Here is a 113,489-nt window from a genome sequence, read left to right as displayed (position 1 = left end):
TCTTAAATCTTTCGTATCTATTAGAAAGGACAAAAGAATAATAATACTCTTTACATTTTGTTTGAAGGGGTTTTTATAGGTTTGTAAAAAAATTTAAATTCTTTTATTCCATAAAATTGGTCGGTTGATTTACCATTCATCCTTCCTGAACGAACCTAGAATTGTGAAGTTGCCTCTGTGTGCTTTCTTCTCTCTTTTTGTCAACTGTCTGTCGACATGACAAATTTTATGTGGGACTTTGCTCTATATGAAATGAAAACCCAAATGTTAAATGAGAATACTGAAATATTTAAATCAATTAATATTTTATATATGATAAAAATTTGACTTATTGCATCGAATATTAATTGATTTTAGTATCTAAGAGAGATATATATCAAAATTAGGTAAATAATCAAATTAATGCCTTAATTATAAAATCCTATTTTGAGGCCTCTTGACCCTTCTACGCCCATCAATAATTTCCGTCCTGCTACAAATTGAAGGATTGTGGGTTCTTCCCTTCCTTCTTAGTAGCGATTGTGGTCCCTCTGTAGTCCAGAGCCGAGGCAGAGGCAGTTGTGTAATAATAGTTGGACAAATTCCTTGTTCGCATATTCACCAACAATTTGTGCTTTGTATTTGCAGTACCTCTTGTACCATTCGTGCTGTCATTAAGCCTCTAAAAGCTTAGTTATTTGCACATGTCAACTGTTCATCATTATCCACGATATTCGATTAAATGATTGATGACTCCTTTTTCTGGGTTACAGCAAGATTTTTCAGACTTGGTTCTGCTCAAACTTAAGTGCAATCACATGGTTGAGTCAACCACAATGCAACAAAGAGAAGGACAAGAGTGTTTGAAGTTTGAACTGAAATCAAACCTGACAAAGTAGATGTTAGGCATTTAAGTGGTGGTAAATAAAGGAGGATGGGAAATAGCATGAACAAAGCGAGCACAGAAAGTGGGAGTGATGCCTTGTTATTGTCAATTATACTTGCCTATTCTCAGGAAAGACAAATCCTGAGATGCCTCCTTTCCTTCTCCATTCACTCTTCTGGAACTTGCCCTTCTTCTTTTTATGGCAACACTTTACTGCACTTTCACTCTCATGAATGAGAGATGGCTCAATGAGATAGGTGATTAAATTGTGGAGAAAACAACACATGAAACAAATTAGTACTAGTCAATTTTTTCTTGCTATCATAGAAATTTGAGCCCTATGTTAGACTTCAGATGTTGAGGTTTACAATTATGCATTTCTTTAAGCACATAGTAACGTTAATACGAAACTACGAATCCAGAGTTAGAGTCTTTGGCTGTGAGGTTTTTCGAATGTGAATTACTATCGTGTCCAAGTCTGAATACTTAGAACTCAAACGAGAAAGAAAATAGATGAAAAATTGAACAAAATGAAATGATTGCATAGAAAGTATTAACCCTAAGCTTGTTCTTGGATATGATATGATTTATAATTAGGAAACTGAGATTAAATCATTAACTAAGACATGATGAAATACTTGAGCATTTATTCCTGGCAGCTGAGTTATGAATGTACTTGTTTTTGTTGATAAACAATAATGTGAGGACTCCACCATTTTGGTATACCAAAACATCCCGATGAACAAAATTAAAAACGCAATAGTTTATTATTGGCATCCTCTAACGCCTATAAAATCTCCTCCCTTTATCTGATGACACACAACCTCAAGCTTCTCATTCTCTCGTCTCACACCATTCACAGGCACAAAAGACCCACGACGACCGATGTCAACACTGAACCATCTCTTTGACCTTCCAGAGCAGATTTGCTATGTACAATGTGGTTTCTGCGACACCATTTTACTGGTATAGCTTCAAGAAATATTGTATTTCTCTTTTCCTATTTTCTTGAGTACTTAAAATCTTGTCTCTCCGTCAAGTATAGGTAAGTGTCCCAGGTAGCAGCTTGTCCATGGTAGTGACTGTGAGGTGTGGGCACTGCACCAGCCTTCTCTCTGTCAACATGATGAAAGTCTCTTTTGTCCCTTTCCAGCAGCTTTTAGCTTCTCTCACCCATGATCAGGTATACAATATATATTGCTGGTCCACTAATGGGTTCTATTTTCACATCAGGTTTCCTTTTGTTTGTTTTCGTTTTTTGTTTTTCTCTTTTGGGCTTTCTTGAGAGCTAATTCTACGAATGAAACATGTTAGAATGATGCTTAACGTTTAATATCTCTAAATCTTCAGCAAAAAGAAGAAATCAATTTAGAGGGACCGGATGCGCGAAAAACCTTGGACATCGAGAGATCATTATCCATGGCAGCCTGTTCTGATGATAATAAATTAGAGGAGGATAAGAACCCTGTTAACCGTGTCATTAACAAACGTAATCAAGCTCATAATTGAATTTAGTTTGGTTATGGTCGATACTAGTTTGTCAATTATTTAAACTCAGTTATGTTTAAACCCTCTGCAGCACCGGAGAAAAGGCAAAGAGCACCATCAGCTTACAATCGCTTCATCAAGTAAGAAATCCTAACTAAATATAATACAAAAGACTGAAATGATTTAATAGCTTTGGGGTTATTCTTATATGCATGTTTATAGCAGAGAAGAGATCAGAAGGCTCAAAGCTGAAAATCCAGACATGGCTCACAAAGAAGCCTTCAGTACAGCTGCAAAAAATGTAAGTTTTCGAATCAAGATTGTTGGAATTGTCCAAATGCGCATTCCCATCTTAAAAAGGTATTTTAGCAATATCCAAAATTAACTTTGCACTTGTTTGATGTTATTTTTTAGTGGGCCAACAACCCTCCAATTCATTATAAAGAAGGTGGAGAGAATTATTGTAGACAGGAAGAAGAGAAGGCAACATGGAGTCGTGATGCAGCTGAGGTAAAATATTAAAGAACATCAATATCTATCTTTAAACCGCATATTAGAGAACACCAATATCTAAAATAGTGCTATTTGTAATGCTTTTCTTTAGAATAAAATGAGAATACATCATCGTAATTTGATCATATTGAACAGGAGGTAATTAATAAGTTGAGCTCAAGGCATGTTAAGTTATTAACTAATTGGTAGTTCTTGACACTCAGTTTCATGGGATGATGATGATTAAAAAGCCCTCAGTAACATGTTCAAAGATTCAAGATTTGTACTGAAGTGGGTAGAAATGATTGGTTACGTTGAAAACTATTAAAATGGACACTGTGGTGACACAACTCACAGGAATGGTTACTGATACAATTGTCTCACTTATTGAATTCCAAAACCAGTTGAACGAATACATCTCAGATTTATGAGTAACCTTTTCAGGGTCATTTGAATGCACTGTAGAGAATGCTTTAACTCTATATGTTTGTAGTAATTTATGCTATTGAAGTAGATGCATGGCTTTCTGTTTCGACAAGTTTCAGGTGAACATCGAAGGCAAAAGTTTCCATGAAAGAAAGACTCCAAGGCATTCCATATGGGCAGCGACACCATTTAAATGAAGAAATTAAGCTTATATAAGCTACTGTAAGAAGAAAACTATCCACTTTTAGGGTTTAGGGTTGGGTTCTGAAGCATATGTCTTTTTTAGAGATAGATGCTCTTGGGAATAGGGTCTTCACTGTACTGCAAGTTGTGAAAGACTGACAAATATAAGAAATTTTCAACGTACTTGATGATATATGATATATGTTGTATTCTGTCTCAAGTGCAACTCGCATTTGGCCCTCTCTCTATATATATAATATTTTCTTCTGATTTGTGTTAATTAAGATTTAAGAGTGACGACACATTCAAATTGGTGCATGCAATTTCTAACAGCAAATGGTCCCCAGCCAATGTAATATACACAGTAGTCCAAAAGAGGAGATATTTATATCTGGAAATTAATCACATGTTAATTATCCTGGAACAGCGGTTGATTCTTAGGTTAGACAGTGGATGTTAACAAAGAAAGAGAAGAAAAAGAAAAGGACTTCTTGAGAACTATATGAAAAAGACATATATAATCAATCATATAAATAGATGTTTGCTAGCGAATAATCACGCATCTGGAGGCATGGATGTACAGGCAATAAAATACTATAAAAGCTTCCTAGCTAACCATACAATACAGACTAACCTCTATGCATAGCTTATGTCTTATTCATTCGCTTGTATGATTAGAATACTGTATCTTAGATATATAAGACCTTAGCTAACTGATGATCAGTACTGCGTTTTATATATATGTATATATAAATATATATCCAGCATTTGCAAATTTACTCTTCTCGTTTATTTCCACTGTTTCCTTCTTCCCAATCTGGGCATCCTTTGAGTCAACCTGTCTGAAATACAAAGAAATATTGGTATGGAATAGCATCAATGGTTGTTGGGTTTTTTAATTATTTGGACTCAACTGATGTTTGAACTCATAAGCTCATAATTCTGGAGACGTTGAGTAAAAAGCTCATTTGGCCATCCAGAGTGATTCTTATTTCTTAATTTATATGCATGAACAAATGCTATACATTTGCACTTTCATAAATAAGAGATGTGTAAGAAGTTTAGAGAGCCTTACGTGGGAAAGGCCTGAAAGGAACAGAACGAGAATATGCTTGAAAGAAGTCCCAATTTTCTTTTTCTAGTTCTCTCCAAACTGCAAGCACATTAAACTATTTGTTATAATTGCAAACTGTGTATACATCTGCACTACACAATATATATATATATATATATATATATATATATATATATATATATATATATATATATAGAGAGAGAGAGAGAGAGAGGTTACCGGCAAGTGTAACAAGAGGCCGAATGCTGGCATGCTCTGCTAATGCCTGAATGCATTGGTCTCTGCTCATGTGAAGAAGCAAGCATCTTTCGATGAGATGGTGAACCTGTTTATACATGTCCATGCAAACACCAGAAGTAACTAATTAGTGGGGATTCAAGATTATAACATAGCTATAATTGTAGGGCCGAGAGCAGGAAGGTACTCATGAACATGATTACCATTCTAATGTAGCTATGAGGGTGGCAATGCAAACAAGGAAGAAGATGATCCTGGTGGCTGTGATACATTTTTAAAAAATTTCTCCTGAATACATAAATGGACAAAACAAAAGAGAAAGCAAATGATAAGAACAGAAAGACGAGAAAATAAGCAAGAAAAAGTGCTTAGAGAGTTTAGGAAGATTTTATCATGGACGACATTTAAGGTAACTTAACAATGTCAAAGAGAGTGACTGTTATCCAATGGACATCTAAGTGAAAGGCCAAAAAAGCACAAGTAATCCAAATGATAGATTCACCTCATCTTCATCAGATAAGAGCAGTACTGTTGATGGGTATTTAGGGATTGGAAATGCATGTGTTTCTGAGTCTTTTTCTTCTTTTCTTTGACAGGTGAGATAATATACCTTCGTGGCCGAGTCCATAGCCACTTGAAGCTGTAGCTAGCATTACTTGGTATGCGCTGCTCATTCATTTGCTGTTGCTGCTGCATAATTTTAGGTCCTACTTCTTGAATGTTTCAGTGGTCCCCTTGCCCGCACACAAGCTTATAGAAGTTATTATATTAGTCTTTTGATTTTCAATCATGGAACCCTAGTGTACAAGCATCCTCCACGTTTTCTGTCATCAGAAACCGAGAAGGGACAGAAATGGAAATAATGGATGGATGGCTTATGTTGTGCTATGTGAAAAGCTTTCAATCTTAAACCAAATCTCTGGATTTAAAAATGGAGTTTTAGGCATTTCATATGCAACTGTTGCAATAATATTTGTCCTTAAATCATTAAAGGCCAAAAATAATCTTGGTTTCAGGCAATTCTATGCCAATTTAGATTTAATTTTGTGCCGCAAAATTTTTCATGTCATATATAAAGAAATAGCTACAAGGATGAGACTTCGATTTTAAACATGATGGTACCAACCTATCTGAAACTAGTACGCTTATCTCATAAATTTTGAATTATGATGGGTCTCATTTTTTCAAGAAAAAAGTAGAAATAAGAAAAGCAATTAATTTTAAAAAATAGAATAATTACATAACTTATCCGTACTTTTTCCTATCCTATTTTAATTTGGGAGATTCTACCGTTACTTTGTTTTCAAATTAAATAACTACTACCAATGAGATAATGATATTTGATTTTTATTTATATTAAATTTTCTTAAAAAATTAGATACCAATTAAAATGAGATTGCTAAAGTAACATAATATTATTATAATAAGGATCTATTCTCTTAAAGTATACAAAAAGTTGAATTAATTTGTGAAAAAATATAAAAATGATTTTCACTTTTCGTAATTCAACAATAAATTTCACGATAATGAAAAATTTAATATTTTCGTAAATTTATCAATTTTTTTATAAATTATAATTTTTTATAATATAATTCAACTTTTCATAACTAGTTTTACTTACAAGAAATTAGTATTTTTGAGAAAATATATGAAAATAATTATAATTTTTTGTAATTTAGCAATATATTTTACAATTGTAAAAAATTTAATATCTTTCATAAATTTGTCAATCCTTTCATAAATCATTAAATTTTGTAAAAAGTATTTATTTTAATAACTAGTAACACTTAGAAAGAACTAGTATAATTTATAAATTTATAAATAATGAGATTTTATAAAATTAATTATTTTTTTTACAATTAATAACACTTAATATAGTAAAAATAAAATATAAAGGGTTCAAATAAGTTACCCATCATTGTTATTTATAAAATTTAATGAATAAAATTTCAATAAATTAGAGATAAATACTGGTCAAAACAAAGTTACCGTTAATTTAGTTTCTTATTTCATTTTCTATATTGCTTTATTTTCTTAAGGAATATGAGAAAGTCAATTAAATTAACAAGTCTAAAGTTACGAACATTCTTAAAAGTTTGTGCATATTTGACTTTCACTATTTGGGTTGAAATGCTCACGGAGCTCCTTAATGTACGATCCATTAACCTCTTTTGAATTGTCTTTCATGCTTAAATCAATTTATTACATACATTCTTAAAGAAATTCGTGCATATGATGAAGCTAAAAGGGGTAATGCTTAATGATCATAAATTCAATTATCATGAAACACAAGCATAATCCCATTTAACAAATCCCAATCCCCACGGTCACTCGGCTCATTACAATTCGCCCATTAAAGACAAATTAGAATTCCATATTGCGTATTAACTTTAGCTATAAACGTGTGCATACTCCATTATTGACTTGATTATGCATCTTCTAATGCGACCTTCACTCTCTCCACTACATCCACCTTATTGGTTCGCATGCAATTCAACTTTCTATTTCTTTTGGTCAACTTTTTCCTAACTACCAAACTGCTCCTTTCCTCATCACCACAATTATACAGATTTTTGTCCTTCTCAAATCCATGATTCCAGGCTCTTAATTACCTTTTCGTGAACCCAAGTTCTAGTCATTGGAATTAGATGGTTGTGCCACTCAGAGGTCTATACTAAGAGTTACAAATTGTATTTCAATGGGTCCTGGTACTTCACCTGAATTCAAATTTCGCTCACTCATAACATATTTACATATCTACAAAATTATGCGTATTTTCTTAGGAAAGTATCAAATTTAATCATTTGACCTACCCTTTTAATATAAGACGTTATGTATGACATTTTATTAGTTTGTGAGTTAAATCGTTAATATGTTTTTAAATTCACTAATACCGTTAAATTTAATAGTTAGAATGGATTCATTTGATGTTAGTTATTTGTAATTTTACTATCATTTAATGTTAATTTTCATAAAATTTAGAAAAACGATTAGAGGGAGATAAATAGTTTTATAATTTAATTTCTGTTTAATTCTAGTCAATTCCGATGAATTTCGCATGATTTGATAAGATTAAAGAACTCTATATTTATCTAATTAAAATTGATTTTACAGAGATCAAACTTTATTTCAAATTCGATTGTAAAAACTATTAACAATATTAATAGAATTGGATGCAAACTCATAATATTATAATTTTTATAGAATTAAAGTGTCACAAAAAAAAAATCATTAAAACACAGAATTTAAACAATGTAGTCAAACTTTATATTTCTTTTTTATCATAAGAGATAATAAAATAGTCAGTGCAAATATAAACTTCATCCAGTTATCAATAGTAGAATCCCATGATGAAAATATTTTGAAAGTTCAGAGAAAAGAGTTTAAAATTCATAAAAGTTGGATCGCCCAGGCTTCTTCAGCGAAGGCCGTCCAGCGCCTGGCCACCTTCCCAGCTCTACAACAAAAGACACCAAATGGAAAACAACTTTTTCTTTCAAAAAAAAATATTTTTTATATAATTACAATAAAACCTTTTTATAATAATATTTTATATAAAAATAATCTCTATATAGTGATAAAAAATTACGCCATCAATTTGAGTCGGTTGTAAATAAAAGTAAACCATCTATTTTAATAATCTGTCTTAAGAAAATATTTTTCGATATAATAATATTTGTCTATAGAACTTAAAAAAATATATATTATGTTGTGTTTTGTCTCACTATAGTATTGTTTTGTTTCATTAATCTTATTTATATAATATTATAAAATATTAATATATCTTATTTATGATTTCCATTATTTCATTTATAAGATTAAGTATTAAGTGTAAAAAGAATTTTAGTACTCAAATCTCCATTAAATTATAAAGTCATTCTAATGTACTATATATGTACCTTACCAATAAATCTATAAATATTAATGTTATTTTTATTTTTACAATTTATAAAAATAATTAAATACTAAATTAATAAATTATATATGGTATTTAGTTATTAATCAACAAAATATATTACTTTTATTATTAATTTTTAGAATTTAACCAGTAATACTTTATATATTTCAGCTCCAACAAATCTAAAAAATTAAGATCAACAACCTAAGAGAAAACCACATGTGTAGACTTGCATGAAACTATAGGTTTTATTTTATTTTTAAGAAATAAATGCAAGAAAAGTAAAGAAATAAACCAAATACTGTTTGATTCTTTCAAATTTTTATTCAGATAAATGAAATAAAATAATTTTATTATCTCTTTTCTTTTAATTACTTGAGAAATTAATGAAATTTTTAGAAAAAAAATGGTGTTGAAAATAAATTAGAAAAGAAAGAAGAAAAATAACAGTGAGAGAATATCAGTTATTTTAAAAATGTGAGCTATTTTAAAAAGGTAGTATTTAAGTTAATTTGCAATTCAGAATAAGTCATAGAAACTCTTTAACTTCTAAAACCACTTAAAGACATACTGTATAGAATACTTTTATCCAGTTCAAATATTTAATTAAATAGAAAAATACACTAAATACTAAAATAAAAAAATTAAATGGTTTAAGACACATAATTGATAATTTTATCCTTATAAAATTTAAGCAATTAAATTCAAAATCTTCTCTTAACATTTTTGTCCTCTTGTACCATCAAATTAGATAGAAAATAATTTATTCATTTAAACGATTTTATTTTTGTAGCACAAGAAAAATGCGAGTGAATGAAGTTTATTCATCATAGAATATAGCCATCAATAGGAATATCAGATCTTATTAGATTTAGAATCAATATTATTAAAATTAGTGACTTGAGTTCAGTGGTTGATCGGTGTGTTTAATATTTCTAAAATTGAAGGAAGAATGGTCCTGTTGTACTAATACACAACTTCGTGAATCAACTAAAACATGTGCATATGCAAAGGATGAGCTTAACCATTGGATATCCTCTGGCAGCACATCTAAACAAGTATCAACATTGATAAAATCAACTGTCAAATTGGATGATCACTTGGCAAAATAATCTTTGTAAGATAATGCAAGTTAAGTAAATTATGGAATATTAGAGATAGATATTTTCTACCAACTTCAATACTTAAGTCAGAGATTTAGAGAATAAGTAGAAAAAAATAGAGAAAAACATAATATATCAAATGTACCAATAGTTTAGGTTTAGATTTCCTTATATAGTAAAAAATATGACTTGTTTTTATTGTTTATAGGATATTGGTCCTTTATGCAAAATCTAATTATTATATGGATCATAGTTACAAGTTCGAAAGTTCTTATCGAAATGTGACTTTAACGATGAGCTTGTCACTAATCTGATTTGTTTGGATTTTATTATTTATAGGATATTGGTCCTTTATACATAGTTATCCATAATTAAATCAACACGTTTTGATACAAAACCAAGCTTAAAATAATATTTAGGGAAAACCATCTTATCTACCATGGAATTTGACAAAATTTTTAAATATACCCTGACCTTTAAAATGTATCAATCTAATCCATTATTTTTGCATTTCATATCAGATATACCCAAGCTGGAAACAACGTGTCCTATATCTGATGTGGCATATATATGCGTTGTTACCTTAAACATATGTGGTACATAATTAAATTAGACTCAAAACTCACCATTTTGAGCTTTAAATGACCTAAAAAAAGGAAACATGTGGTTGTTGCAACGACACCGTTTTTCCTCTTTTTCTTTTCAATCTAAATAAAATCTAGGATTAGTTTTTCCCCTATTTCATCTTCTTTCTTAAGTGCCTCTTCATCTTGTCTTTATATCTCAAGCTCTAACTGTTTATTACAAAATGCAATGGGCTTCTTTATCAAATTCTGAAGTGAATAGTCGAGCTTATTTAACTAGAATTGAGGTATGCTTTAGTGAATATGAGAGACCAGCAAAATTGATGATCTCAAGGACCGTGAATAATCCAGGGCGTAAATTCTAGGGTTGTTCTTACGCTGAGGTAAACTTTGTTATTCATGTTATGGTTACTCAATGTGATAGGAAGATTGAACAAGTTGTGTAATTTTTATGTTTTTTTAGGGATGAAACTGTGATTTCTTTAGGTGGTATTTTGTTTGAGTGAATGAGAGGACATTGCTAGTCATCAATGAGCTATGGCGCTTAAATGGCAATTTGGAGAGTTTGGACACAAACTTTAGCAATGATGGAAAAATGGTTGGCATAAGGGAGCTGCAAAAGGAAAATGCTTTGTTGAATGAAAAAATTGAGAATATGAATGAGGCAACATCAAGAACAAGCTCCAACAATATTAAAGATATAAAAAAGATGAAGGGAAGTTTGAATTTCTATAAAGTGGGTTTTATGGTGTTATTGGGGTGTTACTTAGCAAGCTATATGCTTGAATTGGTGAGATATGAACATGAGAAAGAGACCATTTATTTTGTTAAATTATGTTGGTTTAGATAGGGTAGGTTTGAACTATGTAATTTGGTAGTACTTTTATATATTAATGCAATGAAGATTATGTTAGAATTTTTCCAAGAATCAAATTGGTTTTTAAATCCTTTTGCATGAATATTGCAAGAATCCAATAACCTTGAGTTTCACAATAAATCAATATGTAGTGCTAACAACAAATATGTGGAGCCATATGTTGGACACACATAAATATAGATTGACATTAAAGCAAGCTATCTTATAAAAGATAGTACAAAAATAATTAATATCAAACAAAAACAAGATTGTATATAGTTGTTTATGAAGTCAAATTCTCTGATTCAAAATAACTCTCAAAATAAAAGACTTCAATTGTGCTTTTATGTTGTCTGCATTACACAACAACATTAGGGCAACTTTTTAAACTTTTGGCAAGGCTTAGGCAGGACATGTTGCCCATTTTGGATTACTAATGTTGCATTCTTATTAGTCTTTATAGTTGTTGTTACTGATGATGAAACCGTTTTTTCTTTCCTTTTGTACAAGCCGAGGTATGACTTATTGCACTCCTTTATAATAATTGGTCAAAGACATTTGCACTTTGACCTGGCTTTGATGCTGTGGAGGTTTGGTTAGGTGTTACTCCTTGCTTCTGTTTAGATATAGTTGATGTCTTTGATCTTCCTTTGATAGACATAGATTGTCTTGCAGCAACTGTTGCTTGTGTAGACCCACTTATGAATATAATATTTATTTCCCCTGTCATCTGCAGCACATTTCACAAATATTATGGCACTTTAATTCAAGAATAAAAACACAAACTAACAAAGTGATTATCAACTTATCCTAAGATACAAATTTCCTATCTCAATTAATATGTTAAGGCCATAATATCCTTTCCTACTTTGATTTCTCTCCTTTGTAATAATCCTCTTGTCTATAGTCTGAGTCACATTAGAAGACATATATTCTTTATTTCTAACATTGACCTAATTTGTTGTAGGTATCTGAGTCACATTGGCTCTTCCAGCTGTTGGGCATTTAGTTCTCCTTCTACTTTTCTATCACAATTAAAAATACATAATAGACATCTTAAACACAACATAAACACCATTGTCACACATCTATTATATACCTGATTTGTAGGTTCAACTCTAGGTAGAGGTAGATTTTCCTTTCTTGGGCACCCTCTTTTATTGTGTCTAAATTCAATAGATTTTGTATTACATCCTAATTCCACGTCTGCTTAATTTATTGAAGTCTCTTTCTTTCTCATCGGCAGATTTTTTCCTATTTCTTTTTGGTCTTCTAGACATTCTTTTAAATAGAGGTGGATGCACTGGAGCTTCAGTTATTTCTTGCCACATCTTCTTTCCATTTAATGGTTTAAAATCATACTGATATGCTTGTAAGTACATTTTCTTTTTGTAGCAGGCATCCATATAGTAAACATTTTGCCTCAACAATGTATACTGGAAATTGCATGGACGCAAGAAATTCCAGTAAGTTGCCCAAATCTACGTGTTCATATCCTATCTCGCAAAGACATTACAAACTGATCATCCTCTACTTAAACTTGAAATTTGTTATTAAAAGCTGGCTTAGGAATGCAAAACCTATTTTCCACTCTAATTTCTCAAGCTTCATTCTAATCCTTGGACAGAGCACATTCATACTATTTTTCATCAAGTCAGACTTGACCTTAATCCTTTCCATTAGAGCGCCTCTGATCTCTTCCAACATGTCAATAATATGTATCAATCTAGCCTTGCATATCCATCCGTTAAAATCCTCAGTAATGTTGTTGTCTACATTATCACATATAGACATAGTTGATATGTATGCTTTATAAGAAAACCCTTGGATCTCTAAACACAAACCCTTCTTCTGCTTTAGGATCAATTTCTTTAAGTACTTTCAAGTTCTCATGAAATTGTGCTTCATAAGTGTTGTAGACAGTTTTCTAGGAAATCTCTTTCAGTTCAAGTCCATTATGAATCTTCTTCCAATTTGCATAAATGTGGTGCACATAATTTCTTATTTCTACATGTGAGACTATATCTTGTAATACTTTCATGAGCCCCTATCAATCAACATAATATGTAAGAATCAAAGTAATACAAAGAAGATATAAATAATACAAATAGAAAACTTAAAATGCAATTTACCTTCTATTGATCACTAATGAAGGTCTACCCTACTCTTGTATCAATCATTGAACAATCTTATTAGAAACCATCTCTAATTGCTTTCATTCTCTGCCAATACTACTACCCAACCAATGGGATACATTTGGTTCTTCCTGTCACGACCAATTGCACTCAAAATGGCACCTTCAAGTATTGTCTTTAGAAATGCATCATCTAAGGATATCACAGGTCTGCAACATTGCATAACACCTTTTCTCAACCCACTGAAACATTTATACAATAATTGAAATACACATTTATCACCTTCCATGTTATATTCTAGTTCAAAACAGCCTTCTTTATCCACTCTTTTCAATTCATACACTTAAGATCTCAGTCTAGCATAGTGAGCTTCTACTCATCTCTTTAGCTTCTCTGAGGCTAGCTTCTTTGCTCTATAACATAAGCATCACCTTCAATGCATACTTTATCGTCAAATCAGATTCCATTTCAGCAATAGTATAACTGTGCTTCTTCCTAAACTCATTTGAAAACTCATCAGCTAGCCACTTTGTAGTTTCTATTTTATTCCTTTGCACCCTAGCATAGTTATGGTTAGGTCTAACAATCCTAACCATAAAAGTGGTGTTTGTGATGCTGATGATTTTTATGTAACTGGTGGAGCTGAAGCTGTAAACTCTCTCTCTAGGCATATTAGAAGCATAAACCTTCACATACTACTTCCCTTACATCTTGTTTCTATCCTATCTTTTTCAATCCTTTTCCACCACACATGGTACCCATTTGCTATGGCATAGTTTTGTATTGCTACTCAAAACTGATTTATATTAGTAAATTGCATACCAGCTACAAATTGTAAGTCTCCATGATTGCATTTGGGGTGGTAAATAATTTTTCTCTCCTTTTTTTTATATATAGACTAGTCATCTCATCACTTGATATTGGAGTTTCAACTTCAGCATCACTGTCATGGTACTCAGAATGATACCCACTACTATCACTCTCATTACTATCCAGCCTATCATTACTATTGGACCCCATAAGACCACTGTTATCTTTCCCTTTTTTGCTTATCTAAACCTAACCCAAAGGGAAAAAATTTCTGCTAATTCCTGCTAAACTTTGTTGTTCAATAATGGTAAATTCTCTTCTTTTTCTTATTAAACCAAGCTAAGACGGTGTCATTGCACTTATTAGTTTCTTTTTCTTTAATCATTTGAAGCTCGAAACAATGAGTTTTGAGTCTAAATTAATTGTGTTCCATGTATGTTTAAAGTAATGACACATATACATGCCACATCAGTATGGCACACACCGTTTTCAGCTTGGGTATATTTGACATGCAATGCAAAGATAATGGATTAGATTGATACATTTTAAAGGTCAGAGTATATTTGAGAATCTGGTCAAAATACATTGTAGCTAAGATGGTTTTTCCTACTATTTATTAATTACATTTGATTTTACGTGCAAAATGTCCTCGTACATTTTATTAATTAAAAAACATATTAAATATTTTTAACCCTCAAAGATATAACTAGACGGGGCCATCAAAATTGGATACTATAATAAACGTTAAATAACAGTAAAAAATGAATAATGTAATAGATAGAATACAATTTAAAGACGCGATTTACATTTGATGACTTGGTTTAATAAGTCAAATAATATACACGTTTAGGAACGCTTGAACCTGATTATATGAAAGATTTCAATGGTGACGAAATACAATATAAAGGTACGGATATATAAATCATAAAAATGAGGAGTCCGAAAATATGTCTCATTGTTTAAATGTCATTAAAAACTATGTATCAAGCTATTTTTGTCTCAGCTCCAACGAATATGTTCTTCCTTCATTCACCGCTTCAATGAGTTTGTCGGCGGCTGATTAACTCCAGGTAGAAGCTTTTAAGGCCGTTGATTCGAATTCCAGTATTAGATTAGTGGAATAATAACAAAAAAAAAAAAAAAATGATAATGGCAGCTTATCACACATTTTTCTCTCTTTGTTTCACTTTTTTTCTGACAATTTGCTAATATTTTTGAGGTTACTAAAGAGTTGAAGATGTGAAGATCATTAACTGGCCGGAGTTTAGGGGCGGTAGGCGGTTGAGAAAATGGTGATTGGCGTTTGACTGTAGATGTAAGTACATGGAGAGAAAAGAGAAAGTATAAGGACTAAATTAGCTATTTGTATATATTCAAGACTGTTTTTAATCTATAAAATTTAAAAATTTAATTTTAGATGAGTTTAATATATGATAATTAATTTGAAAATCAAGTTAAATTTTTTTAAATGACTTAATTGATTAAAGAAAAAGATAAATGAAAGGGTGTAACGGTTAGAGGCAACAAAACAACGTTACAGAAGAACCAATTCACTTTTAAAAATATAAATTTTAATTTATAAATTAAGCAAATCTGAAAAAGATAATAGCAATATTTTCTAAAATTAATTAGATACAAGTAGCTAAGTAATTGGCGTTGGCTTTGCCACATTTGTAATTTTAAGGAGGCGAAACACTGTAACAACTTTTCTCGGAAGATGTAACGAATGGAAGGCAATATTGTGGAAAAGTGTTGCTTAGAAAATAAAGAAGAAGGTCCAGTCTTACTCTTAGCGGGCTGAATTTGAATATATATATATATATATATATATATATATATGTATGTACTATTCCAATTCAAATCAAATGTAAACCGATAACGTGTTAAATGCCACACTTTATGGCTTTTTCACAACCTACCCCATGATTTTGTTTCATGCAACTCTTAGTCAATCACATAATAAGCCACTAAAATTTGATTTTGCATATTTTATTTAGATTATTGTGTCATGTTAATCGCAACTCATTTAATTTAAAAACTATTATTATTATTATTATTTAAATTTATAATTCAATACGCATGCAATCTATTTTACTTTTTTTTTTTTTCAAAATTGTGAGATTTATTATAATATTACCCATTAAAATGCACGGATGAACTTTTATTTAGTGATGTTATAATTATGTGCAGAGCTACAAAATCAACAATAGGAGTCTCAATACTAAAAAAATTTTAAATTAAAAAGTTTTATCAAATTGTATGATACACGTGAGAGATTTATCATATATATATTTTACTTAATTACAAGAATAATTAAAATTAATATAATGTCTTAGCATATTGATAAAGTAATTTCAATATAACTTTAATAGAAAGCGATCCTACCAATCCTTAATTTGGAAAATTCTAAAAAAAAAATCCCCAATTTGAAAAAAAAAAAGAAAAAAAGGAAAAATACGTTAGCTTTTATGCGTTTCATACGGAAGATTAAACAGATACATTGGATTAAGCGTAGCTTTAGATTTATGTCAATTTGGCCTAAATCCATTCAAACCTTAAATTTCTTCTTCTTTCTTTTGAAAAAAGAAAAAAAAAAGGGTAATGTTTTAATTACCGATTGAGAACATATATTTAAAATTCAAAATAATAGTGTGATAAAACTAAAAATCAAAATATCAGCATAATGAGATACAAATTGGAATATATTATATTATATAGGGTTTGGGATGTTTCTATTGGTTGGTAATTTAATTCAGTAAAATTGATTTTAATTTCGCTATACATTCTATAAGAGTTTTATTTATTATATAGTATATAGATATATAAGAAGGAAAGAGCTGTAGTTTTCATGGACAAAGCACAAATTGGAACAAATAATACTTGGCACCATGTTTACAAATACAGGATGTCTTCATTATTTCTTGTCGCTGTACCATTGAATTGATGTGCTCAAACTTATTATTTTGTTTTTTAAATAAAAAAAGAAGCTTCAATTGCTTTCTATTATGTCCACAGGTTCATGCTTCGATCATTTTCTTTTTGTACACTTTATTAAATTAACCAAAAACAAATTATATTGTCAACACATGTGAACAATCGAATTTGATTTGGTTAGTATACCAAAAGAAAATAAAAATAATGTAGGCAGCATTGACAAGTTCATTGTATAAAAAAGCTGTTTTTAATATTAAATATTAATAATGACATGCAAAAAAAAAATATTTCTATAGTGGCTAAAAGCAAGGGGAAAATATATGACTTGGAGACTGTTTTTTTTTTTATTTTATCAATTTCAAATATTAAATCAAATCTCTTGAAAAAACCCATCAGTTTTATACTTAATTAGTACACAGTAAGTAGTGTTTGAAATCTATCAATTTTTTTTAGAAATCACTAACTAATAGAAATAAAGATTTGAATTTTAATTTGTTTTTTTTTTAAAAAGAGATAATTTAAATTACAATATATAATAAATATATAAATTATTCGGAATAAGAAGCCAGTTTATATCTATATCTATCATATTACCTAAATTGCAGGAATCATGCATGGACCGTGGACATCTGTTATATAAGCATTTTTTTTTTAACTTAAAAAAGAAAAAGGAGTCCTTAATAAAACTCCGTCGTTTTGCTTACCCGCCAAAATTACCCGCCAACAAACAAGGAAGTGGGACCCACTTCCCAACCCCCCATCCCTTTTCCCGCTTCTTATTAAATTCTCTCTCTCTCTTTTTTTTTTTTTTCTTTTTGATGGGCCTCGCACCCACCACCCCCCAACATTTTCTCATGATTCTCATAAATATTATTCATTATTGTTATTTATTTTCAATAATTTCATCTTTTTCTTTTTCCTTTTTTAAGAAAAAAGAAGAAGAAAAGAAACGAGAAATGCCTTATCTTATTAATTATAGGTTGACGGTCCATTCAATAAAAATAATAATAATAATATTGGGTAACAGAAACGTCCAAGTAAAATACATTATGCATGTATAACTTGATTTAGACCTTAATTAATAATTTTTAGACATTATAAATCTTTTCTTAAAAAAATAGCCCTAATTGAAGGTAACATGCATAGAATAGAACAAAACAATGCGTAGAGATTTGTTAAAAGTCCTTCGTAATAAGTGATATTATTGTATTTAGCTAAAAAGCTTATATTACTTTTCAACCATCCATTTCTCAATTATTGCTAAAGAGGGGCTGGAAGAAGGTTATCAGGAACCTATTAAAATTCACCAAATACCATGGATTTGTTGCCTAGTAACAATTAGTTTAGTTTCGTGTCCTTTCAGAAAAAACAATTAGTTTCGTGTATATTACATGTCATTCATATCATAATTAAGTGATTTTCTTTTTGTCATTTTCTTGACATAAGAAGCACTAGTTAAGTTCTCAATAGATTTCAATTAATTTTTTTTAAGAATGATTCTTATTTTCTTGCCTAATATAATAGATAATATTAATTGTTATATTGTTTATTTAAATAATCGATCAGTTTATACTACGACTCATAGTTATTATATTTTTAGAATTATGCTAATTACCATATAAAATTAATCGAATAATCATTCCTGAAAAGTCTTAATTCTAATTTTTAGATTTTACTAATAAATTTATAAATAAAGTTACTTGAGAATTGAGAAAAAGAAAGAAATGGAAATTGAATCATAGTTTGGTGGTAGTGGTGGTGGTGGTGGTGGGCTTAGGAAGGTGGTGGAGGGTGAGTGGCGAATATATAGTTATATTTGTTGGGGTTGGTATTATTTATTTATTTATTTATTATGATATTTTTTTGGTTGGTTGTTTGTTTGTTTTTGGTGGATAGACTTTACTTCCTCTGCAGTTGTAGCAATATTTCAGAAATTTAAATTACAACCCCCTAACCAAAAATAAAAAGAAAAAGAAAACACTCTCTTTCTCTCTGCATTCTCTTCTTCATCCCCTACAGACACACTGCTCTCAGAAGGTGGGACCCGTTTTCTTGCTCTTCTCTTCAAACTCTATTCATTAGTTTAATCTTTTGCTTTAAATTTTTCTTTCACTGTTTCCCATGAAAGAAAAAGAAAGAAAGTAAAAATAGAAAATAATAAGAAAAACAAGGAAGAAAGGAGAAAGAAATTAAATTTTATAGTTTGCGTACCCACTACCATATTTGCAGTACCGGACTGCTTCTTTCTTTTGCCTTGTCAGTACGGTCACACTTCACCACACCACCACCGTTTCTTTATTTATTTATTTATTTTTGTTTTTTTTTTTCCTTCCTTCTTTCTTTCTCTTCATTTATTCATTTCTTTTGAATTTCTCTATCTCTCTTTCTTGTTAGCCGTTCATTATTTTAATTATTACCCATCTTCCGTTACTCTCCATTCTTGAATACCCATGTTTTGCTTTCTTCTTTTTTAGAGGCTCATATCCTTGATGATCGCTGTCTCTCTGTTTCTTTCTTTCTAAAGTCTTTTCTTTTTCCTTGAGGTAATTCTTTTTTTTTTTTTTATAAGATTTTTAATTTCGGTTTTAGCATCTTTGCATTAGTTTTATCGTATCATTCTTGAGATGGTGTTGGGTTTTGCAGGATCTGCAGGCACTTTTGGAATCTTTAACAGTTTTGCATATTGAGGTGATTTGATTTCTCCGTTCCGCTCTCTGTTATCGTTTGATCATTGATTATATTTTCAGTTACTTATTTATTTTTATTCCAAAGATTTTAAATTTTGGTGGATTGAGGTTTGGAGATTCATATAAATCTTGATGGAGATCTAAAGATTTAAGTTTTTAGTTTAGAAGATTTCTGTTAGATTATTTTCTTTTTTGCATTCCCGTATCTAGCCATCAGCACCATCCAAAGATCATCTTACCTTTTCCGAAATTTATGTTGTGATTCTCATTTTTCAAGTTACAGCCAAGCAATTTTCTTTCCAATCGCAGATCATATTAGGAGCCTTCTAGAATATAAGGGATTGCATTGTTGACTTCTTTCCTTTTTTTTTTTTTTTTTTCCTCTTTTGTTAAAATGGAATGTTTCAGGTCTACAGTATGATGCTAAGATTTAATTTATTCACTTTTTGCTGTCAATGCGGAGAAATTAGTTTCGGATATTGAATCTTCATTATTTGGTTTGGTCAATTTGCTCTTCTAGGTGGTGCATGTTGATCTTCCTGTGTAGTTTTGAACTTTTTGACATCTTTGTGCACATTCATTTAATGAGGCTCAGGCGTTGGTTTAACATGGCTATTGTTGAACTTCCAATTTGGTATAATGTATATGAATAAGGTCATACAGGTACACATGACAAATATGAAAATAACATTTGATTAAGCAGAACTTAATATAGGTAAGCTGAAGAAAACAATGGTACTGTTGATTGCGGCCAATCTTCGGTGGCAGAGTTATGCATCTACTAGTTATAGATTGCTGGAATTAAATGTCTTTGAAAATTCTTTTATATAGCGAATGTTTCATTCCATCTTTCTTGCATTGAGCTTTTCTTTTTTCTTCTTTTCCTTTTGTTATCATCTCTTTAGGAGTTTGTATTAGTTTCCATAACTATTGGAAAGTACATTCTTATTAGGATTCGTTGCTTAATGAAATTTAGGAGTTCTCTACGTTGTAGAAGAATTTGTGTTGCTTTTCTATTAGAATACTATCCTATTTCATCATTAAGGTGCCACTATTGAATACAAATTATGAATGAAATACGGATCATCCTTTTAATTATCTTCCTTTCTGCGATCTTTATCTTCTCCTCCTGTCCTAATTTTGTTTTTACGCCTTGGTTGATTTGACATAGTTTTAAAGTGGTATTGCTTTCTCGTTGCAGCCAATAATTTTATCTGCTGTTGCAGGTATTTGCGCTAGTATCACACCATTGTTGGGCACTATTTGCTTCATAATATACTAGAAAATGTTGGGAGGCAACAACAGTAATCCTTTGCTGCCTGTTTTTGTGGAAGATAATCGCATACCGTATCAGACTAATCCTTCAAATCAGCTGCAGTTATTTGGTAATTGCTAGTTTCATCTAATTTAGTTAACTAATTAATTTTTTTCGGCTAATTCTCGGTACATGACTTTTCATTCTTTTTGGTCCTTAGCTGTTGAAATATTTTCACTTGTGGCTGCATTGTGAATGTGGTAGCTTCTTCTTTTCTCATAGAAAGCAAGTAATTATCCAACAATCATTGTTCATACGTGATACTATAACCGATATTCCAATCAACAGTCTTTACAATTAATGTACATACTGCTTTTATTTAATTTGGTTATGAATGACTAGAATTGGGGAATAACAATAGAAAGAAAGATCATTAAGTGTGGCGTCAAACATTTGTCTGTAGAGGATGGAATCTGAGAATTGTGCTTTCCAATCTGGAGATTTTGGACGAGTTTTATTTTGTATTCGACAATTGAGGTTCATACCAATTTGTAGCCATGTCTTGATATTCATGAGCATCAAGTAGTAAGCAAATTATATATGACTTGGTAGAGATATCAGAACTTCAAATATCTCTTTGGTTTTGGTTTGCATGATATTCCCTACTTCTATGTGCTCTCTCTCTCTCTCTCTCTCTCTCTTGGTATTTTACTTTAATGGTTTTAGACTTGTCATCATAAATTTGATGTATTTTGCCTGATACATGTGCAATTTTTGTATCAGTCCCAGCTGGATGTAATGTTGATCCTGTGAATTATTTCGGGAATGAGCATATGACCTCTATGCTTCGTTCCAATAAAAGAGGCAGGGAAGCTGAAGATTTTAGTAGACAGCAAAAGTTACAGATTTCCTTAAACTATAACATATGTCAAGATGAGGCTGACCGCTCAGCGAGCATCCCGAACCCAAACCCTGTTTCAACTGGGTTACGCTTATCATATGATGATGATGAACGCAACTCTTCTGTAACTTCTGCAAGTGGAAGCATGACAGCAGCATCTTCAATTATCATGTCCCTTGGTGACAATATTAGGACTGAGCTTGATCGGCAGAAAGAAGAGTTTGATCAGTATATAAAGATTCAGGTATTGCCGCTACCTACCCTCCAATGTAGGTAGAGTTGTGGATTGTCTTTTATCAGAACTTACGTTTCGTGCTAATTATTAGCAAATTTTGCTCCATTTAATTTCTCCACATGAACCCTGTAGCTATTGTCTCACGTTCCTTCTCTTTTCTCCTGAATTATCTCGACTTTCCTACCTGCAGTTTACTTTCCCGATATTTCAGATAACTATCAATCTGGCATAATTTGTGCCTCTTCTGTAAAATTCTTCAGTGCTGCTGCCTATTATCCTGTATTGAATTAGATCAAATTTTGTGGATGATGGTTATTTGTTGGTGGTAGACATAGGGCACTTGGATGGTCATCTGCTGATAGATGAAAACTTCCTGTTTATATGTTTTGTTTAGATGTGTAAATCATCATTACATGATAATCTAATATATACTGTAATGCTGTAGTATGCTCCATTTTAACTATTCACTCTGGCTTCAAACAGGAGGAGCACCTGGCTAAGGGGGTGAGGGATATGAAACAGAGGCATATTGCTTCTTTTCTTGCTGCCATTGAGAAGGGTGTAAGCAAGAAAATGCGGGAAAAAGACCTAGAGATAGAGAACATGAACCGTAAGAACAAGGAATTGATTGAGAGAATAAAGCAGGTGGCTATGGAAGCACAGAATTGGCACTATAGAGCAAAGTACAACGAGTCAGTTGTGAATGTACTGAAGAGCAACCTTCAAGCAGCAATTTCACAGGGTGCTGCTGACCAAGGGAAGGAAGGGTTTGGGGACAGTGAAGTTGATGATGCTGCCTCATACATTGACCCAAACAACTACTTGAACATGTCAGTTGGGCATGCAAGACCGCAGGCGAGGAACAATCAAGGATTGAAGGAACATATGACCTGCAGAGCATGCAAAGTAAAGGAGGTTAGCATGTTGTTGATGCCTTGTAGGCATTTATGTTTATGTAAAGAATGTGATATGTTAATAGGTGTTTGTCCTGTATGCCAGTTGATCAAAACTTCTAGTGTTCAAGTGTACTTGTCCTAAAAATATGAAGTAAATTACTAAGAAAGGTTACTTACAGAGTTATCATCTTCATGCTGTGAGATATATAAGAAGATAATGTCGGAGTTTCCTTCCTTGAAATATGAGTTGTATGTGAAGTAACTCTATTTCATAAAAAAATCGAGTTTGGGGTGATTCTCTTTTGATACCTTCTGGTGCTTGCCATCTCTCTCTCTCTCTCTCTCTATGTTTTCTTTTTCTTGGTTTGAACAAAGAATTTATGAATTGCAAGGTAGTAAAAGAAGCTATACATTGCACAAGACATGAGTTCCATGTTGATACGAGATGAAGCAATCAATCTAAGCTATTGCACAAGACAGCGAGCAAGCAATCAATTGTTTGGATTGAACAACAGTGAAAATTGATAAACCACCCAAAATAAAGAACATGTTCAAAATCATTAAATTAAAACTCTAACCAATTAAATCTAAACTTAAAACTAAATGTAAAACCGTGTTATTTATTCATCGGTGTCAGACTCTAATAAATTCCAAGTGTAGATTCTAATTTTACAATAATATATTATTTTACTAAGTAGTTATTAGAAACATGTAATTTTAATAAGTTTTATTTTTCGTATTTAACTTAATTAAAAAAACATTACTCTTTTATTAAAACAAAAATGAAAAAGCTTTGAATTTCTGAAGAGAACTATCCCATAAAAGTGATAAGATTTAGAAAAAAAATAAAATTTATTCTACTAAATATTTCAAGAGATTTAATTTAAAAAATTTGTTTGGTTTTGAAAATTCTTATAATGTGCTTTCAATGGAATTTTTAGCCCTAGCCAATTGAAGAACAACTTAATATTCTCGTAAGAATTGGAAAAAATTCAAGAGTTTTACCATTCACCAATATTATGATCATTTATCGCATTTTATGCTAAAAGTAAAGAGAATAAATTGTACTGAATTTCTTTTTAAGAAAATATTTAGTACTAATTGACTCTCCTAAATGATATTGAAGATCTCTTTTCTTAATAAAAACTATAGTCATTTTCATATCAATCTCTTGAAGTAAAAGTACCTATTATTCTAATTCGGTTCCATATATTGTAAATCAAAACGACACCGGTTGTCCAACGTTAACACATAATTATCTAACAACGAGAAATAATATATTTTTTTCAAAAACTCAAAAAGAATGTGTTATTCAAGTTATACTTAAGGTTATCTTTGGAATTGTCATTTTAGAATGTATAGAAATATGCTCAAAAGAAAAATAAAAAACATGGATTGAGATCCTCTTATATTTTAGATAACATGATAAGTCATGTTAGTACAATCTTGACCATTCAGTTTAAATTTAATGGTTAAAATTTTATTATTCAATAAATAAGCACCTATTACATAAGATTTAAGTTACTTGTTTTGATAAAATTTCAACTATTTGAGTAGAATACAATGATAATGATTATAAATCAGGATAAGAAAGGATCCTAATCCAAAGATTACAGACTCAAAATGTCAGCCAAAAGCAAACTTCTATATGCAGTCGGTGTACCTGTTGAGGATTTCACTATCCATTATCTCACCAAAAGTATCCCTGCACCATGTAACAAAACCCATCTTGTTAATAGTATCTTATGGTGGAGTAAGTAACATGTCAGAAGAATTTTTGTACAGTCAAAATTCAAAGCCTTTAATATAAAATCCTCATCTAGTAATCATTGCAGACCTAACAAGTTTTAGAATTCTGTAGTAGTCATAGAACAGAGAAGATTGTTCACCCTCAAGTCCATCTCTGTTGCGTCTATTGGCACCAGCAAGGTTGTTGCACGGACTCCCACCAATCACAAGATCGAATCCACCAAATAATTTGATCCACCTTTTTATGCTATCACCATCAACTTCTCTGACATCTCCAATTTCTATAAGATACCCTTTCTGGTTTGTTTGCTCCCACCAACTTCGTGGAATGTTTCTGTTCACTTCTGAAATTTCAACAGAAACAACACTGTTTAGCGGTATCCCAAGTCTATGCAAGGCTACTTCAGCTCCACCAATGCCAGAGAAAAGTGAGAGGACAGTAATCCCATAAGGAAACAGATTCTTCAATACCGAAAGATGGTAAGCAACCGTGTCAACCTAAAACCATAACATTCAATTTGATAAGTTTTCTTAATAGATGGAGAGGAAGCACTTACATCTGAAATTTCCTTCTTTTCTTCCTCATTTTCAACCCAAACATTTCTCACAATCTCCTCTCCATCTCTAACTAAATTGTTAAAGCAATTCCCTTTCACTTGTCAAGAACACAAATCTAGTCATCAACCAATATCATCTGGTTCAAAATAAATTTTTAAATACATTCTGTCTACCACATTATAAAATATTGGGCCATTATATATTAGTTGTTACATTTGTATTGATCAATTTTTAATTATGAACATTAATAGTAATAAATAAATCAACCGATACAAATGCAATATTTAATAATTAATAATTAATATCACATGTCAATATTTAATTTAATATGTACAAAGATGAATCTATCTAAGAATTTCTCCACACTTCACATATTTGTCTCCCCTCTTCTAAAATCTTGCATGAACTAAGCTCCGACCTTTTATTGATACGGGTTATTAGAACATAAGCATCTATCTAAGACAGCAAACCGACTCGAAACCTTCAACGAAGAAGCTGAATAAAAAAAAAAGATAAATAAAAATGTACTGACCTGAAAAGAGTTTCCAAGTGCTTTATATCTGTCATTCCTATTAATTCCGCCACCCCTGGTGTGGTCCTTTGGAAATCCGAGCAACATCTCCATCTCATCAGGTTCAAGAGGTGCAACTTTGTTTTTTCCAACCCAAACTAGATTCCATCTCTTGCATTGCTCAAGAACGTACTTTTTGGCTCTTAGTGTAGGCTCACCGTCACAATCTTCAAGTGCCTTCCTTATGCATTCTGTAAGTTTGGCATTTCCATAGGAAGTCAAAAGGCAATTCAGCTTTGTTCTCTTGTCCCACGAAGGCCACCATTTTTCAGTTGAAGGTAAGACCTCATGTATGGTGAGTGGTGGTCTTGGCAAAAGAGGAAATCGGTTTTGAATTGGAAGGTTATGTACATAACCTCTTTTTCTGGCAGCAGCACAAAAATATATAGAATCAACAAATTCAGGTTGAATATCATAAAGAAAGCTAGAAATTTTACTCCATACACCCTTAGGAGTAAGAGCCGCATTTTCATAATAAAAGTACGGGGGACCAACAGCTATCGGATGGAGCTTTCTCTCCGTTATTTTCCATGGCTCATGTGGAATTCCAAATCCGATCATTGGATTAGGTAGATGAAGAGTCCTTCCATTTCGTTCCAGAAAATTCTTCGCCTTCCTTTTGCTCTCTTGGCTTTTTGAACTTCGATTTTGATGAAGTTTCCTCTTTTTACAAGGAAAATCCTCCTTTCTTAGCTTTCAATGCATAAGAATTCAAAATGTGTCGGTAAAGAATCAAGAATAGATGAGACTCTAACAAAAGGACGACAAAGAATGGAGAGAGGTTGTAACTTACAGAATATGTAAGAAGAGAATCCAAAATAGATGCTTCATCTTCACCTATTAATTATCAAATGAAAATTTAAAGTTCAAAATGCAATTTAAAATGGTGAAGATTTCAGAAAAGCAAAATACATATACCATTTTCGTCAATTGCTTGCATCACCAGCTTCTCAGAAAAACCCATATTCACAAACTGATGAACCATCCTGGAGCTTGAACAACCAGTCAGAGAGTTTGCCTGAGAACGAAGTATAGAGTTCTGGAAGTAGAATAATCACTGATAAGCAAAGTTATAATGAGCATATTGGATGAAAGGCCATGAAAGATATAATGTAAGTAACAAATGTTATGGTATGTTTCAGGCGCTCTCAAGTAAATGGAGTATTAGTGTAATAGGTTGGTCGGAAGCCGACTTCTATAAAATCATGTAAATAGAGAATCTCAATCACATGAAAGATAGAGAAAGGATTACTCACGTCAATTCTAGATAAACTATCCCCATCAGAATGATCATAAGAATCACTTGCCTTTTCAAAGTGACATGTTTGAGTAACACGTTCACATTCACGAGGCTCAAGAACCTATCCATCAATTCGTTTTCCTCTTTATAAGTTGTTAATATATATGCACCCAATCTCTATACATGGAAGCATGAACAAATGTAAATGGAAAACAAAATTTGAGTATGTGGTTTAATTTTATATTAATATAAAAATTCTTTAATTTTTTTGTGACATTCTAATATCAGGAAAGTCATTATTAATAGTTTACATTTAATTTCATTAACACTGTTAATTTACTAGTTATAGCTCATTCATTCGATGTCAATGTCAATTTCTTATAATTCCACCATCATTAACTCCTTATCAATTTAGCTTTTATTCAAAATTAGCCATTCAATTTTTATTGAACTTAAAGAGAAAAATAAAAAAGAAAAATTCTTACAATTCGATTTTAATTTAATTTTAATCGATTCCGAAAAGTTTTAGATAATCTAACAATACTAGAAAAATCTACTCTTTAACATTTATCCGATAAGACTAATTCTATAATAATTAGACTGTATTTTAAATTCAATAAATAGTTAAGATTGTTAATAAATTTGAATACAAACTGCTAACAGTGAAGTGTCTTTTTTTTAAAACAAAACTATAATACCTCTTTTATCAAAAAGTAAAGCACGTGTATGCTTGACAATGATTTCAAAGTATAAAGACAAAAGGTACAAGTTACTAAACTTTCGACCAAAGTGTAATTGAATTCCTAATTTTTTTTAAAAAAACTCAATTACATTCCTAAAATATAAAATACAGAATAATTATATTCTTGAAACTAATTCCATCTATCTCACGATGTAATGACACCGAAGGAAACTGCTTGCCTGAGCATAAACATAGGAAACAAAACCAAGAGTTTTGGGAAGAGAAGACTAGCAGATACTTATAGTAGGTATTTCTAGCACAAAGGGCAGGAACCATGTAATATTATGTTCTATTTGGTGGCGACATACATCTTCAGAAGAAACTAAATTTGACTACTTGCAGCTGAAATTAGTTTATTCTCTGTCTTCAGTGATTTTAGTCTCTCATTTTTCTTTTCTTTTTTTCCTTTTAGAAAAAAGAAAAAAGAAAAAAGAAAGAAACTGCAAGTTAAGATATGAAATCGACCTCCTGAAAGCCTTTAATAGCTTGTTCGTGACCAGAACTTGAAAATCCTAAATGAGAGGAAGAAGCCCGATATTTCTCTATCTCATCATCTGGGTTTCACTCATTGCTGTCATTCTCACTATAGCCATTTGAGTCCTACACAAGATGTAGCAAAAAATTCATTTATTCTAGCAAACCAAGTAAGTAAGAAATAGAGCAAGAACAGCAAGTAGGTATGACTTTAAACGACCATCCAACAGGCATCTGATGCTGTAGTTACGCGATTTTTCATAACAAACATATAAAGGTACTTGCATGCTTTGGAATTATCATCTTCCATCCAGGATATGAAAAGGGTGAAACTATTAATTTAAACATGTATTGTATATGGAATAAGAAGATAATATACAAATATTTACCAAAATATTTATATAGTTTCGTTTGCTAATAAAACTTTAATGTTTTCGTATCAATTATAGTTATAATTTAGTGACTAGCCAATGAAAGATTAACACTTCACATCTCTCTCTTAATTATTCTTTTATAGCTCTTTTTTCTTTATTATATATTTGTCTTTCATTTATAAATGTTAAAACTAAATAATTAAATGAAATAAATTAAAATTTAATAAGCAAAAACGAAATTAAGTATAAAGTTAATTTGTAATATAATCATGTGCAACAAAGTATCCATAAAACTGAAAGAAAGAAATAAACATAATTACCGAGCATGTTAGAAGAGAATCCAGGATAGATGCTTCATCTTCGCCTATTAAAAATCAAAATATTTCAAGTTTAAAATCCTTTCTAAAGTGTTGAAATTTTGAAGGTTTTACCAAATTAGTTTTAAATAACATATATATATATATATATATGTTACTCTCTTAGAAAAATATTTATCTAGACTTGAAGTATGACCTAACCCGTACATCAAATTAATATATATAATATTATAGTTATTTTTAATATGTATTATTTTTTTTGGCTGTGTTTGTTACGTTCACATCAACCGTCATCATAAACTAGATAAAATTTCTGTCAAAACCCTGTTTCTAGGATATTCATCCACTCAAAAAGGGTATAAATGTTATGACCTCTCGACTCACAAAACCTACATCTCTCGAGATGTCATATTTATCGAGACCGTTCCATACTACACCGCTCAAAATCGTAGTAATACTCATGGTCCATGCACGTTATTATTTCCGCCTAACTCTGATTTTCATCTTAGCAGCCCTACTCTGGATTCACTACAGGGGGAGCCATCTCCAGTCTCAAGGTCAATTCTTTTAGGGGGAGACAATACAGTTGAAGATATAGCTTCTAAAATTCAACCTCAACCTCAAGAAGAAGCAATCACCTTGAGAAGATCCACTAGTCAAACTAGACCTCCCTTAAAATTAAGAGATTATGTATCTCATTCGGTAATTTATCCTATCCAGAGTTTTATTTCCTATACTACCGTATTAAGCCAATACCGCAGCTACTTAAGCCAGATTTCAACCCATTCTGAGCCAATAAACTTTTACGAAGCCAATACCAATCCCAAATGGTGTAGGGCTATGAAAGAAGAACTTCGAGCTTTAGAAAAAAATGACACATGGAATATTGTACCTCTTCCTCTAAATAAGAAACCCGTTGGATGCAAGTGGATATACAAAATAAAGTATAACAGTGATGGGACTATTGAGAGATACAAGGCTAGACTTGTCGCCAGAGGCTTCACTCAAACTTATGGAGTTGATTACCAGGAGACGTTTGCTCCGGTTGCCAAGATGAACACTGTCAGAATTCTCCTTTCAATAGCAACCAATCAGGGATGGAGTTTATTCCAAATGGATGTCAAGGACGCCTTTTTATAAGGAAACCTAAAAGAAGAAGTTTATATGACTCTTTCCCCTGGCCATGAATCAGCCACAGATGCTTCCCTGGTATATAGGCTAAAAAAGGCTATCTATGGCCTTAAACAATCTCCGAGAACATGGTATGCCAAACTCAGCCTCTTTCTATTAAAAATTAGTTTTACCAAGTGTGATTTTGACTCTTACATGTTTGTTAAACACAATGACACACATACCATCATTATTCTAGTGTATGTTGATGATATCATAATAACAGGGAATGATGATCAAGGTATAAAGGATGTCAAACAAAGTCTAAAGAAAGAGTTTGATATCAAAGACCTTGGGTAGCTCTCTTATTTCTTAGGCATAGAAATGGCAAAGTATACGAAGGGTTTATTCCTATCTCAAAGGAAATATACTCTTGATCTATTAAAAGAAACTGGAAAATTGGGAGCTAAACTTGCTAACACTCCGATGGAAACCAAAGTCAAACTCAATCTAGAAGATGGAGAACCTTTAGCCAATATAGGACATTATCAACGCTTGGTAGGAAAACTAATATATTTAACTGTCACTAGACTTGACATATCATTTGCAGTAAGTATGGTAAGCCAGTTCATGAATGCCCCTCGTACCAGTCACCTAGAAACTATGGACATGATTCTCATATATCTTAAGGGAACTCCAGGACAAGGAATCTGGATGAAGAAAAACAATTCTAGTTCTATAGTTGATTTTTCTGATGCAGATTGGGCTGTAAGCTATGACAGAAAGTCAACCACTAGTTTTTGTGTCTTTGTAGGAGAAAACTTGGTGACATGGAAAAGTAAAAAACAAAGCGTTGTTGCAAGATCTAGCGTAGAAGCTGAATACCGTGCAATGGCATCTACAGCTAGCGAACTCATTTGGATCAAGCAAGTCCTCGAAGACATGAAAATTGAAAGCAACGGGCCTATGACGATGCATTGTGATAACCAAGCTGCCCGCCACATTGCATCAAACCCTGTGTTTCATAAATGAACTAAACACATTGAAGTTGACTGCCACTTCATCAGGAAAAAAGTTCAAAAGGGAGAAATTGAAACTCCTTATATCAAAAGTCAAGACCAACTAGCAGACATCCTTACAAAGGCTCTTGACAAACAGAATCATCATTCAATTCTCAGCAAGATAGGTTCAATAAACTTATATGAACCCACCTTGATGGGGAGTGTTGAAAGAAGAAAAGACAAGTTAGAAGAAGTGGTCTCAGAGGTTGCACAAGCCAGATTGCATGTGCAGACTGCTTATCACAGACCAACAAGAGAAAAAGGAGCAACATTTCCTGCAAAGCAGCAAAGGTCACTTCAATCTTTTCCACATTGAGAAATATACGTTAAAAAGTAACCGTTAGAGTAGGATCTTATCTTGTATATATAACAATTAACAGTTTGTAAAGAATCAAAATTTCATCATATAATAAAAATCACAGCTTCACAAAATCTTCAGCTTCCAAATGCCTTTTTTCTTTTTCTCACCAAGCAACAGAAAAACTGTCAGCAAACAAATGAAAACAAATGGCACTGATAACAGACATTGTTTTGTGGTTTACACAATCTATAGAAATGAACCAACCAAAAATAATATTATAACTATTAGATAAAACCCATAAAGATTTGTACTTTATACCCCTCAACTTAGAAAGCTGGGGTTTTTGAGCAAACAAAAAGGGGAAAAGAAAGATCTAACAACAATGGAAAATGAGCCAAAGATGATGCTTACAATTTGCAGCTTTTTTTGTTTACTTGAAATGGGGAAAACTTGCCTGCAAGTAACCAAAAGAAGAAAAGAGAATAGAGAGGAAAAGTTGAGAAGAGAAAAGAAAATCAACGTAGAACTAAATGACTGATAAGCAGATAAGAAAGGAAAAAGGGAATAATCGAAACAAAAATGTTTAGAGAGTGCAAATTAGTGCATGTGTTTGAGACTTCATCCCCTCGCAGAAGCGAGAAAGGGTAACGTCGCATGAAGAAAGCACCGTATACTCTAGACTCCACTCGCTTCTCCTACTATATATATGTAGCACGCGCCTTTTTCCTTTTTGCTTTCCAAATTGTAAAGTATAGATAAGAATTACAGTGGAGGACGTGGTAATTATCTAATACTTTTATTTATTATGATATATAAACTAAGTGAATTTTTTTTTATAAATATAATTTTAATATATTTTTTTATTTATTAGATTTGTTTGATTCGGCTGATCAATGTAACTCATAGCTGATGACTGATAAATTAAACTGTTTAATATCTAATACTTTTATTTATTATAATATATACACTAAGTGGAATTTTCTCTATAAATATAATTCTATTATACTTTTTATTTATTAGATATTAAAGACATGTTTGATTCGGCTGATCAATATAATTCATAGTTAATGATTGATAAATTAAACCGTTTAATAAAATTTTCTTAGCAGTTACCGTTAGTATGTCGAAATGAATATTGAAGATATAATTTATCGTTAAGTATATTTATTATAATTATATTATATTTAATTATATAAATTATCAAAGATAATTTATATAACTAAAAGTATTATAATTATATCTTTGTAACTCAATTATGTTTATTATTAGAATATTTATAAAAATTATTTTAAAAGTAGAAATTTAAATTTAAAATTTGCTTATAATTTTTTTATTATTTTAAATACCATATTTATAAATATATAATTATTCAACTATTAAGAATAATTTAAAAATAATTATTATTTATTATAAAATATAAAAATTTAATTATATAAAATTATTAAGTTATTATTAATATACTTTAATAAGAATAATATAGTATCAAATCAGCTATCAACTAATAAAAAAAAACTCTAAAATAGAATTGATACAATCAACAGTTGATTGAAATTAAATTAGCTTCCAGTTACGGTTTTTTTTTATCAAATGCTTTAATATAGTTATTCAGGGAGAGACAACTATCAGTTACATAAAACCTCTAAACTAAACACCTTCTAAGTAAAGTCTAATTATTTTGACTTTTTACATTTCAATAATAGACTTTACTCTCTATCTTAAATTTATTAAATACACTACAAAGTTCTGAATATTTTATTAATAATTATTTTTAATTTTATTTCTTTCTATTGGATAAAGTTAGAAAAGAAAGAAAAAGGAAATTAAAATTACTAATACTTATAAAAATAAAAATAAAATAAAGAATCAACTATAAAAAATCTATTAAATTTAAATGAAACTTTTATTTTATTAATATTTGAATATATCTTAAAATATTTTTATTATATAAATTATACTTTTTAAATTTAAAATCATTATTAAAGATGCTTTAAGAATTGAACGAAATAAGATTATTAGAAAAAAGAACAGAAAGTTGCTTGCTTCAAAAAAAAAAAAAAAGTTGCCATGCAAATAAATTAAATTAATTTAGCTCTAGTGATTAGACCGACTTAAATTAAACTACTGAATAAGTCCATAATATCGAGTTAATTATTTAATAATTTAGCAAATCTAACGAGTCTCAAAATTAAGCTCATCCATAAACTAAATCTATTATTTAAAATAGATGGATTTCATAAAATTATATGTAATTTCTAGAGTGATAAACTAAATTGAACTTTCACTTAGCGGTTTTACTTTCTTGTAGTTGAATATTCAAAGACTAATATGATTTGTAAATGGGTTAGTTCACTCCACACCACACGAATTGTATTAGAGATAATTAATATTTTTCTTATGCAGTTTAGATCCAATTATTTTGATATGTTATTATCAGGTTAGTATTCAGTTAAAAAAGGAATCATCCAAACTGAATAAATCAAATTATTTATAAATTTATATCAAATCGACTTGAATTAAAAAGCGTATGAAATTAAACCGATTTAAAAAAAAAAAAACAAATTTCATTATAAATATAAGCCAAATCAAATTGATAGAAAATTAAACTGCTATTTTAGAAAGTAAATATACTAAAACAATAAATAAGAAAATTAGGTTAGTTTGGTTGATCCAGTTGAACCTAATATTTTTTAACTTAGAATCAAAATGAACGGGAGTAGTTTTTAGTTTCTAAAGGACTAAATTGAACAAATCGAATTTATAAGAAACAATATTTAAATAGAGGGTCTTGTCTTGCGGTTGTCTTTCGGCCGACTCTTCGATAAAAGGGTTACATTCACGAATTCTTATAGGAACATATGAAATTTAGAATCATACCTGATATGTCCCAAGAGAGATCCCAGCTTGTTTTCCATAACAACTTCATCAAACTAATTAGTTTTTAAGCACAATTTTCGCACAGATTTCCAAGGACTCCATTTTTAGTTTTGATAAATATCAGTTTTCCACCACTTTCATTTAAGAACTTCCCACAAAACATTCGCAAATTGTAAAGCATCATCACAAGCTGAAAATTAATTTGTGTGTCGCATCAAATTCATTCGACTTCCCAATTCATACTAAAAGAACTACAAGTGGAACATCTAAACCTATTACATCAATGGCAATTACGATGATGATCCACTCAGTGTTTGCGTAAAGCATGTACATTTTAATCTGAGGTCTCCAAGTAAATGGAGAAAAAGCCGCAGGCAGGACGTATTGTGAACCTAGTCTAAATTTTTTCTTTTTCCTACCCCCTTTCCAACTGTTACTAATACGTACAAGTTCTAAGACCAAGGCATATATAGATGTAAGTGATTACGAGCAGAACAAGTTTTTCCGTCTCTTCTTGTCAGGAGTAGCGTGTACCTGTGCTTTCATTCCATATGTCTTCTGCTGGAAGTTCTCGAAGGCCACCGAAACTGCATCCACCTGCATGATACACATTCATTGGTTCACTGAACAAGGGATGTGAGAGAAGTACATTAGTTATTCAACAATGGTACTATATTCTTCACAAACCAGCTCAGGCTTCTTAGCATAAACCCTCACTATCTTGTCTTGGTAAGAAGAAGGCAGCAAGTGACTGATGAGATCTTTTTCTATTGTGAATTTGCTCTTGCTCGCATAATCCTGATAAGATAGACCTGTAAGAACCCTTCATATAAAAAATCAATGAATTTCTTCTAGAGAGCATTAATCTTTCCGGCTCTGGGAGAATGTTTAATTAAAAACCCTTCACAATCGCTAAATCCATAGTATTGACAAAATAGTTATAGCTACCGCCGAGCTATAACCGTATCAACTGAAACTCCAAACGTTTTTCTTCTACTGCAGACCCTGGATTATATTACCTTAGATTGAAATTTACTCTCAATCCTTAGCCTTGAAAAGGAGAGGAAGGAAAAAATAATTAAAAAAAGAAGGGCGGTGGAAGTGATCTTAATACCTCGAAAAAAAGGACGCTGAATAAAAGAATACATGCATGAAAAAAAAATCATTGTCAAATCAAAAACTGCAGAAGCAAATCCATAAAATAAATAAGTAAACAAGCAATGCTTTGGGTCCTCTCCGCGTACCTTTCAAGAGGATCCCTCCTTCCACGTGTCAAATCAATCTTAGTAATGCTTACAGCAACATCTTCCTCTTTCAGTGTAGCGTGATCAGTTTTCTGGTTATAAAATTACTATTTTGAGAAAATGTTCTACTTCTCTGAGGAAAGGAAAGACTAATATTGTATCATTTGGGACCTGGGAACAAACAATGTCCTGTGGTGTGACGTCTTTGAAGTGCTCTAGCTTGTCTTTTGGAACCGAAAACTCATTGCAGAACTGCAAAATATAATGCACAATATATATAGCTATTATCTGTGTGACCTTCATGCGAGTAGAAGCTATGTAAGGCGTGTACACCCAGCAGGCAAGTAACTATGACACATAAGCATAAATCGTTTTCCTGTCATGATGTCTTAGATTACCTGGTATAGGTCTCTTCTCCTAATCCGCTGGATCAGTTCTCTCGCTTCCTTCAGCTCCTTGGCAGGATTAGTTTCAACAACTTTCAGTATAGAGTCATCTATCTGCACATTTTTAAAAGGAAAATATTAGTCCTCTAAAACATAGAACTCGAAGGATGAGAAGGTTCATCAATGTTAATGCTAAAAACCTTCCAAAATTGAGATGGATCATCAATTGAGGATGAAATCCCGAGATAATCATTTGCTTTTGACAAAGCATCCACAACCATGAGTTCTATTGCCTGATAAATGGAACTGTCAGATTCACTTGGCTCACAATTAGAATAATGATGGTCTTGCCTGAGAAAAAAATGTCAATATATGCACCTTCACTTTTGCATGTGTATAGACGGTTCGATGCATATCAGCACGAGTGGCAAATAACTTTTGGACTGTGAGATCTGACAATAATATCAATTACATGTTAAAAAGTACCATTTGACACCAACTGAAATAAAAACAGAGCTTCAACAGATACTGACAATCTTTGGCGCGGTAGCATATCTCATCCCCTACAACATTCATGCTACCCATTAACCTGGATAATGAAATGGGAAAATGAATAATTGTTGCAGGATGCTCGTCTGAATAAAGTAACAAAGGACAGATTACTTATAACTAAAACTCTAAACCATAATTATATAGACCTCTCAAACTGGAAACTACACCCCAGTCCACAAGCCCGGGAGTCACGGATAAGGTAATCAAACCTGAAACCAAATGTGTACTGTCAACCTGCACTAAAGTAATTCTGGATAAACAAAATTCTTAAAAAGCAAAAGCTATAAGGGAAAAATGACATAACAACTAACTTGTCCACATCTATCCCATTTCGACCATTTGCAACAATATCATGTAGGAAGCGCTTTTCATTTACAGCCTACAATGAAATAAGTTATAACTTAGGCATATATAGCAAAGTACATAATTGAGAATGGAATGAGACGCAAAGCAGAGATAAGAAAAAGTCAAATTCCTGTCAGATGGCTTACATTTTGAGAAGCATGTCCACTGCTAGCAGTGATCATCTCCTGCAAAGAGAATAGAGATGTATATCATGTAAATGAACCTTCATATAGATGGAAAGAGCTAACATAAAATTGTAAACTATGAGATGGTGACAGGGGTGAGATAGAACATTTTCACATCACCAAGTGCATAAGAGCATTTTGATTGTTATAGTAGATGTCATACTAATAAAACATAAAAACAAGAATAACCTTGGCTTTCTTTAGGTATTCAGGATCTATGTCAATATGGTGTGTATCTACAATAAAGTCTATCATTTTCAGCGACATGTCTTCATGTGACCTGGAAAATAATACAGATAGGGAAAGATAAAATGTGTTAATGAAAAGTATTTCAATTTAAAAACTAAATTTCAGCTATCAGTTTCTCCGTGAGCTCGCAGAAACGAAACAATGGTAATTATTTAACTAATAACATTTGATGCAAATGATATAAACATATATTATGCAAGTATTACCAGAACAACTCCTTGTATACAAGTAATTTTAAATTAACTACAATGGAAACAATATAATAAGAAATTTCAACAGCAACTCGCTTGACAAGTATTCTTAACTACTGGAATAGAAGTTCTGACCATTATATATCAGAAGTAAGTTCTGAATATTTTCAATGCATTATTCTCCATGCTCCAACTTCAAAGTAATAAAGAAAGTTGTACTTCAAATATGTTTATGAATGGAAACCCCAAATAGTTTTAGCGTTGATGATATTAGTCACTAAGGTAAACTGACTCGCACATAATACTAATGAAAGAAAGAAAATGTTAACTCATCTCCATAATAAGCAACAAATGAAATAATTATCCAAGCATGCAAAGGATCTCACAAGTACCAGGTGAAAATAGAGTGTTCGAAAATAGCGATTCAAACATCTTTTCCAGTACATGTTAAATTGAGTCATCTTTATGATGTTAAGAATACAGCAGTACCAAGTTCTGAGGATTGGCCAAACAAGTATTCAAATGAAGATGTGGGAATTACCAGTTAAGGCCATTATAAACTCGGGGGAGAAACTCGCTCTCAAACAAATGGCTGAATGGCCCATGTCCAATATCATGCAATAGTCCTAAACATAAAATTGGCAAGAGAATAAATTGGAAGAAACGATCAACTCTCTAAAGCAATGCTAATACTAAACACAGTTCATTACCAGCAAGTTTCACTGTAATTATATCAGAGTCATTAATATCAAGCTCCGAACCCTGCAAGGATGGTACCCATAAAGAACACATTCCCATGATTATGAACTTAATGAGAATCGCCAGGCTAAGGATATATTCCTACTTGGTAAATTTTAATCCTTTGAACTGCTTCACTGGCCAGCCAGTATACACCTAGTGAGTGCTCAAACCGAGAATGTACAGCTCCTGGATAAACCAAGTATGTTAGACCTGCGCAGAAATATACTTTAGTTCTACACTCATTTTATGAGAACATTGTTGAATGATCTATACAATGAAAAATCAAGGTAAATTAGGCAATGAACAACTAAGTGAATATTAAAATTTAAATTGATCTTCAAATGCTGATATTCTCTCACAAAGGGAGAAGAAAATTCAGAATAGATACGTATACAAACAGAAAATGAAATTCTTTCAAAGATATCTTAGTAGTGAAATCTAAAAAAGATCAACACTCACCAAGTTGCTTTAGATCACGAAGTCTGCAACATGTAGTAAACTTATCAGATGATGGACTCAGTTTATAGGATAACAAGTGAGAAAACCTTCAAGAGAAACAATACTAAACCAGACTTGCCTCTGAAATTGTTCAGTATCAACGAACTTCAGAAAGAGCTGAAATGATACACAGAAAAGCAATTAATTCCAGTTTTCATATCTCCTCCATTAAACTATTTATTTAACAGAAAGAACAAATGAAGTTGCAATCTCAAAATTCAATGAAGACAAGTTCAAATTCAATCAGATTCACTAGTCACTAGTTATGCAAGTTAAAATCGTTAGTTGATTAAGTTTATCGTATAATTAAGTAAAATCTAAGGAACTACAACAAATATACTTAGGGTTTAACTGCATGAAGTAGAAAAAAGACCGTAATTAACCGAATTACGAAATATTTAGCAATTTATCTAACTCCATACAGAAGAATACAAGCGGCGAAGGAAAAAAAGAACAAAGAAAACTCTCGCGGAAGCTATCTATTTATATCTCTAAGCTTCAATTATTCTTCTGTATAATTATCGATTGCCGTTTTCTTCTAGATATATATATATATATATATCATCCTTTCATATAAAATTACACATGCCTTACTCTGTGTCTATTCTGTCTCTCTCTTGGTTCAGTTTTGCTACCCATTATCACTCTAAATCAATAAAAGTGAGGTCTCTCTCATTATTTTTGCGAAAGGATTTCACCTTATAGAAAACTAACTCCCTAAGAGTCCATAATGAAATAGAAGAAACCAAATAAAAACTGAAAGTCCAAATAATGAGAACTAACTCCCAAAGGATTTCACCTTATAGAAAACTAACTCCCTAAGAGTCCATAATGAAATAGAAGAAACCAAATAAAAACTGAAAGTCCAAGCACAAGAAGTAAAAATAATAATAATAATAATAATAATAATAATAAAGCGACTAGGGGAGAAAAGATGCCACAAAAACTAAGAGAGTTGAAGACAGAAAGCGATACTGGATCGAGGTAGATGTAGCCATGGACATTATCGCGAATCTGCTTAGAGAATCGACGATCCTGATACGAAACAGAGTAGTTCACTCCTTTCCAACAACTTCCCATCGTCAAAGCTAAACTCAAATGTACATACAGCTAACAAAATGAAGCTCGAAGGCACAGGAAAACTAGGGTTTTTGAAACAGCAAGCACAGAGAGAGAGAAAGGCAGTTACAGCTAAGGTGAGAATGAAGAGAAAACAGAGAAAGAGGAGGGACGGAGGGAGTTATATTATATACTATATAGAGCGAGAGGAATGGACGTGGTGAGGAAGTGAGGCCGCCAAAAAGGTGTCTCGTGATTGTTGAGCGTGAGCGTGGGAGACACGAGCCAATCAGGATTGGAGAAATATGAAGTTTAAAAAAAAGAAAGAGAGGAGTTAAATGATAAATAGCAGCTGTATGTAACTTGGAAGTAATAAAAGTTTTGAAATTAAACGGAACGACTGACTCGCTCTCTTCCCAATACGACAAGCACTGCTAATGATTTGATGACGTGTATAGCGCACCCCCTGTTTTCTTGGGGTAATGGCTCGCAACTTCTTCTCTCTTTGTATGTTCATCCCTTTAACAGTCATAAAAAAATTAGCCACTTTTCATATATTGAGAATTGAAAAAACATAAAAAGTTGAGAGAAAAAGAAAACAAGGAAGAGCTTCCAAATAAAGGTGTGAGAAGTAATGGATTGTTTACACCCAAATTGTTATTTTCTGATATTTAAAGATGACAGGAGCGTTGAAAATTAAGAGACATGGTAGCTGAGATTAAAACAGAGATGATGATGGTGGAGAAGTTACAGCATACATAGTTTTCATGCATTCTTTCTGTTAGCTCATTACTGTTACTCTCAGCTCAATCAGTCATTTAATCTTTTCCAATCACAATTGTTTTATTTAGTTAATTGATTCCTTGAGTTTTAACATCCTTAGCTAATGTTAACTCCCGAGTTCGCATATCTTTTAGATCTACTAAAATTGAACTAGTTTAACTAATAGACTCCTCTATTATATGTATAGATTTATAATTTTAAAATTTAAAAAATTATAATTTTATATTTAATTTATTTTTATTAAAATATTTAATTCCAATGATCACCAACTATTAAACATAAAATCAATCTTGAATAATTTAAGTATGTTAGGTTAGCCTTTCAATATGTTTTCAATTTGCAATAGCAATAAACACATCTTCCTTAGTTTAGCTTAGCATGCAATTGTTTCAATTTTATTAAAAAAGATCCTCAGTATTTATTGTACTATTTATTTTTAATTTTCTTAACAAATCATCAATTATCAGCATTTCCTTTACTGTTAATTATTAAAATTCTCTTAGCAATATTATCATGTCACTTAGATTTAATAAATCTTTATCAATGAATTTAAAAATCTAAAATTATTTAGATCCTTTTATAAATTGTATAATTTCCTATATTAAAAATTATTTTATAGTAATTGAGATACTTTGGTTCCAGGGTTATTAAGAAAATTTTGGACAAACAAGATAAGTACGAGTTTTTGGAGGATCCGGTCCTCAATGGTATATATTTACCAAAATATCTTTTTAGGTTTTTATTTTAAATTCTTAACCTAAAACTAATAAAAAACAAAGTATGGAAAAGGAATTGAAAAAAGACTCAACATTTAGAACCTAAAGTACAAAATTAGTATGAAAATTATATTTTATGTATTACTTTATTAATTAAGAACATATCTATTAAGTATTTATTTATTACTAATTTGTCTATTTTATTCAATAATTTATTTTTTATAATTATTTTAGTTTATTATTAATATTATTATTATTATTTTAACTTTTGTCTTGTCATATTTACAAGAAGAAAAGAAAAAGGAATGAGCATTGAAAAGAAAGATTTTGCTTCAAGTATCAGTATCTATCTGTATCTCCTCAGCTATTGCTTCCATTCCTCCAAATAAGTTTTGATTCGGGATCCATGTCAATGATGCTACACTAACTTGCATTACCTTCTTTAGCAAGGGATAAAGAAGAAGAAGAAGAAGAAGGATTTCCTGTCAAACAATATATGATTGGACATGTTCATCTTTGCTTTACCTTGTACGCAAAAACAATGGGAACAGAACAGTGCTTGTGATTGAAATTCAAACTAGTACGCAAAAGTCGCATGTCCCCTTCTACTATCAAGATGCAGATACTTATCACTCCTCTTAAAAAAGAAGATGACAATCTAACTTAAAAAAAAAAAAAAAAAAAAAAATTAAATAAAGAGGTGACAGAGATGCATAAGCTCACAAGTTCAGGTTAAAATCACCAAATTCGAGTAGAGTAATATCTAATTTTCATCATTAAATTCAAGATCATGTTTTGTCAATCCTGTGTATCAAACTCTCATCTAATATCTCGCATCCTATATATTCAAAGCCACTTGGAATTGCTCCGGTACACGTAGTAAGGGTACCTGGATAGCCCCGGGTTTGCCAAGCTGACCGCAAGCAGCCATCTGATCATCGCCTCTACTGTCTCTCAAGAAAACAGTGCATTTGGCCTCTGCCAAGATATTCCGAAATTCAATCATCTTCTCTTTGCTGGTTGGTCTAAACTGGGATCCAGAGTGAGGATTAAATTGAATGAGATTGATCTTGCATGGAATCCCTTGAACAAGATCACTAAGCCTCTCTGCATCCTCCAAGCTGAAAACAAAACAATCACTACTGCCGTTATACAGAGAAGCCACATTATTTCACTAAAATGAGATCATGTGCAACATATTTTGCTGTCAACTTGACCAAAATGTTTCACTAGTGTAATAGGTCTGCAATTGAAATGTCCTGTACAAGATAAATATGGCATAAACAATCGAGTTAAATTACTTTTAGCATAAAGCACCATTGCAGTGATATATTAACGTTTTGCATAATCCAAGTGTTAAGATTATTATTACTAGCATAAAAATTTATTAAACGGTGAAGTAAGATTTTTAATTGGTGCAGGAATAAGAATTTAATGATGAGCTCATAGCTTATCATGATTATGAAATTTAGTTCAGAAAAAAAAGATTATAAGAAATTAATGCAGTCATATAAATCTATCCTAAACATTGCCATTTTGTGTGGTTCGGCTTATAATTATAACATCTATAGGCATTATGCTAAGAAGGTGGAGCCACACAATTCTTTTTGGAATAGAGCTAAATGAAATGAAGTGAAGGTGTAACAAGATTTATACTTAGATGTGATTATTAATGCCAGTAGTGAAGGCTAATGCATTCACTACAGTTTCAAACCTATTTAGAAACAAGTAATAAAACAAGGAATAGGCCATTATACAAGAAAGTGCAGCTGGAGCCATTACAAGGCAATAATGACAGTGATCAACCACACATCTTTATCTTTCTGATCGACAAGATTATGCTTTCCAATTGTATCATATTAATTATGCAATTAAACACCATATCACTGTACTGCATTGAACATTGCAAATGGCCCAAAACAATAGTATCCAATGTTAAAAGAAATTGAAAAGGGTTTACTAACCTGTCATTTACTCCTGCAAGCATCACATACTCAAATAGAACTTTGTAGTTATTTTTGAAATGCAGTTCCTTCCGGAGGGTGTCAAGAAGCAAGCCTAAATTATACTTCCTGTTAATTGGCATGATCCAGTTCCTGACCTTCATAGTTCATTAATGAAAAGGAAAGTCAGTAATATGCACATGTTTCTCCAGTAAATAAAAGCAGAGATGAACATATAATATACCTCATCAGTTGTGGCATTCAGACTAACAGCTAAAGCACAATTGGATTCCCGAAGGAAACGCTTTAGCTGGGGCACAAGCCCACTTGTAGAAATAGTGACCTTGCGAGGACTGAAGTGAAGACCCTGATCATGCACCATAATATCTGCAGCTTTAATGACATTCTCAATATTCTGAAGTGGCTCCCCCATTCCCTGCAATCCGTATATCAGATCCAACATTTTAGAGATAACAAGCTTATTGAACAATATGTTTTTATTCACTTAAATACCCATGATGTAGAAAAGACAAAAAAAGGATGGAATTATTTTGTCTTCTTCATAGATGGAAAGAACTCTCCTTCAGATATTAAAGAAAGCAAGATCAAAACAACTTCATTAGATTTTCTTGATAACAAAATGAATAAGGCAAATGGGACAGGAAAACATACAAGGGTTAGTTGGATGTAAATGACCGGATGGTACTAAATACACAGTAGAAGATTAGTATGGTTCAATGGCTAAACAAAAATTCTGAAAAGAAATAAAGGGCAATGTACTTCTTTCTTCAAAGTCATACACACGATTTCCTCATTGGCCAGGAATTTTGTAGTGACAATAAATCAATAAGAACCATAAATTTTTCCTTTGCTGATAAATAGAAAAATAACAGTGATTTTTTTAGATATCCTAACACCAAGCATATTAGTGAAACTTCATTCATTGGATGCAGATCTATAGGATGATGCACCCCACATTTAATTTTTCTAAGCCAATTAAAATAAATTAAAGAAAAAACTGAACCATTCGCTTAGTCATAAACTTACCATAAAAACAACATTTGTGATGGAACCAGCATCACTTGTGAGCAGACGCTGTGCAGATACAACCTGGTCTACAATCTCAGCTGTAGTCAGATGTCTCTTCAAACCCATCCTACAGATTGATTGATTTATAAGGAAGATGCACCTTGTAGAAAGAACACAAACATGAATAATATAGATTAAAGTTCAAAGAAGGAAGATAAAAGCTTGCCTGCCAGTGTAGCAGAACTGACAATTCATGGCACAGCCCACTTGACTCGAAACACAAACTGTTGTCCTACCTCTATCACAAGGTATGATAACCGTTTCTATTACCATCTCATCATCCAACCTAAATAAAATCTGCAAGCTCCTGTGAGTTTCAAAATCAATGAGAAGATAATGCAACTGCCAAAAGAAATATACACAACTGGAACAAAGTGGCATATACACTATGAAGTGTTATAACGAAAGAGAGAACAGATAGAACTGCTAATGGTTATGGCTACCTTTTTAGTTCCATCAGATGCTGTAACAACATCTTCCATAGATATCGCCTTCAATCGAGCATGTTCACTCAGCATTTTCTTGAAATCCTTATTTAAACCTGCACAAGGTTAACAACCAAAAAAAAAAAAAAAGAATTCATAAGACTCGGCATTTCTCTCATGCAGGGAAAAGATGTTCAATAGTGTGAATGCAGAGCAAGTCAGTCACATCAAAACAAGATAAGATTAAAATCATTCAGCGTGCCAAATTAGATACAAAAGAATGAGATAAAATTAGCATTCTACCAAGAAAGGAACTGACAAATACCTTCTAATTCATCAAAATAATGTGCCAACGTATTATTGTTCGCATAAAGGCGCTTCCACAGCATCATAGCCTGACCAGGTCTGAATCCATGAGATTGCACCCATTTCTGACACAGTCCATTCCCACAATTAGAAACATAAAGACTTCTGATTTAATTACAATTACAACAGTAGATTTGGGTATTATCTGGACAACATACTAGAGCTAATTGCTTCGCTTTTTGCTAACTAACTAAACACAAAGCAAGAAGTTGCTAACTTGAGCATCTAAAGACAAATCATTAAGTCATATACTGAAATGAAAATTGAAAAGAAAGAAAGAAGAAAAATCGTACTTCAAGCTCAGTGTAACTCATTCCTTTAAGAAGCACTTTTCCATCCTTATTTGGAATAGCACTAGTGTCATCACTTCCTACACAAATAAACAGCAATAAAATTGAATAATTAAACCATAAAATATAAAATGAGAGTTAAACCAGTATCGTGTTTTCTTAGTCTGCAAATAATATGCTTACCTATATTAAGAAGGGGGAGTGGTGACGAACAAGCGGTGGAGGTGGAAAGTGAACTACGGGCGGAAGAGAAAAGAGAAGTGAAGTGGAGGTGGAGATTAGGCGGCGGAGCAGATAAGAGCGGCGGTTTTAAAGGCCGACTTACAAGAAGCACAACTCGCATGCGCCTCATCCACATACAACCTACCTCCATTTTCACGTTGCCGGTAAGTTGAATGCCACTGGTCCAATAAATACTGCTTTATTTTTATTTATTTATTTTTGTCTTTCGCAATTTGGAAAAAGGCATATATTATTAGGGTGTTTTTAGTCGAATTTGCTTAATATTTTTCTATTTATATGTATTATATAATATTTCTCTAATTATTAATTAACAGAAAATTAAATAGTACATGTCAAGAAAACTTTTTATCGATTTTGTAATAAAAATCAATCTTTTTCTGCTAATATTTTGAACTTTATCCTCCATTCTTTACAACTGCGCTATGGCATTATATCAATCTTAATATGCCCCGAAATGAGAATAAATATTACTTTTATAATTGGAATAATTGAGTTCCACTGAAAATAGAAGCAACTTTCCGAGTTTAAATAATATGGCTGGTGAATTATAGTAGTTGCTATCATTCAGGTTTTGTGTTGAACCTGGACCCGATTCAATTTTGCAGGCAGCACCGAAATTAGCAAAACTATTTTACAGGCAGTTCTGGGATTAGCACAAGCCGGCATAAATCAGAAAGAATTGTATTTTCTTTTTGTGCCGATCAAGTATGAGCAACCCGTTTTAAAACAAGATTAAGGCAGTTATCTCACATCAACTGTCGCCGGTATTAAGAAATATAAAAAGAAAAGAAAGGAGACAAAAAGGAGAGAGACAGAGAGAAAAACGGCATATAACATTAGAACAAATTCAGCCTACAAAATTCATTACTGAAGTTACATCTCTAGTTAGCATGACTAACAATAAAACTGAGTCTGTTCAGCAGTGATGTGATACAGTGATATGATGCTATTGTACATTTATCAATTCTCACCAACTGGCCCGCTAAGATTTCAGTGGAGAACTATGAATAATATTGGGTTCCTCCAAGGCTCCTCTGATCTTTATATCTAACATGTACCCCTCTATCTGACAAGATTTGCACAGTCATTTGTCTTTCAGGATGACTGAAGTGGCCTAATATTGATTAACTTAATGAAGGCATCCAGCTTCGTAATAGGAAATTAGTCCCTGCAAAACAAACAGCCCAGGATGAAATGTTAGCTATCCATTTAGGTAGAGACAATATTTATGAACATGTGTCTGGCAATAAGTTGCAACTTTGCGACTGATGCTGCAATAATTAGTAATGCCTATCTCACTACATGCTCCACCTGCAACCTCGAGTTAAACTAGCACCAAAACATACAGAATGCAGGCACAGCATCCAGTAATTCTAACAAGCATTTTTAGTACGGTTGCAAATGAATGAACCGCCATTCATGAGCGATCTGCAACTTGGTTGGATTAAAGCTCACTCGAGTTTATTTGATAAGGTTAAGAAAAGCTAAATGAATTGTCAAGCCATCAAGATTGGCTTCTGAGGCATAACAGCAATCCTGCTGTCAAATTATTAGAGGAAAAGACATAATTCAAATACATGCAATATATTAACTCATCTAAAGCAAATGTTCACAAGATTAAGTAACTCGTCTATCAGTTTAGGATCAATGCAAGACCAGCCATCATAAAGACATTAGAATTAAGCCTTAGTGTGGAATTTCCTGTTTCAGTTGCACGACTGATTTTAGAAATTCGTGAAGAAATGAAGCTGATGTTTTAGTGACGAACAAATCTTCTTGGCTTCCATAATATTAAGCCTTAACACCAGACTGGTCAATTAAACCAGAAGTGGTAGTTTAATGACGAGTAACCATGTATGCTAAAACTAGTGCCATGATTGCACAAGAGAATGCACTAAAAATGGCTACCATATGAACAAGAGGGACAATACAGCAGAAAAAAAAAAAAAAGAATAACATCATCAGGTAGATGATTAACCATCAAAAAAGGGAATTAGGGATCCATATTAATCTGCTAATCTTTGTGACATTAACAGATACTAGTCCTCTATAGAAACAAATGCAGGTATATGGTATTTAAGTTCATCTTGTACGATATGTTCACAATGACTATAGATAATTACCGTCAATCCTCTCAAGATATCTTCTAACATCATATAAGCTAAAATGACAACTAGAAAAATCAATTAAATTTCCTAGAGAAATGCAAAATGCCTTTTCAGATTTTGGTTTGACCTTAATTTTGTGACAAATATATGCGACCTTATTAGCATATCCTGGGCATTGACAACTTTCATGGTGATACATTGATTGTACAGGCTCGGCATATACAAACAGATAAATGGATATGAATTAGCAATACCAGAACATCTGCATACAAAGGCATTAGCAATAAACATGCAGTAAGAGATTTAACTCACCAGTACTTAATCAAGCCATCCCAACCGCAAGTTGCCACTTTACTTTGCTCCAATGGATGCCACTCACACCCAATGCACACACCCTCATGGCATTTAAGGGTCCTGAAAACTTTAGTGCTCTTCCAGTCCCAAAACCAGCACTTACCCTCACCATCTCCTGACATAACAAACCGTCCATCTGGTGAGAAATTGACTTGGCAAGCATAACCTGCCACAGTATGTCCTTTAAACGTCTTCTTCTTATTCAACTGAAATCTTTCCCTAGTACTGTAAATAAGAATCTGGTTATCCATACTCTGTGCTGCAAACCAATTAGTGTTGGGATGAACAGCAATAGATGGCATAGAATGCATGTGAGGTTCACTAATATATTTTATAACAACAGGGATTCCAAATTCCCATACACGGAGTGATTTATCATCACTTGAAGTTACAAACCTCCTATTATTATCGACAAATGTAATAGTATTTACAGCCCCCAAATGCTGATCATACTCCTGAGTAATTTGCCCTGTATTCATATCCCATTGAACAATTTTCTTATCACTCATACCAGCCAACAATATATTCTGCTTATCATCATCGGGATCAAGTTTAACAACATAAGGAATCTTCCCAGTGGAGAAAGTGGAAATAACCTGACCAGTTTCGGTATCCCAGTACTTAATATTCTTATCATAGCCAGCAGTCAAAAACTTGGTTCCATCATTGCAAAATGAAATATCTCTAACAGCCTTTGAATGACCCATATAAGTTCTCATACACTTACCAGAATTAAACACATCCCAAATCTTGACCTTGGTATCCATCCCAGCCGAAAGAATTAAATGCCCCTTCTTGGGGAAAAACCTAATAGCAGAAACACCTTTAGTATGTCCGCTCCAAGTATGCACAAGTCGTTTTGGTATATAACAATGATCATTGCTGGCTTTAGCATCCTTAGGAGGTTCAATCCACGATCTCCCTTGATAATCTTTCTCTTCCTTACCATGAAAAGTAGTCTTGTCAGCAACAACTTCTCCTTTATCAGCACCTCCCTTCTCTTCTTTCTTCTTCGCATACTCCTCTGCGTACTTCTTCTGCTCCTCAGTCAATTCCGTTTGCAGACCTTCCTTCTTACCAGCCCATGGACTCTTTCGATTCCTCATTAACCAAACATCAGTCGCCGGATTATCAATCTCTTCCTTGTCAGTAACTTGATCCTCAGTTTCGTCGGCTTTCGCTGCTATCTTCTTCTCAACTTTTTGTCTCTTTTGCTCATTTTGGGGAATATTATAAACAGAAATAGCATTATTATTGCGTAAAGCATCTAAATCACCAACATAATTGTTACCTTCAGATGCAGAAGGATCAGCAGCATAACCATACTTATGAAAAGTATTATACTGCTCGTCAAACACAAATGAGTCAATTGCAGCATCTTCCACGAAGCCAAGCTTGTGATTACGCATGCCTTGGGCAATTCCATCTTTTGCGTAAGGATGTGCAGGGCCTTGAATTGGAGCCCAGAGCTGGTCATAGGTTGGGTTATACGCAACGGCGTGCTGAACGGGGTCGATTGGTTTTGAGAGGATTTGATTCGCTTGAGCTACTGCTAGAGCTAGTGTTGTGTCGTCCACTTTCGGTGCGGCGGATTTGGATGGAAGGAGACGGGGTGGAGACGAATCTGGTGAGGAATTAGGGTTTTGGTGTTCTTGTTCGTCTGATTCGTCGTCGTTTCTGTATGTTCGTAGAAGATCCATCTACTCGAATTGAATTGGATCTAGATGAGATGAGATAATAGTGTAACGAGGGTTTCTTAGGGAAGTCCTGAAGAAAATTTTTCTGAAGGCCTTGAGTCGGCGGTTGACAGAGGTAATTAAACGGCGCAAGTGTGGAAGGCGAGGGAATTTTCCCAAAGCTTTCTCTTATGATATTTTAATTATTTAAATGTACTTTATTTATTTTTCCTCTTAAAATTGGATTTTAAATCAGATTTCTCAACATAATTTTTATAATTTATATAAAGAACAATTTATCATCCTAAACTAATAGTCTAATGATAATAATAACATTTTACTAACTAAGATATATTAATTTATTAAAAAATTATATATTTAAAAATAAAAATTAAACCACAAGCATATCTTTTATATTTTATTTATTTTATTTTCATATATTATTTCTAGCAAACAATCAAAAGTTGAATTAAATTGAAAGAAGTTGAAGTAAGAACCTAAAAAGCCAAGTTTAAATATTCATCAGAAAAATGGTTTCGAATGACTGTTTAAGAAAATTTCTCTATTAAGAATATTCTTATATAAACAGTATATACACTATAATTAATAAAATAATTATACATAAATATAAATATTTTATAATTTGATATTAAATAATTGATACAATATTTTATTATTTATGTATTATTTATTTATCTGTTTGACGTATAAGTATGGACATACATTAAATCTATGTAAGAATTTTTTCTTTTTTTCCATTCAATTTCTACTCAAACAATCAAACTAATATAATATTTAAAAAAAATTCATATACTAAATAAATTTTAATTATTATTTTTATCGAATATATGATTTCATTTATCGACATATAGAATTTAAATTTCTATAGAATAATTTTGAAGAGATATTAGAAAGAATACAAAATAATCTTATGTTTATTGTATGAGTACTTTTTTTTATTTTTAATTCTAATTTAAAATAGATAACAAATATATATATTTTTTATCTTCAAATGAGTCCGCCGGAAGATTCGCATATCTCACATTTATTTGAATCCCAAAATTTATAAAAATCATTAAAAGGAGTTCATTATTAATTGCTCATGTCTCTTCCTTTTTTAATTTCCGTCCTTTCTCTCTATTTTTTTCTTTTTATCCATCAAAACATCACTTGCAAGATTATCACTCTCCTCAGTTGCCAATCCTGGATTTTATGAGGTTCCCCTTTTTCAGAGGCGGGGAGAAGTCTTTGCCTTTCTGTATAGTATTTAATTAAAATGGGGAACTGTGTAGGTCTAATTTTTTCATCTTAATAGAATCTGGTAGGAGCAATTATATTAAATGCCATTGAAATTCTAATTCTCTTATACGTGCAAAATAATGTCAAGTTCAACAAATGCAACACTTCAAACAGACAATGGCAGAAACAAACAGTCTAGGAACATATGTCCAATAATACAATGTAGACACTTTCTTCAAGGGTTCTTCATTTTGATCCTCAATTTTCGCGCTATCTGTGCCGCCTTGGGATGAACTGGCCGCTTGCTGCTGTCACACTGTTCTACTTCTACCCAGTTTATTACTTTCAGTATTAGCGACTGAGGTACTTTCTTAGCATCCCCATCTGTAGTACTACTAGTAGCTTTAGATTTCTTCATCCCATTTTCTAGTGCTTTTTCTATGAACTCCATGAACCAATTTCCAGCTTCAGTTTCAATCTGTTTTCCCAATTTAATTGTATTGCTTAAACTGCAATTGCCTGGTTTCTTGTTTTCATCATTCTCATTGATAGCTTCAAGAGGAAGTTTTCCGAGCGGAGTAGATGAACCTTTTCTTTCTGATGAGGCGGCCTTTTGTAAAGTCGTACTTGATCGTAGGAGCTTTCCTAGATTTGCTTTCTGCTGTTCGCTTCTTTCAGGAAATGCAGCGATTGATTTGTACAATGCTGTTCTTCTTTTCGATGAGCTTAGTTCTGAGTTCCTCGATTGGCTGTCCACTGAGTTCTGTATGATTTCATGTAAGATTGGGAACTCCTCTTCAGGCTGCTTTCTATTATCTTTTTGTTCAACTTTTGGGTTTTGAGCAATTTCAGCAGCTGAAGTAGCTGCTTCAATGGATACTATATCAGTAACAGCTTGTACAATTTGGTTGTGGAATTCAAGAAACTGATCAAAACAAGCTGCTGGGGCATCCGGTCTAGCAGACTTGCTCAAGTTTGAAAACATCCTGCGATAGTAATTCAACTTAATTTCAATACCACACGCCAAGATGAGCATTAAACAAAGATAACAATAATGAACAAGGGAAGCTCTAATACTTGAGAGATCGAACTAAAGTCTCAGTAGCGGAAGCTTCTCTAAGTGCCTGGAGTGCAATCTTCTGAGCTGTTTCTCTCTGCTGCACAGCTTCCTGTTAAGTACAAAAATTAGCACACTGAGCTAAAGAATGGTAAAACTTATTTTGTTAAAGAGGGTTAGGAATCTTGAGTTCACCTTGCCAAGCATGCTCAATTTTCCTGGCAAATTGATAGGCAGACTGGTACTATTATCAGAAGCAGAATTACCAGACTGAAACTGTAGTTCCGGTGGAGGCTTTGAGTTGGAATTCTGCGAATCTCCACCCATTTTGAGGGAAGTTACCACCTTTGCATTTCTCAAACTTGGTAGTGGAGTTGAACTTTTATTTTCCTATAGAACAACAAATATTTATTATTTCAAGGAATATTAAGGAAAATTGAATTCCATTTCTTTCCAAACTTAGTAAACAGAAGAAAACAGAACATACATACAGAATAGATCACTTGTTATGCATAATTGAGGAAGATGTACCTACACATGAGTTGAAGGGACTAACTGGGATCCTAGCCTCACGTTCACAGACACTTTTGCTTCTTGGAAACTTCGACGCAGAAGTTGCGATGCAGCTTTTTCTAAGTAATGCAGGGCTCTCTGCCTTTCCATCTACCATTTTAGCCAGTAAACCACCACCAAATGAACACCTAATTCCTGCACTCGCACTTCCATCTTTGCCTATTCTCCCTCTTATCACCGGAGAGGCCGGTTTCCCACAACTTATCCTCTGTTTCACTGGCGTACACTGATCAAAATCCAATGGAACTGGCTTCAAGACCATCGGAGACGAAACCCCATTTTCCAGGTTTTGCCCTGTTCCCCAAGAACCTCTTCTGTGACCTGGAGCCTTAGAGTTGGGGTTTTGTTCACCTTTCTCTCCCTTTCTTCTTAGACCCATTAACGGTTCTGGAGTACCTACAAATGGGTGTCTCCCAGGAAGTGGTTTTGCGCCTTTAACAACAGGAACTGGAGACCCTGGCTCTAATCTATCCACATAAATGAACTGGCCTAGCTGCATTTTGTTACTAAGAACAAAGTCATCTTGTTCAGAAGGAAGACTAACATAGATTGAATGTGAAGAGTCAGAGACTTTAATGTAGAATCCATGTTTAGGCCAGAGATTTTTCTCATCAAGGTCAGCTGGGACAATATCAGTCACCTGTAGAAGCGAACTCCGGTGTTCACTAGTGGCTTTCGTCCCTGTATTCATTCCATTCAGAAGCTTCAGTAGAATTCCAGGTGCCAATGCCGCCATGGCCTTTTCTAAAGAATCTTCAAATCAAGAATCTAAGTAAAATGACAGCTACAAAATCAAAACACGTAAAACCCAATATGACTGGTTCAATCAAGAATCAAGAAAGAATTTTCCACATCAAGAATTCAATTCTTGAATGATAACAACCAAGTCAAGAAAAGCAAACCCAATAGAACTGGTCCAATAAGGAACCCAGAATCTCCTTTGGAGAAAAGAAAGATTCAAGAACCAAGAAACTAGAGAAAGATCAAGAATGGAGAAAAGTTCAGATTGTTGGAGGGTTTTTCATGGCTGGTGATGAAGGATAGAACGAGAAGGAAATTAGGAGAGAGAGTGGTAGGGTTAGTGAGTTGCCGTTGGCAACGGTAAGTAGAGAGAGGTGGGAAAAAGGGATGAACTTTTTTAAAAAATTTAGATTTTCTTTTGGAACGTTGAGGCAACAACGGTCATGTGGGTAGCATGTCTATTCATAATGATTTTGAATTATAAATACAAAAATGAAAAACAGAATGTTGCTGTTGGCTGGCTCTCCTCATACGTATTTCGCTTGTGATTTAAATAATGGAAGGAACCGATGCTAAAGTTGGAACTTTTAACCAACCGGGCGGGATTGCTACGAAACGACGCCGCACTAGTTAAGTTGTTGATAATAATGGCCCTACTTCTTTTTCCTTCTCGAATAAAGATGGGCCTTTAAATGCTCAAAAGAAACATGGGCCTTTAAACGTTCGACTTTGTCAAAATATAACCCTAGATGGGCCTTTAAATATCGGACTGTGTATAAATATAATCCTATTATATGGAGGAATTTATGCCTTATATAAATAATGTTTACTTATATATACCGCAGCAATATTGAATGATTAATTCGTATTAATTATTTAAAATTAAAAATAAATATTTTTGATATATAGAAAGAGACATATATTTAGATTAGAAAAAAAAAATTATATTATGCAAGTTTTATCGTTTACACATGGCCTAATTACAAATTAAATCTTAAATTTTATACTTTTTAATAATTTTATTCAATTATTTTAAAATTTTAAAATAAATATCTTATTTTTTAAAATTTTTAAAAAATATATTTTTCGATGATAATTTTTGAATTTCAAAATAAAAAAAAATGATGTGAGAACTCGATTATGCTTGCTAAAAGAATAATAATTATGAATAAGTAAAAATAGTTTATTATAAATTTAATAATATAATCATTAAAAATCTCACATATGTGCATTATTTCATATATTTTACATTTAAATGTAATAAATTTTTTAATAACTCACTAATTTTAATATTGGAAAGGCTGAATTGACTTGCAACATCATTTCTCTCATTGTTTAATTTTAAAACCTGCTATTAAAAAGTGTTTTTGAATAAAAGTATAGATATTTATATTAAAATTTTAAAATAATTGAATAAAATTATTAAAAAAACATAAAAATCAGAATTTAATTAGCAATTATGCTTTTATACGTTATACAAAAGTTAGGAAAGGGTTTGTTTTCATTTTTATATTTCTTTTAGTTCCCCATTCATTCATGAGGTACTTCTTACTATATTTCCATGAAATAGCATATGGAAAAGGGCATTTTTGAATGGGTATAATGAAATTCAGCATCATCATCTAACATGTCAATACACTAGAGCAAGACAGAACTTTTTAATGAGTCGAGCTCAGTATTACAACTGTCTTTTTTATGTTCTATCCTGTATATTTTCATTTTTGTTTTAGGTTGGAATAGAAATTTATTAATAGATTAATACTAACTTGCCAAGAAAGTATATTAATATTGATTATTTCATAATATTTTGTTAGGGTTTCTATGATAAAAAGATTTAGAGATCAATCCTTAACCATTTCATATTAATGTTGATTAGAGTTTTATAAGGTAAAATTGGTTTGTGATGTAGTCATAAGAATTTTATTGCAGAAATATATGTGTAAAGCAACATGAGCTATAAAGCTAACTTAAGCGATGCAACAAGTACAAAAAGATCTATATCATGAACGGATTGCATCAATCATACTGGAAATTTCTCCAGAACTGTAAGTTTGGAACTCGTATTAGAGTCCATGTAACTAAAAACAAGACAGAAGAGCCTGCAAATATAATGAAGGAATAATGATACTTGGTGAACTTCTATAAACAACTAAGGGGGGAGAGAATTGAAAATTGTTATAACAAAGGCTACGATCCTTTTTGACTCCTTCTGGCTATTATTGGTTTAGTCTTCTGTATCTATCTATGAACTCCTGGATGCGGTAGCCAAACCTGGATCCATTAATCCTTTTAACCTTTCATGAACTCTCACGGTGTCGATTCCAATTCTCGGAGAAATAGCCTGCAAAGATAGTTTACTTAATGAATTAATGCATCTGGATAGCACCATGTTAAATTATATATATATATATATATATATATATATATATATATATATATATATATATATATATATATATATATATATTCGTACTTGCATTTGCAATTCTCCCAAGTACTAAATCAAGAAACTAGTAGATATATATAGATACCTGGGATTTAATTATATAGATAATACGATCACCAGCTTTATGAGATGAACAACATATAACTTGAGCTCCTTCTTCTTGAAGAACATGGATAACCTCATGTAACATAAAGTTCTTATTCAACCCACTGACCAAATTTACTTCTACAATAGAATCATGAGCGGTAGATCTTATGTCTAGCACCGGTCTCAATATTCTTGAGTTGTTTGCAAGCCACTTGATCATCCATGCGAGAAGTCTGAACATATCCTCCAGCTGCTTGTGCCTTCCTTACCTTCAGTTCCTCTATCCTATCATGCATCTCCCTCACATGTTTGACAGCTTCATCAATCAGATTAGGCACTGTCATCTGTGACAAAAAAAAAAAAAGGAAAAATAAAATCCAATGAACTACATAAATTGGAGCATCTCCAATGCTTGGAGGTCTCAAGTTCTATATATATATATATATATATATATAGTAGCATATACAGCACTGCAAGTCTACTGTTGAGAACCTTGGATGATTGGCGACCAAGAACAGACTCAAGACGAGAAAGATGATGTTTCATTAGAGTTCTTCGATCTCTTTCTTTCATGTTTCGTTGAATTCTAGCTGATGATGATAAGCTAGTGTTCCTATCCATATTTATCAATAAAGCCAAAGAGAAACACACAAGAAGAAAGAGTATGTTAAAGGGAAGCAAAAAGACTGATAATAAATTATTCTAAGTAAGTTGTCAGAGGAGTTTGTAGTTTGGCAGTGAATTTGGTGCCCATATACATGTTACACATAAATGTACTATGTGACTTTTGAATGTAAGTCGTGAAGAAAAACTGCAGTGTGAAAGAGAGATCAGGAATTGAAAAAAAAATGGGGCGCGTACTTAAGAAGAATCTCTTTGTTTTTTTCTTTGAAGAACTTAAGAGTCTCAATTAGCATAGGAGGTGTGTGTGTCTGTTTGTATTTATATATATATATATATAGCTAGTCATACTCTCATGGAAATTAACTTTTGCCCTATAATATATATCCATTTTCAGTAAATAATTGGGTTTGTTGGCGTTCAAAGTGGATATTGAGGATGTTTCAACTTTGAAAATTCATGATACTCTGAAATTTGGAGGCAGATGTTGGTGCAAACTAGATGAAGATCATCAACAATAAATGACAAGAGTATTTCAGTCGACAGCAAAAGATCAAATTTCCATGGCATTTCTTGATTTAAAGTCTATTCGTATGCATGCTGCCGCAACTAAGCAGTGTACTTCCCTTCTGCCCTGATTCATATGTAATTATTAATTAATACATAAAATCGTTAATCTCTACTAGATAATCAAATTAATACTAAGGATTAAGTTAAAAGAATAGTCCTTCCTTGCATTCACTATCTCCTAATATTGATTAAAACTTTTTATATTTACCTATCTCATTAATTATTCATCATTAAATTTATGCGGTAATGACAAGTGGCGATACATAGTAAATTGGAAGCATAAAATGAGAGTAAGCAATGTAAGGCACTTGCCATAACGTCAAAGTTCTCACATTCCTTTCTCTTCAATACTCATGAAATTGTCGATTCTCTACCAAAATGGTTCATTATGCATCGGTATTCAATCCATCTAATCAATATTAAAATGATTAGAATTAGTTATTTAGTTGGTTGAACATTTTATTTGATGTTATGGCAAGTGCCTTGCATATATATATATATATATATATATATATATATATATATATATATATATATATATATATATATTAGTAATATGGGACTCCTATTTCCCTTCAAATGCAATTGAGATTTAACTTTAAGGCTCAGTTATCATTTGAAATTGATATTTTCATCTTCAAACTTGAAATTGATTGAGACACAACATCAATATCGGACTAAATTATTGCGAATAAACCTTCAAATAAAAATTAGAAAAGTAAAACATCATATGAGACGTGTTTAGATATCATATTAGAAATTCAGTTAATTAATTAAAATGAAAGTTAAGTAAATATGTGAAATATATAGACAACTAATAAAATTAAGCTTGGATCCAATCAATACCAAAATGACTGAACAAGCCATTTGGTAGGGATAATGACACAAATTATCATTCAACTTTATATTTAGTTTCATTTTAATTTAAAAAGTTAATTTATTTCTTTTCAATCATTCAACTTTAATTTTGGTTACATTTCAGTTATTTGGCCAATGAAAGATTGATATGTCATATTTTTCTCTTATTATTACTCTTTTTTTAGTTATTTTTATAATATATCAATTTTTTTATTTGTAAAAGTGACTAAATTCAAACGTAATTAAATTGAAACGAAATAAGCTAAAATCTTATAACCAAATGAAGTTAAATACAAAATTCAATAATTATTTATATCATTATTCCTACTTGAATAGACTTTAATATTTATAAGCTATTTATATCTCATTTTTAGCAATGCGAGATCTCTAATATAAATATAAAAGAAAAATCAAAATCCATAGGAAATAATCATAACAATATTAACCCAAAAAATGACAAGTTAAACATTAGTAAAGGTCCATTTGATTGATGAGAACCATGTTATTTTTGGCTCACTTCCTATCCCACATTAAAAACTAAAAAAAAAAAAAGTGGTCCCAAGTCTATAAATAGTAGGCCTTTTCTCATTTTCTAGGTGTGAAAGAAACAATGGGCCTTATATTTCTATGGGTTAAATTATTTCTCTTCTTAGTAATATTTCCTTATAATTCTATTGAATTAAAAAAATATTATTTTGGCAGTGTTCGAGAAAGTAAGTATAATTTTGGCAAAACCTTATTAAATTCTGGTGTTTCTTTTCTTATTGTTTATTTAATAGCTTATTTGTCGGGTAATTTTACATGTGATATATTATACCTAAAATTATCCAAGAATTTATTTCTTAGTTGTAATTTTTCGTAGAATTTATCCGATTGTAGTGGAAACTAACCCGATTTCTACAACAAACCAAGCATATAGGAAAAGTAATAATACAAATACCGAGCACAAACAATTTAAAAGGAATGATAAAATATGAAGATATAAGAATGATTACCGAAAGAACATAAAAAATGAAAGATCCACGAAAAAATATATATTTGACTTTATTTTATATTATAATTATATTTAAAATTAAATTTTTTAGTACATGCCCAAGTCATTTAAAATAATATAATAAAACACTAATATTAAATTAAACTTTTAAACCTAAATATAAAATCTTCAAATGATCGAGCATACGGAACTAATATCTAAACTCAATACAACTATTAGTTAAATTCAACTAAGTAAAAGATAAAAACAACAACAACATAATTAATAACAACAAGAATATTGATAGTAAACTCTTTCAAATATCAAGAATTCATTTGTTAACTATTTAGATTTGAAAGTTATTGTTTGGTAAAAGTTCATGACTAGTAAAGGTATGTTTATTGGTATTCTAAGTCATGGCTTTCTATGACTCCTATAAGGCCGGAATTCTGCTTGTACCACAAGAAGTAGGCTCATTAGTCATTATTTTGCCTTCCACAAGGAGGCTCATTGACTAGCCGAAAAATATAGGTATAGTAAGACTTGTCTACTTTGTATATATTATCTGTACCATATATTGCATGTTTCATGTCATGGTTATTGGGATTAGTCTTGGTAAATATGATATATATATTTTGATGAATATTTTACATATTCTTATAAGATTTCTTTATAAGAATTCAGTTAGAACTAGTCTTTAGTTTACATATAATTCTGCTTTACTAAGTTAAATTCGGTTTGTTCGGCATAGTGTGATTGGTGTATTCTATTCAGTTATCACGTTGGGTCGTTAATTAGGACGAACAACAGGAGCAAAAGAGTAAAGTAGATGTTTCATTTGAGTTCTTCGATCTCCTTCTTTCTATGTTTCCTTGAAGCCTAGATGATGAGCTAGTGTTAAGTTTTGTCGGGTTAGCACTGTGTTAAATGTTGGTGTGTGAAAGAGATAAGGAAAACGAATGGTACTGAAGAGAGAAAATGGCGGATATGACAATTTGGCACCAAATATTAGATTGGACAGCATAAAAGATGATACGTATGTTCGTGATTTGGAGAGACTATTTGTTTGTGAAAATGGAGGGGCAAAGACTGCCTGTACCCACCCTAGCAGACACTTGCCCTCACATCACTTTTTACGCTTCTTACACATACCCACTTCTCATTATTTTGCTGTAGGCTGCACTTGCAAATTTAAGGAGCCAAGTTCCTTTTATATTTGTGTAATATGTCGGTGAACATGTCTGTCTTATTTTTCTATTTAATTTATAGTAAAAAGAGAGGATTCTCTAGATAATTAAAGATAGTCAAGCGGTGAAATCTTCAATAGTATATAACTAAGAATAGGTCAAAATCTACCTTAAATACAAAGTGACTATCTTCATTGCATACTTCCCGGTAACTAAGCCTTCGTTAATTGAAAATAAGGACATTTCTTGGGTTGATTGACGAAGAAGAGGGACACATACAAGATGTGATTTTCAAATTTCAAGTCTTCGTTAAACGAGAGCAACATGGGATTGCAACCTACCGAATTTCTATTCCAGTACTTTGGCATTCATTATTTTGTCTGTGATTTTACCTAAAGAAAGTGATCACGTACGATAGATTATGTGGAACAAAGAAAAACAAAAGGAATCTTTTTGAGATTTAGAAAAAGAATGTAATGGGTAAAGGATTATGGGATTTTCTTTTACTAATAAAAATTGTATTGTTTTCCACAAATTTACTCTTTTTTTTTTTTTATAAATTATTAACTTTTAGAAAATAATCATAATTTTATAATTTTATACTTTTTTCTTCACATGTAGTACATTTATAAAAATTATTTTAATTTATGAAATAAGTTCATAGAAAATTGTTATTTTTATAAAATTATGAATTTTTTAATTATAGCGGTATAGTGAAAATGAAATTGTTTTGCTAGTCATTTTAAGATGTAAATTTAAATGAATAAAATTATTATAATTGTAGATGAATATAGTCAAATACTTTATTTTAAACAAAGAAAGGTAAAAGCCACCTATCTTAAAATATAACATTTCAAACTAATTTTCAAAATGTCTTATATGTGTAACACCTTATTACATTATGTTTAATCAAAAGTCATCTGTTTTAAAAATTAATAAATTGTCAAAGAAATTTAGAAAAAGAGTAATTATAGAAGTATTCTAGATCTTTTACTATGTGATTTTAGTCGTAAACATTTCTATTAAAATATAATAAAAGAATTATAGAAAAGAAAAGAGATAAATGGTCATTTTCGCCCTCAACTTGTCTAAATTTGAACTTTTCTAACAAATAAGTTCACAATAATTTTTATTATTTAAAAGCATATAGAGAAAATAGTAAATGTCTCTTTTAATTCAACTAAATATCGAGTTTAAATATTATATATCCAGTTTATAGTGTACTAATTTTATTATTTTGGAGTAAACAAATAAAAGAATTGAAGAAGAAGAAGAAGATCCGGAGCCGAAATGAATTTCGTGGGGCCTAAATTCCGCCATTGCCATTGGGAACAATGTGATAGCTGCAAAACCAAAGCGAGCAGCCAACAACAGTAAGGCATGTGAATGAAAGCACGTTTTTTTGGCAGTGATGATATTATTCTCAATAATCATAGACCCGAATTTTATATTCCTTATCGTTTTTCTCTCCGTCTCAATCATCAAACATCAACTTTTCAACAGTTAAAAGTATGCCTAATTGGATCTAACTTGTCACGTGCCTATTGCTTCTTGCTTGTATCTATTTTTATTAACTATTATTATAATTCAATATTTGCTTTTTTGTTAAAAAAGAAAAAAGAGAATTTTTTATTATTAATTCATTTTTATGAAAATATAAAGAGATAAGTGCATTTTTCGCCCAAAATGTTTATAGCTAACTAAAAATTATTTCTGTCTTATTAATAAATTAGTTTTATTTTTTTTGAAACTATTTATAAATTATTTTAATACTCGCATTTTGCGTGAAAAGTAACTATATAATTAATATTTTCATATTTTATTAATTGTTCATTACTAAATATATAAATTAATAAAAAATAAATGAATTCAATATTATTATGGAAATTATCTGTCCATCTCTTTACTGAATTTCTTTTTCTTTGGAAAAGAAAATAATAGTAACAATAATATACCATTTTTTATATGATATTTATATTTCGGCTAAATCCAATTCTCATATTAATATACATATAAAATTATTAAACATAAACAAGCAATGAACTAAATACATATAATTTCAACCTCTTTAAGATGGAGAAGTTCGAACTAAATTATTATTATAAATTTTTATAAAAAAGAAGAAGAAGAAATACATTAACAAAAGGTATCAAATAGTAAATAATCCTACAAATAAAATTAATATATCAATAAAATATTAATTTGAACTCCATTATATGAATATATAGTGTGATATAAATTCATCTATTTTTATAGGATTAAAATGTTTTATGAAGTTTTGATATAATTAAAACTGAATTATATTAATGCCTTATTAATTTTATTAGGTCCCCTTTTATTTTTTTCTTTCTTGAAAAAGATATGTTTAAGAAAGACTTAGAGGAAGAGATGGATAATCTGCCAAAACAATGCAGTACTTCGAAGTCTCCCTTGTGTGAACAATATCAAAGGAAGGTTTTACAGAGAGAACCATATACAATGACTCTATTTATTATTGTTATTATCGTGAGATTCTTGCCACTTATGATTTATATTAAGATTAAAAAATTAAATTAATTACATATAGAATTAGAATTAGAATAAAATTAGTAATTATTAATTTATTTTAATTAGTTTAAAAATTCTCCCTTTCATGCTTATATATTTCTATTCTGTTTTATTGATAAGTGATAACTTTATTAGTGTATCATAAAATTAGTTTCCATTCATGTAAAATAATTTTATTTTATATTATAGAATTTAATATTGAAAATTTGATTAGATTAAGAAAAATATTCCTATTAATCTATTTTAAATTGTTAATATGTCTTAAACACAGCAAAAAATTATACAATTTTATTTGGTTAAGAATTTTTTTTATTAACTTATTGTTATTATATGTGTGCAATTTATTATTAACCAAATTCTTATATATAAATTTTTTAAATAAAGAAAACTGTTAACAACTTGTATTTCTTAATTTTTAAATGTTATTCACTTTTGATATAGTAGATATCATGGCCTGAATTAATTCATCATTAAATTTAGGGGAAATTTTTTGTAATCTTTTAATAAATAAGGGACCCAAAATAAGTTCATAAAAAGACTATATCTAATCAGTATTTTTATATTTGATATTTAATGAATTAATAGTTGTATTAATAAATTTTTAAAAAGACTAACTTATTTCAATCCTGAATAATTAATAAATTCTATTATTTAGAAATTAATATGTTTTAATAAAATTCTTATAATTATTAATTACTAGAGAAATATTTTAAAGAAAACTAGAATATAAGCAAGTAAACTATTAGAAGTTATATATATGTATTATTTTAATTAATTAATGTATTAAAAGCTAAATATTTAGCTTAAGTTCATTAGAGTATACTTTTTATATTTAATAATTTTTTTTGGATAGCAATCAAGATTTCTATTAATTTATAAATGGGAAAAACTTACATTTGAGTTTATGTACCCAAACTAATAGGCTTTATCCAAGTATACCAAAAAAATAAGGCTAAAACAACTCAACTTTAAGTAAAAGAAAATCCAAACCGATGAACAAAGAGTCATGATCTGATGAAGCTAATAAACTAAGGCACCGAAAGAATCAATTCATAAAATTCAAAGAGATATAATAATAAAATACAGAGAAAGTAAAACACTAATATATAATTTGTTTTTGAATAAATCCATTATAAATTTTTCTTTTTAGTTTTTATCATTTTAAATTGGTTCAATTGTCAACAAAAATCTTATACTTTGCACTTATGATCAAATCTAGTATGTACTGTTTAATTTTTCAAATTTGGCATCAAACTTTAACATTGATTTTGATTTTAATCTCTTGTGAAATTATTGACAAAATTTATTGACGTAGCGTGAACTCCGAAGACAACAATAAAAATGAGAAATTAAGTCAGCACCGTCACTATTAAAATCTTGTCATAAGCACATAAGATTAATGAGACTCTAAAATTAAGAAAATAAAAAAATATATATTTAAATAATAACATTTTAGTAATGGAATGAATCAACAACTCTAATGTTGACTCGGTTCTTTTTTGTTTTTTGTCGGAATTCACGTCAAGCTAGTAAATTTGATAGATAATTTTATTAAGTACTAAAATTGAAATCAATATTAAAATATGGTATTGTAATTAAAAATTTAAAAATTATATGCTAGATTTAATAACAAGAGAAAAATTTAGGATTTAAAACCTCCAGTTTTATATTTTGCCAATGGTGAAGTGTGTGAAGAAGAAGATATAGGAAGACAATCCACCACCTGAATTATAGACATTCGTGGACAAAATTATTTGGATCAACGTTATATGAGTTTCTGCATATATCTATAGAGGAACACATGCAGTAGATTAACAGATAATTAAAATTCAAAAGACAGAAAGCAATGAGAATTTATCCCAGATAATTGAAAAACACATAATGCAGTACATTCTTTTTTTCCTGACGATAAAGCTCAATTTTATTATATTAGAAGGGGACAAGGCGATGAAAAGACCCCATTCTAGAACTAATACATCCGAGCAAGGGAATGAACATTGGCTCATCCTCATGCTACAACCCAAGTAAAAAAAGAAAAGAAAAAAATAAACAGAATTCTACATAGAGATACATATATATATGATGTATTTCTCTCGTGTTTTTGGTATAGCCATAAGAATTTAATTGCAGAAATATGAGTGTAAAGCAACAGGAGCTAAACCTAGCTTAAGGCATGCAACACGTACAAAAAGCTCCATGGAGGGTTGCGTTACAGTCACAGGTGAAGACTTATTTAGAACTTTAAGGGTTATGATTTCGAATTCATATCTGAGTCCAATTAACCAGAAATACAGAAGATGGAAGGGATTGCATAGCAACGGTTAGATTGTCAAATCTCCTGGATTGACGGCTGAAAAGATCATAGTTGATGAACATGGTTAAATGCCCCGCTGGTATCAGACTTCGCCACTTATATCCATTTGGTACCAAATCTTTAATTTGTTTCTTTTTGGTATCTCTCATATTATTTCCGTTACTTCTGCCGGTACCAATGAAGAATCCGACAGTTATTTGTTGATACGGCTGTCTGATTTACAAAATACCACAGATCTGTTGCCATATGTGTTGCTGACTTCTTTATCTTATCCTAATCAGCAAATAAATAACCCTATTGATTATCAGCATGAACTGAATTAGCTGCCAAATCCAAATCCGAATCCCACCTTTTCTCATCGACTCAATTAAAATCTTAATAAATTTGTGTGTAGCTCTACAAGTATCTTTTAACACATAATCAAAAACAATAGCAGACCGATGGAATTAGTAGTACTCTGAGTATGAGAGAAACCGTTTGTTATGTTACTCCTGAGTATGGAGGCGGAGGTTTCTTATTAGATAAGTCTGGTGTTTATAGTTTTGGAGTTCTTTTGTTAGTTCTTATTGCTGGTAGGCATCCACTTCAGGTTACTAGTTTTACAATGTCCGAGTTTCAGCATGTCAATCTTATACACTAGGCTCGTCATCTTGCCCGTGTAGGAAAGCTTCTTGATTTGGTTGACCAGTCTGTACAGTGTTTGGATCGAGATCAAGCTCTGTTATGCATTATTGTTGCTCTTCTCTGTTTGCAAAAGTCCCCTACTCGCCGGCCTTGTATGAAGGAGGTCATTGGAATGTTTACTGTTGTTTCCAGTTGATAAGGACGAAGACGATGATGAGCGGTTGCTGCTGCGATTGATTAAAACAGAAATGGAGAAGAGCAGTGAACAGCAGTTGCCGCTGCCTATGCCGATCTACAGAGATAAAGAAGATATTTGATTTTGTTTGAAGAGATTAGGGTTATCTATTTGTTGACTATGACAAAATAAAGGAGTCAGCAACACATGTGGCAACAGATCTGTGGTATTTTATAAATTCGGCAGTCACATCATCAAATAACTACCGAAATCCTTATTGGTACTGGTGGAAGTAATAGAAATAATAGAAGAAGTACCAAAAAGAAACAAATTGAAGGTTTGGTATCAAATGAATATAAGTGGCTAAGGTTTGGTACCAGCGGGGCATTTAACCCTAATGAACAACTAGGAAAGAGAGAATTGAAGATTTGTTATAAGAAAATCTACCATCATTTGACGCCGTGCTTTGGATATTACTGGTTTAATCCTCTGTATCTGTCTACGAACTCCTGGTTGGGGTAACCAAACCTGGAACTATTAATCCTTTCAACCTTTCATGAACTCTCACCGTCTCAATTCCAATTCTAGGACAAAAAGCCTGCAAACATAGTTAATTGGATGATGACAGCAACATTAATATTTGAAAATGTATTTGCAAACATTTACCTGAAACTTAATTGTATAGATTACACGATCACCAACTTTATGAGATGAAAAACTCGTTACTTGAGCTCCTTCTTCTTGACGAACACAGATAACATCATGTAATTTAAAGTTCTTATTCAAACCACTGATCAAATTTACTTCTAAAATAGAATCATGAGCAGTAGATCTTATGTCTAGAACCGGTCTCACTATTCTTAAGTTATTGTCTTCAGCCACTTGATCATCCATGCGAGAAATCTGAACATATCCTTCAGCTGCTTGTGCCTTCCTTAGCTTCAGTTCGTCTATCCTAGCATGCATCTGCTTCACATGACTGATAGCTTCATCAAGCAGCAAGTGCATTGACACCTGTAAACAAGAAAGCAATGAACTATTAGAGTGTCTCTAGAGTTAGGAAGTCCTCATGTAGCCTGATTATCATAGACATGAATTAAATATATATTAGAAGAGCATATAGTATAGTAGTAATATATTCTTAAGACCTTGGGTAACTGGGGACTAAGAACAGAAGCAAGAGAGGAAAGGAGATGTCTCATTTGAGTTCTTCGATCTCTTTCTTTCATGCTTCGTTGAAGTCTGATTGATGAGCTAGTGTTCTTTTCCATATTAACCTATAAAGCAAGCAAGAGAAACCCACAAAAAGAATAAGTTCCAAAAATGGAAATGTTTTATCGGATTAGCATTGTTTTTCATACGGTCTTGTCACAAATAAATAGGAGATTATAATTATATGATATGACTACGAAGGAAGATGGAGAATTCTGCGGGGTGTGAAAGGAATAGAAAAGAGCTCGTGTACTCAACAAAAAAACGGTGCGTATGACAAACTAAGCCGGTGAATTTGACCAAAGAAAATTGCTGTTATGTGTTCGTGTAATATATTCTCTTAAAGTCATTATATAATCTAACTTGTTTTTCTTTTTTCATTATATAGTCTAACTTGTTTTTCTTTTTTAAAAAAAATACTAAGTAGACATGTTATTATTTCGGTTTAGTTTAATAAAATTATATTAATAATTAAAGTCAATCCAAGGTTGAGATATTTTGAATGAATGTCAGTAAATAAATTTTTATTTTTTATAAAAAATTAATTAAGAAGTAAAATAAAAAGTATTGTTAGAACATACATGCATTTAAAGATAAGTTAAATTAGGAGGTAATTTAATTATAATTTAATAGAGAAAAAGTGTTCCTGAAATGCTCTAAGATCTATTTTTTTTATCTTTTTAAATTTATAAATATTTTAAGAAAGAAAAACAAAGTAGAGTTCTAAATTTAAAATATTATTTTTCTAATAAAAAAGGTGTATGGTTAAAAAGTTGGTTGAGGACGTTATAAGATTTCCTTGCCAAGTAGACTTTCTTGGATAAAATGGGTGGCATATAATAATATGCTACTAAAAGTAATAAACAGGCATTGCTGGCAATATATAAAGGCGCTTTGCAGCCAATAGTGGGGAACACCGTTCCCTGCCCTAATAACATGACACCCTTTGACATTAGTCTCTGACATAGTTGCTTAATGTCATTCAGGCATGTTTCATTCCGACTTAGCAAAATCATTCAGGCTTACTTTTACATAGTCACTCCTCAAACTTTTACTTGAATCTTAATTAAGCCCTTAAAGTTTAAGTCAGAATAATTAAGCTCTTAAACTAAATAATACGGAACAATTAAACATCTCTATGCAACTCCATTACTTTTGGCGTTAACTATTTTGGCAAAAGGTATAAATAACCTCTTAAACTTTTTACTAATTCTCAGTTAAACTCTTAAACTATAAGGTAGAACAATAAGCCCTTAAACTATAAGGTGGAACAATTAAGCCCTTAAACTTTTTCAACAAAAGAAAAAAGATAAAACTCTTTCAATTTTCACACCTAGATTTTATTTTTAACTCCTTCATTTTTCACATGTAGGTTTTATCTTTTTTTTTTTTTTGTTGAAATAATTATATTTTAATCTTTGTATTATGTTTTTATTTTGTATTATCTTTTAGAAATATAAAAAAAAAATAAAATTTATAATCAGGTGTCTTTATGTTATTGCTTGTCAATTTATTTGGGTCGTTGTCAATAATAATAATTATCCGTAGTAGTAATGGAGTTGTATAAAGGGATTAAATTATTCTATATTATTTAGTTTAAGGGCTTAATTATTTTAACTTATAGTTTAAGGGTTTAATTAATATTTATTCAAAAGTTTAGGGGGTTATTTGTACCTTTTGCTAAAATAGTTAACCATAGCAATAAATAAGTTGCATAGAGGGGTCTAATTGTTTCATATTATATAATTTAAGGGCTTAATTATTCTAACATAAAATTAAAGGGCTTAATTAAGATTTGGCTAAAAATTTGAAGTTGTACTTGCACCTTTTGCCTTTTACATTATTAAAATGTGCAGTCTATAAACAGTTGATAGCATGACGACATGATTAAAGCAAAGAATTTAAAGGTGAAAACAAAAGTTAATTTAGGAGTGACAAATTTTTTTTTCTTCATTATGACAAACCAATAGCTAAAACATCCAAAAGAAAAAAGGGGGAACAGATTCTTAACTCTCAGAATCAGGCTTCCTTGCAAGGGCATGTGCAACTCAGTTCGCTGAAATTACAGATAACTAGCTAAGTCCTTGTCAAGGATTATCCAATCTGAACAAGCATTCCAAAATAAGAAGAGTCAATAAAGTTCCCAGGAAGGGCATTAACCTTAACCAGAAGAAGAAGAAGAGCATCGGACTCAATACAAGCATTCCTCAATTCCAGCTTAGAGCTTCTCGAGAAATAAAAGCTTCAGCCAGGAAAGGATCGAGAGAAGCAGAAATCGTTTCATTTCTTGATCCTTTCACAATCATCCCCCTGATGATGCAACCATATCGCATATACCCGATTATCATGTTGTCAGCTTCAGAATCAATGTTGCAGTTGAGGTTTTCTTGATCTGGTTTCCTTCATTACAAGGCTCCCTCCATGCTTTCACCACCAAAAAGCATTTCTGTGCTTCCTGCCATTGTGAGAGACTATATGGATTTAATGTAAGGTCAAACTAAGACTAATGACGATGACACTACTAGTAGTAGGCGGCCACAATTTTTGTTCCCTCTTTGATTAGGCTATTGACCAAGAAAAAAACAACTCAACATCGAATCTCTTTTGGTTCCTTAAACCCTTTTCCGTAAATGATATATAAATATTATCAAGTCTCTTAACGGGGCAAATCTAAATTTTGTTATTGTTATTATTGGATTTTATAAGATTTAAACTCTGAAGTTGATTATATAAATGTCTTACTTATTTACTAATTTAACTTATACAAATGAAAATATATAGGTTATGATTACATTTTCATATTAAGATGTATTTCTTTTGCACATTTATTTGAATAATTTAATTTACCTTATATATAATTTGAGTAAAAAGTAATGTTTATATGGTCGTACAGTCGACTGGTAGATCATGGTGAAACAGCTTGCCTTATAATTTCCAGCTAACATTTCCATATTCTGCTGACATAATTAGTGAAATAGGGAATTCATGAACATTGTACTGAGAAAATAATTCGTTGCTAAATTGATTTTAGCAATGAAAATCATACAAATACTAGTAACCTACAGGGGTGAATCAAAGAAGGGAAATAGGAAGCTGATAGAAGAGAGAATAGGAAACAGTAACACTGCTAATTAAACAAGAGAAAACAAAAGCAAGCACTGTTTATGTCTAAGGAAGAAAATTAACACGCTAAACACAACCTCGCACGCACAAATTCATAATCCAAATTTTTCTTACAATTGGTTGAAGTGGAAGTTCATGAGATTCCTGTGGTGTTAGTGATCAAAATACCATCAAATATGGATGCTACTGACAATAGTTAGTAACTATTAATCCTTCTTCCAGGATACAGATTAAGCAATTTGAAGACTGGTGAATGCAGAAAATTTAAAAGCATCAAGCACCAGCCACAAAATGTATCATTGCAAATTGGCATGGTTATTCGGCAACTTGTATTTCCTTCAGAACTCAGCAACTCCTTAGACATACAGTGAACAACAGACCGCTCAAAAAAAAAGAAAAAAAACAAAAAAACAAAAAAGGTACTCCTCTGTTTGAAGCTTCAATTTAATTCTGAAATAAACATGCTACATAACATCTGTTGATGATCATCTTGCTGGTAGCTATACTAGAAGCCAACAGGCCATGTTATAGAGGTGTTGCGAATCCTGACAATATAACAAAGAAAAGGTTAACAAACTTACAATTCAAATGGCTCTTCTGAAGACAGATTATAACTAGAGGCTTCAGGGTGAATACTACCACAAAGTCATCAGGTCCATTTAAACCTAGGAAAAGCAATTTACACCAATCACATCAAGTCAAATTACCCTCATAAAATCATGAGGGCCACTTAATACTATAAAGTGGATACAGAGCTTGGTTACAAATTCATTCAAGTTATGATTTGCCCCGTCAGAGAGCTTTAGTTCCAGAAAATAATGAAAACTAGACCTGTATAAAAACTCCTAATGACATGATAGAGTAACAAAGATGAAAATAAGTCCCTTGTAAGTTCCGAAACCATGAACGACTTCAAAGGAGTCAAAGCAATGTTAAAATATTTCCAGAAAGGATCATAAAAGGGTAGTAAGCTTCTGTAAGAAAAATTTCCAAGCTGATCTGTCGAATTTGAATTGGCTTGTTGCTATTATTATTCAAGCCTTATCAGAATTTCAACTAGATTTAGGAACTCCACTTAACTTTTCCTAGTCCACAATTTCCCACTAGTTTCCACATGAAGCTTAAAACCCAGGAATTTTGCTCTCTAACAAATATCAATTTTGAAATGTGCCAATATGGATCCACCAATGCCATCAGGAGGCCCAAAAAACCAGGCAATATCCAGTGTAAAAGCAATGTGATAAAGAGAAGGCTCCATGTCACTACAATAAGGTGGCCCCCTAGTCGTGGAAAAAAGTTTGTGACAAATCCTATCTACAATTTCTATTTTGTCTGTCCTTACTATATTTCGGCAGAGTTATTATATACAATTTCCAGAACAACCATGTAGATAGGGAAACCTAGCCGTGCTGCACAAGGACATGGAAAAGGTCTAATATGTTACAACATCAAATACTTTTTCAAAATCTCTTGGCCCACTTTAAGATTGGCTAGCTCAGAAAAGGATCAACAAAGTCAAAGTTCGAGGATTGTTCTATTTATTAATAAATATCAATCCATATGTCATTGCACTTGTCTGCAAAAATAAAGACAAGGAAATCCATTTCAAACATATTCTACATCTTCTTCTATAAAACATGACCCCAGATAAGATGTTTTGCCCAGCATAAAATTTTACTATCAGTTTGCAATTCATTTGACTGGCCAACAAGGCAGTAAGACACCAAAAAGTTTAACCGTGCTCTTAATACTCTTCTACAACTGTCATATAAAAGTTTTCACATGATAACAAATCTGTTCTGCTTTAGAAAAGACAATTCAACAACAAGATTTGAATTATCTGATTCAAGAAAAATAGCATCTTCCTATAGATAATTTCAGGTATTCAATGAAGTAACCAAGATATTAATATTGAACTCTCCTAGAATTTTGAAAAAGGAGATTAGGGGTTAAAGAAAGGCCAACATTCATCTATGTAAGAACGGTGAAACCATCAAAAATCAAAACCTTAATAAATGTAACAAAAGACTAGCATTTCCTGGAAACACACTACACTTACAAGCTAGATTGATATTTCACTTGGTAACATCATATTGATGGCTATAACATAGCAAATCACATTACATAAATAGAAGATAAAAAATAATTAAAACCTATTGTTTCAAGGAATACCTTCAGATAGACATCCCCAAGACTGATTGTGCAAGGATAGTAATGAGGTAAACAAGGCAGAAGCAGTAACACTATGCATTGGCATCAAGGACAGTGCAGCACCCAACTCCAGAGGAAGCCTAAAAAGGCCACACAATGATACTTCTTAGGACTACAGCCATAAAGAGTATTCCAAAACATTGAAACAAAGTCAATGCTCTATAAGATAATCAATGTGTATTCTACAAACAAACACAAAACACACACTCACATACATGCATAAAGGAACTAAATAGATAATCCCAAAAAAGCCTATGCTTTGCACTTCATTTACCTCACGGAATGCTTATAATCTATAACTCAATTACCAAAGCAAGCCACAAATTATGGAAAAACAGAAAGCAACCTTAAGCTCCTTTTCCTTACACATCCCTCTGCAAATGTGTTTTCTTTATGAATCAAGAAAATAACAAAATGGGAAAAGAACATAAGGATAAGCAAATGCAAGTCTAATTATATATATGCAAAATATGTAAGCAAACCTAGAGGAATTGAGCTTGAATCGAGTAGAGGAGGAGGGCCTAGAGGAGAGTCCAGCAGAGGTAGCAGCTTTAGAAGCAAAAGAAGAAGTTGGAGCCTTTTTTGTCGAATTTGTTAAAAGGGTTTTTGCAGAAGCTGAAGATAATTGCAGGGTTCTTCTTGCACCAATAGCCGCCATCTTTACAGAACCAAAACCTCTCTCCTGTCTCCAACTCTCTCTTTCCACGATGAAACAAAGGGTTGTTCTTACTGCTGTTTATGGGCTGGATTTCCATCCTTTGTGATATGGACCCAAAACAGGTTAGGTTGTTGAAAGTTTCAACAGTCCGAGGTTGATGTTAAAGATCAGCATCCTACCATAAAATTGGCCCATTTATCGCGTGAACCCAACCCAGAGGCATAAATCTTTTTTAAAAAAAAAAAGTGGAATATTTGGATGATAAGTTCAGTAGTCTGAAGTCTGAGCGTCTACCTCATAGATCAGGAGGCTAGAAATTCATAATTCATTGTTATTTAATTGCCAAGAAAAAGAAAGGAACATCAAAGTAAAGATGATACTAAATTTGCAAGTGCTTACTGTCCTGTTAGACAGGTACATGTCATGCAATGGTAGCTTAAAGATGTGACCAATGGACTCCAGAATCTACATAAGTTGTTAATGGAGTTGCCATCCTTATATTTTAAAAATACCAGTCATAGAAATTTACAAGTACATCATAAGGAGTATAAACTTAAATATAGTAAAGAAATATATTAAAATATTCTTCGACATAAAGATAAACCCTGTATGTTTTAACAAGGTAATTGTCTTTCTTTTTATTCATCTCAACTAGAGGTATACTTCATTCTGTAATTATGATCAGCCATAAATTATTTTTAAAGAGGTATAATCGTTCAGGTATTAATAAAAGATTTCTTTATGACTCCCATTTAAAAAGAAAAGATAATTTTCCCATAAAAGAAACCAATCAACCTTCATAAGAGAAAGATAATAACACTCATGGAATTCATCTACAAAATAAACAAAAGCCATATACAGATTCTAAGATATGTACTTTATTTCTGAAAATCAAGCAAAAATAACAAAATGAAAAGTTAAAAAAATAAATTAAACAAGACAAAAAAGGTGAGAATGGGTGGTTTTTAGCCGAAAATGTACCCAAGTATATATTGAAATAATTAGTACAGTGTACAGCTTTTTCTATTTCAGTATTTATTTTTGGAGTTGGCATCTTCTTTTTGCTACAATAAGCACATCTAAACATGATAATAGTTATAGTAGTGCCTTATAATATGAAAGTAATAAAAAGAAGTGCAGTAGCAAATACTTTTCTCTACATTCTATTTGGCAAAAATAAAATAAAATAAAATCAATAAAGGTAAAATAGAATTTTTTATTTTATTTTATTTAAAAATAATGGATGGTAAATAAAAATTTTAGAAGCAAATATAGAATTTTTAAACTCTATCTCTTCAGTCCAATGTAGTAAATAGACATTTAACGTATTTTGATAATCTTTAAAAGCTTTTAAGAATTTTAATATTTTGTTAGTATTTCTGTACCGTATAAAAATTAGAAGTTTCAAAATATTACAAAATCTTTAAAGAATTTAAAACATATCCATCCAAACAACAACTTAATAAAGTAATTAAAAGAATAGGGCAAGGAGAAAAAAATAACAACAACTTATCATCATGTGTACTATAAACTTTCTATTACATTTGTTCATTGGGGATACTGACGAGTCATGGGACAAGGGCTTAGTGAAACCATTGAATTGTCAATTTTGTTCATGTTCTTTGTTGTCCTGCGTATCTCAATGGATCAAGTCATTCAGACATGACATGTAAATAATATAAATTTCATTTTTTTCCATGAGAGGTATATCTTCTTATTGTCATTGCATTTGTTGTTTTAGTAAGATGGCGTCTGTGATATCTTAATTACCCTTCTCATCAATAACTTCAATGCAATGAATTTAATCCTAGTCCAAAATTGTATGCTATAGCTACAACTTGATACACAGTTAATATAGTCACAGATTCAAGAAAACCCACAACTTTCATGTCAGTGAATCTCTTTAATGCGTCATAGAATAGAAGTAATAAAAACTAACTTCAAAGCCATTGTCAGTTTGAAAGTTGTATTCTATTTAATTAGGTCACAGCATAATCTCTTCAAATATATACTAATAAACTCACATATCCTCTAAAGAAGCAAGGCATTGTGATTATTGAAAATAAAAAAAATAAAAAACCACCAAGTTTTCTTTCCAATTGCTTGTCTCTTTTAAACTTCTTTGTTTTTTCTTTCTTTTCGGGTTCCCATTTATATATATAACTGCCTTTGCAGGGAGACATTACCCATCTGTGTTTTTCACCATCTTCATACATTTATAGAGTAATACTTTAGATGTACTGTAGTTGGTCGGGTTGTTGAATACATCTGAAGGTGGATTATGATATTTCTTGGAAAAGGAAATGCCAATAGTTTGTCCATTTGGAACAAGAACAATTTTAATGGTGACCTAACCACCAAATTTATCGTGAGGGATGGCCTGGATTCATTCTTTATGTCAGTGGTCCAACCCAGTCGGTCGATAGAGAAACCCTGCTTCTATATTGCACCTGCAGGCTTCTTCTTCAGTATTCTGATAAAGTGGCAAATTAATGGTTATCATATTGGAGAGGGATCTTGTAGCTAGCCCCACTCATTTTATTAACTTATTTATTTTGGTCTCTTCTAGCTATATATGCTGGCTTGAATTTTATTTACCCTTATACAAATTAAGTTTCTTCTCCTATGCAAGTTAAATAAAATTGGTATATCTACAAATTAAGACATATATATAAAAAAAAACTTATTATAAAAAGTCATCCTGTATTTATAAAAAAATTATTAAAATCGGATATTATTTTTTTATTTCTATATTTAAATTATTAATTAAAATACTTTTTATTATATATATATATGACTCTTTAATAACGTAGCCGTTCATATCGGGGCATGCAAGGATACCATTGAACCCGAACCCTATTGAATGCTGCACATATCTTTCTAATTTCGTCACCCGATGCTTCAACGCCTCGATTCAGCCTTACCTTCAAGAAATCAGTCAATGACTAAGATCTGTCACTATTACCTAATTCACTGCAACACACACAGCTGACTTCTTTCTTTCTTTCTTTTTTTTTTCCTTTTTCTTTATATTGCTAGCTTCACTTTTTGGGGGTGAAAAATTAATTAATTATATATATATATATATCAAATTAATAAAGATCAAATAAAAAAAGTAGAAGATATTACTTCGAAAGCAAATACTAAATCTATTTTTTGAATGGAAATACTGAAATTATTAAAGATAGATACCATTTGTAAAAAAATATATATTCTTTTTGTAGAAAACAAAAATTACCATGTTAAAAAGAAAACTAGTGGTTTTCTCTTTTAGAAAAAAAATAAAAAGACGGCATTTAGAAAAGAATCCTTGTCATTGTATAAAAGTAATTTTAGATTTGAAAGTTTTCAGAATTTAAGGTCATTTTACCTGTTGAGAGTTTTTTCCATTTTTATTTTTTAATTTCTAAGAAAAAATTGTCATAGAAAATTTGTAAAATATATTTACTTTATAAAAGAAATTTAATTTTTTATTTAGGTAATATTTTAAATATAAAGAGTAAATTTGAAATAAACGAAATAAAACTCCTTGTTTTAATTTGAAAACAATTGATTTTTTATATAAAAAATTGTACAAAAAAAATGTTAAACTTGTTTTAAAAAGTTTTTTAAAATTTAGTTATAATTTTAAAAATATGAAACTGTTTTTTTAATTTTTATTTTAAAAAAAATAGCACACCAATTTCATCTAAAAATATCTTTAGAAATTTAATTTAATTTTTTATAAATAAACAAGCTCTAAAGTTATATTTCCTATACATACAAAACTTACCTTTTCTAATGCTGATAAGAAGGAAATTAAATTATTGTAGTTAGCTCATGGAACATACTTTCTGAAGGGATAAACTGAGTGCAGGAATGTGTCTTTAAACTCATTACAAAAGGTAAAATATCAGTTGATGTGTATATAATAATACTCTAGCACTGCCTGACCATTGGTTTAAACCAAACAAACAAATCTAGTTGATGGATCAAAAAAAAGAAAAAACCCATTACTGGAGGGGATGGACAACATAAAATTAGTTACTTCAATCCTATATACATATATGGTTATTAGGGTTCTTCTAAGTTACATGCTGGGATGCCTGTCAGGTTGGTTTTTTTCCTAGCTGGCCGCTTAGGTCCCTCTCGATTCTGCCCTTTCTTGTCTTGAATCAAACGGAATTGAATAACGAAATAAAGGGTGGGCTTGCGAACTAAACTCAGGATATTTACTGGTATAGTATTATACACAAAAGAAACACGTATCTGGTTCTGGTAGGATATGTGGTTGCTTCATATCAATAGTTGATTGGACTAGTTAAGAGTCCTTGAATCAAGGGTTCTCAACAGAAGCAAGCAAGCAAGTATAAAGTTTGTTGCCTATTAATATACTATATATAACAATTATACGTAGAAGTAGTTGAATAGGCCATATTTTCATTAAGTTCATTACAGTGCACTGGCGAAACTTTGGCTATGAAGCATCAAATGGTCATTGTTAGAGAAAGAGTACTATAAGATCAGAAAAGAGCAAGGACAAGCAGTTTTGCATGAGAGCCACATATATTTATGGAGATTTAATGTTTTGGTGGGCAGTATGTAGGAGCATTATTTGTTGAAAGATGTACTGGAGATGTTGTGGCGGGGTCTCTTTGATTTCTAAATGGCGACAATTCGTGACAACATTCCGCAAAAGGTGTCTTCCTCATTGTCATTTCTGGGTTGTGAGTTATAGCCAATTTCTAGCTTTCTAATTTATGGTTTTTCAGGATCTGCTTGATTTCGCTGTTAGATTCTGTTGGCCCTGATTTTAAAGAGCTAGTCACAAAGATATATTAATAAAATAAAGACTTATTGTTAAGTAAGAAACGTCATTTGTTACATGTTAAAAATGTTCTCCAATCAATAAGTATTTGGTCTAGTAGGATAGCTCTATGCAATTCGGATGAAAGTCTCAAGTTCGAACTTTCACTTTCTCTTTTTCATGATAAAAAAAAAAAAAAATTATTTCAAGTAATATTGTAGCTAAAAGAAGTAAAAAAAAATAAATGAAATATTTGGTAGTTATATTTATAAATAATTAAGAACTTTATATTTTTAAATTACAAAATTTTAGTGATTATGATGTTTTTATTTGTTGGTAAACTTTGTCATTTTGTTCTGTATTTTTCGAGTTTAGTCTATTTCATTTCTAGTGATTGATTTCAATTTATATAGTTCCTGTGTATTTATTTATTTATTTTTAATCTTACACAGTCCTTTCTAATAGAGCATGAGAAATGGTTAACAGATTTATTCACTCTTGAAAATCTTGAAATAGAAAATATCAGATAATTTTATAAATAGACAATGACATGACAAAGAGCTTCATTTTGCAGATCAATGGTGGGTTTTACAAAAGAAGAAATCATTAAGAAAAGAAGAGCAATCATACTTATTAAAAAAAAAAAACAAAAATACGACTGCCAAATCACAACATATAACACAAATCCATCACTACCAGTTTCAGTTCACCATTTTTTTAGCCTAATCAGTGGATCACTCTTTTAAGTTTATAACTATTAAGATGACTATACAGATGCCATAACTGACTTGTGCTTCATCTTGAAATACTTAATTACATATAACTAATTAGTTAAGGCCGTATTCAATTTTTACATTACATAGCTACAATTAATTATTAGATTAGGTATTCAACATTATAAATCACTACCCATTGATTGGTAAGATGTATCAAGTGTGTGACAACCCACACATAACGGTTAACAATAGGGTGATGCCTTCCCAAGCTAATACCTTATTACGCCCTGCAATTTTCTTTCACATTCTTTACCTGTTTGCTAGCTTAAAGACGATTTAGCAAACCTCTCTGTCAATTGCTATATGAATTAGCTACGTGTTGACAATGGATTCTTAGAAAATTGAATCATTGCTGCTAGTAAATGTAAATCCAGCGCGGCAGGCAGGTAAGGTAAGGTCTAATTTTCATCATTTTTTTTCTTTCTGGGTTACATAATTTCATCCAATTTTCATGGCCCATTCAAATGTAATTCATCATCATCATCACCGTAGATTGTGATAGGGAAGGCTGTAAATGGTTGTACGACCTCAAACATTTTGAGGGCGAAGATAGGAGGAAAACCGCTATTTAGCTTCTGGGTGGTTAGTTCAAATTGAATACCTGGATGGACCAATCCAACTTAATGCTTGCCAATGTTGGCAGAACCTATGAAATTGAACCCTAATACCATATATGTAGAAGATAGAGAGATTCTGGTTGAAAAAGTTTGAAATTGGATTCTATCTGCCAGATGAGGTTTTATCATTTCAATGAGAAAGGAATTTAATTTCGGATCCAACTAAAAGTCCAACATTATTTTATGTATTTTCTTCTTTACGAAATTACATTCTCTAAGATAATATATTTATTGGATATATTTAATATGATCGAAGCATGTGAGCCGTCCTCATTTATTTTCTGACTTTATTTGGACCCCAAAGTTTTTTCTTCTTCTTTCTTTTAATCATAACTATTATTAATTCCATTTGTATTGATTGATTGATTCATATTATAATAGCTCTATTATTAATAATCAATAATTACTTTTCTTCATCAATATCTTCTTATGAAATTAGAGGCATGATTTCCTGAAAAGATAAGTTTGTTGTGCCCCCGTACCCTGAAAGCCAATAAAACTATAATATCTTAGTCATTTGTGGAGTACCAAATTCTGCTGCATCTTCTGAGATTATTTTGATTCAGTAACTTGAAGAGTGTGCTGATTTGCTTGTTTGACTGGTTTGGTATAAAGGTTCTCATTTCAAACTAAATATCTTATTTTACTTTTATAATACCCATAGCGTAGAATTTTATAATTATTATAATTAATCGTTTATTTTTACGTTGTATTAGTGTTGTAATTATTTTAATTATAAATAATAAAATATGTTTAGTTTAAAATGAGATTTAATAAAATATTTATATTTATAATTATTTTAATAGTTTATTAAATTTTTAATATTTTTGAATTTTATTGGTTTCAAAAGAAATTTTATTGATGTAATAATATAGAAATCATTTGAAAATATTTATTAATTAGTTTCTGTTATCATATGTATTAGTACTATAAATATAATAGTAATAATAATTTTTTAGAATTAGAAATTATAATATAATTAATAAACTAACTTATTAGTTAATATAAACATTTGAAATTTTATTTTTAAAATTAGATCATTATCTAATTAGAATATTAAAGTCAATTTATTAGTTAATATAATATTAAAAATATAATTAAAATATTATTTTTAGAATGAGAGTCATTGTTTAATTAAAAATATAATTTGTTAATTAATAAATTAATAAAAAATAATAAAATACACAAGTGCTGACATTATTGAGGATATTAATACAATGGTTTGCTGCATTAATTACTGTAATTTTGTTTTATTTTTTAAAAATACTACAACTAAATACCTTTGTGACTAGCTTAACACATCTATTTAAAGCATGAAACTCTTTTGTATATTATTAATATCTTGCAATTCTTTTATTACAATTAAAAAAGAGTTTAATAGATTCCGTTTATCTAACAATTTCTAGAGGAACAAAATGATAGAATGGTGGATTATCTCTTCATTGACCAATGTAATCTTATACAAAATGAGAGAACTATTTGCGGCTGCTAGCCGAGGTTCACACCGCCTTTTTTATTTGAAAAATAAATAAATAAGAGACAATGGCACCTTAACAGGCTGTCCAGTGGCTTTACCCACAGATTATATAGCACTATAAAATTAGACGTCAATATGTGGACCACCTCATCCTTTTCTGCTGTTTTCCTTCTTCTTCTTCTTTTAACTGCGTGGCATTATAATTTTATGCATACACCAAATTATGTCGATTGGTCTTCCAAGTTAAGAAAAAATGGTGCGATTTAGATTATTTATGATAACATAAAGTTAGGATATCAGATGGGTACTCTTCAATGATATGGTTCCAATATTTCTGAACATTTCTCTTAAAATGAGTTTCATAGAAGTGAGGAGCATATTCTTACCACAACATAACTTTGCAGTTCAAAGTATTTTACTACACCTTTTTAAAGCCTGTGAAACGGGTGGACTTTTTATGTCTAAACTTTTCACTTAGCTAATTCATTTACACTTTAGCTTGCGGAGAGGAGCCAGACTTATAGTGCAAATAAGTCGCTTGGCACCCTGGAATCATTCTTAATCTCTGTTTCTTTTTTTAACTAAAAGCCATAAAAATAATTAAAATATGTTAATGATAAATTTAAGTGGGTCTTGAGCTACTAAGAATGGTGGTTAATCTATTAGATACACTTCATGTACTAGTCTGAATAAATTATAAATAATGCAGATACTGATTGAATATTATTACTACACGGGGCCTTTTCACTAAAACTCATCAATGGCAGACTTTTTTTATTTTATTTTATTTTAATTTAATTTTTCTTTTATTGCTGAGAGATTTATACTTGAACAATAATATTAATAACCTTTTCACAAACCAACTTACATAACCCTGTCTTGTAATTAAGAAACTCACGACTCATTAAAAATATAGGCTACTTTTAACCCCTGCTTTGAAATCGAGCGGCCAGCTAACTTTTTCTTTCTTTTAGCCAGCGGTTCGAACCCAAATCGTACAATACAAAACCCAACCTAAGTTTGCACCACTTGTTGTATATCTATGATATAGCTGCCTCTTCTTCTTAATCCGCAGTGGTCCAAGTAAGATCATTCTCAAAAATCCAGTGGCAAACCTCAATCCGACCCGGACCCGAACCCAAAGCCACGAAAGCGCCATGGGTGGGGCTCCAGGATGATGTATCCAAATGACAGATGGCAACCCCATGATTAATCTTGCTGTTGCTGTTCGGATCCAGGATATCCGCTTCATATACCCGAACTTTGGGAACTGAATGACAGTAGTATAGCAAGTAGGGATACAAACTCTGATGACAGGACACTGACTCTGTAACTTTCCCGCCGTTGATCCCTTTAATCGATCCGATCTTGATGTTCTTCTTAGACCCATTTACATTAGCGGTGGTGCGAGCGACCACATTGCGGCCTAACACAGAGGTGGCGAAGTCGATCAAGTCTTCGGCCGAGCCGATGCAGCGCTTGGTCTCACCGGGACTAGGAGCTCTCTCACATTCGGTAAGAGCGTCGAGCATTAAAGTCTCCATTGTGGAATTATCAAACGCATGGAAAGTTTGTTTGAGCTGGGCAAAGTTAGATGTCGAGAAGGGTAATTTAGATGTGATGGATCGGGGCAGAAATGACCTTTTAGGCATTTTATCTCTAATGTCAGGCATTGGCATTACTGTCCCCTTCTTTAGCTTGGATTCACGAAAGAATTTGCCTGGTTCAACCCACCTATTTACCAAGCTGCCACTAGCCTTCATTGCAGTAGTTTCTGCAGATGGAGTAGCAGTTATATTGGTATATTTGGCAAAAGAAACACCCAATTTAGCATACTCTTTGAAAGTGTTGTTTACTCCGTACATCTTGAACCCGATTTTATGTGCATTTGCTCCTTGACCATACCCTTTAAATGTATCAGTACCTTCATTGAAAGACTTGCCATAATTGTTGAAATTAACCTCTTGGCCATTGGACTCTTTAGCATAAGATTGAAAAGAATCATCACCAACATTTGATTGGTCTCTGTAAGAAGTAAAACCTGACCCACCGCCATTTCCTCCAGCACCATAATTCTTGAACTTATTCTCAGGAACATTCCCATTGAATCCATAAGAAGTAAAATTATCGAATTCTGCATTAGCAGTCTCTCCATAATTATTGAAATCAGACCCAATAACATTGGAGTTCTCCCCGTACCCTTTAAAATTAGTTGGAACTCCATTCCCATTTTTTCCATAACTGGTGAACTTTTCATTGCCGGAGTTTGTGTCCCCACTATACCTCGTGAAAGACTGCTGCTTGCCGTTGGCCGCATCAGAATAAGATGTGAAGACAAGATTTGGGACATTAACCTGTTCAGCGTAATTCTTGAAATCACTCTTGCCGCCGGTGCCGCTGGTACCATAACCGCTAAAGCTCTCATCAATCACATTTCCACCGGGGGCATAATTGGAAAACTTCTCGTCACGACCAGCACCTCCACGGCCGTACCGACGAAAAGAGTCGACGGGGAGATTGTCGTTGTCCGAGTAGTTCTTGAAAGCGTTCACTCCACCAGCCATTTCGTTGCCGTAATTGGTGAAGTTTTTATTGAGGTAGTTAGCGAAGTTTGTATCTCTATCATGCTTTTCGAGACTTGGTGATAAATCAGGGAAGCACAAGAGTTTAGCGGAGGAACAGAAGGCGGGGAGTTTGGTGGAGAGGGCATTTTGCGCCGCGAGTTTGGAAAAAGTGGCGGCTTCTATGACGTTTAATGGAGAGGCCTTGGATAGAATGAATTGAGATTTAGGTAAATTGTTGTGGATCTCTTTGTTCCAGTAGCGGATAAGAGATGCTTTTGGCGATAGTGGGCTTTCTTCTGACAGTAGTCCTCTGCCACCAGCTAAAGCCACCTGCATTGTTCAAGAATCAAAACCCACATCAAGAATCAAGTAAAAACAACAAGAATTAGTTAAAAGAAAACACAAGATAGAAAAGAGTGACATTATTCATCTAGCTGCAAAAGTCTGATAAAGATTGGCTTACATTGAGCAAGAATGGGAAGCAGAGGAAGATTAAGAAGAAGAAAGAGGTAATGGGGTGAGTTTGCATTTTTTTTTTCTCTCTAAAGAAGAGTGAGAATGTTGGTGGGTTTGCAGGGTTGTTTGTGGATTGAAATATAGAAAAAGGTTTAGACTTTAGACAGTAGAGAGAGAGAGTGTGTGTTTGAGAGGGGAAGAGAGAGGGTTTTTTTTTTTAAAAAAGAAAAGAAAAGAAAAAGAAATGGTGAAATTGTGGTTAATGAGGTTTGACACTGAGGATGGTCGGTGGAGGGATCACCTGCAAAGTTCACAACCGAAGTCAGAAACAGAGAAAAACTAGACATTCATCAGCTGCAGAATAAGAAGAGAGAGTATACAAGAAAATGAGAACTAAATTAACAACAAAAATACAAAATAACAGTGATAATGACTTAATATGTAATGAGTTTTGGATTGAAAATGATTTGGGTTGGAACCAATACTTATGCAAGATTGTGTATCAGTTGAGTTTGTATTTACTATTTTGGTCCAAAAGAAGAAAAATGAGAGTGATATTTGATATAGGAATTGAAGGAAGGAAACATGGAAAAACAAATACTAGTAATGCTAAAAAATGGGTACCAAAGCCAAATCATTCAAAGCTGCTTGACTGGAACCTTGCCTTGGAACGAGGAGAAGTTGAGGGTATTTATAGCCTCAAAAAACAAACAACAACACCAAGAACCTCCAAAATTACATAGCTCATATAAATTTCACATAACCTTTTTCTTCTAAAAGTTGCAATATCTACAATGTCCCAAATCACATATGATTTTATAAGAATTTATTAGAACTCTAAAAACACTTCACAATAAAACTTTATTGATTTTAAAATTTATTTTATTTTATTTTATTTAATTAATTTCTACCAATATTATCAAATTTGAACAATTCAATTGCATGGCAAGGAATTACATAGCTTTCATTTATACAAGGTGCTAAATACTTTTAAAAATTATTTTACATAGTACTAGCAACACTGTGCAATTAATATCTCTCTTCTTTTTCTCTCTCCTTTTTATCTTTTGTCAAATTTTATTTTTTGGCCTAGCGCCAAGTCATTTTTAAATCGGCGGTGTTCTTTTTATTATTATTAATTAATTTTAATAAATAAATATTAATATTTTTTAAAAAAATTTATGACTTTTCATTATGAGAGTTTTGAGCTCTCCTTCTATAAGAGTTTTATGGTCATTTATTACAAGAGTGTCGAATTCTACCTCTATAGAAATAGTAAAGATAAAAAAAAAAAAAATCAAATCCGACATTCAAACAATCGAGCTAGTCAAAAGACATCTATAAAGTCTATATGTGGCTTAGTGCCACCTATTGGAGTGTTCTTCTTGCAGAATTGTAATTTACTGCTCCATTAATACAATTGATGATTATTATGAATAAATTTTTTTAATTATATTTCTTGACTTTGATGTGTATTTTTATCTTTTATATCAAAATATACTTATTATTTATCATCCGTAGAATATTCATATTTCTTCTAAAAAAAACATTATGCAATTAATAAACCGTGGATATCCATTCAAGTTCAAACGGTTGAATTCAAATTTCTTAGTTTAGAACTATAATATATATGTATTGCCAACAACTGAAATAATAATTTTATTTTAAATGAAGGTGCTGAAGTGTTTTCATTAAGAAAGAAAACAATTTTATCTTTATAAATGCCAAGAAATGGGTGATATTGTCATTGAAAGGAATTTTAAGTGGGCACAACATAGCATCCAATTTGATATGCTATTCCAAAGTTGGTACAATTATTAGCAATTTTTTTTTATTTAAAAAAAAAAGAGTAGAATATTACTGATGTATCATAACCTACCCCACTTCACAAAATCATCTACCAACAAATATTATTTATATGTGACTCTTATAACATTTAAAATAAAAATAAAAAATAAAATAGCAATTATATTAAGAGGGCTACAGAGTGAGCACTGACTCTTTAGTAAACAAAGAGTCTGGAAAATTGGGGATACGAAACAGAGAGAACACAAAAGTGCACAACAGCACAAGTGTGTTGTGTCTGTGCGTGTGTGCAAATTTTGGTGTTATTATTGGATGTTGATGGACGCAAGAGGGCACCCCTAAAGCCGCGTTAAAAATCACACGTGGTGCAGTCCGATTGGAAGAAATGTTGCTCCTTAAACTTGAGTTATTCTTTTTCTTAACGCGTTTAGCCGCTGATTGATTTTTTGGGTTTTAACCATGTAAAATTGTTTTTGGAGTTTTATAATGTATCTTTTCGTGACCCTCTTTCCCAACAACAAAAGCATTATTATTATCATAGTGATTTTAGCTTTGGCATTTGTTCTTTAAGGACACAGACAAGGCTCGTGATAATAGTGGCACAATTGGTAATTCCAACTAAGACTCTGCCCCAATTCCTTTCGTTGATATATATATATAATAATGGCCTCCCGAGTTTACCCTGTTTTAATCACTAATTAAATTATTAGAAACTGGTTAACCTTAAATGCCTTAATGTCGGTGATGACTATAACAGAGTGCAGTTCATGAGATATACTGCTTCATGATTTTAAATCTTTATTTATTTATTTCAGAACAAAAAGGAGACTGAGAAAAGTAAAATACCCAACTGAATCTTAATTTTCTTCTTTTTTACTGTTTATCGTTTGAATGGTTTTGTTTAGTAACATTGTCAATGATTATGTTTGTAAGACAGCATTTACATTTCTTTTTGCCTTCTTGTGGATTATATTCTATTATTAGATTGTCTTCTTCATTAAGCATAAAAGGGTGAAGGAGTGAAGATGGGCTTTATCAATAGGCCCATCATCATTGTTTTCTCTTCAAAGAAAAAAGAAAAAAGAAAAAGAAAAAGGGAACATAAACACTTTACCACTTTGCTCTAGAGCCTTGGATATTAGATAAGAAAGTGGATGAGGATGGCCCAAGAATAATAATTTAGAAGATAAGACAGTATGACTTATTTAAACAATTAACACTTACAATGGCATATTGGAGCACTAAGCTTGTGGTTATTGATTTATAATATCACATATCCAGAGACAAATCTTCTGTACTGGGAACTCTTGCATACCATCAAAGGTTTGTACAATTTGTCTTCTAAATGGGACACCCTTCGTAAGAGTCATTAATAGGTGAAGAACAGTATCTGATAGCTCATAAATTCTGCATGAAAATTTTCAGGTCATTGTTTTTGAATGAATTCTTATTAATTATAATTTGCATAAAGCACAAGCCAACGACTCTTTTTAGAACCTGCAATAGTGTTGTAGAAAGTTTCCTATTACTGCAATAAGAATAGTGATTAAATTCAATGCTAAAAATTTATTAAGGCTTATTTTTCAGATTTTCTTTTTCCTAGCTTCATTTATGCACAGAGGGATTGCACATGAAGGTTTTAATGTTGCTAGTGAGGCAGCTCATCTTCTGATGTTGACTTGTATATACGTGCAGCAGTTGCACATTTCCCATTTTTGTATACTGATGCACTAATCTGATGTCTTTTCATGAGCAGTTCAAATATTATAAATTCAAGTCTATGGAAGGAAACATGCATAAACTTAATGCTTTTGTAAAAAGTGATCTTGGGTTTGTTTTCTTATAGATACAATTGTCATTTTCAATCCTAATGTTCAATCTTAGAATGCAAGTAATGTTGTGAAATGAAAGCAGATTAATGCAGCCTAGATATATGAAACGTTGAGGGCATAAAACCCTTTAAACAGCAATGCTTTTCTTTTTCTTCAGAACGCAAATGATCTATTTAAATAGAAATTCCCACTTCAGTTTACTTTAAGAACATCAATAACTATGATTAGGGTATTCTTCAAATCAATTTCCAAATCAGGAAAACACTGAATCAGGAGGTTAAACCCAACAAGAAATCCAATATCTTATTGGAATTAGGCACATGAATTTACTTATAAATAAACATAATAAAGGCATAATTAATTAAGTACCATATTCAGATGAGAAACATCCTTTCTTCTAATTACCCTTTAAACAGTTGGATTGACAAGTTAGGTAAGATTTCCATGTTCATCATTTGACACTGCTTATATTATTAGAATACACACCTGTTATACATGACACTAAATTATTGCTCTTGATTATTATACTGGTAATGCACCTTGATTATGATACTGCACATGGGAGCTGAAGGACATGAAGATCAGATGGCAATTAAATTGGCATGGTAAATACTTTAAACTACCATGGTAAAACTCCAAGTTTAGTTTCACTTCTTTTGCCAGACAGCTCGTACCCATTGGCTATCCAAATTATTATTTCTCTTCAAATGCCACATGATCAAAATCATAGTTGAACGTATGAGATGCTCTTCACAGTGAAAATAGAAATTGGTAATAACGATATAAAAAAATTGAAGCTTGGTGCTTATTTTGTAAAAAGTGCGAGGGTTTAATAACCGATAATGGTCAGTTTCATTCATAAAAGATTAGGTAGGAACGGTATGAAAATGAGTCATTTTCATTATTAGTGTTTGGTTTGTTGCATCTAAAACAACAAATTAAATATTATCATCTTCTTGACAATAGCTAAAAGCTATTATTGCTCTCAACAATAAATAGAATTTAATTTTCATTTTATATTAACTTGAACAACATATAAAAATAATCATTCTTCTAAATTCCATTTTCAATTTAGTTTAAACTAAATGAGTTCTAAAGATAATTATATGGCATCTAACGTGGCAGATATTTAATAAATATTCTCTTTAAATGACATCTTATTTAAACCGCACTAGGGTAAGAATTCGGTCAGTTTGGTTCAAAATCGAACGGAACCAGTTTTGAAAATAATTGAACTGAATCAATTTTAAAAATAAACTGAATTAACCGAACCCAATTAATCGACTTATATGTGAATATGAACTGAACTGCTAAAGAGGAAGATAAATCACAATAACTGAACTGAATAAACTAAACTAAACCTAAAATCATTTTGAAAATTAAATCTCATAATAAAAATTAAACATAAGTTTTAGTAGATAACTAAAATAAATCAGTTATTTCAGTTTACAAAAGTTTTTTGATATAAAATCGAATCGAACCGATATAATTTCAGCTTTTAAAAAATTTAAACCGAATAAACAGAATATACAAAAGAATTAATCAAACCGAACCGAACAAGAATCGGTTCGTTTTGGATTTTGGGTTTTTGAAATTTTGCTCACCCCTAAATCACATAAATGAGGTAATATCTCCATATAAGGAAAATAGAATTGAAAAGAACAGAAATGAATTGAATGCTCCATAGGCAGTTTATCCGAAAAACCCATTGTATATAATATATATATGTGTGTTAGCTAGCTAGCTGCTAAAAGTATATTCACGAAAATGATCATATGTAAAGAGATGATATACTTGATGGTGTGAAAATTGGTTTATTCCATTCCAAAAAGACGGATAATATCTAAAGAATCCTTCTGGAGCCGAAAATGTGGGGACTATGTATTTTAGCATGCACCTGCTCCATTGATGCTTCCCTTCTCTTCATTGATATTAAAATATGGTATTTTCAAATTGCCTTTTCAGGTCATTTCTTTTTCTAACAGTAACACTAGTATTAATCAATGTACTTCCTTTTTTTTTCTTTTCTTGCTGCAGATTAATCTCCCACATGCTTCAATCCTATCTTTTTCTATTCTACAAGCTCAATTACAGGAAAGGAACCTGATTCTTGCACTCATTTTGCCTCTAACATGGGTGTAGGAATCATATATATGGTCAAATAGCTTTTTGATTCATGAGTGAAGGCTCTTTTTTTTCTTTTCTTTTATGGCATTAATTGGATCATTTCTTCTTTTAGTTTTGTCTTTAAGTACATCTCAAGCTGTAAATTACTACTATTTGAACAATTTCTTGCTTGTACAAAAAGATCTAACTTGCTTTGACTCCCACCTACTCCATGAAACCATTATCTGTGAACGCACATGCCTGTATCAGTGTAGTTGTCTGCAACAAGTGAAAATCATTTACAGGAAAGGGTCAAGTAGTCAAGTAAAAAAGTAATAAAGAATTGGATTGTTCTTTTTTCTTTTCAGGTTAACTAGGTCTTGATTGGAATTGAGATTACCACCAAACTGAAACTCACTGGTTATCCAATTTAATTTTTTAAACTTATTTCTCTAATACGGAATCAGTATTTCTGAAAAGAAATTTAAAATGTGCCCATGGCGTAATTTTGTGTCTTCGTAAATGCTTGATCCTTCGTTTGCATGGAACTTTCTATAGTGATGTATCCCTGATGTGGATCTAAAAATATCCATTGGGTTTCTTAGAAATCATGTGCTTCCACATGTATACTGTACAATTATCCTTCAACAGAAACAACTCATTCTAAATTTTTAACTAATGTCTTTGGTTAAATCTAGAAAGATTCTAACAACCACAAGAGCTGTGCCCATAATATAAATATATTGTCTATTTGTCTTACACAGTTGCTTCTACTGCAGAGTATCTCACTTTGCTCTTGTCGATTAGCTAAAGAAAAGGCATTAGCACAAAGAAAGAAAGAGAATAGTCCACAACTTGGTCTGATATTTTTCCTAGGCTATATAACAAGATTATCCTTTACCTTTCTGATGAAACACTCCAAGTACACCCTGGAAATCATAAATCAAACCTACTATTTATTTATAACGAAATTTTATCTGAATCATATTTGTTACGCGAACTTGTTGCTTTCTCTTTCTCTCAGAAATGTATAATGTTCTCATACCAGAGCTGAAGCTGATTTCTTGCCAAAATCAAAGAAAATGAAAGGTGGAAAAATATTAGAATATCATCCATGGAATCTTTTGTGTATGATTGTGCTCTTGTCAACTTCGCCAATGAAGAAACATCTCTATGTGCACATGGCATTTGGTACAGATGGACCCAAAAGAAAATATAGTTTCTTTTCGATTAGGATGAGAGACTGATGTATATCTCATCATTTCTTGTTATTGCGTAATGCATTTGAACGTTTAATGCTTCATAAACTTAATTAGCTCTATGAGTGCAAATTTTAAATGTTGCAGACTGCAGTGGAAGTTTGATACACATCACTATCTTGTCATTGAGTGCAGATGATAAAAATGGGGAAAAAGAAAAACAAAACCTTTTTATTACAATAATGACAAGGGCACTCATGTCTCGAGCAACTTGAGAAATCAGTATTAAGTTAGAAAGGACCACTACGTAATGAAAGTTAGGTTCATGCATATCCATTGGCCATTGTCAAGAAAAATTATTAGGAGCTGAAGCATTCAGCTTCCAGTGGCCGTAAGAACCATAAAGAGGGTATAATCTCTTTGCAAGAATATCTCTGTGGGGTTTGAAAGCTTTTCAATGGGTTGATGTTGAAATTTCATAAAAACTATTTACACAAAGGCACATGATCTTGATCAAATAGGCACACAACAAGTAGGGCAACTAAAGCTAACAAGCATTAACTTTTATAATATCAAATACCGTAGATATCGGCAGTATAAGCAATAATTCAGGGCTGTTAACTATGAATAAAGCAGTGCACAGATAGACATTCAAGCCTAAAACACGATTTGCACATGCCAATCTGAGAAGGGCCAAAGCAACTTCGTAAATAGATGGAAATCAGGCAGTAAGCAACAACTTCGCCACAAATATATTAATTTTTTTCTTCTGTTGAACTTGGTTCCTATTCATTATACTGTGAGAGCAAGTAAGAATATAAATGGAACAGATGAAGGATCGATATTCGTATAATGCCACGTAAGCTTTGGCTATATATATTTATTGGAGTTGTCAGGACTGTGAGAGCCTAAAAATAGTTGGACCCCTTGACCCTTCTTAGTTCATTATATCCTATTAGTGCTCCTTTCACTATGGTTTTTGAGGCGTGATTGGTTGTGGAGCCTGAGTCCCCTTGTGCACAAAAATAAAGATGGGTGATTTTAGTAGGTACCTGGATTCCACCAGTGGCGAAGCTGGGTTGTGAGGAAGGGGGCCAATCGCCTGCCTTAAGTTCTGAAAAAAGTTTATTATATTAATATTTTGTAAGCTTTTAAATTTAACCTTTTAAAAGATGACAATTGCCGCTCTTAAATTTGATAAACTTGAGCATTTACCTCTTTAATTGGGTCCAGCAATTATTAGTTTGTCTCTCTTGATTTATTAACCTGACTTCGTCACTGTTTTCCACTTAAAATTCTCCATTAAAATTGATCATCCCTCTACATCAATCAATTCTTTTAAAAGCCATGTCCCAAATAGAAAAATCAGAATTACTGCTTTTTATGTGATTATCAGTCAGTGATTGATATATGGACAGCAACAAGAAAGCTTGTCTAACCGAACGTATATATATATATATATATATATATATATATATATATATATATTTGCGATCTAGTCACAGGGTTTCACTTCTCACAAAAAATATTGCTGCATGGAGCTCCATAGTTTTGCTGCAACTTTGTTCTGCAAATTTTGATTTCTTTGCTAATTCTGCAGCTCTTTTCATCACCACAGTACTGTTTCTCATGAACTCTGACATTGTTTGAGCTTAACGATGCCTTTATTTACAAATAAACTGAAGAAAATAATTAGGTTAGTTTAATTGTGGACTGATCGCATTAACATGAGTATTACTCGCCTTTTTCTATTGTTTATGCCCTCTCAACCTCGTCACCATCAAAGCCAATTGACACATTACATAATTTGGTATGCGTCAAATTATTATTTTTGCAGGGGAGATACGTAAGTTAGAGCCACATATTCCTTCCTGTATGTCCTTTTTCATATGCATAAAATATATGAGGTAGTGCCGGTTCATATAAGCCAGAAGTTTCGGCCAAGTAACAATGTAATTTTCAGGCAATTGAACATATCTTTTTCTTTGTCCAAGAGAAAGACATATCCTTCTCGTTACTTATGGTAGAGACCCTGCCCATTAACATCTCCTTTTTTTTTTTTTTTGTGCTGATGCCCATTAATATATCTTATCATCGTAGAGATTAACTGATATATTATTTGAAAAAGATAACTTTTAATTTATTCTTTTATCTTTTGGTTATGTAAAGATTTCCTTTCCATCGTGCAAACTGTAAGGTGTAATTGCATAAAAGCTTACTCTTGCAAATTGTAGCATGCTCCTCATGGGACCGTCATTCAACTTCTTGTTGTGAAAGGAATTGTTGAAGATGGGTATTGCACTAGACTTAGGTGGAGAATTTCATGCCTCTCAGAACATTCTTATCCTGCAAGTGTCGGCACCACTATTACAGGATTCTCAATGCATGCCATTCATGCAAATTCTTCGTTAATCAATATGACATGAACATATGAAAATAATATTTTACTTAATTAAGGAATGATTCGTATAAAACATTTCGTTTCTTAATTAGCAAGATATGTTTAAGAAAAGCAAGAGCAAAATAAATAATAAACTCATAAAATATCTTTTCTTATCTTAAATATCAATGGTTAATCTAACTAATCTAGAATGTATTTGGTACGATCTTTGTGATTGATAAATTACTGCTTCAAGAGTTTTAGTGTAAGTGTATACTCAACGCTGAAACTAAAAACTTTAGTTTCATTTTATCTATAGTTTCTTTATATTTTTTATAACAAAATTATATAAAAAAAGAAGCATGTAACAACCGATTAGTGGCGCCAATCAGTTGATAGGTAGCTTATAAAGTTGATATGTACTAATCGATTTCATACTTCGTTCTATGGTGTACCCCTAAAAAAATAAAGCAAATAGAGACGAAGACCAAGAAGTTCATGGATTTACCTATTGTTGGGTAACTATTCTATTTGGTACTAAATTTTCCAATAAAGGGATTCTAACCAACTATAGATGACGTGTGAGTGGAAATAGAAATATGCTTTTACAATTTGCTAGATTGGACATCATATTATTAGACAATTTAATTAATTAAGATTTGAATTAACATTTGATAATGGGGCATTCAATATAGCGAATTCAAACTGATTGATATTCATCAAAATAAATCGATATTAGGCTAAAGTAGAAACCAAAAAGAAAAAGAAAATTAAGGAATTAGTAGTAAATAGAAATATAGTAGATGATAAAAGATGGGGGAACGGAAGAATCTCATGAACTAATAAAACAGACAACTAATGACAGCATTTAAAAAAAAAAAAAAAAAAAACAATCATTGGACAGCTAGCTAGAAAATTATATAACATGATCGAATTCTTTTCAGGGATTTGATGGCAATGCATTGATCTATTTATGAAGACACTTTTTGTGGGAAAGTCGAGACCTCAGTCGTCAGAGAAAAAAATTAATCTATGATCTTGGAAGGCTCTTCAGTGATCAATGAATTAAGTGAAGTAAGAGAGTGATCAAGGGCTTAACGAAATTATGTCAACATAAAAGACATATACTATATGAGATGAACCAATGTTCATCATCTGATGTAGAATATCTGACCTAAATGATGGATAATTCCCACTTATAAGTTTTTAGAATTTTTTATCATAATAACTTGGAACTCGATACAAATATTAAAATAATTTTCTTTTTAAAGAAAGAAAGAAAAAAGGAAAATGAAAGAAGAGATTGCCATATGTGGAAAATATCCACCGAAAAATAGACATACCAGAGGCAATTTGCTGAAAACAGCTAATCTGAAAGTGCAATTTAGATGGAAAATTCCATCACCGGAGATTCGCACTTAGGTCTTTCTGGATCCATAGGTCCTACAGTAGAAGTGATATCCTTATCTATCCACCGATTTGCAAGCCATTTTTCATGTGGGGAAAATCTAAAACACTAAACTATCTGATTACGTATATGGTCGTAATAAATTCATTTTTTCATAGCCATTGCTTTTGCTGGATTCGTTCAAATATATCTTTGCAGTGCCAAACTCAGGAAAACAACTGATAACCTACAGAATGAATGATCACAAGTTCTAGTTTAAGTGTGGGGTCAGTACTCATCTATGCAACCATTAATTGCTTTAATTGATACCACTGTAGCAGACTATGATTAAAGATCAATTTAGATATCTCTATGCAACTGAGGCAAATTTGGCTTTATGTTTCTCTGCTAATTCAAAACGATGATTCTTGCTCTCTTTTCTGGATTTTGCTTTGGTACTTTTGACATTGGACCGCATTAAAATGCCTTTGATACGTGTGATAAAAAGGAGATAATATTAGAAACATTATTCGGATACATGTTTCAAGCTAAGCCCACAAACGTCAGTGTGACCATGTGCAGATTTTGACTCTCGGTGGAAATCCCTGATATGCAACTTTCTTTTTGTATATGAAAAGTTTGCAACAATGGAGTAAAATACATATGGTTTATGCGTGTTGATGCTCTAGCATTAATTTTAATATGATATAGGAAAAGCTCTCGAGTACTAATGAAGAAAACGTTCGTCTTTGAAGGTCCACTTGGCGACGCCATCTTTTAATCAACAAACTTTGAAATATAGATCAGTGATTAATGATCTGAGAAAGAAAAAGAGGAAAAATATCATATAGCTGGGTACTAAGGTTCATGATTATGATGATCACGCTGGAAAAAGTTACTGAAATCAACCACCAAATAGCCATTGCTAGTCGATTGTACGCAGGTATTGGCAAAACAATGGACAGGGAACTTCCCGTTAACATTGTGAAAACTGTCAAAACTGGTCTTTTTACTTTGTAATTAGAAAAAGGTGCCTGTCATGAATGAATAATTGAAATGAATTTTAAAATTGACATCAAATATACCCCTAATATAAATAATCATAAAATAAGATAAAATAAATGTATTATGAAATTTATATAGGCTCATAATGAATGCTGTATAGTATTTTCAATAGCGAATGGATGAATAATGTGTAAGAACTTGCTTTTAAAAGGAAAATAGGAATCTGATTTCTTTGGAGGATGGATTTGTAAGAATTCATTTATCCCAATAATAGAATAATAAACTTTGTTCAAATTTTATTTTTCATTTCAGTCCAAATCAAAGGGGTTTCAAAAGTAATTATAATATATAGAGGAGAACAAGTTGACTAATTAATGGATAATTTGGATAAATCAAAGAGAAAACTAACCATTCAATCTACAAGTGTTCGATCCTTAAAAAGTGTAACTATAATCATAAACCTTTTAGTTTAAAAAACTTATATTATCATAGCCAGTAATCAATAAACTTTAGAACTAAAAGAGTTAAGAATGGTCCCCTTTAGCCTTTCTCACAAAAGCTTGGGAACCTTCGCACGATAAAACACTTTTATTAGTGGAGAATTCTTCTTTATTATTATTATTATTATTTCCTTTTCCTTTACTAACGTATAGCTTGCGTTCATATGACGTCTAGCTTGTGTCTATGTAATCCATATTTTCGTTGCAGGTATATATATATATATTTTCTTATTTGGTTTTATCTAAATGGAATTTTGAAATTGAAAGAAAGATGAGTGGTGGCAATGGTAGCCTGCAGGGACCTCTTCGCACCATCAATACATAATGACACTTTTCCTTTCTCCAGCAATCATAATTAATTTATAAATTGTTGGTACCTTTTATTTTTTCTTTAGAAATTAGAATCCTTTATCCACTACGGCGATCAAAGTTTGTCACTGTTATTATTATTTCTTTGTATCTCATTACTTATTTTTAAATTATTGTTTTTGGGTAGAACTTTTTAAGACTAATAGATATTCACGTAAGGATTTAAAAATACAACAGGTTTTAGTTGGACATTCGATAGTATTTCTGAAGGTTCGAAATGGGAGAAATTGGGCCAAACCCTAATACTCCAATGACTGTCATATTTTCAACACTATCGCCAAAAACAAGAAGCCAGGGCATGCAATTGCAATTTCCCTCCGCCCAGCAAGGAGACCGTTGGGCTAATCCAGGTGCCTGTAAAGGCATCTTCTTTCCTTTCCAAGGCCAGACTTTCTCGACACTTGATTTTCCTGTTAATGCCCCTTCTATATGAATGTCTGTGTATGTATGTGCTATGTACAGTGTTGGGGTTTGGGCCCATGGACTCAAAGTTATTCCTCATAGGTTATTGCACCCTGACTGGATAATGGTTAGGGCTTTAGATATTAAAGATTGTATGGACTTTAATTTTAAATATAAAAATAACATATTTTATGTATTAACCCTAATTAGATAACATAACAGAAGAAAATTGGTATCTCTCTACCAATCCCAACAATATATGATTGAACTTGTCTGTCGATTCTTAAGTTGCAGCGGTTGAATTCTTTCCTTAAGAACCCTTAAAGTCCATTCCTTGTTTAGGAAAATGCTCCTTATTTAAAAATAGCAAAGAGTCCTTGTTTTAAAGGAGTGGAGTTTAAGAGGCTTTTGAGATATCTATTAAAAGTAGCTCTTAGATGAATCTCTTACTATTATGTTTTCTCTTTATTGCTTCCTCTATTTTCTCTTTTTTTTTTTAGAAGTGAAATAAAAATTGTTATTAAAACAAGCATAATTTATTAATTAATAAATTATACTATTAATTAAATATTTATTTTAAAATATTATATTAATTAATAAATAGTTTTCTAATTAAATAAAGGTTCTGATTCTATTCTAAAAAATTATATTAATTATATTTTAATATTATATTAATTAATAAATTAATTTTTTTATTAGATAATAATTATGATTCTAAAAAATAACATCTTAAATTATACATTTAATATTATATTTAATAATAAATTAATTTTTTAATTATATAATAAATTTTAATCTAAAAAATAATAACATCAATTATATTGGTAGTATTAATTTATATAATACTAAAATTAATATTATTGTACTAATAAAATTTTAAAAATTAAAAAGGACATATAAAAATAGTTAATTTACTATTATTTTTAAAATATTATAAATTAGTATTAAAAATTAAAAACTCTATTATATTAAATATTAAAATTTTATTAGATTGTATCTACCAATTTAATTTTATAATCGAAATAATAATAACGGTTGTGCAATGTATAGATAAATAATTAGAATTTTTTAGTTTTAAATATCTATCAATCATCCAACACAAAAATATAAAACACTTATAATATATGTTATTTTTTAATTTATTGTTTTGTATACATCAAGTCTAATTAAAAAAAAATCAAAATCTATCTTTTATAGTTATTACAATTTACAAGTCTATAAACTTTCTATTTCCCCTTACAATATTATTAAGACAGAAAATCCCTCAAGTATTTAAAAAATCAATTGAAGTCCTATCATTTGTTTTATCTGAATTTCACTATGACCTGTTCTTAAAAAAAATCAAATAAAACCAAATTGCTAAAAGAGTTAATATATTTTACTTAGAATGTGACATACTTAAAATCCAAAGCAGTGATAAATATCCACAAATCACTTACCACCTCCGTTATTGTCAACACAGCCATAGAAAGATAATATAAAAGTAGAACAGTTTAAATGGAAGCAAATCGAAGTAAAATTAAAAATTAAACAACCAAATAATCAAAAATTAACATAGAAAAATCGCACAACAATACATAGCCAACATGCATCATTCATCAACCACCACTCCGTCGCCTATTTCCTTTTACTGAAGACGTCTAGGCAGATAGCTGTAAAGTTATCCGCGACGGGTTATTAAGACTTTCTGTGGAATTAGAACCACTGGATGATAATGGTGAGAAAGACGACATTTTTATTTGGTTGTTTGTTTTGAATAGTAACAGACACACGAAAAGATTCAGAAAAAAGAAAAATTGCGTTGCTCGTGATTTTATTTGTTAATTTTAATTTGCTTTCATCTTTTATTTTTTTAGTTTCTTTTACTTTAGGAGAATATCTTTTAGTTTCTCTTAATTAGTTTAATTTAGTATTTAGTATTTTGATTTTAATTTATTTAAAAAAAAAATAAGAATTTAGAGAGAGTCAAATGTCATTATTTAATTAGTTTGAATTCTTAAATAGATTCCATTATGGAAATATCTTTATTCATAAACTTAGTTTTAATTGAACCTTTTTTTAAACATTAAGGGTGATATTGAGATAAAATAGATGATGAAGGTTTAATTCACATTTTCAAACAATTGAGGGCCTTTTTCTTTATATCTTACTTATTATTATAACTTAACTCCTTATTTAATTTAAAAAATTTTACTTCTTTTTTTATATATGTATTTAGAGTTAATTTAGAACATATCTCCACAATACCTTTACAAATAGCAAAATAAACTAATAAAAAAATTATAGAAATATATACAAATTTAAATTATGTGTCAAAAATAAGTACATATATCAAAATAAAAATTATATATGTCAAAATTAAACATATGTATCAAAAATTTTAGTAAAATATATATAAGGAAATTTATTACATAGGTTTTGTGTATATCCCTACTTACACGGATAGATAATTAACACATATTCATTAGTTTAAAATGATAAAACATATATCAATCACCAAATACTAAAATGTAAAATACTCATATATCGCGTCAATCTTCTATTAGTTAGTTATGATATATACATTAAAATTAGATAAAAAAATTTACTGTATATAAATATATTAAATATCTATTAATATAATATTTAAGCAAAATAAAACTAGACAAGAATTTTACTACTTGTAAGAAATCAAAACCAAAGCAACTGGAGAAGCTACCCGCCAATTTACAAAATACAAGCTGACGTCCATATTCATTCAGAAATCAGATTGGCGTGAGCCTTCACAGTGCAATGAAGGTTTGGTGACTTCCAAGGCAGACCAACGTGTCTTCTTTCACCATTTAATTAGCAAAGAAATAAAAGTATAGATGAAGACAGAAAATCCTTTTCCATAAACATTAAATTTTTGGCATACGCTTTGCATGATATTATGCTGGAGCAATCAATAACGGACAGCTTAGGAGAAAAACAAAATTAAATTTGGCCTGAAAAAGGTCTTGAGGAAGTTAATCATCTTCATCAGTAATTGTCCAAGTCATATCGTTCTCAAATATCCAATGGCAGACTTCAATCCGACCTGGACTCGAACCCAGAGCCAAGAAAGCACCATGGTTGGAGCTCCAAGCTGAAGTATCTAAGTGGCATATGGCAGTGCCCCAGTTGATATTGGCCTTGCTATTGGCATCCAATATTTCCGCTTCATAAACTCGAACTTTAGGAACAGAATGACAGTAGTAGAGCAGGTGAGGATACAAGCTCTGGTGACAAGATACTGACTTGGTTACTCTGCCTCCATTGATCCCTTTCACTCTTCCTATCAGTATATCTTTCTTTGCTCCATTGATGCTCTGGGTTGTTCGGACGACGGCATTCCGACCTAGAACAGATGTGGCGAAATCGATCAAGTCCTCTGCTGAGACTACACAACGCTTGGTCTCGCCGCGGCTAGGCGCTCTTTCCCTTCAGCAAGAGCATCCAAAAGTATTGTCTCCATGCTAGGATTTTCATTCGCATGGAATATTTCCTTCAGCTGAGCTATTCGAGCTGTAGAAATCGGCAATTTTGAGGTGATGGATCGAGACAGAAATGACCTTTTGGGCATTTTATCTTTAAAATCAGGCATCGGCATCACTGCCCTTCCTTCAACATTGATTCACGAAAGAATTTTCCAGGCTCCACCCACTTATTGGCAACAGTCAAGTTAGCTGAGACATTGTATTTTGCAAAAGTAACCCCCTTTTTAGCGTAATTGTTGAAATTTGTTAATCCCTCGTCCCTATATGTATTGAACCCAACCGTCTGCTCTTTGGCTCCCTCCCCGTAGCCAGTGAAATTGTTTCCAATGATGCCAAAATAACTGGCAAACTTGACATTCTCTTTCTTTGAATTCTGGGCATAAGATTTAAACTTCTCTGAACCAGTAAAGGCAAGCTCACTGTAAGCACTGAAACTTTCTATACCTGCATTTCCTCCATCTCAATAGCTTTGAAAAGAGCTCGGTACCTGATTCCCGTCAAGCCCATAATTCTTGTAGGTGTCAGTATCTTCATGACCATTCTCACCATAACTTGTGAAATTAGAATCAGCTAGACCCGAGCCCACATCATATCTATCAAACTCGTTCGCGTCTCCATCTCTATTCTTTCCATAACTACTGAACCATTCGACACCAAGGTTAACACTCTCCACATAACTTGAGAATGTGTATTCTCTTCCTTTACTGTCATCAGCATAAGACGTAAATCGGATATTTTGGAAATTCACACGTTCATTGTACTTCTTGAACTCTCCTTCACCTCCAGTAGCACCAGTGCCATATGTGTTAAAAGTGGTCATCGCAAGGTTTGCATCAGGAGCATAACTGGAAAACTTTTCTTTACGATCTTGTGCATTGCGGCTGTATCTTCGAAAGTTATCTCGTGCGAAATTGTCGCCAGGTGAGTAGTTGTTGAACGATCCTACTCCACCAACTTGACCAGTGCCGTAATTGGTGAAATTCTGGTTAAGATAGGCGGCAAAATTGGAATTCTTTTCATGTTTGACAACACTCGGTGAAATTCTGGAAGCAAAAGCGCTTAGCAGAAGAGGAGAAGGCGGGGAGGTGAGTGGAGAGAGCGTTTTAAGCTGCAAGTTGAGCAAAAGTAGTAGAGCTAACTGCACTCAATGGAGAGGCCCTGGAAAGAAGGAATGGAGAGATTGGCGAATTGGTGTTGATCTGATTGCTCCAATGAGGCATCAGTGATGCTTTCGGAGTGAATGGATTCTCTTTGGGAGATGACTCATTGGCAATGGCATATATATAATTCACCTGAAAAAGAAAAACGTGAAATGATTAAAGTACTGGTGATTATAATGTTAGTACATAATGCTTGTTTTGTTTATACTAAATTAAGAATGCAAGTGAAATGAATAGATGAGAGATGGAGGATAAGATATCTCTACATGATTGAAAATTGAGACAAGGAAGAAGGTGGAGAGGAAGAAAACAATGGCGCCCATAAGACGATCGATAATTTCAAACTTCTGGCAATGGCAACAGAAGTGGGCATCCATTTAAATTTATTTATAATCGTTATTTTCCCTACTACCATAAAATATATCTAACTTTTCAGAAATCTCTAAAATCAACTTTCTTTTAAATATTGGTTTTTAATTTTATTTTTTTTTAAATACGGTGTGATTGTTTTTTACTATTTTTAATTATTTTATCAAAAAATAAAAATAAAAAAAAAAATTCGTATTTTTAATAAAAGAATTTAAAAAATATACTTTTTGATATTTTCCACAGTAAAAGTAAAGAAAATTACACCATATTTTTTATAAAAAAATAAAAGAAAAGGTATTTTAATTATTTTTCCTAGAATAAAATATAAGTTTGGATCTCTATTAGGCCGTCCATGGTCGGTAGGCTGAGTGAGGAAAGAGCATTGTTGGTTAAAGTAAGAAAGAGCCGGAACAAAACATAATAGGAAATAGCCAGGATATGAAGAAATATGGTGAATTATTCTATTGTTTATTTTACTTTATCACCACTTTGATGAAATTACATTTCTTTCATTATTAACAAAAATTAATTTATTCCATATATAATAAAATTACTACTCTAAACCCTAAAAAATAACACTTAAAAATAGTAATAGCAATAAATATAATTACGTGTAGATTAAATTATAAATATTTTTTCTAATTTAATTAAGATATTGAATATGCAAATGTATTAAATTAAATTTATAAGATAGTAGTTTACTACTCGTGAAGGCTTCTATACCTCACAATTAATAAAAAAATATCACATGGATGAGTGTTGTAATTTTAATAGTAAATTATTGTCATGTACTCCATTATTAAAACTAGTCAATATATATCAATTATTTATTGATTTGATAAATAGTAAAATTTTAAAAAAATTAATTGCGCTGGGTACAATATTATAATTAAATTAATATATTACAATTTATGCAAGTGGACAATTTTACTATCAAAATTAGTTTTGGATGCATCATCCAAGAAGAGAAATTATTAAATTGGCATACATCTATATGGTTAATCTAATGATAAATGGATATTTTAATTTGAATTAAGTGTTAGTTTTGAGTCTTCTTTTCCAAATTTATAATAGAAGCATGAAATTAGTTTTATTATTTCATGCATATAAAATATCACTAAAATCAAAAGAATAATCTAATTACATAAAACGTAGAAAGTCACTGGCTCCATTATATAATCTCTAAACATACACATGGGTATTGGGATACTAAATTAGTAGTGTTAAAATATGAAAAGATATTCTATTGAAGCTCTGGTAATAACTAGTCGGCGATTAACTTGTGGAATTTGTCTGAATAATTACTTCAGCTCATTCAGCTGATAATTTGGTCAAATTTCCACATTAAGCTAAGATTGACATCAAATAAAAATGTTCATGAAAATATCTGCTCCATTTGGAAAGAAGCCTAATCCTGGCAATGTTTTTGGCAGTTAAACCTAAGTTCCATCGGGGTCACTCGTCACTCAAAGGCCAACCAGAGAAATTCATAATAATAGATTGATTATCATTTTTCAACCAAACATACTGTACGCAGCAGCAATTAGGTTATTCTTTTGAACTGCATATACCACGTCCACCTATGAAAGAAAAAAACAAGGAACGGCAAGCAGAAATCTACATGTGGTATAAAATTTAAGCCCATGGATGAAAGCTAATGATAATACTTGTATGTGAAAGATTAAGCATGCAAGAACCATAATAACTTAGTACTGCAACATACACTTGATAGATTTATATCTACGCTCACATAGCACAAGTTCAATTACTGTCCAAAAATAGATAGATTGCAAGCATACCAAACCAAGTTTCCAAAGCCAGCTGCTTCAACTCATCAATTTTACAGCCATCACCGTCTGTTTGGAAGTCCAATCAAAGGGTTCTGCTGGATCTGCCGCGAAGGTAAAAGCAACTTGTGCAGTACTAGCTTGCAGATTTCTCTTCCTAAAAGTGAACTTTCACAGGCATTTTGGACAACACATGTCCCATAACCATAATTTGCTTTGCTGGAGTTGTTTTTATTCTCAGATCACCATCTAGTAGGATGGCAACACCGCAACTAGTAGTCACTCTTCAACAACGTTCACAAGTTCATATTCAATCAATGATAGGTTGTTATCTTCCTTCACAGTAAAACTGGCAGGTTCAGTCACTTCAACACGGCCCCACTTGTCCACAGCAAGTCTCATTGATCCTTTAAACATGTCAATCTTTGCATTGCGAAGTGTTACTGTACTTCCCTCTTTCATTAAATCCACTGAACAAGAAGATAATTAAGAATATCAAATTATGCCATCTAAATGAGGAAAATCTTAAAAGAGCTATGCAACTTTTGGATGATTTTACTTTTTTGAGATGCAAATAATAAATAATATTTATCATGCTTGAACTACTGTACACACATATACATACACACATATTCTTAATGGTTTATTTCTATTTTGATAGAAAAACAGATTCAAAAACCAAATTTCTGTTTCTGCCACAGTATTTATAGATCAAAAGCACTTCCCAAAAGTCTAAGCTCATAACTATACTGCTATTTTGAGACAAAGCAACAGATCTTAATGTGTTTCCTCAAAAATTAGAACCAATCAAACTCCAGCTTTAATGTTTTGATCTTCTACACACTGTCTAGACAACAAAGCAATAACAAACACACACAAAAGAATGGATTATTCCTATCATGAATATCAACAAGCTCTAGGGCCTGTTTAGTTTAATTGTTGGAGATAGCTCAAAACCAATAATTTAGTGTTTAGTTTATGTTAATGAAATTAAGATTATCAACCTATTATGTTTATTTGATGATTGTATGCATAAAGTAGCAAAAGAAACTATCAATTAAAAATGTGAAGTTCATTTTTTGTATGTGCATAATGAAATAGCTTTTTGCTGATAAATATGAACATCATATATGCATACTTCATGTATTCATATTTAATACATAAAGTATCTCCAATCATTATTTATTAGTTATTTGAAAAGAAAAAGGAGAAAAAATAACTATCAACTAATAGGAAAAATCTTCAAGCAGCATGCACCCTATTAGTTATTAAATACTGTAATCCTTTTAGTGTTTTGTCGTTAACGAAAAAAATGAGGTTTTGCTTCATTCGAAATTTATTAAAATTCAGGAGTATGAACTGGCATTAATACAAATGTTGACAGGATTTCTACTTTAGATTAAATGCTGTAACCTAATAGATAAAACTCTGGTTGAGGAACAAAACTAGAACTTGCTGAAAAAGATGCTTTAGCTCATGCCAATTGTATGCTCATTAAAATAACCTAAGAAATACTGAAAGGGACAAATAAACAAATTTGCAATTAACTGTTAAAATTGAATCCAATTAGTTTTAACTATGTGGCATAACTACTACCTATTCAAGAACAAAAAATAGCTATATTTTTTGAAGAAAGCCGAGACAAGTAAGCATACATAGAATGAATAAATTTGTAAATTTCCATTTTCAGAACATTGAATAACTCGACGTGAATAAGCCTCAACTTAGACACATAAAGAAGAAAAGAAAATACCTTGATCATTCCTAGCAGTAAAGATAATCATTCCAGTCTCATCTCCAACCAAGCATTCAGCAATACGCATTTGGCGTATTTGAGGACCATCAGCACGGCCCTTCTGCAAGACCATCTTTGTACTAACGACCTTCACAGTAAGAGTATGCCCACTAGTTCCCGGTCGCAGCTGCTCAACCTTGGTGAATACAGGCTTCCTCAATCCTTTGTTTTCTGCCATTTTTGCAAAACCTACCCAACCAAGAGGAAGAAAAATACACATTAAAATAGAACATTTCATCAATCACAATGAAAAAAGTAAATAAAAATACAGAATTCGTTCCAACCTTGTGCAAGTGCAATACCTCTATCTAGATAAGCTAATTTAGAATGAGATTCCTATTACAGAAACTAAAACATCCCTAGATTATTTAACCTTCCACACAAAAATCAAAGGTCAATATAAACTGACTAATCTAGCTAAGAAAATTAAAAGAACAGAAATACAAGAAAACAAAAACTAATGGAGCCTCATATTTTGTAATAAACTGCTCAAACTTACATCTTAAAATAAATAATTAAAAATATATATACTTTTTCCCTATTTCATTGAAATCATAAAACATATGACACTAACTCTATGTCAGAGCCAAAATAATCTAATGCGTAAAACAAATACAAACGTTTCCGGATTAAAAAAAAAATCAGAGCAGATTAACAATTAATTCAACACAGTAACTAACAAATCTCGCACCTAAATACCAAATTTGCATGACAAAAGCATCGTCATTTATCTCTATACCGCATAAAATAGCCGAATTTCAAAGCTAACAAAACAGATCGGTAAGAACAAGATCGATCCCTGACAATAACACAGTAACATCACAACTAAAACCCTGATAATAATAATTATCAATTATAACAATTACGCAAAAAGCTATAGATTAATTAAATTGATGAGGTTAGAGAATAGAATAGGGTTTGGATTTACCTTTTTCAAATAGAAATTGGGACTTAGAAAAAGTGAGAGAGAGAGAGAGAGAGAGAGAGAGATCTGATTACAGACAGATAGTGCGGCCGTCAGGTGGGCTAAAGTGAAGAGATGGGTTATAGTGACGAGTAAATAGGGACCGTTGATCTTGGATTGGTCAATAACTGATCTCACTCTTACACGTGACTATGCCCTTTGAACATGGATCCTTGTTTGGCTCTTCCTTTTGCTCTTCTTCTTAAACTCATTTAGGTTTATCCTTATTCGGATTATGGGCTAAGAAATATACGCTCCATCTATTAATATAGTTGTTACCATGCTAAATGAAATTTATTTTTAAGAATTAAAATTTCATCCCTATGGATATAGTTCTTTTTTCTCTTCATATATAGACCACCAAGTAGTTTTTGAATAGTTATATACAAATTTTAATTAATTAATTTAATACTTATGCATTAAAAATTGATATATGGGGAAAATAAAACCATTAATTTTGCTAAGGTTAATTCTGCTATTAGCTTTTATAATGCCTAATCAGGACGTTCATCAAACCAGAAATTTTTGATACGTGTAAGAGATCTAAAAATAAAGATTCAGAATGTAGCATTAAGAAAAACCAAAATCATAATAAATATAATCGCAGATGCTCAATTATCAAAAAATGCCGCAATAATTAGTTTATAAAAAGAGAGCAATTAAACATATATTATGTCTGTTCTATAGTGAAGTATGTCTTCCTTATGTATATTTTCTCTTTCTTTCATAAGTAAATGTATTAGTCATCCTACTTTGGCATATTACAGTTTTGTTTATTAGTTTTTAATCCGAACAAATTTTAATAATTAGAAGGTGAACTAAAATTAAGCAAGATTCATGACAATAGCACGTTGACATCCAAACTGAAAACCTAATTATAATGATTAAGTAAAGTATAAAAATTATATGAGATTAGAGAATGAATTAGTGTTTGGGATTACCTTTTTGAAATAATTGGGAATACTTCAAAATTAACATTCCATACCTATTGATATATTTTTTTCTTCATTTAAATTCACCAAAAGTTTTTGAATAAATTTTGTACGTATTATATATATGTATTAATAACAGAGCATTATAGGCTAACTTATTATGCTCGAGAAAGACATGGTTGAATAAGTCTACACTCCACTATAGTTAGGAGTCTTGGAAGATGTGTTATGATCAAATTCTATCTGAACTTGAAGACCTTTAACATCTATATAATGGATAACTGTACATACTATTTTATACACTCAATATATTTAAGTCGTTTTTTTTATAAATTACCAACTTAATTATCAGAGTAAATAGCCAGGATAATCCCATCTTTTTTTAATCATAGCAGGTTGGCCTGTCTTTCTCGGGCATAAGGGATAATACATCATTGGACACCTAAACTTGCAAAAGAAAACCTATGAGCTCCTTGAACTTCTACTTAAACCTTTAAGGCACCTCAATTTATATATTTTAATGCTCATAAGCACTTGTCTGCATATGATTTTTTCATGTGTCTTGCACGTGCTTTTTATTGAATAAACTTTTTTGACATGTTGGCGTGATGGATGTTCTTTGCTCTTTCATCTTCTCTCTCACAGGTTTCACCAATCTCAATTATCTTCTATTGTTATTATTTTCACATTTTTATGCTTTTCATTCTATCTTTTCTAAAAGTCTTAAATTCAGTCTCAATCAATTTCAACTTCTTTCTCATTATTATCGAGGTGCCATGAATAGAATTTTTTGCAATCCTTTGATGGGTTTACTTTTATAGTGAAGAATATGTTTCAATATTTGATATTTTCTTTCTTTGACGGATTAGTGAGGTCTTAAAAGAGATGTGATTTGAGTTGTTAAAATTTTTGGTTATTTAAGTCTTTGCCGAAATTTGATTCAAGCACTCAACTCTTGCTTCACCGGTTATTAGTTCACTATCATTAAAATTAGAGCATATATAGAACATAGAGAGAGAGAAAATGACGAATTTGTTTATCGATGTTAAATTGAAATAGAAACATTCAAATTCATTTAATCTCTGATATCACTATTTAATTTTAATTCAAAAAAAAACGCTCTTTAGTTTTTTTTAAATCAGGAAATGATATTTTCCAAGAGCAAGAAATATAATCTTAGGCAATTTTTGTTTAGTTATAATCCAAAATTCTTTACTTTCTTGCATTTTTTCTCAACAACCAAACAAAATTGCAAAAAATAAAAAATAAAATTACTTTGGAAAAAGGCGTATGCATGCACATAAAAGAAGGAAAAAAGCTAATTAAAGGGGTCTTGTTTGGTATCTAGAAAATTATAATAAAAAAGATAGAAGTACAATGAGAGATAGAACTACAAATATTCCAAGAAAATGATTAGGTTTTTTTTTTCTTCATCCCCTCATGTGTTTACAGAAAGTAAAGAGAGAAAGAGACTTAGATTTTAATGATCAAACAAACTAAGTAGAGAATGAGCTTAAATTGAGATATGGGTTTATAAGAGAGAAAATATACTGAGAGAGAGAGAGAGAGAGAGAGAGAGAGAGAGAGAGAGAGAGAGAGAGCAAAGAGAAGAGTGTTGGTTATTAGAGATATTGGACTAGGAATTGATTAGCCAGTGTCTTAGTTTTTTTACTAATAAGGTTAATTAAGGCTTGAAAAACCAAAATGAGAAAAAGAAGACGAAGGAAGAAGAAGAGAGACAAAGAAGATGTACACGTCAAGACTCTTGTAAATGGCCTCACTTGCTCAATCACTTATGATAGAATGCGCCATGCCACATAAGCTTTGAAGTAGTCAAATTATGCAAATAGAGATATCTACTAGGTTCAATTTGAAGTTTAGGGTGGCAATGGGTCTATTTGTGCAACTTGAGGTGCCCAGTTATGTATTTGGCCTCCAAATAACAAATAACAAAATAAGTTACGTAACCATATAAAACTATGGCAGCCTGATAGGCACATCAGTTTTTTCATTAGCAAAGGTTGTCACTCCTCCTATATTAAGCAATCTCCCAAATTTAGGGTTACATTGAAGATTATTTAATGCAACGATTCTTTTTACTCTAATACACAACAATATTAACATACAAAAAAAGAGAGAGGGTATTTTGATAGTAAGATAGAAAAGCAGCAGCAGCATTCATAACAATGGGTTTGTTTAACCTACGGTCAGTCTTGTTTTGTTTGGCTCTTATTAGCCTGGTGATACTTAATCAAGTGGAAGGAAGAACATTCATCAGACCAGAAGTTCTTGATGTTTGTAGGAGATTTGGAGATGAAGATCCACGATGTATCTTTAAGGGAAACCAAATTCGTCAAGAAGCTAATAAATACAATCGCGGGTGCTCAACCATCTCAAAATGCCGCAGTGGTTAGCTTACACAAGGAGAAAAATCTAAAGAAACCAATTGTCTACTAATATATTATGCGAGCTATTACTGTATTCTATTTATAAATATTTGTTGAATTTTAACAAGAATTTTAACAAGTTATTCTAATATATCTACAAATTACTATTTAAATATTTTAATATAACTTAAATTTTTTATTAGAACAGGTAACCAAGTGGAACCATATAAAACTTATTTATCCAAGTGTCATTAGAATCTGCAAAAGATGTGCGAAAAAACGGTGTCCAAGTATCAATAATTTCTTAATTAACTAGTCACTTACTGTGCATTGTACACCAGTTTTGATTATAAAATTAAATTGATAATATAATTTAATAAAAAAATTTAAGAAGTAATTTTAACTAATAATATTTTAAAACTAATAGCAAGCTAACTATTTTAAGTTTTTTTTTTAATTTTTTAAAATTTTAAGACTATTTTAAAAAAATTTATTAATTAATTTTAGTATTATATGAATTAATAATATCAATATAATTGATGTTGCTACTTTTTAGAATTAAAAATTTCTTATTTAATTAAAAATCACTTTATTATTACATATAATATTAAAAAATCATTTAAAATGTTATTTTCTAAAATTAAAATATCATCTAATTACAAAATTAATTTATTAATAATATTGATATTAAAATATAATTAATATTTAATTCTTAAAATGGAATTAGTATTTAATCTGATTAGAAAACTATTTATTAGTTAATATAATATTAAAATATAATTAATATGTTATTTCTTAAGATTAGAATTGGAAATGTAATCTATTAATCAATAAATTAATAGAAAAAACTATAAAATTACACATCAGCTTGAATTTTATGTATAAAAAATAAGTATATATATTAAAATAAATAAATATACATGTCAAAATAAAAATTTTATATGTCAAAAATTAAGGACATATATCAAAAAAATTTAAGTCTCTAATATATATATATATTTAGCATTAGAATTTTTTATATCAATATTATTATATTTAATATCATTATAATTTTTCTATTTTCATGATTTTATTATTATTATTATTATTTATCTTCACATAACACTTTAATTTTTAATGCATATATGAAACCCAAAATATATAATTGCATGTGCAATGCTCTGAAATACCCTGAACTATTACTTAGCTGTGGAGAAGGATTTTCTTTCATTAACTGATGTGCTTTGCGTCAGTTATTTTTTACCTCATATTATAACAAAATTTGATTATTCTTATCAAAGATTAAATAAGAAACATAATATTCCAAAGAATGATTCTAAAATATAATGTATAAATTAAGAGATTTACTAGATTACTATTGTGGCATTCTATTATTATAAGTTACTTTTTTCATTATAGATTATTAATTAATATAATTTTAGATAATTTATTTATTTATTATATTTTTTTATTAATATAAATTGTTAATAAATTTATATATAATTTTTAGTTATTTATACGAATCAAAATACTATTGTAATACCTGTGAATTTACATTTTGACTACCTGCTGCCACCTCCTACCACTGCTACAAACTTCTTTCTTCTCCCTCTAGTTGTCGGCGCCGTCCTCTTATTCTCCCCTTCCCGTTATCGACGTCGAGATCGGGGAGAGGATCACTCCTCCTCGCTACCGACGCAAGACCAGTCGCCTACCGTCCACCTATCGCCTGTCTGACACCGGAAACAAACTCCTCACCGTTGACAACCTCAAGGCAGCCCCTCCCCATCGTTTTCCTCCGCCGGCAGCCTCTGTATAGCCTCACGGAGCCGATTTTCCTCCTCTACGATCTAGCATTTTCCAACAGTTAGGCTATTTTTGGTGTTTTTGAACTCTCCGCAGCTCAAACTTCGCGTGGGCGTCTCCGGATTTGAAATCTGACATTATTGGAGGTACTGGCTTTAGACCATAGTTTTTTCTGAATGCTATAGAAGTTTGGATTTCTGCTCGGTATAATTTTATTTAGTTTTTAAAAATTATTAGAAAATATTTGGTTAATTATTATTAGTTATAATTAATTAATTAAATTATTTAATTTATTAGTAGTCTGATTTTAGAATTGCTGTAAATTAATTACAGGAGTTAATATTCTGTTATGTAAATTGAGGCTGAGATTAATTGAATTAAATGAGAAAAAAAATATTTGTGTGATGTATCGTGAAATAATCTTATTCTGCCGGACTGTCAGCTTTTGTATTGTGATTGTGATTTGGATTGTGTTGCAGAATTGGAAAAAAAATACAGATTTGGTGGCCCGACTCCCATTATATAAATGTGAGATATTTGAAGTGTTTTTAGCAAGTTCTGGATCCGTTATACGGGAAGTAAATATTCATATTTTAAGAGAGGTTCTGCCGAATTTTCGGTAGAATTTTCGAGTCGAAATTTCTTAGGCAATCTAATCTAGGCGTCTAGGCGTAGGAAAAATTATGATATCTTATTAGTTAAGTTATTTCGTCAATAGATAATATGTCCGTCCAGCTAGCTCCACCTGAAGTGTAGGATCAGACTGCATAATGCTGAAAGACTGTGAGTTAAAGTCATATAATCACCTGCACATATGTAATGCCTAAATTAAATGCAATGTTATTTGATTAATAATTATTATGATTATTATTAGCATCACTATTATTAACTTTATTTGATTAATAATTATTATGATTATTATTAGCATTATTAATATTAATTTTATTTAATTAATAATTATTATGACTATTATTAGCATCATTATTATTAATTTTATTTTTATTATTATTGATATTATTATTATTGTTATTATTATTTTTGCTATCATATTTATTATTATTTTATCATCATTATTATTAGTACAATATAATTTTTATGTTTGTTATACTTGAGGCTATTTAACTTTAATTCTTAATATGTTATTGAATAATATTATGTATACTTGTGATTTATGCTAATTTTTAGTTATTATTGATGCTATGATTGTAACTTCTGGGCGATACGACAGTAGAACATGCCACCTGATGGGTTGTATCAGGACTGCATAGGCATCGGTATTAATCAGAGATAGATAGTAAAAGAATATTATTGGAATTTTCCTTGATCAAGTACAATTCTCTAGGTTGTGAGAATTTAATTGCCGGTGAAAAGGTTCATAGTTGAGCGTTGCTCTTTGGGCACCGGCTCTATAGGGAATCAAGTGATTAGGCTATATTTAAGGACTCTGATTGAGCTTCGCTCTCTGGACTCCATTTTTATTAGAATAAAAGAGTCGAAAGACTGCTAGTATTGAGATTAAGATTCTACTGAAGTATTGGTCCCTTATGAGTTAAAAATTAACTATTTTAAATTATGCATATGACACTTACTTATTATTTTATAATATTCCATCTTACTTTATCAACCATTACATTTGTACATTTATGGCTACTTTACTTCAAATTTATGATTCTAACTCATTTCCGAGACTGGCAGTTTCAATTTTAAATTTTTCAAATCACAGTTAGGTTCTCTGCGGACTTCTTTGGCAGCCTGATTTTCCTTTCTCTTTCGGGCTTATTGTAATTAAATCTTAACCTTTGTATTTTAAATTATTTGGAATTCTAAACTCTGCGCAGTATTGTATTTGATATCTTACATTTTAATTTGGTCTGTTAAAAATTATAAGATAATTGCTAGTAATCTAGCTAGAGAATCAATTTAATCTGTGCAGATTTGTGAGTGAAATATTGATTTATTTTAATAGTTTATAATTATATATGTGTTTATCTAATTTTTTTGGCTATTTGCTTGCTGTGGGTTTCGGTGTTTTACTCATTCTTTAGTGTTGGTTACGAACCC

General features: G+C 31.3%; 13 protein-coding genes, 1 long non-coding RNA gene and 1 pseudogene across 32 annotated transcripts; 3 read left to right on the top strand and 12 right to left on the bottom strand.

Moving 5' to 3' along the window:
* The first annotated feature begins 421 nt into the window (after nucleotides 1–421).
* Nucleotides 422–3,736, top strand: LOC8276473 (axial regulator YABBY 4). Of its 4 annotated transcripts, none has more exons than XM_048376377.1 (7): nucleotides 422–1,831; nucleotides 1,911–2,048; nucleotides 2,216–2,354; nucleotides 2,445–2,493; nucleotides 2,576–2,654; nucleotides 2,768–2,863; nucleotides 3,385–3,736. In XM_048376377.1, the coding sequence occupies exons 1-7, from the start codon at nucleotides 1,751–1,753 to the stop codon at nucleotides 3,466–3,468; spliced, it is 666 nt and encodes a 221-aa protein (XP_048232334.1). In that variant the 5' UTR covers nucleotides 422–1,750; the 3' UTR covers nucleotides 3,469–3,736. The 4 variants fall into 4 exon arrangements, with proteins under 4 accessions (XP_048232334.1, XP_015578629.1, XP_048232336.1 ...); XM_015723143.3 differs by having other exon boundaries at nucleotides 423–1,831; nucleotides 3,391–3,735; XM_048376379.1 differs by having other exon boundaries at nucleotides 427–1,831; nucleotides 2,579–2,654; nucleotides 3,385–3,733.
* A 206-nt stretch (nucleotides 3,737–3,942) lies between these two features.
* Nucleotides 3,943–5,496, bottom strand: LOC8276472. Of its 2 annotated transcripts, none has more exons than XM_048376380.1 (5): nucleotides 5,377–5,496; nucleotides 4,970–5,054; nucleotides 4,749–4,854; nucleotides 4,530–4,607; nucleotides 3,943–4,296 (listed from the first exon to the last, which is right to left on the bottom strand). In XM_048376380.1, the coding sequence occupies exons 1-5, from the start codon at nucleotides 5,460–5,462 to the stop codon at nucleotides 4,244–4,246; spliced, it is 408 nt and encodes a 135-aa protein (XP_048232337.1). In that variant the 5' UTR covers nucleotides 5,463–5,496; the 3' UTR covers nucleotides 3,943–4,243. The 2 variants fall into 2 exon arrangements, with proteins under 2 accessions (XP_048232337.1, XP_048232338.1); XM_048376381.1 differs by having other exon boundaries at nucleotides 5,269–5,385.
* Nucleotides 5,497–18,995: 13,499 nt separating this feature from the next.
* On the top strand, nucleotides 18,996–23,368 carry LOC8276471 (E3 ubiquitin-protein ligase BOI). Of its 4 annotated transcripts, none has more exons than XM_048377280.1 (6): nucleotides 19,001–19,123; nucleotides 19,561–19,629; nucleotides 19,730–19,774; nucleotides 20,975–21,158; nucleotides 21,812–22,173; nucleotides 22,648–23,368. In XM_048377280.1, exons 4-6 carry the CDS (start codon nucleotides 21,059–21,061, stop codon nucleotides 23,200–23,202), a joined length of 1,017 nt encoding a protein of 338 aa, XP_048233237.1. In that variant the 5' UTR covers nucleotides 19,001–19,123; nucleotides 19,561–19,629; nucleotides 19,730–19,774; nucleotides 20,975–21,058; the 3' UTR covers nucleotides 23,203–23,368. The 4 variants fall into 4 exon arrangements, with proteins under 4 accessions (XP_015578653.1, XP_048233238.1, XP_048233237.1 ...); XM_015723166.3 differs by having other exon boundaries at nucleotides 19,002–19,123; nucleotides 21,000–21,158; XM_015723167.3 differs by lacking the exon at nucleotides 19,561–19,629 and having other exon boundaries at nucleotides 18,996–19,123; nucleotides 21,000–21,158.
* Nucleotides 23,369–24,388: 1,020 nt separating this feature from the next.
* Nucleotides 24,389–27,090, bottom strand: LOC8276470 (DNA (cytosine-5)-methyltransferase DRM2). 2 transcript variants are annotated; one of them, XM_025158492.2, is made up of 5 exons: nucleotides 26,857–27,090; nucleotides 26,732–26,775; nucleotides 25,900–26,631; nucleotides 24,898–25,307; nucleotides 24,389–24,765 (listed from the first exon to the last, which is right to left on the bottom strand). In XM_025158492.2, exons 1-5 carry the CDS (start codon nucleotides 26,921–26,923, stop codon nucleotides 24,705–24,707), a joined length of 1,314 nt encoding a protein of 437 aa, XP_025014260.2. In that variant the 5' UTR covers nucleotides 26,924–27,090; the 3' UTR covers nucleotides 24,389–24,704. The 2 variants fall into 2 exon arrangements, with proteins under 2 accessions (XP_025014260.2, XP_048232407.1); XM_048376450.1 differs by having other exon boundaries at nucleotides 24,724–24,765; nucleotides 24,950–25,307.
* A 7,532-nt stretch (nucleotides 27,091–34,622) lies between these two features.
* Nucleotides 34,623–40,223, bottom strand: LOC8276469 (deoxynucleoside triphosphate triphosphohydrolase SAMHD1 homolog). Of its 5 annotated transcripts, none has more exons than XR_001535656.3 (19): nucleotides 39,798–40,223; nucleotides 38,902–38,939; nucleotides 38,784–38,806; nucleotides 38,428–38,534; nucleotides 38,294–38,345; nucleotides 38,125–38,209; nucleotides 37,333–37,423; nucleotides 37,105–37,143; nucleotides 36,925–36,992; nucleotides 36,760–36,822; nucleotides 36,595–36,650; nucleotides 36,440–36,513; nucleotides 36,262–36,354; nucleotides 36,074–36,175; nucleotides 35,847–35,927; nucleotides 35,676–35,767; nucleotides 35,546–35,561; nucleotides 35,119–35,243; nucleotides 34,623–35,028 (listed from the first exon to the last, which is right to left on the bottom strand). XR_001535656.3 is itself a non-coding variant. In XM_015723131.3 (19 exons), the coding sequence occupies exons 1-19, from the start codon at nucleotides 39,900–39,902 to the stop codon at nucleotides 34,915–34,917; spliced, it is 1,386 nt and encodes a 461-aa protein (XP_015578617.1). In that variant the 5' UTR covers nucleotides 39,903–40,181; the 3' UTR covers nucleotides 34,623–34,914. The 5 variants fall into 5 exon arrangements, 3 of the variants coding, with proteins under 3 accessions (XP_015578617.1, XP_015578616.1, XP_025014246.1); XM_015723131.3 differs by having other exon boundaries at nucleotides 35,119–35,229; nucleotides 38,428–38,510; nucleotides 39,798–40,181; XM_015723130.3 differs by having other exon boundaries at nucleotides 35,119–35,229; nucleotides 39,798–40,179.
* Nucleotides 40,224–42,090: 1,867 nt separating this feature from the next.
* On the bottom strand, nucleotides 42,091–45,908 carry LOC107261750 (dual-specificity RNA methyltransferase RlmN). Its single transcript, XM_015723134.3, has 9 exons — nucleotides 45,677–45,908; nucleotides 45,497–45,573; nucleotides 45,163–45,268; nucleotides 44,856–44,953; nucleotides 44,579–44,709; nucleotides 44,371–44,479; nucleotides 43,568–43,759; nucleotides 43,345–43,481; nucleotides 42,091–42,501 (listed from the first exon to the last, which is right to left on the bottom strand). The coding sequence occupies exons 1-9, from the start codon at nucleotides 45,864–45,866 to the stop codon at nucleotides 42,219–42,221; spliced, it is 1,323 nt and encodes a 440-aa protein (XP_015578620.1). The 5' UTR covers nucleotides 45,867–45,908; the 3' UTR covers nucleotides 42,091–42,218.
* A 642-nt stretch (nucleotides 45,909–46,550) lies between these two features.
* Nucleotides 46,551–50,075, bottom strand: LOC8276468 (pre-mRNA-processing factor 17). 2 transcript variants are annotated; one of them, XM_048377310.1, is made up of 2 exons: nucleotides 48,157–50,074; nucleotides 46,551–46,904 (listed from the first exon to the last, which is right to left on the bottom strand). In XM_048377310.1, exons 1-2 carry the CDS (start codon nucleotides 49,896–49,898, stop codon nucleotides 46,898–46,900), a joined length of 1,749 nt encoding a protein of 582 aa, XP_048233267.1. In that variant the 5' UTR covers nucleotides 49,899–50,074; the 3' UTR covers nucleotides 46,551–46,897. The 2 variants fall into 2 exon arrangements, with proteins under 2 accessions (XP_048233267.1, XP_025014266.2); XM_025158498.2 differs by lacking the exon at nucleotides 46,551–46,904 and having other exon boundaries at nucleotides 48,153–50,075.
* A 1,107-nt stretch (nucleotides 50,076–51,182) lies between these two features.
* On the bottom strand, nucleotides 51,183–53,993 carry LOC8276467. Its single transcript, XM_002525341.4, has 4 exons — nucleotides 52,706–53,993; nucleotides 52,366–52,560; nucleotides 52,191–52,282; nucleotides 51,183–52,099 (listed from the first exon to the last, which is right to left on the bottom strand). The coding sequence occupies exons 1-4, from the start codon at nucleotides 53,477–53,479 to the stop codon at nucleotides 51,349–51,351; spliced, it is 1,812 nt and encodes a 603-aa protein (XP_002525387.1). The 5' UTR covers nucleotides 53,480–53,993; the 3' UTR covers nucleotides 51,183–51,348.
* A 2,001-nt stretch (nucleotides 53,994–55,994) lies between these two features.
* Nucleotides 55,995–56,756, bottom strand: LOC112535771 (annotated as a pseudogene).
* A 9,629-nt stretch (nucleotides 56,757–66,385) lies between these two features.
* Nucleotides 66,386–67,157, bottom strand: LOC8276465 (transcription factor bHLH168). The gene is made up of 3 exons (XM_048376956.1): nucleotides 67,035–67,157; nucleotides 66,553–66,900; nucleotides 66,386–66,484 (listed from the first exon to the last, which is right to left on the bottom strand). The coding sequence occupies exons 1-3, from the start codon at nucleotides 67,155–67,157 to the stop codon at nucleotides 66,386–66,388; spliced, it is 570 nt and encodes a 189-aa protein (XP_048232913.1).
* A 1,831-nt stretch (nucleotides 67,158–68,988) lies between these two features.
* On the bottom strand, nucleotides 68,989–73,158 carry LOC8276151. 4 transcript variants are annotated; one of them, XM_048377312.1, is made up of 4 exons: nucleotides 72,915–73,155; nucleotides 72,394–72,512; nucleotides 70,803–70,886; nucleotides 68,989–69,553 (listed from the first exon to the last, which is right to left on the bottom strand). In XM_048377312.1, coding segments are annotated over exons 1-4 (381 nt in total). In that variant the 5' UTR covers nucleotides 73,091–73,155; the 3' UTR covers nucleotides 68,989–69,551. The 4 variants fall into 4 exon arrangements, with proteins under 4 accessions (XP_048233269.1, XP_048233270.1, XP_048233268.1 ...); XM_048377313.1 differs by lacking the exon at nucleotides 70,803–70,886 and having other exon boundaries at nucleotides 72,915–73,153; XM_048377311.1 differs by lacking the exon at nucleotides 68,989–69,553 and having other exon boundaries at nucleotides 70,406–70,886; nucleotides 72,915–73,158.
* An 8,408-nt stretch (nucleotides 73,159–81,566) lies between these two features.
* On the bottom strand, nucleotides 81,567–84,533 carry LOC8281644 (polygalacturonase 1 beta-like protein 3). Of its 2 annotated transcripts, none has more exons than XM_002525337.4 (3): nucleotides 84,391–84,533; nucleotides 83,774–84,067; nucleotides 81,567–83,640 (listed from the first exon to the last, which is right to left on the bottom strand). In XM_002525337.4, exons 2-3 carry the CDS (start codon nucleotides 83,837–83,839, stop codon nucleotides 81,811–81,813), a joined length of 1,896 nt encoding a protein of 631 aa, XP_002525383.1. In that variant the 5' UTR covers nucleotides 83,840–84,067; nucleotides 84,391–84,533; the 3' UTR covers nucleotides 81,567–81,810. The 2 variants fall into 2 exon arrangements, with proteins under 2 accessions (XP_002525383.1, XP_025014258.1); XM_025158490.2 differs by lacking the exon at nucleotides 84,391–84,533 and adding an exon at nucleotides 84,252–84,376.
* Nucleotides 84,534–86,524: 1,991 nt separating this feature from the next.
* On the top strand, nucleotides 86,525–87,321 carry LOC125370714. The gene is made up of 2 exons (XR_007216768.1): nucleotides 86,525–86,895; nucleotides 87,160–87,321. It is a non-coding gene; the product is annotated as an uncharacterized LOC125370714 (long non-coding RNA).
* A 12,014-nt stretch (nucleotides 87,322–99,335) lies between these two features.
* LOC8282606 (polygalacturonase 1 beta-like protein 1) lies at nucleotides 99,336–101,559 on the bottom strand (the record flags this gene model as incomplete). Its single annotated transcript, XM_015723128.3, is given in 4 exon segments — nucleotides 99,336–100,194; nucleotides 100,197–100,367; nucleotides 100,370–101,289; nucleotides 101,291–101,559. Coding segments are annotated over 4 exon segments (1,815 nt in total), but the record flags the coding sequence as incomplete, so codon positions are not given.
* A 1,867-nt stretch (nucleotides 101,560–103,426) lies between these two features.
* Nucleotides 103,427–106,440, bottom strand: LOC8282605 (uncharacterized protein At4g28440). 2 transcript variants are annotated; one of them, XM_015723171.3, is made up of 3 exons: nucleotides 106,289–106,440; nucleotides 105,319–105,549; nucleotides 103,427–104,035 (listed from the first exon to the last, which is right to left on the bottom strand). In XM_015723171.3, the coding sequence occupies exons 2-3, from the start codon at nucleotides 105,536–105,538 to the stop codon at nucleotides 103,845–103,847; spliced, it is 411 nt and encodes a 136-aa protein (XP_015578657.1). In that variant the 5' UTR covers nucleotides 105,539–105,549; nucleotides 106,289–106,440; the 3' UTR covers nucleotides 103,427–103,844. The 2 variants fall into 2 exon arrangements, with proteins under 2 accessions (XP_015578657.1, XP_002525380.2); XM_002525334.4 differs by lacking the exon at nucleotides 106,289–106,440 and adding an exon at nucleotides 106,052–106,144.
* Between the last annotated feature and the right edge of the window lie 7,049 nt (nucleotides 106,441–113,489).

This window comes from Ricinus communis, chromosome 7 (genome assembly GCF_019578655.1).
Source record: "Ricinus communis isolate WT05 ecotype wild-type chromosome 7, ASM1957865v1, whole genome shotgun sequence".
Classification (NCBI taxonomy): domain Eukaryota; kingdom Viridiplantae; phylum Streptophyta; class Magnoliopsida; order Malpighiales; family Euphorbiaceae; genus Ricinus; species Ricinus communis.
This window is presented reverse-complemented; position numbering and strand designations above follow the sequence as displayed.

Coding starts and splice junctions, on each gene's coding strand:
- LOC8276473 (XM_048376377.1), top strand. CDS start 1,751: ATGTCAACACTGAACCATCTCTTTGACCTTCCAGAGCAGATTTGCTAT. Junction 1,832..1,910: donor TCTGCGACACCATTTTACTG/GTATAGCTTCAA, acceptor CGTCAAGTATAG/GTAAGTGTCCCAGGTAGCAG. Junction 2,355..2,444: donor TAACCGTGTCATTAACAAAC/GTAATCAAGCTC, acceptor AACCCTCTGCAG/CACCGGAGAAAAGGCAAAGA.
- LOC8276472 (XM_048376380.1), bottom strand. CDS start 5,462: ATGCAGCAGCAACAGCAAATGAATGAGCAGCGCATACCAAGTAATGCT. Junction 4,855..4,969: donor CTCATAGCTACATTAGAATG/GTAATCATGTTC, acceptor ATGTATAAACAG/GTTCACCATCTCATCGAAAG. Junction 4,297..4,529: donor TCCTTTCAGGCCTTTCCCAC/GTAAGGCTCTCT, acceptor TTTGTATTTCAG/ACAGGTTGACTCAAAGGATG.
- LOC8276471 (XM_015723167.3), top strand. CDS start 21,059: ATGTTGGGAGGCAACAACAGTAATCCTTTGCTGCCTGTTTTTGTGGAA. Junction 21,159..21,811: donor AAATCAGCTGCAGTTATTTG/GTAATTGCTAGT, acceptor TTTTTGTATCAG/TCCCAGCTGGATGTAATGTT. Junction 22,174..22,647: donor ATCAGTATATAAAGATTCAG/GTATTGCCGCTA, acceptor GGCTTCAAACAG/GAGGAGCACCTGGCTAAGGG.
- LOC8276470 (XM_025158492.2), bottom strand. CDS start 26,923: ATGGTTCATCAGTTTGTGAATATGGGTTTTTCTGAGAAGCTGGTGATG. Junction 26,776..26,856: donor GCAAGCAATTGACGAAAATG/GTATATGTATTT, acceptor GATAATTAATAG/GTGAAGATGAAGCATCTATT. Junction 26,632..26,731: donor ATTCTCTTCTTACATATTCT/GTAAGTTACAAC, acceptor ATGCATTGAAAG/CTAAGAAAGGAGGATTTTCC.
- LOC8276469 (XM_015723130.3), bottom strand. CDS start 39,902: ATGGGAAGTTGTTGGAAAGGAGTGAACTACTCTGTTTCGTATCAGGAT. Junction 36,355..36,439: donor ATACACATGCAAAAGTGAAG/GTGCATATATTG, acceptor TCCATTTATCAG/GCAATAGAACTCATGGTTGT. Junction 35,928..36,073: donor GGAGAAGAGACCTATACCAG/GTAATCTAAGAC, acceptor TATATTTTGCAG/TTCTGCAATGAGTTTTCGGT.
- LOC107261750 (XM_015723134.3), bottom strand. CDS start 45,866: ATGGAGGTAGGTTGTATGTGGATGAGGCGCATGCGAGTTGTGCTTCTT. Junction 43,482..43,567: donor TGAATGCCACAACTGATGAG/GTATATTATATG, acceptor TGAACTATGAAG/GTCAGGAACTGGATCATGCC. Junction 42,502..43,344: donor CTTGCAGGAGTAAATGACAG/GTTAGTAAACCC, acceptor TTTTGTTTTCAG/CTTGGAGGATGCAGAGAGGC.
- LOC8276468 (XM_048377310.1), bottom strand. CDS start 49,898: ATGGATCTTCTACGAACATACAGAAACGACGACGAATCAGACGAACAA.
- LOC8276467 (XM_002525341.4), bottom strand. CDS start 53,479: ATGGCGGCATTGGCACCTGGAATTCTACTGAAGCTTCTGAATGGAATG. Junction 52,561..52,705: donor TTAGTCCCTTCAACTCATGT/GTAGGTACATCT, acceptor GTTGTTCTATAG/GAAAATAAAAGTTCAACTCC. Junction 52,283..52,365: donor AATTGAGCATGCTTGGCAAG/GTGAACTCAAGA, acceptor TGTACTTAACAG/GAAGCTGTGCAGCAGAGAGA.
- LOC8276465 (XM_048376956.1), bottom strand. CDS start 67,157: ATGGAAAAGAACACTAGCTCATCAATCAGACTTCAACGAAGCATGAAA. Junction 66,901..67,034: donor TTAGTCCCCAGTTACCCAAG/GTCTTAAGAATA, acceptor TCTTGTTTACAG/GTGTCAATGCACTTGCTGCT. Junction 66,485..66,552: donor TCTATACAATTAAGTTTCAG/GTAAATGTTTGC, acceptor CTATGTTTGCAG/GCTTTTTGTCCTAGAATTGG.
- LOC8276151 (XM_048377311.1), bottom strand. CDS start 73,090: ATGGCGGCTATTGGTGCAAGAAGAACCCTGCAATTATCTTCAGCTTCT. Junction 72,513..72,914: donor TTCAAGCTCAATTCCTCTAG/GTTTGCTTACAT, acceptor TGGCCTTTTTAG/GCTTCCTCTGGAGTTGGGTG. Junction 70,887..72,393: donor TTGGGGATGTCTATCTGAAG/GTATTCCTTGAA, acceptor TGCTTTTCCTAG/GTTTAAATGGACCTGATGAC.
- LOC8281644 (XM_002525337.4), bottom strand. CDS start 83,839: ATGCAAACTCACCCCATTACCTCTTTCTTCTTCTTAATCTTCCTCTGC. Junction 83,641..83,773: donor GCTTCCCATTCTTGCTCAAT/GTAAGCCAATCT, acceptor TGAACAATGCAG/GTGGCTTTAGCTGGTGGCAG.
- LOC8282605 (XM_002525334.4), bottom strand. Junction 104,036..105,318: donor TACTGCTAGGAATGATCAAG/GTATTTTCTTTT, acceptor CTTCTTGTTCAG/TGGATTTAATGAAAGAGGGA.